The following is a 144,179-nucleotide window of genomic DNA, read 5'->3' as shown; positions in this document are numbered from 1 at the left end:
CATATGCAAAAACACATACATTCACTTAAAAAAGCAAAAAGAAAGAACTTAGGAAGAGTAAAAAGCAAACAATGTCTAAAAATCTGTTACATTTCTTAGAAAAAAATATTCTGAATTTTTCATTTGTTTTATCCTGTGATGAGCAACTTATAATGAAGAAATATATGAAATAAATATTATTACATAACAACAATTATACACAGAAATATGTGGAAAGTAAGCAGAGAAAATGACAGTCAGATACAGAACTATATGTAACCAAAATAATCATTTATATCAATAAAGTACATAACTTATAATGAAAATTTTCAATTATGAAGGTTTATGTGTTATTATTACATTAAAGCATAAGAACATGACAGAAGTTCTAAAAATTTTATGTGGTATTATATGACATGTAGTAAGTAGGTGCACAATAAACATTTTTTATATGAGTGAAAAATTACAAATATATATAATATATAAGCACACACTTATTTTATCTGATCATAAATAACATTTACCCATTTCACATGATGCTGTAAATTTATATTATTAACAGTAAGGTAATTTTACTTAATATTTTATAAATATAATATTAAGAGTTAAAAGTCAATAAATATAAAAATACAAATAATGTGTTGACCTCTGTGAAGGAGAATCATATATATATGTAATATATATATATATATATATATATATATATATATATATATATATATATCAAGCAATAGCATCACTGATTTGAGTAGTATTTATTCAGTTAATATTTCCATATCTGCCAGATTTTCTAAAATCCACAAATATATTTAGTCAGATAAATGCAGTTATTAAAAATTGATAGGGATATCTAGAGTAAAAATGTTCTTGAATCTATTATAAACATTCCATGGCATACATGCAAAGCAGAAATAAGACATAGTACACATATTGATGAACAAAACCGTTTCTGAAAAAATCCACTAATATAGCCGGGCGGTGGTGGCGCATGCCTTTAATCCCAGCACTTGGGAGGCAGAGCCAGGCGGATCTCTGTGAGTTCGAGGCCAGCCTGGGCTACCAAGTGAGTTCCAGGAAAGGCGCAAAGCTACACAGAGAAACCCTGTCTCGAAAAACCAAAAAAAAAAAAAAATCCACTAATATATTCTTAACCCTAATCAAGTACCTTCAATTAGATTTAATCATTTACATTGATTTTATTCTGTTGTAATAGTCATCTGGAACTATACCTGAAAAAGTTTGTCTGGAAACATACAAACTCTGTGTTTAGTATATAGTGAGGGTTTTTTGCATGCCCACATTTAGTGCAAAAGAGTAATAGTATGCTTGAGATCCTGGATTTACTGAATTATTAAAATAATCTGTTTTATAACACATTGCAAAATGGATTATCTAAAAGAAGTTTGTCAGGGTAATGTTGTGCAGTAAATATAAGGTAGATAATCCATATAAAAACTCTAAAGTAGATATCAGTATTGCCACTTGGTTACATATTACTTAAGGTGCATTTGTAATGCTAGTAGCTAGGGCAGGAAAAAATTAGACTCTTATTTAACTTACAAATATTTCAAGCCATAGCCCCAGACTAGTGGAAGCCAAGTGGTAATACAAAGATAAAAAACTAAAATGTTATAAAATCTGTAAATGGCAAAAAATATAGTTTGGCAAGAAGACAAATGAAGAAGCTGATAGGTTTGAGTGTAGGAAGGAATAAATGAAAGATGATAAATACTGAGCAGATGTGAGGTGAATGAAGATGAACAGTATCCTGGGCTCAGTGACAATCTGACATGAAGCAAATGGGAAAATGAGAGCAGTTTGATGGAGTGTTTGGAAGATTCTACTTCCGACTATATAAAACAAAAGAGATGATGAAACTGCCTAAGCTCACTGGGTGGACATAAGTGGTTAATGAAATACAGTTCACAATGTCCTCGACCTTAGTAAGTAGAAAACTCTTAGCCTCATAATGGCATTGCAAGAAAAGACTGGGAAATCATCATTTCTGCTGTTTGGTGCATGTCACTGCCAGAGTGGTTTAGCAAATTTCACCAGTTATTACAGGCTGACAGATCTTTCAGTGCCCAGCATTTTAAGCTGAATAGCATTGAAGAATAAAGTGATCATTTTTGGTCATATTGTGATTGGCTTTGAAAATGAAGTTCTTGTGACTAGACCTGAAACCAGTGTCATGTGTGTTCTCTTGAGACTCAGGGGAAACTAAAGATGACTGCATTGAATACTGGTGAAATTATTGCCTTGGAATCTTACCAGCAGCAGATGAGAAAGAAATTATATTTTAAATACTATATCATTTCCAACCAAAAGTTGTCTTTTTAGCATCAAACGTTGCTCCTTAAAAGTTTTATTCCCTCCATTAGTGGATTTTTTTTCTGAATCCAACAAAAGAAGATATACCCATTTTAGCGTGAGTTTTAAAATCTTAATCAGGGTTTATAGTGGAAGGTTGAGACTCAAAAACACAAAAACTCAGAAACACATATAATCCATCTTAACTTGACAAATTGTTAGATGATAGTATGAATGCTGGATACTGCTATGGGATGTTCTGTATGGCAAATGTGTTGCTAATTAGTCAATAAATAAAACACTGATTGGCCATTGGCTAGGCAGTAAGTGTAGGCGGGACAAGGAGGAGAATAAAGCTGGGAAGTGGAAGGCTGAGTCAGAGAGAGACACTGCCAGCCGCCACGATGAGAAACAGCATGTGAAGATGCCAGTAAGCCACGAGCCACGTGGCAAGGTATAGATTAATGGAAATGGATTAATTTAAGCTGTAAGAACAGTTAGCAAGAAGCCTGCCATGGCCATACAGTTTGTAACCAGTATAAGTCTCTGTGTTTACTTGGTCGGGTCTGAGCGGCTGTGGGACTGGCAGGTGAGAGAGATTTATCCTGACTGTGGGCCAGGCAGGAAAACTCCAGCTACAGGATACTGTCTTTATTTTCCCCTAGTAGTTTATCTATGTTCCTTGTTCTGAGAGAAGGAAAAAAAAACTGACTACATCTTCATCACTGACACTATTACCAGCTGCTGAGAACAATAAAAACCTCACCCCTTAAAGAAGAACAATCAACTCTCCTTTGTATATTTATTAGAAGTGCTGTCACTTGATAATCAAAGAAATGGGGGGTTTTGATTCATTATTTTGTGGGCTAAAAGAAATTTAATTTTATAAATCATTAATATTCAAATTCAATTGACAGCATTTCTGTAATTGTTAGGGAAAGAGATTTGTCAAAGGTACTAAATGTAGCAGAACATTTTTAGGATGTACAAGTGGAAAGCATTATAAATTCTTTATTACTCTGTTTAGCTTCTAGAAGGGAGAAAAATATTTCTGCTACCTATTTATTATTGAACTAATATAAAGTTCCTATCACTAAATCTAACAAAATAAGACTTTTATTGTGAGATATGTGATAGAATCACAGTGAAGTATAAGTAAAAACAATAACTAAATTTTAACAACCATACCAAAGGCAAAATGAAAAACCACTGGATAATATTAGAAATCAATATTTAAACAGCAATAATAAACTGTCTAATAAATATATAATATGAAACCAAATCATAAGCATTATCTCTTTAAGATTAAATATCTTAATTATAATAAAACATTAAAAGCATTAATCTCTAAGTATTAGAATTAGGGAGAAAAGAGAGAACTTATGAAATAAAAAAAAATTGTGTATTCAACATAGAGAAATAATAATAATAATAATATTTGACATATCTGGCTAGGCTAGGTAAAAGGAAGGTTGGTTATGGACAATATTAACACATTATAGACCTGATATAGTGGCATTTCTAAAGTATTTTTAAAATTTTACAACTTAAGATAAATTATAAAATAATACATTAAATAAGGTTGAAGTAATAGAAATCTAAAACTTCAGGAAAGAATAAAAGCTAAGTATTACAGTCAAAAAAAATTCCAAGTAGTTTTACACTTGTTAAATTGAAGGACTATGATATTTAAACTACTCCAGAGACTAGAGAGAAAAAAATCTTCAGATTTTTTTTGTATCATAACCCTGCTAACAAAATCTGCTTAAACAGACAAGAAGGAGGATAAAGCCATCTCTTAAGAATAGATCTACCATTTCTGACATGATAGCATACACCTATTATTCCAGTATTCAGGAGGCTGACACTGGAAGATTTCCACAAAATTGCCTAGTCTGCTCTAAATAGTGAGTAGCATGTTAGTTATTACTACACAGTAAAATTTTGTCTTCAAATGAAAAGGAAGAAAAAGAGAAAAATGCTACATAAAAATTAAACCTTTGAAATTCTAAATTATATTTAATTAAAATGCATAGGGAAATGTATGATTTATTTTCTTTAAAAATAGTGTAGGTTAAATTTAAGGAAACCTTTCCATCTTTATCACAGTATAATTGCCAAAGAAAATTCAATATACATAAGTTATATAAAGTGATTATTTAACTTGCATATAAATTGTGAAATGATTAGCACAATCAAGTAAATGCAACCCCTCCTACAGTTATATTTCTTCAGTAATTACAATTATGATTCTGTTGCTTAGCAAATGTCAGTTGCATAATAAAGTATTACAATTGGTCATCTAATTGTACACTGTCTCCCAGATCTTTTTCCTATTATATTTGAGTTTACACTCTGATAAAAAGCCTCTTTTACCTGCATGTGGGTACCAGCATTCTACATGCTACCACAAGAATTAAAATACTTTAGATTTGGGGACCATGTTGGTGCTTGAGGGCCACACTGCTGCTGGGGCCATGCTGGTCTGAGTGGCCTGCTGTTGCCACCTGGAGCCATGGTGACATCTAGGCCCAGCTGCTGCTGAGGGCTGTGTCTGTGGTTCTGCTGCAGCTGGGGTCTGTGTTGATGTCTGTGGCCATAAGAACCATGCATGATTAAATCTGAAAGTACAGGCTGAGCCAGCCCTGACTTTCACTGGCCCTGGGAAAGCTGTCTCTGCCCCTTGCTAGACACTATAGGAAGAGAGATGGCACCAATCCTCATGAGAGAGCTGGACCTCATGTCTCAGTACAGGAGAGCTGCCCCCCCTGCACTCTGGATAGATGGTCCCACCCTTCACCTTGGGTGTGGGAGAGCTGGCCCTGAGAGCATGGAACTGGCTCCACCCCTTATCTGAGGAGGGTTGGCACTAGGGCCCAGATTTGACCAGCTCAAATACCAGGCCAACATCCAGGGCCTTGCTTTTGCCCACCCTAACATCTACCACATCTATGACCTACTGGGGCATGCGAAGAAACTGTTCCTGCAGAATGACACCCACAGAATCTCCATGACTCGGGGTAGCCATGGGATAGCTGACAGGAGATTCAGAGAGGGTCCAGTGAAATGGTGTAGCAGAAACAAGAGGCCTTGAACCAGACCAATGACTCATTACAATGAACATTTGCTAGTAAAGCTAAATGGACAAAGGGGATACTATATGACACAACATGCTGGCTCCCGATGACACTAAGATGAAAAAGTGGGAAAGATAGAGGAGCAAGTTAGTTTTTTGTGTGGTTGGTTGTCTGGTTTGGTTTTTTTTTTTTTTTTTTTGAGACAGGGTTTCTCTGTAGTTTTGCGCCTTTCCTGGAACTCACTTTGTAGACCAGGCTGGCCTCGAACTCACAGAGATCCTCCTGCCTCTGCCTCCCGAGTGCTGGGATTAAAGGCGTGCGCCACCATTGCCTGGCCTGGTTTGGTTTTAATCTTGTTTATTTTTCTGTTTTTGGAGGAGGATGCTGCAAGACCAGATATGGAGGGACTGGGAAATGAATGGAATTGGGGTCATGATGTGAAATTCCCAAAGAATCATAAAAAGGTATGCTAAAAAATACTTTAGATTCCATATAACAAGGAGATGATCATATTTCTACTAGTCATTTTGTTTTACCATGTGCTAAAAGTATTGATTTGTATATAATTTGTATATAATATCAATCTTCCCTCATTACATATTTAAAATAATTGCTATTATAATTCTCATTAAGTACTATGTATCAACAAATCATAATAGTTATGTTTCTATTAACAGGTTTGATCTTTAACTTTTTGATTTTATTATTTTTAATTTATTTATTATGTATACAGTGTTATGTATACACTGTCTGCATGTATCCTTATAGATCAGAAGAGGGCACCAGACCTCATTACAGATGGTTATGAGCCATATGAACTCAGTGCTCTTAAGTGCTGAGTTATCTCTCCAGCCTCTGACCTTTAACTTTTGTACTACAGTTAAAAATGATTTGCTCACTGCCACATTTGAGAACTATGTATCTAATTACATTTACCGTTAACTTCATATTTATATATGTTAGTTTGAATTTTTCCTGGAAATGCTTCCTTTAGCATTTTAACTAAAAGTGAATAAATAAACATGCTCTTAGATGTCTTTCTGTATGCTGTGAATATGTGTGGCTCTCACTAGATTAAAAAGTAAAGCTGCATTGACCTATGGCAGGGCAGGATAAGGTTAGGCGGTACATTCAAACTGAAGACAAAGAAGGGTGGAGTCAAAAGAGATGCTAGGAGTTGCCCAAGGAGCAACAAGATGCCAACAGATGGCCATGTGGCAACATATAGAATAGTAGGAATGAGTTGAATTAAATTGAAAGAGCTAGCTAATATAAGCTGAAGCCCTAGGTCATACAGTTTGTAATTAATATAAACCTCTGAATGATTATGTTATAAGTAGCTGCAAGTCTATAGCCCATTTTTAATTGGACTGTTGGGTATTTTGATGTCTAATTTCTTGAGTTCTTTATAAGTTCCGGATATCAGCCCTCTGTCAAATGTGGGCTTGGTGAAGATCTTTTCCCATTCTATAGGTTGTCATTTTGTCTTGTTGACCATGTCTTTTTCCCTACCAAAGCTTCTCAGTTTCAAGAGGTCCCATTTATTAATTGTTTCTCTCAGTGTCTATGCTAGTGGTGTTATATTTAGGAAGTGATCTCCCCAAGGCAGTGCAACCAGGACCTGTCTTTGGTGCATGAGCTGACTTTTTGTAACCTAGGGCCTGTGCTGAGACACTTTGCACAGCCTTGATGCAAGGAGGAGGGGACTGGACTTGCCTCAACTGAATGCACCAGGCTGGGCTGACTCCCCAGGGGAGACCTTGCCTTGGAGGAGGTGGGAATGGGGGAGGAGTGAATTGGGGAGAAGGCTGGGGGGTAGGAGGAGGGAGGACAGGGGAATATGTGGCTGATATGTAAAATTAAATTAATTATAAAATAAAAATATAAAAAAGAATAAGTGGCTAAAGGAAAGCAGGTGGGAGAGATTCGTCCCAACTGCCAGGCTGGGCAGGACCAGAGAAACTTCTTACTACATAAACAAATTAATTAAATTAATTTCATATGATTCTTGTGGAAAATATGTAAGAATATTAAAGGGACACATTCAGTAACCATTATTGAAATGTGATATTAAAACAACCAAAAATAGTATGCAAACAATAAAATGTAGCAAGAAGTGTGCCATAAAACTCCATTTCTAGAAATAATAGGTGAGTGGTAAAAGGAAGTATATATGTTGACCAATCTTCAATGACAAGTTAACTCGACTTCAAGACATTCAGAGAACCCAGTTCTGGTTGTATCTGTGGAGTTATTTTCAGAAACATTTAGTTGAAGCTAAATGTTTAGTTAAAGCTAAATGTAAAAGTCCAACTTTTAGCTAAATGTTTCACTAAAGTCTAACTTGCTGAGATTGATGAATTTATTGGTCATTCTGTATTGAAGAAATATGTACTCCATATAATCAGCAATTACTTACTGATTTCATCTAGTAATGGAGATTAAACATCTCCTGAGGGTCAGAATTCTTCTTGTTGCTAACAGTGTCATTCAGTTGTTTCTACCATATCAGAAGCCGAGGTACATGTTTATCTTTATTATAACCTCATTTATGTTATAGTTTAGCCACCTCCCCGTATGAGCTTTTCTGGAAGCTTGCAGGAAGAAATAACCTAAGGTGAATATCTGGTCCATCACATTTTGGGAGAGCAGAAAAGTGTTACCTTGCTCCATGAACATACCACCAACCTCCTAAATATTCATAAAGCATGTAAAATCCACAATTCAGAACACACTGAATGGCCCCCTGTTTAGGACAGCCCACTCCAAGCCTTGGAGTACTTTGCTTTGCTTAATCAAGTTCTGCTTAAACTGTCAAAAAATAAGGCCTTACATATATTAGGCAATTGCTCTATAAGTGAGCAACAGTCTCACAGCCTTATTTGGCTATTTTTAATTTTATTTTGAGACATGGTTTACTAAGTTACCTGGGTGGACCTTGAACTGATATTGTGTAGTCCAAACTAGCCTTGAACTTGTGAGCCACTTAATTCAGCATCCTCATTAGGTCTTGTGCTGGATGTGTTAATTTGAAACAAGCTAGAGTCATCTGAGAGAAGATAACCTCAAATGAGAAAATGCCTCCATAAGACATCTCTGTAGGCAAGCCTATGGGGGCATTTTCATGATTAATTGTTGGCATGGGAGGGCCCAGCCCATTGTAGGAGGTGTTACCCCTGGGGAGATTGGTCCTGGAATGTATAAGAAAAATTGAGCAATCCAGGAGGGGCAAGTCAGTAAGCAACATTCCTCCAGGGCCTCCAGGTCACTGTCTTAAGTCCTTGTCCAACTTCCCTTTACGATTGATTGCAATGAGTAAATGTAAGATAAAATAAATGCTTTCCTCCCCAAGTTTCTTTTGATCATGGTGTTTTACAGCAGTCTTCAAAACCCAAGAAAGTTCATAATGCAGGTGTACATCACCATGCCAAATATACTTTTTAAAAAACAAGTACTGCTCTTAATGTGTTGAATTTCTGTTCTCAGAATCACTTTTAACTTCACTTTGTACCATGTCGTGATTTTATTCATGATTTTATGTATAAATATAGAAAAAAAGAATGCTTAAGCAAATAAGCAACTTAGAGAATTGAATGATTTTAAAACCTAAATGTCACAATTGCATAAAAGCACATTCTTTGTTTTTCTACATGTTACACTTTTTTTTTTACTAATTACATTAAAGGAAAGATGGAGTAAGTGATTTCAGAAATCAAATTTTTTTTCATATGTTTATTGGATATAATATTTTGATAGAATATGTTTTAATCATATATTTTCCCCTTCCCCCAATTCATCCCAGATTCTCCCCAATTCCCTATCTGCCCAATTTTAAAGTTCTTTTAATTTTTATATTTATTTTTTTTTTTCAAGACAGGGTTTCTCTGTGCAGTTTTGGTGCCTGTCCTGGATCTCTCTCTGTAGACGAGGCTGGCCTCAAACTCACAGACATCCGCCTGGCTCTGCCTCCTGAGTGCTGGGATTAAAGGCCTGCACCACCACCGCCATGCTGTTCTTTTTTATTTTCAAAAAGAAATAAAAAAAATGACAAAACACATTTAAACAACAGAGAAAGCACAGACACATTAAAATCATGGAGCCTATTTGCTATTGGACACCTACTCCTGAGCATGGGTACTGCCCTGGAGTGTATTGAAGAGAATTGATTTTCCAAATTTCAGCAGATATCAATTGTAAATGCCCTCTTGGTTTAGGGGTGCAATTTTGTCCCTACTTTCCCTTCTCCATGTTCAGACTTTGTATGGTTTGAACTTGTAAGTTTTTTGTGATTGCCATTACAGATTCTGGAGTTCATATGTGCATAGCTCCTCTGGCTCTTACAATCTTTTGGCCCCTTCTTGCTCATAGATCTCTGGGCCTTTAAGAGTTTGACAAATGCATCCCATTTTGCACCTAGCATTCCAATATGTCTCACTCTCTGAACATTGTCCAGTTGTGGGTCTCTTGTGTTAATTGCCATCTACTACAAGAAGAAGCTTCTTTAATGGAAGTTGACAGATGCATTCATATGAGAATAGCAATATATCATTGGAAGTCATTTTATTGCTACATTCTTTACTAGACTAATAATAGTAAGTATTCCTATAGAGACCATGACCTGGATTCTATCTCAAGCTGTGGGTTTTAAATCCAATTTAAAATTCTTGGTTACTCCCCAAACATTTGTGCCATTATGTCTTCAAGATATGTCACTATTGTAGGTTGTAGGGTTTGTATCTGATTGAGATTGATGATTACTTTTCTCCTCAAATAGCATGCAAATTACCCTGTAGCACCCTCAACACTAATCAGTAGAGGCAAAGCTTCTAGATGGGTAGCAGCTCAATTTCTGCATGTTGGATGGCATAAGTAAGTGGTGTCTTCAGCAATAGGGCCTTTCTGCCAGATTGTGGAGGCTAACAAACAGCATTGACAATAATCTGTAATGTTTGGGAAAGAAGAGTAAGTTTCCATATGGATTTATGGAATTCTAGTTTCCCCTTTATAACCCTATATTCTGTTTCCCCTCCTCTGGAGATCTCTTCCGCGCTGGTAACTTGCTTGATACATAACCTCTGTGGAGATTCCAAATGAAACATACATATCTAAAACTTAAAATTTAGTATATATGTATAAAACAAAATACACAATATTTGTCTTTGGGGTTTGGGCTGCCTTACTCAGGATGATTTTTTAAAGCTCCAACAACTTGTTATAACAGATGATTATTATAACTCTATGTAAATATACAACATTTTCATTACTCATTCACTGATTGATGCACACCCAGGCTATTTCCTGTTTCTGTCTATTATATAAATAGGACAGCAGTGAACAAGGGTAAACAAGTTTATCTGTAGAAATACGTAGAATCCTTAGGGCATAATCCTATGAGTGGTATAGCTGAATCTTGTGATAGATTTTTCAACTTTTTGAGGAACTTTCACACTGATTTCCATAGTGAAGCCACAATTTTACTTTCAGAAAACAAACAAAAAAATCATTCCATTGACAAAGAGAATGAACCATATATTATATAAAATATATAGGAAACTTGATTTTAGCAGTGTTCTTCAGATGTCAGTAGTTTCACTATATTTGAAAGTTTGTCTTGAATGTGTAGACAGTGGGTAATATTTTTCCTATATCATTCTATGTTCTTAGTTGTGATGGATTACTCTAATAAAGTACAGATTAAAGAGAAAAAAACAAGCTGGTTTATTCACATATAAGCACCCCACACACACGCGCGCGCGCGCACACACACACACACACACACACACACACACAGTTTTAGAGAGTACTTAAGTACTCCAACAGATGGCTTAGAGTCCACACCTAAATACCATTGTCCTCTAAAATTGAAGGGAATCTAGTACTGGGAACATAGCTCATCTGTAGACAGCATGCTTAGCAAAGAATTTCTGGGTTCTATTCCTAAAACACATGAGAGAGAGAGAGAGAGAATATAAAATAAGAAAAAGACAAAAGAATAGATGGAGATTTGAAAGAGAAAAGAAAGTGAAAAAAACAAAAGTAAAGAAAAAAAGGATGTGGAAGATCAATAAGTAGGGATACAATGGCTCTTTCACTTATTAAATTCTTTAGCTATTTTGAGTCCTGATTATCATGGTTCTTTGCATTTTAGTTAAGTCTTATTCTGACTAAAAAGTTTCCCTTGTGTTTGCATTTTCTAAAACTAATACATATTGAAAAAGACATTTGTAGTAGTATACTCTCACTTTGAAAAGTCATATTTTAGATTGATATATTCAGGTTGTTAGGATCCTGCTCTCATTCTTCCAGGTCTAATGTCTTACATCATCAGTGGGCAACTGTGTCCCAGCCTTAAAGAAGGATGTGCACCCCCATGCTCTCTCTCTGCACTCCTCTGTCTCCTCTCTGCTCTGCTCCCGCCATCTGTCTGTCTCTCCAAGCCTGGTTTCTTTCTAATGAAGCTCTTTCTAACTCTGATAGCTTTGGCCCATGACTTTTCTGCTGCACCTGCCGACCCACCAGCACTGTTTCATCCTTTCATTTGGTGACATGACTTCAGATACGAAATTCTGCACACTCAACGTCCGGGGCTGAGTGCCAAAAGCCTAGCCAAGGACCTGTGACTGCCCGGTGACTGCCAGATCTGCTTTTCATTTTCCCAGCTGCTGGACCTGCTGCTGTGTGCTGCCATGGCTCCTGCCCCTCCCACTGTGGCTCCCACTGCCTTGTTTCCACCGCACGTGCAATTGGTGAGTCCCTTCCCATGGCTCTGCAGCCTGACCTATATTCCTCACACACTGGACCCCCGGGTGTTGTCCTTGGGCTATTCGGGCAAGGACAAATTTTATCTTGATGAAGTAGAGGATACTGTGGGACCACCAGGTGGTCCACGTACTGCATATGCTCCCAGCCTTCTCCTTGCCTCAGGGATGCCTGGAATTGGAGTCTGATCCCGGTTTGTTATTTTAATTTTTTATTTTTCTCTCTCGGCTGCAGCCATGGGACAAAGGGGCAGATAACAGTAAATTTGGTAGATACCAGTAAATCTGGCCACATAACAGCTTCACAGGAACTTCTGCCAGCGAAGGGCAAATGAAAAGTGTTACTTTACCCCCAAGCTTTCTGCTAAAGCTCTGAACCCTTCTCCCTCTCCATTTCTGATGTTTTCTCTGCCACATACAACCATTTCTGTCCATCTGACTCCTGCTATCTGGCAGTGGGCAGGCTCTCTACTGTTGTGGGTCAATTCTGCTGACTCTTACCCTAACTCACCTTAACTCCTCCCACTCATTCTCAAGCTGCTGTGAGAGGCAGAGATGGGTCTGGAGCAAGCAGGCTAAGATCCATGCAAATAAGTTTACAATAGTCAGGATGGCTCTTAAGCAACAAATCAGTTTATAGCTTGCCCTCAGGCAAGTCTTCCAAAAGCTGTCCTCAAGCCAGCAAACATCAAGGAAAAAAATTCAAGACATGGAGTAAAATCTGTCTCTTGTTCCCCAGACCTCCCCAACTAAAACTTAAGCATCTGGAGAGCAAGGCTCCTGACCCCACAGGTAAAAGTGTCATCTGTGGCATTCAAGGTGTGCCAGGGAAGAGATAAAAAAAAGCCCAAGAAAGCCTGAGAACAAATTTGCCAAGTGCTGGCACTCGCTGGCTCCCTAAAGCTGTTGGGTCCCTGTTTTAAGCAAGGAAAAAGGCCACAGGCTAGCGAGTGCCTTGCCAGGCCATCAATACCCTTGTTGAAAGTGCTGCCTAGAAAGTCAGCTGACTGCCCCTAGGCACCAAGGTGGCCTGGGAACAACAAGCTAAGACCTGCAGCAGACCCAGACCTAGGCTTGGCTACAGGCTTGCAGGGAACCCAGAACACAACAGGGAAGCAATCCATTTCTTTCCTTCTAGACACCTGAGCCAGTGACCTGGTCCTGGGAGTTTTGGGATGTCACCTCTCCTTGTTCCCCTATTGTCGGGGTAGGGAGGACAGCCTTACCCACCTCACCAGATTTAATTGCACTTTCAGGGTTACTTAATGGGAAAAGATTTCCAGCTAAGATAGGAGCTTTCATTTCATTGCTCCCTTCCATGTGCTTCACTCCAGACCCACCTCTCTGTGCTTACAGGGCCCTGATCTTTGCCTTGTCCCTAATTCCAAAGAAATAAGTTCTCATGCACCACAAGATTTTCTCTTCCCAGTTCCCTCTTCTAACTCACTGCTCAGCTAATGGTACAGGACCACCACAGAACTGGAGTCATGAGATCATCAAGTAAGAAACTTTAACAGCTAAATGTATTTACACCCCCAGACCCAAAAGTGTCTGCGCTCTACAAAAACAGACTTTAATAAAACCATCTATTACTGTTAAATGCTCTCAACAATTGGTCACCTGTCTCCTGGATGCCAAACTAGTAAAGGAAACAGGTGCCTTAAACAAGCTGTCTCTGATAAAGCTTAACATGTTCCAATCTCTCTGTCTCTCCCATTAACACTAACCAATACAAGCAGAGTACTAAGCACCACATATGGCCACTAATTTTCTCATGGCTGCTTCTTAACATGTTCAATTTTTTTCCAAGCTCCAGAAACCAGCTTAAATCCATCTGGACAGGTCTGAACTACTACAGGCTTTTCCTGTCTCACCAGCATCCTGTCAGATACAAAAGCAGCCAGAGTGTCAAGCCAAGAGGGATGCATGGCTCCAGAGTAATGGACAACAGACAGCACATCATCCCATAATTCCTGTCTACCTCAGGAGACCCACTTCCCTATTCCCTCTAAGAGCCAACCAATGCCCATCAACTCAGCTGGAAGCAGTTTTTTCCGGGAGAAACAATGCCCCTATTCCTATTTACTTGCTTTTTTATAATAAGCAAAAGTCTGGAATGTGAAGATCCTGCTTTCATGCTTCTAGGTTTAATGTCTTACGTCATCAGTGGGCAACTGCACCCCAGCCCTAAAGCTCTCTCTCTGTGCCTCTCTTCTTGTTTCCTCTCCACCAGGCTGGCTCTCTCTCTCCCCCCTTTCCCTCCATTGAAGCTCTAAAAACTAATATTGGGTTCTGCCATGGCCATGACACTTCCGCCGACCCACCAGCGCCATTTAATCCTTTCATGGGTATCATATAAATATAAAATTTAATTTTAAATTGGTTTATAAATGTGTACTATTTTATATTATGCACTTGTACTAGGAAAATTGTGAAGAATATTTTCTAAGTATTAAATTCTATAGCCTACTGGTTGCATATTTGTTTTCTTTAAATGGTTCAGATAATATAATGTTAAAACATTTACTTGTTTGATGTGAAACTTTAAATGTAATCATTTGAATAAATCAGCCACCATAAAATGTTAAGTACTACCTCTCTAAAATGATTAAAATAAAATTGGACTGAAATGCATTTTCTAGCTAATATGTATCTTGCTTTCTTATGCACACTGAAAATAAAGGATAATGGGGCAGCGTGCAGCCATTGCTTTTGAGTATTTTTTACTTAAGAAATCCAATCCTCATTTGAGAAAATGAAACATATGTTATAAAGATGAAACAATGGATTAAACACAAACATATGAGAAGTATGATTTGGGAGTTTAGCTCAGGGGTAATGTACTTGTCTAGTTTATTCAAGGCTGAGTCTCTACCTACTTTGATAGAAGGATGGAAGAGAGAGATGGGAGGAGGAAACGGGAGAGGAAAAAGGAGAAGAAAGGAGGGAGAAGGGGCATCATTTCATGTTCCATAGAAAACAACTGTAGAATGAAGTATGATGGGATTGGTATTATACTGAATAAAGCACAAGTTATATGAGTAGAAATAATCTTTCTTCTTTCATTGTCACCACGTGATTGTATGATCTTTATCAACCCATACTTTCTTTTCTTATTTGCAATAGAAATGTAAATAAAGTAAGGATAATGTCTATCATGATTGCCATAGATGTCCTTTCAAAAATCTAAAAGTATGTGCTCTGATTGTGACTGTTAAAACACACTAAAGGAAAATCATAAAATATACTTTTTGGTGAGTGTCATCTGATAATATAATAAAAGGTAAGGTATGAGTTGGAAAAGAAATTGCATAAGCCAAGCTATAAAGTAAGTACTACTGGTGTCATGAATTAGAATTTATTACTATGCTCTCAACATTTTCCTCATTGTGTCAACTTAATTTTGGACTTTGATTGTAATGAAAACCTTTATGAGATCTCTAGGCTTCATCTCCCCTCAAAAAACAACACTGCAACATTGCAAAAATGACTCTAAAGAGAATTTTGACATTATTATTTTAAATGAACTTAAGTAGGACAAACAACAAAAGTCCTACAAACTCTCACTTCACAGTGGATCTCAGGTCAGATCTGTTAATTTGCAGGACTTTTTTTCTATTTGAAAGTTCAAATGAGAAAAGAAAATGTAAAACCTAGACTGATCAGAATCTGTCTCTATTCGTGAAATGAGCTCGGTTCTAGTCTTTATTAAATTTCTTGTCATTTGATGAATTAAATATAATTATAATGAACTCACTTGGGATTTGATTATAATCTGTCAGGCTTTTCTTCCAATTATATAGCTCCTTATTAACTCTCACATATAAATGTGTAACCTTTTTCAAAAAGACTAGAGTCACATCCCAGTGAAACTTTACAGAATTTATTATCTTGAAACATCTTGAAGACCGACAAAAAGACCCTCATTAAATCTGAACATATTGCTCAGAGGCAGGTAAGTGGCCCCTATTATGATTCATTTTCATAAGTTGCCAGTTCCATATCAAAAGTCAGGTCTGGACACTCAAGGGGTTTGATGTAAGGCCTCTTAGTTTTATTCGTGTTCTAATGCTACTATTGGTCAGTTGAAAGCATATATTTACTTCCCACTTGCCAGAAGCACCTTCCTGGCTATAAAATGTGGGAAAACAGTAATAAGACATGTTCTAAGAGCTCAAATCTAACATATTACCAGCTATTTGTCAATAACATGTCTCAGAATACATGAAAACATTTATTATATTTTTGGATGTCTAAGTGGATATAAGAAGAAAATTAATGTCCAGTCTTGAATATTATATTATTCAGGGGTGGCTACTAATTTGGTTCATTAATTTTGTGTTTGGCTTGTCATTTTGAATCTTTGTGTAGTATAACTTTTACTCTGCAAATATATTCTTCAGTCTCATATTCAGGAATCTCATAATATGCATTTGTTTTATTTTTTTCGAGACAGGGTTTCTCTGTGTAGCTTTGCGCTTTTCCTGGATCTCACTCTGTAGACCAGGCTGGCCTCGAACTCACAAAGATCCACCTGCTTCTGCCTCCCGAGTGCTGGGATTAAAGGTGTGTGCCACCACCGCCCGGCTTTATTGTTTCTTTTAGTACTGTGTGGTACCACCACCTAGCACATTTGTTTTATTCTTTACAAGCATATTTAAATAAATGCAGACCCATTAAATGCTAAATTTTCTTTACTTGCTTGAATTTAAATTTTCATATCACAATAATATGTCAGCTTCATAAAGCTCAATATACTGCAGAGAACAGGCCAAGTTTTAAACATATAGAAAATGTAATATGTTACCACATTTTCATAAGTCTAAGTAATCTAAAAAAAAATCTAAAAGACTCATAAGACAAAGTATCCATATGTCATGGACAATGAAAATAAGGCCATCACATGGTATTCATTCTCAAGGAGGTATTCATAGAGTGGCAGGATGTAAAGAAATTACACAGAAAAATTTTAATATCTAGGAAACATGCCAGTTGCCTCTTGGAGAAAGAGTAAAAATTTCTCATCCAGAGGCAAGGAAAGGACAATCAAGACAAAAATAAAAGATACTACTTAAAGACTTGGATATGAGAAGGATCTTGACACAGCTATGGAATGAGAAGTCAGCTATTTGGAGATACATTAAGATTCAAAGGAAATGAAAATGCTGATGTTCCAATAAGAAGAAGTAATATAAAAATATCATGATAAGGAAGAACACAGTACATAAATAAGTGCAAGTAAAGATGGATTTCAGTATTCATAGGCTTAAATGAGAATGGTGAATGCCTGTGTCTCAGGCTAAAAACTAGTAAACTTTAAAGTTCATCAATTGACAGTAAAGGGAACCATTGAAGTAATTATTAGCAAGGACAAACTTGTGGTCATTTTGTGTTAAATTGTCTATTGGTTGTATGGATAATAAATAAGTAGGACAAGGAATAAGTGAAGGACTATACATAAGAGGTATAAATGAATATTGGAGTCAACCCCAGCCTATACCAATCTTAGTCTTACTCTATAGTGTGAACATTACTTCTGAAACAATGAATTTTTCTTACATAAAGGGAGCTTAATAATTATTAGGCATGACCAACAAAAAGTGAAATAACATTTATTAGCTTTGAGTATGAACAACAGATAAATTGGATGGATAGGTAAAAACAGATGTTATATAGTGCTTTAGCTTGAGTGTTTCTTCTAAGAGTTCATGTCTTGAAATATTAATTCTTCTGAAGGTGGGCACTAGTGAAAGATATTTTGGTAATGTGGTAAAGCCTTCAGATGAATTATTGTTTTCATTGAGAATTAGTTGTTTTGCTAGCCTGTACCACATTTTCTTCCTTCTGCACGTATCCACTTGGCAAGATCCTTTATTCTATAAATTAAAACATCACAAAACCCAGACTAGATGCATATGCTTGATCTTAGACTTCCTGAGCTCCAAAATCTGAATTAAAAGAAATTTTTATCTATTATAAATAACCATTCTCAGGTATTTGTTATATTGTTAGAAAATGGACTAAAAATAAACACATAATGAACTGAATATTATTTGATAGCTACAGTGAAGTAATCAAGGACTACTAGTATTAAAAAGTATATTGAAAGGTATTATTAAGCTAATATAAACATAGATTATTGCTTTTTAAACTACTATGAAAATTAATGCTCATGATTTTCATGTATTTATTACTTGTCAGTAGATATTTTATACATACTTCGTAACTTTTTAATATTATTAAGATTGTTTCAAATGAAATGGTAACATACTGGGAGATATCAATCATCCCTTTGGTATCATTTGGTTTAGATTGTACCTATGAAGGTCCAGAAATTTCTCATCTCTCACCTAGAAACCATCATCTTCAAGATTTCTAGGGGAGGATTGATTAAAAAAGAACTCTTACAAAAATTGAAATTTTTGTCAGAGTCTGTAATTTCTTGCGTTCTGCAAATACATTAGATTATGTATCTTCTAGATTTGCCATACTGTCAACCTAGATAAATGACAATTCACAGCTAAGAAAGACTAAAAGTTACATAGATAAGTTTCCCAATCATACAAACTAATATGCTTCCCACCGGATGAATACATTCATTGCTGCATTTACTACAAAATGATCCATCCTTAAAAAATGGAGATAGATGGGACTAAAGATGTGGGTCGGTGATTAAAATCCAGGGCTTCTCTTTCAGAGGACCTGAGTTTAGTTCCTAGTACCCACTTGAGATAGCTCTCAACCCAATGTAACTCCTGCTCCAGAGAGATCTGCCAAATACTACCTCTACTGACACCTACTTTCATGTACAAATACTCCACCAAAAAAAAACCCACACAGAGCAAAACATAATTTAAAAATTAATCTTAAGAAGTATTTTTAAGGGAGATATAATTGTATAGGACCTAGATAGGCTGTGTAAGGTCCTGGCTTCACTCTTCTTCACAACCACCTTGCTTCCCAAACCATGAAAATGTAATTTTCACTTGTAACAAACTAAGTATATGAAATGAGTCAGACAAAGCACAAATATCTAATGGTCTGTTTTATATGTGTTCTATAGGTCTATAGTATGGATTTTGGATATCATTGTAGAAACTTGCTTGTACAGTGAATGACAGTGACCACAAAAAATCACAGCTGATCAAAGTGAAGAAATTAAATGTCAAAGTAATGATTAGTCACAAATTGGTCACTTATATCACACCATCTTTCCTACATACCCCAGTATTCACATTTCTGTTAATCTATAAGTTGCCACGTGTCTCATGGCTTACTGGTACCTTACATCTCGCTTTTCATGGTGGTGGCTGGCAGCATCTCTCTCTCTCTGCCTTCCTGTTCTCTCAATTCTCCTCTCTGTTAGTCCCACCTATACTTCCTGCCTGGCTACTGGCCAATCAGTGTTTTATTTATTAACCAATCAGAGCAACACATTTGACATGCAGAACATCCTACAGCACTTCCCCTTTACTTTTTTTCAAAAAGGAAGTTTTTAACTTTTACATAGTAAAATTACAGATAACAAAACAATTATCAAGCAAGAATTACAGTTATAATATCTAGTCTATTTATAATAACTAGTCTATTTGGCAAAATTAAAGAAGATATCCTATCTATCTTATATTTGTGAGTCTAAGATTTCATATCTAACTTATCTTTTATCATAACTAAGGAAAATTATAACTATCTGTAGTCTTCAACTACATCAAAGACCTCAGAAGGATATACTATTACCTGAGAAATGGGAAAAGGATGCAAGCAATTTTGGGGAGTCTTGTAAGAGTAGACAGAGACAGCTGGCAGCCTGGACAGTCATCCAAAGTTCCTCTGTAAAGTTGGAACCTTATGCTTTGTCTTACTGCCTCTTAAAACTTAAATTAGCCTATTTCTCCTCACCTACATTTTGCCTCAGAGCTTTTTACCTATTTTCATTCTGTATGTCCTATTCTATGTCTGCCTGGCTGGTGGCTTCCTGGATGGCCCTGGGCTTCTCACTCTTTTTCTTCCTTATTCTCTCTCCTCATTCTCTCCCAGGTATAGATTTCTCTTCTACTTACTCTCTGCCCACCAGCCCTGCCTATTCCTCCTCTGCCTAGCTGTTGGCCAGTGCTTTAGGCAGGCAAAGCAACACATGTTTACATCATTAAACAAATGCAGCATTAACAAATGTAACACATCTTTGCCTAGTTAAAGTAATATTCCACAACAATGTTTTTATCAAATTATTTTCCCTCCCTGAGCTTCTCTCATATCATTTCCACCTCCCTACCCACCCAACTTATTGTTCTATATATCATCTACCTATATGTATATATCTTTCTGTAGCAGGAATCTTAGACAGTCTTATTAATAAAATCAAACCTAAGCCAGGTAATGGGGTGAACACTGGAAGGTCAGAGAGACAGAACAAACCACAGCTAACCTCACCTGGCCAACTTCTCGGCTGGTCTTGTTTCCTCAGACTGGAAGCCTCTGTGTCCTCATATCCGAATGGCTCTCAGCTGAACTGCTGCTAGAAAGCCTGAAAGCTTAACCAGCCAAATGCTTAACCAGCCAAATGCCTAACTAGCCAAATGCTGCTAGCTTCTGGTCCTCATGCCTTATAAACCTTTCTGCTTTCTACCACCACCCCCTGGGATTAAAGGCTGCTTTCTGGGATTAAAGGCGTGAGTCACCATGCCTGGCTGTTTCCAATGCAGCCTTGAACTCACAGAGATCCAGAGGGATTTCTGACTCTGGAATGCTAGGATTAAAGGCATGTGCTAACATTTTCTAGCCTAAGTATCTTGTGGCTTTTCTGTTCTCTGACCCCAGATAAGTTTATTAAGGTACAAAATATTTTGGGGAATACAATACCACCACATTTCCTCTCTTTTTGTCTAAAATTAAAAAAGGCTTATAACTAATACAAGAAAAACTATCCAATAAGTATATACAATATATACAGCCAAGAATTACATTAATGATGTCTAGTCCATTAACATTTGACAGATTCAGATAAAAACTCCATTATATATACTAACAATGTCCAGTCCAGTAACATCTGATAAACTCAGACCAAAAAATTTTCATTACTTATCTTATTTAAAACAAGTAGTTCCTTTTTAAAAGTAGATTTCATAATCTCCCTTTTTATCTTATCATAACCATATTCTCTCTTTTTTCTTTTCATAATACATTCAGTAGTCTCCCTTTTGTCATTTTTATATCTTCCCCTTTTCCTTCAGTGTAGATTCAGTGATCTACCTATTTATCCTATTATTTCTTTACCTTTTTTCTCAGAGTAGATTCAATTATCTATCTCATATCTTATTCTCTTTTTCTTTTTTGCTTTCTAGGGGTGAAGATATCTTTAGCGGATCTTGAAAAGCAAATTTTTGGGTTAATTGTCAAGTCCTGTATCATTTGTCCAGTCTCTGCATAAAAAGAAAGTTCAGGGCTTGTCATAAGTCCTTGCTTGAGTAGTCTGTCAGGCTGGATCATCTCAGCTAGTCATCTCGAAATTGTCCTGACCAGTTTGTAGTTCAAAGTTGATTTTTCCATGGTGTTAATCGACTTAGTGGCTTTACGTGGCTTTACCATAGTCCATGTAGAATCATCTTTGTGGAGTCCCATCTTCTTTGTGAAGATTTCAAAGTTGCTGTTCGGTGTGGTCATGGTTCCCTGCAGACTTTTTTTTTTTTTTTTTTTTTTGCCTCCTCTGTGGTTTGGAGCAATCACAGTCTGATAAATGTCTGTCTCTCGGAACCATGAGTATTCTTCCCTAGAACAGAAAATCTTCACAGCAATTTCTCCCCACCATTTGTCTTGCCAAACTTTTCCAAACTGACCTTTGCCGATATTTTCTTGTAAGACAATGGTCCTGGCAATTCTTTCTGAACCAGCAGCAGTAAACCTTTTGTTCCAGTTAGTGGCATCACTGCAGTCACAAACACGATAAGAAGGAGCCAGCAACTCGGAGCAACAGCTTTTGCCTCCATGGTCCCACCACTGTTTGTGGTTCAGCCCCAGCCGAAGCTTCTCCCTAGGTTGGCCTCAAACTTGGGATCCTCCTGCCTCTGCCTCCTTCAGCAAATCCAACTGGTGTGTACCACCAAAACTGGCCAAGTGTAGCTCCGGCCTGAGCTGGGGCCCACAAGCACCTTTTTCATGAGTTCCTACCACGAACGTTGGGCGCCAGATGTAGCAGGAATATTAGAGAGTCTTATTAATAAAATCAAACCTGAGCCAGGTAATGGGATGAACACTGGAAGGTCAGAGAGACAGAACAAACCACAGCTAACCTCACCTGGCCAACTTCTCGGCTGGTCTTGTTTCCTCAGACTGGAAGCCTCTGTGTCCTCATATCCGAATGGCTCTCAGCTGAACTGCTGCTAGAAAGCCTGAAAGCTTAACCAGCCAAATGCTTAACCAGCCAAATGCTGCTAGTTTCTGGTCCTCACGCCTTATAAACCTTTCTGCTTTCTACCACCACTCCCTGGGATTAAAGGCTGCTTTCTGGGATTAAAGGCATGAGTCACCATGCCTGGCTGTTTCCAATGCGGCCTTGAACTCACAGAGATCCAGAGAGATTTCTGTCTCTGGAATGCTAGGATTAAAGGCGTGTGCTAACATTTTCTAGCCTAAGTATCTTGTGGCTTTTCTGTTCTCTGACCCCAGATAAGTTTATTAAGGTACACAATATTTTGGGGAACACAATAACCACCACATCTTTCTATCATCTATGTATCTTTCAAGAAAGTAAGATTAAAAAGTCCAAAGTGAAAATAAAAACAAACAAGCCAAAACAAAACAAAAAAACTAAATAACTAAAACCAAAAGCACACCAAAAATATGGAATTTGTTTGGTGTTGACCATCTATTTCTGGACATGAGGTTAGCCCTAGAGTTTGGTTAGTATATAAAATGACACTTAATTGATGAAATTTTTCCCTTTCTGAGCACATATCAATCGTAAATAGCTTCTAGGACAGGACTTGAACTTTGTGTCCATTTTCTCTTTTCAATGTTGGAATTTTGTCTGAACCTGTGGCTATTGCCCAGGATATCACTTACCATATAACCTGATCGGTAGGCCTTATTGCTGAAGACACAGATTATTTATATCATCAAACATCAAAAAATCAAACTGGTAACCAATTTGAAGATTCACTTTTACTGACTGGAGTTCATGGTATTGGAATGTATTTTGCACACTACTGGAAGAGAAAAACAAACATCAACATCTCCTAGCTATGAACCCTGCCACCTGTAATAGTGACATGTCTGCAAGATATACTGCTACTATAATGGAATAAATGTTATGGGTGTTGTCAACCACTTTTTAATTGGATTTAAGGCTCAGTTAGTGAGATGACACCCATACCTGGAACTGATTCTTTTTCTGGTGGGTAATAATTAACACTGAGACCCACACCTGAACACACTGCAGAGCATGAGAGGCTTTGGACCACCTGGTTCTAAATGAGATGACTTCATCAAACCCTTCCTTTCAAGGCTGAGTAAACTATGCAGAAGAAGATGCAGTAAGACTATAAGAGCCAGAAAGGATGGATGTCACCAAGGAAACAGTGTCTTCTAGACATAGTAGGACTGATGGACATATGTGCTGTGGGATGGTCTGTATGTCAAATGTGTTGCTGATTGGTCAATGAATAAATCACTGATTGGCAGTGCCTAGGCAGAAAGTATAGGCAGGACTAACAGAGAGGAGAATTGAGAGAACAAGAAGCTGGGTGGGGGAGAGATTGCCAGCCGCCATCAGGATAAGGAAGATGTAAAGTACCGGTAAGCCACAAGCCACGTGGCAAGATATACATTAATAGAAATGGATTAATTTAAGCTGTAAAAACAGTTAACAAGAAGCCTGCCACGGCTATACAGTTTGTAACCGATATAAGTCTCTGTGTTTATTTGATCGGGTTTAAGCGGCTTGGGACTGGCGGGTGAGAGAGATTTGTCCTGACTGTGGGCCAGGCAGGAAAACTCTAGCAACAAATGGCGCCCAACGTGGGACCTGAACCCACGACCCTGAGATTAAGAGTCTCATGCTCTACCGACTGAGCCCAAATATACCAAGCTGACTTTGGAGATGTGTAAAGGTTAAAACCTTCCTTTTTAAGAAAAGAAAAGGGGAAGTGCTGTGGAATGGTCTGTATGTCAAATGTGTTGCTGATTGGTCAATGAATAAATCACTGATTGGCAGTGGCTAGGCAGGAAGTATAGGCGGGACTAACAGAGAGGAGAATTGAGAGAACAAGAAGCTGGGTGGGGGAGAGATTGCCAGCCGCCATCAGGATAAGGAAGATGTAAAGTACCGGTAAGCCACAAGCCACGTGGCAAGGTATAGATTAATAGAAATGGATTAATTTAAGCTGTAAAAACAGTTAACAAAAAGCCTGCCACGGCCATACAGTTTGTAACCGATATAAATCTCTGTGTTTATTTGATCGGGTTTAAGTGGCTTGGGACTGGCGGGTGAGAGAGATTTGTCCTGACTGTGGGTCAGACAGGAAAACTCTAGCAACACATATGAATATATAAGTACTTCTTTTTACAAATATTTATTTTTATTTTATATATATGGATATTTTGTTTTCATGCATGCTGTATACTACATGCTTGGAGAGACCAGAAGATGCCATTGGATCCTCTCCAACTGAATTACAAATGGTTGCTAGTAAGCATGTGTGTATGTTCTAGAAATTAAACTTTAGTCATCTGTAATAGGAACAAGTGCTCTTAACCACTGACTCATATTTCCAGGTCCTCAAATATAAATTTTTGATACTCACATCCATTTCAATAACAACAAATGTCCATCTTCATAATAGAGGTGTTATTTTCCAGAAAGTCAATTGAGCAGGTGAAAATTTAATGATATTGCAGGACTTCTCACATGCTCAAAATGTTTTGAATCCTAAAAATATACATATAAATATTACATAGAAAATATCATACTCTTGAAAAGAAAGATTTCTTTCCTCAGCATGAAACTAAACTGTAATGTGTAGTTTTCTAACTTCATTGTTAAAATAGTGACATACAAAATGTAATTACCAACACCACAAATGTCACTGCAATAACTTCCATGAACTTTTTTCTTCTTATGTCTTCAACCTGCTGAAATCCTTGGCTTCAAAATCCTTTTGAGTAAGCTTATATGACTAGGAATAAAAGATAACATCTGGCTTTCTGTGTTTCTCATAGAATGATGGATATTTCAAACACTAACAGAAATTTCGAATGCTAAAAATGAAAATAAAAAAATCATGTACACCCATTAATTTAAAGCATGTTAACTATAGTTAGTAACCACTACAATTATATTCATTTTAAATATCTTGACATAAGTGGTACAATTACTATTTCTCCTGATATAAAATTATAATATGTCTTTAATGGAAAGCATTATTTTACTTATAAATGTCCACTTATCTGAATATAAAGAAATTATTTGGTATTTATAGAAATCAAACTGAGAACTGAAATAATAAAATAAATTCCCCTGTGAGCTCATATTTTATTCCATGGAAACTTTACAAATTCAAATTTAAATCTTTTGAGTAATAAAACCTGAAATGTTGTAAATAATTTTTAATGAAAACCATGCTTTCTTGGCTTCTTTGAAAGTACATAATGAGAAAAGTTATAGTGCAGTGAAATAACAGCTGTCAATTTGGAGCAGATAACCAAAAATAGTGTAAAAGGCTATCTAAATTAAAGAAAGTGTCTTGAGTTTCAACAGTGTTGAAGAGACAATGGGAGATACATACACAAGGTTATAAAATTTGAGCCATAGAAAAATCAGAGTTTATTTGAATAAAATAATATAGTCAGTTCTGTAATGGAATTGTTAATGTGAATAGAAATATAACTGGAATAGAGCAAAGTTTAAAGGGGAATAGTCCAGAGCACTATAAAGTCACCATTATACATACCCTGCTTTCATTTCTTTTTGATCAGATTTTTATCACTAAAGAACTTTAGTTTCCCTCATAGTCTCAATAATTTATATGATGCATCTGTGAACAAATTGATAAACTATTAGACAGATTTAAGCATAGTACAGATGAACTAGTAATAGATATATGAAACAAATATAATACACAAATTTAGGTCCACACAACTACAGTCACCTGATATCTTTTGGCAGAGATGCAACAAATGCACACTTGAAGAAAGATTGCATCTTCAAATAATGCTGTTGGGATAACTAAAAGTCCATACATAGAACAAAGTAAATAAACTCTTATCTCTCACCTTTCTGAAGAAATCCACTCCAAATAGATTGAAGACCTCAGTGTAGAGCCCGAAGCTTCTAAATGATAAGGTGGGGAATATGTGACAGTATATTAGCTTAGATAAGTACTTTCTAAATAGGACCCAAGATACTTAGAAAATAAGGCCAACAATTGAGAAATCAGTACTCTTAAAACTGAATAGTTTCTGTGCAACAAAGCTAATAGTGGAGTGAAAAGTCTGTCAGCAAAAGGAAAAATATTTTTGCCCGCTAGATATCTGCATAGTACCTAAAATAAATAGTGGACATGCACACACAGAGACACACAAAGATAAAGAAAACCAATAACCAAACTAAATAAAGGTCTACCTAAAAAAAAAAATCTTGAAAGATAAAAATAGATTGTTTAACAGACATTTAAAAACTTTTCAACATCCTTAGAAATCAGAGTACTCTAACAAAAGTTTGAGATTCCATGACAGCACAGTTACAAAAATTAAACTATGGAATTTTCATATATGTGAGTGGAACTGGAGAAAGCACATTGTGTGAGGTACCCTAGGTATAGAAAAGCAGTTTCTCTGGGTCTTTTAATGATATGAAAATAGGACTAGAGAAAAACAACATTTATCTGATATTATTCAAGCTTATTCTAGCCATGATCTTCAGAAATATTCATTAGACGTTATATTATGAACATTTCCATAGATTTTTGTCAATGCTATGTAGCAATTCATACAGATATAAAAAGGTTCATTTAGTATTGTGATGAGAATGATTTTTAGTTCATATTTTAAGGTAAAGATACTAAAAGAATATTTTTACTGTTGTAGTTTTGAATCAACAATATACAATGAACAAATTAACATGTGTGGCTGAGTTTACAGGATATTTATATTTTGGCCTATAGATTGCAAATTTCAAAAACTTGTGATGCATAGTATTATGAATGTTGCATATATACATACATGTATGTATACATGTATATTTATGTATATATGTACACATGTATATATGTGTATATGTATATATATTTGTGTGTATATATGTATCTATTTCTTTTATTAATTAAATTTTTTTTCATCTATTTTACATCCAGACTGCAATATCCCTTCCTTCCTCTCCTTCTGTTCCCTCCCATGCCTCCCCTCTACCCACCCATCCACTTTCTAATAGTGTCAATTATTTAGTACCATACCATAAAAAAGTAATATCAATTTGACCATATCTTCCTTCTGTGTTTGTGTGTGTGTAAAAGATTGAATATTTTCCTATAAATGATATACATATGTATGTAAAATGATATACCTATATAAATGATGTACATTTCATATACTGCTGCTTCCTTAGATGCTGTGATTATGGTGTCAGTTTGCCAAAATCTGAGGGTAACAAGATCTATATAAGAACAATATTTTTGAAGCCCATTACGTATGGTGGGACATCTTGCACAGCCTTGATGCAGGGGGAGGAACTTGGACCTGCCTTAGCTGAATGTACCAAGCTTTGCTGAGTCCCCATGGGAGGTCTCACCTTTTCTAAGGAAGGAATGGGAGTTGGGTTGTGGGTGAAGGTTTTGGGGGGGAGTAGGTGGAGGGGAGAGAGGGATATCTGTGGTTGGTATATAAAATGAATAAAATAATCTTAATAAAGACAAAAAAGAATGATACTGTGTTCTTGGATGCAGATTTTAATCTAATTTCTCACATGCTAAAATAACATTAACATTAACTATTCCTATGAGTAAGAATAAGTAAGAGTCCTCCTTACTAGCTAGCTTCCCTGGAGATGTGGGTTTCAGTGTGGTTATCCTTTGCTTTACATCTAGTATCCTCTTATGAGTGAGTGCATACCATGTTTGTCTTTCTGAGTCTGAGTTACCTCACTCAGGATGATACTTTCTAGTTCCATCCATTTTCCTGCAAATTTCATGATGCCATTGTTTTTCTTTGCTGAGTAGTACTCCATTGTGTATATTACTACATTTTCTTAATCCATTCTTCCATTGAGGGGTATCTAGGTTGCTTCCAGGTTCTGGCTATTACAAATAATGCTGCTATGAACATAGTTGAGCATGTGTCCTTATGGTATGATTGAGCATTCCTTGGGTATATGCCCAAGAGTGGTATAGCTGGATCTTGAGGGAGATTGATTCCCAATTTTCTGAGAAGCTGCTATACTGATTTCTAAAGTGGCTGTACAAGTTTGCATTCCCACCAACAGTGGAGGAGTGTCCCCCTTCCTCCACATCCTCTCCAACATAAGCTGGCTTCAGTGTTTTTGATCTTAGCCATTCTGACAGAAAAGACACAGGGATCGCCCAGAGATGGAGAAATGGATGAGATCTACATGAGCAAACTGAGGGTGTGGAGGGGTAATAGAGGGCAAGGGTCAGGGGAAAGAGCTTAGGGGAATAGGAGGTTCAAGCTGGATCAGGAACAGAATGGGAGAACAAGGAAAGAGATACCATAATAAATGAAGACATCATGGGAATAGGGAGAAGCAGAGTGCTAGGGAGGTCCCCAGGAATCCACAAAGATGACTCCACCATAGACTACTGGCAGTGGTCTAGAGGGTGCCTGAGCTGACCTAATCTGGTGAATGAATGGCTGAATACCCTAACTGTCATGATAGAACCCTCATTCAGTGACTGATGGAAGCAGATGTAGAGATCCACGGCCTGGTCCCAGGTTGAGCTTCAAGAGTCCAGTCATTGAGAGAGAGTAGGGATTCTAAGAGCAAGAGATATGGAGACCGTGATTGGAGAAAGTACAGAGACAACTAGCCAAACTAGTTAGAACACATGAACTGTGAACCAATAGCTGAGGAGTCCCCATGGTACTGGACTAGGCCCTCTGGATAAGTGAGACAGTTGTTTAGCTTGAACTGTTTAGGGGGCCCCCAGGCAGTGAGACTGGGACCTGTCCCTAGTGCATGAGCCGGCTTTTTGGAGCCTAGTGCCTATGGTGGAACACTTTGCACAGCCTTGTTGCAGGGAGGAGGGGCTTGGACCTGCCTCAACTGAGTGAACTAGGCTCTGCTGACTCCCCATGGGAGACCTTGCCTTGAAGGAGATGGGAATTGGGAGTGAGTTGGGGGGGAAGGCCTGGGGAATGGGAGAAGGGAGGACAGGAATCTGAGGTTGTTATGTAAAATGAATATAAAACTCTTAATAAAAAGGAATATAAGTAAGATTTAATTCAAGTTGTATTTGTGAAGTACCTGAGTAATGTCTTGTAAAAAGTGAGGTCCAGCAAATATTCTATTAAATTAAAACTCCAAAGATAACTCTTTCATAGAAGTCAAATATATTTAGATGGTTATTGTTATATGCTTGTATTCTATTAATAATATGAACAGGAATAAAAATTATGGAAATTCAGTCATCCTTGTTCCACATCTAGTATCCTCCTATGAGTGAGTACATACCATGTTTGTCTTTCTGAGTCTGGGTTACCTCACTCAAGATGATTTTTTTCTAGATCCATCCATTTGTCTGCAAACCTCATGATGTCATTGTTTTTCCTCTGCTGAGTAGTATTCCATTGTGTATATGTACCACATTTTGTTTATCCATTCTTCCATTGAAGGGCATCTAGGTTGTTTCCATGTTCTGGCTACTACAAACAATGCTGATATGAACATAGCTGAACAAGTGCTCTTCACCAGGGAGGCTACCTGGAAAACAGGACCCCAAGAAAGACACAAGGATCGCCCAATGACAGAGAAATGGAAGAGATCTACATGAACAGCCTGGACATGAGTGGGGGTAGTGAAGGGCGAGGGCCAAGGGAAAGAGAGCTTGGGGGAGCGGGAGACCCCAGCTGGATCAACAACAGAGAGGGAGAACAAGGAATAGGAGACCATGGTAAATGAAGACCTCATGAGAATAGGAAGAAGCAAAGTGCTAGAGAGGCCCACAGAAATCCACAAAGATACCCCCACATCAGACTGCTGGCAATGGTCGAGATACAGCCCGAACTGACCTACTCTGGTGATGGGATGGCCAAACACCCTGATTGTCGTGCTAGAAACCCCATCCAACTACTGAGGGATCTGTATGCAGAGATCCATGGCTAGGCCCCGGGTGGATCTCTGGGAGTCCAATTAGTGAGAATGAGGAGGGTTTATATGAGCGAGAATTGTTGAGACCAAGGTTGGATAAAGCACAGGGACAAATAGCCAAATGAATGGAAACACATGAACTATGAACCAATGGCTGAGGGGTCACCAACTGGATCAGGCCCTCTGAATGGGTGAGACAGTTGATTGGCTTGATCTGTTTGGGAGGCATCCAGGCAGTGGGACCGGGTCCTGTGCTCATTGCATGAGTTGGCTGTTTGAAACCTGGGGCCTATGCAGGGTCGCCTGGCTCGAGCCTGGGAGGAGGGGACTACACCTACCTGGACTGAGTCTACCAGGTTGATCTCAGTGTGCAGGGGAGGCTTTGCCCTGGAGGAGGTGGGAATGGGGGGTGGGTTGGGGGGAAGGTGAGGGGGTGGGGGGCGGGGGGGAGAACAAGGGAATCCGTGGCTGATATGTAGAACTGAATTGTATTGCAAAATAAAAATTAAAAAAAAAGAATTATGGAAATAGATTATTATGAAAATTTTTCTTGATGGATTTTATTTAGTTTATATGTGGAGCTTGAAGTTCATGAACAAAAATGGATAAAATTATTGTTATATATGATATTATCTCCACATCCCTTCTTGCTTACAAATACTTTTCCATGCATTTTTATTTTAACCTAATAGGAAAATAAGGAATTCTTGCCATTTTGTACATGTGAATGAGGCTTAAATAAATGAAGTCACTGACAAAGATAAGAAGGAAATTATGAACACTGATTATTTAATGAGCAAACTGAGTGCTTTACAATACTCTGAAAACATAAAATGAAGATGAGACATATTTTTCATTTTATGTGTATGTGCGTGTGTGTGTGTGTGTGTGTGTGTGTGTGTGTGTGTGTGTGTGTGTGTGTGTATGTGTGTGTGTTTATGAGATGGTAACATTTTCTTGATTGCAATACTGAACACTGATTATAGAATTGTGAGCCTATACCTCTTTTTTTTTTTTTGGTTTTTGAGATAGGGTTTCTCTGTGTAGTTTTGGTGTTTGTCATGGACCTCGCTCTGTAGATCAGGCTGGCTTTGAACTCACAGAGATCCACCTGGCTCTGCCTCCTGAATGCTGCAATCAAAAGTGTGTGCCACCACCATCTGGCCAAGCCTATACATCTTAAGTAGAGTTCAATTATTACAACAGTTACTGAACTCGTATGTGAAATGTACAATATTTGGACATTTTTTTTCATGAAATGTAGCTGAGATTTAACATCTCTACACCTGTATGCTGAGGTAACATCTATGGATAGTGATGGTAAAATTAACTCTGAATAAATCTGTGTTTTTGTATAGTCTGTATTTCATGAATTTTTGGTCTTGATTTAAATGATACTTATTTTGCTTTGCAGTCCAGTGAATGCAAATTAAGTTAATACACACCATCTCTGTAAGGAATGAATCAAATCATCAATAATAAAGATTAAATATTTCTCTTATTATTGTGTACTACCTCTTTGCCCAGTTGCTTTATGGCTTACATAATTAATATTTATATTTAAATCTATTCAACCTTCACTTTTCAAAAAGATTGTCTGGAAAAATTAAATGTGAAAGAATGCAGAAAAATTACCTTGGTAAACCAAAAGAATTGTGAGGGGGGAGTAATAAACTGTGGAAGGATTTCATTACATTTTGAGATGCACCACTTAACTCATTTAGCCTAATAAGCAATATATAATGTAGACATAAAAACATCAAATGTGTCATTTTATTCTTCTTTGATGTGTTTAAATTCTAGCACAAATTTATTTCATGTATTTACTAATATTTGATGCTTATTAAAATTGATGAATCTTCTAAAAGTAGAAATGAGAAGTTTTATTTAAAAATTCAAAATGTCTTTGTTCACATTCTGAGCCAAGATATTTATCATTGCCTATGACAAAGCAAACTACTAGACATGTTAAGATTAAAATGAAGATAGCTCAGTAGTTAAGAGCACTGGATGCTCTTCCAGAGTACCTGGCTTCAATTACCAGCATCCATAAGGTAGCTCACAACTGTCTATAACTCCAGTTCCAGGGAATTTGACAGACTTATGTACATGCAGGCAAAACATCAATACACATAAGATAAAAATAGATAAATTATTTTAAAAAATGATTAAAATAAAGACCAGAATTGGTATAAGAAGCATGTAGTCATCACTATCATGACTATGCTTCTCATCTTGGATTATATCCCATTGCAGGTGGCAGATTGATCTTTTTTTTTCTTCTTGTCTTTGCATCCCAATCTCAATCTCTTAGAAGGTAATTGATTTTGCCTTAGCAATTAAACTCCAGCCTTATATATTTTAAATGTCATTTCTTTTAAGTCAGTAAACAGCTACTTGGTGGTAAATTGATTTTGATTATTTGTTACTTCTTTGGCATGATACTATTCTTTTAATGTTCTATAATTGGGTCTATATCTTCTGATTAACTTTATCATGATGGTTCTGCTGAAAGTACTCAAATACATTCATCTCTCAAAATGGAATAATCAAGAAATTATTATTTGTGCCAGATAATTATGCTCAAAATGTACATTGAGGATTATAGCACAGATACCAATAAAAACTGAGTTTTCAAGTATTAAAAAAGGCTAAATTTGACATTCTTGCAGTACTACATCTTTTCACATGTTCATGCTACCTAGATTACTCTATGATTCATTATGCATGTTGGATTTAGTTTCTGATTCAACCCACACATATGAAGTAAATTTAATAAATTATAGAGTGTGTGAGGTAATTTTTCACACAATGTCTATTCTTAAAAGCTGCACTATAATCCTACAGGATGGACAGAGGTAGTTATGTAATATCCCAGATAAGGAAACACATATTAAAGTGCTAGCAGAATTTATGAAGATAATGAAACTATGAAGTATCAGAACTAGGATAAAAAAAACTCAATTTTTAAAGACCAAAAGTCACTAATTGTTTTACCACACTAAGACGGCATGTGTGCATGTGTGTGTGCATGCGTGTGTGTGTGTGTGTGTGTGTGTGTGTGTGTGTGTGTGTGTGCATGTGTGTGTGGGTGATATATTTGTGTGGTATACACTTATCATCCAGAGAAGAACATCATTAAGTATTGTAAGTACTGTCCTTAATTATTCTTAACCTTATTTTCTTCTGACAAGGTCACTGAAATGAAGGCAGCTGTTTTGAACAGACTGACTGCTCAACAAGCTCCAGAAATCTCTAAACCTTTGTATCTCTGCCCCACACACAATGCTGAGATTACATGCACATGCAGCCAAGTCATTTGTATCATGTAAGTGATGGAGATTCAAGCTGAGGTCTTTGCATTTGTTCAAGTGCTCTTAACCACTGAACCATGCTACAGCTCCTGTATGGTTATATTTTGAGAAGTAAATAACAACATAGTGTGTTCTTTGTGCATATATAATTACCTGCATAGTTAATTTGACAAAATTATGAATTTCATATATACTCTAAAAATATTTAAAATTTTCTTCATTTAACATTAGTAAATTTATTTGTCTTAGAGTAAAGTTAAAATTTCAAATAATGAAAAAGAAATTCAAATATATGTTTGCTTTGGGGCAATAAATTACAAATATTGACAATAATTCATCTATCAAAGAATTACAGGGGACACACTTTCATATGTGTAATCTAAAATAATCAGAAGGATACACTTTTGTTTCTTTGACTGTGACATGAGTATCACAATATTTACTTCATTAGAGTGTTATAAAATTTAGAAATGTATTAAAATTTCTGTAAGCATAAATTAAAGAAGTGTGTCATCATCCATAGATGTTTGAAAGAATCAAACATAGATTCTTTCCTGGATCATAATTTGTAGAAAATATAATGCAGGCATGGAAATTATGCCTGGGGAAGCCTTCACAGTCTATGAATGAGGAAAATATATATGAATCACAGAGAAGTTATAGCTTGATAAGTTGTTGAGTCTGGGACTACTTTCATTCAACAATTTTCAATAAACAAGGCAGCATCTCATTGTAAAATACAGTGACAGTGGTACAATCACTTAACACAAAATAGTTGAGGGATACTTAAGTACAGTTTGTTCTTAGTAGATGGACCTGTTAAGCCTAATATCAATTTGTTGATAATGCACCCTGTAGCATGATCTTGCCATTACATTCTTACCCTAAACCTTACAAGAGGAAAGGTATATAGATATGTGTTGTTTGAATCTTAGATGGTCTTTTAATAAAAAACCCAGAGCCATTGGGTTTGGATTAAAAGTTGAAAGATCAGAGAAGCAAAGCAGGCCACAGCCATCAACTATTACCTCACCAACTTCACAAATCCTCTGACTGAAATCCTCTGAGTCTTCACCCAAAAGGATCTCAATTGAACTGCCTTAGTTTCTGTTTCCTCACACCTTATATACGTTTCTCCTCCTAGCCATGTCACTTCAAGGGATTAAAGGTGTGTGGGCTTCCCAGTACCAGGATTAAAGGCATGTGCCATCACTGCCTGGCTCTGTTTCAAGTGTGACCTTGAACTCACAGAGATCCAGACAGATCTCTGCCTCCCAAGTGATAGGATTATGGGTGTGTACCACCACTGTCTGGCCTCTATGTCTAATCTAGTGGTGGCTCTGTCCTCTGATCCTCTGGCAAGCTTTATTCGGGTACACAATATATCACCACAGATCTGACTACAAGTTTACTATATTTTTACTTAGAAAGCACCTTATATTAAATTATTACAAGGTTTTCCACATTTTGATAAGAATTTAAAAATATATTATTAAATTCCATGTTCACAAGTTCTTCCTAGTTATAACATAATGATAATCCAAATTTCATAGTAAAATTTTCTCACCTATAGAAACATGCATTAATCTTGTGAATCCTAGAAGAAAATTCACACCTTTGTGACTGAAAATGTCTCTAGTAAGTGGATTAAGAGCATGGTGAAAGAATATGTGCCCATACCCCCACCCATTGCAGCCCCAGTTGAAGGCCAGCAGGCAGGACTCTTGCAGGCAGGCCGGACTATCACCACCACCCACTGTACACTCTAACTAACAAGCCCCACTCCACTGCCCAAACCCACCCATCCCCCAAAACCCCAGCTGCTCCCCCAGACACAGACTCTGACAGGTCTAATTGGACCAAGAGCTCCAATTGGACAAAGAGTGCTGATCTGACCAAGAGTGGCTCCCTGAGACATAGAGACCATTTGGACCAATTGGAGGAAGAGATGGGCATATGACAGTGCAAGAATACATTCAACAACATAAAGAGCAATATGGAACCACCAAAACCTAGTGGTTCTATCTAAATCTGCAAGACCTGAACATCTCAATATAGAAGAAACAGAAGAAAATGACCTAAAAATGACTTTAAGAAGATGATAGAGGCCTTTAAAAAGTAAATGAAAAATTCCCTTAAAGGAATCCAGGAAAAGGCAAACAAAAAAAATGGAAGAAATTTATAAATTCCTTAAAGAAAGCCAACAAAACCAAGAAAAAGCAATCGAACGGGTGAAGGAAACAGTTCAAGACTTGAAAAATAAAATAGATACAATAAAGAAGACACAAACCAAGGGAATGCTGGAAATGGAAAATCTGAGTAAATAAACAGGAAATACAGATGCAAGCATAGACAACAGAATGCATGAAGTGGAAGAGAGAATCTCTGGCATTGAAGATACCATAGAGGAAACAGATTTTTCAGTCAAAAAAAACCATTAAAGCCAACAAAGTCATAACCCAGAACATCCAGGAAATCTGGGACACCATGAAAAGACAAAACTTAAGAATAATAGAGACAGAAGAAGGAGAAGAATGTCAGCTAAAAGGCACAGAAAATATATTCAACAAAATCATAGAAGAAAACTTTCCCCATCTAAAGAAGGAAATGCCTATGAAGATATAAGAAACTTACAGAACACCGAATAGACTAGAGGCAGAAAAAGTCCCCTCATCACATAATAATCAAACCACTAAACATACAGAATAAAGAAAAAATATTGAGCTATAAAGCAAAAAGGCCAAGTAATATATAAAGGCAGACTCATTAGGATAACACCTGATTTATCAATGGAGACTCTGAAAACCAGAAGGTCCTGGACAGATTTTATGCAGATACTAAGAGATCATGGATGCCAGCCAAGACTATTATACCCAGAAAAACTCTCAATCACCATAGACAAAGTAAAGATTTTTCATGATAAAACTAGATTTAAACAATACCTGTTCACAAATCCAGCCCTACAGAAAGCACTAGAAAGAAAAATCCAACCTAAGGAAGTTAGATGCACCCATGAAAACACAGGCAATAGATAATTCCACACCAACAAATCCCAAAGAAGGGAAACACACAACACTACCATGAAAAAATAACAAGAATTAGCAATCACTGGTCATTAATATCCCTTAATATCAATGGACTCAATTCACCTATAAAAAGACACAGGCTAACAAAATGGATATGAAAACAGAATCCATTCTTCTGCTGCATACAAGAAACACACCTGAACCTCAAAGACAGATACTTCTTCAGAGTAAAGGGCTGGGAAAAGTCTTTCAAGTCAAATGGACTTAAGAAGCAAGCTGGTGTAGCTATCCTACTATCTATCAAAATAGACTTCAAACTCAAATTAATCAAAAGAGATTGAGGACATTACATATTCCTCACAGGAAAAATCCATCAAGATAAACTCTTAATTCTGAACATTTATGCCCCAAATACAAGGGCACACACGTGTGTAAAAGAAACATTACTAAAGCTGAAATCACACATCAAAACCCACACACTAATAGTTGTAGACTTCAACTCCCCCCTCTCACCTAATGACAGGTCTGACAGACAGAAACTTAACAAAGAAATAAGAGAAATAACAGATGTTATGATTCAAATGGACATAATAGATAGCCATAGAACATTCCAAATTAACAAAAAAGAATATACCTTCTTCTCAGCACCACATGGAGCCTTCTCTAAAATTGACCACGTATTCAGTCACAAAGTAAATCTCAACAGATACAAAAAATTGGAATAACCTGTATTTTATCGGACCATCATGACTTAAAGTTAGAATTCAACAACAACACAAATTACAGAAAGCCTGTAATCCCATGTAAACTGAATAATGCTCAACTGAATCACCAATGGGTCAAGGAAGAAATAAAGAAAGAAATTAAAGACTTCCTAGAATTCAATGAAAATGAATGTACAACATACCCAAACTTATGGGACACTATGAAAGCAGCACTAAGAGGAAAGTTAATAGTGTTAAATGCCTGCATAAAGAAGTTGGAAAAATGTCACAATAGTGACTTAACAACACACCTGAAAGCTCTAGAAGGAAAAGAAGCAAACTCTCCCAGAAGGAGTAGAAACCAAGAAATAATCAAATTGTGCAATGAAATCACTAAAATAGAAACAAGAAGGACAGCACAAAGAATCAATGAAACAAAGAGTTGGTTCTTTGAGAAAATAAGCAAGATAGATAAACCCTTATCCAAACTAACTAAAAGGCAGAGAGAAAATATCCAAATTAACAAAATAAGAAATGAAAAAGGAAACATAGCAACAAATGACAATGAGGAAATCCAAAAATCATCAGGTCATAGTTCAAAAACCTGTCCTCCATAAAACTGGAAAATCTAAAAGAAATGGACAATTTTCTAGATAGGTACCATATATTCAAATTAAATAAAGACCAGATAAACAACTTAAATAGACCCATAACTCCTACAGAAATAGAGGCATTAAAAGTCTCCCAACCAAAAAAAGCCCCGGGCCAGATAGTTTCAGTGCACAATTCTACCAGAATTTCAAAGAAGAACTGATACCTATACACTTTTTAAAGAAGAATTATACCAATACTCTTCAAATTGTTCCACACAATAGAAACAGAAGGAGCATTGCCAAACTCTTTCTATGAGGCTACAGTTACCTTGATATACAAACCACACAAAGATGCAACAAAGAAAGAGAATTACAGACCAATATCCCTCATGAACATTGATGTAAAAATACTCAGTAAAATACTGGCAAACTGAATCCAAGAACACATCAAAAAAATCATCCACCATGATCAAGTCGGTTTCACCTCAGAAATGCAGGGATACTTCAACATATGAGAATCTATCAATGTAATCCATCATATAAACCAAATGAAAGAAAAAAAACATGGTCATCTCATTAGATGCTGGAAAAGCATTTGACAAAATCCAACACCCCTTCATGATAAAAGTCTTAGAAAGATCAGAAATACAAGGAACATACCTAAACATAATAAAGGCAATTTATAGCAAGCCAACACTCAACATCAAATTAAATGGAGAGAAACTCGAAGCGATTCCACTAAAATCAGGAACAAGACAAGGATGTCCACTCTTCCCATATTTATTCAATATAGTACTTGAATTTCTAACTAGAACAATAAAACAACAAAAGGAGATTAAGGGGAAACAAATTGGAAAGCAAGAAGGCAAACTTAAGCTATTTGTAGATGGTATAATAGTCTATATAAGTGACCCCAAAAATTCTACCTGGGAGCTGCTACAACTGATAAATACGTTCAGTAATGTGGCAGGATACATGATTAACTAAAAAAAATTAGTAACTTTCCTATACACAAATGATAAAATGGCCAAGAAAGAAATCAGAGAAACATCACCTGCTGTGGCATGTCATTCTGTATGCTGTGAATATGTATTGCTCTGATTGGATGAAAAATAAAATGCTGGTTGGCCAGTAGTCAGTCAAGAAGTATAGGTGGGGAAAGCAGATGAGAAGAATGCTGGGAAGAGGAAGAACAGAGTCAGGAGTCGCCAGCCAGACACAGAGGAAGCAAGATGTCAAGGCAGAATGGAAAAAAGGTACCAAGCCATGTGGCTAAACATAGATAAGAATTATGGGTTAATTTAAATGCAAGATCTAGTCAGTAATAAGCCTGAGCTAATGGCCAAGCAGTTATAAATAACATTAAACCTCTAAAGGATTATTTTATAAGCATCTACAGGTCCGTGGGGGGCCAGGCGAGACCCGAGAAACACTCAAGTACAATCACCCTTTAAAATAGCCACAAATAAGGCCGGGCGGTGGTGGCGCACGCCTTTAATCCCAGCACTCGGGAGGCAGAGCCAGGTGGATCTCTGTGAGTTCGAGGCCAGCCTGGACTACCAAGTGAGTTCCAGGAAAGGCGCAAAGCTACACAGAGAAACCCTGTCTCGAAAAACCAAAAAAAAAAAAAAAAAAAAAAAAAAAAAAAAAAAAATAAAATAGCCACAAATAATATAAACTACCTTGGGATAACTCTAACTAAGCAAATGAATGACCTGTATGACAATAACTTTAAGTCCTTGAAGAAAGAAATTGAAGAAGATATCAGAAAATGCAAAGATTTCCTATGCTCATGGATAGGTAGAATCAACATAATAAAAATGGCAATCTTACCAAAAGCAATCTACTGATTCAATGCAATTTGCATCAAAATGCCAACACAATTCTTCACAGATCTCGAAAGAACAATACTCAACTTCATATGGAAAAATAGAAAACCTAGGATATCTAAAGTAATCCTTTAAAATAAATCAACTGCTGGAGGCATCACCATTCCTGTCCTCAAGATCTACTATAGAGCTATAGTAATAGGAACAGCTTGATATTGACATAAAAACAAACATTTGGACCACTGGAATCAAATTATAGATCCTGACATTAATCCACACACCTATGAACACCTGATATTTGACAGAGAAGCCAAAACTGTACAATGAAAAAAAAAACATTTTCAACAAATGGTGCTGGCATAACTGAATGTCATCATGTAGAAGACTGCAAATAGATCCATATCTATTTCAATGCACAAAACTCAAATCCAAGTGGATCAAAGACCTCAACATAAATCCAGATACACTGTACCTGGTAGAGGAGAAAGTAGGAAGTAGCCTAGAAGGCGTTGGCACAGGACAACACTTCATAAAAATATAACACCATTAGCACAGACACTGAGAGCAACAATTAATAAATGGGACCTCCTGAAACTGAGAAGCTTCTGTAAGGCAAAGGACACAGTAAACAAGACAAAATGACAGCCTACAGAATGGGAAAAGATCTTCACTAACCCCACATCTGACAGAGGACTGATATCCAGAATATATAAAGAACTCAAGAAACTAGAAAGCAAAATACCAAACAATCCAATTAAAAAATAGTCGACAGATCTAAACAGAGAATTCTCAACAGAAGAATCCCAAACGGCTGAAAGTCATTGAAGGAATTGCTCAACATCCTTAGTCATCAGGAAATTGCAAATCAAAACCACTCTGAGATACCATCTTACACCTGTCAGAATGGCTAAAATCAAAAACACTGATGACAGCTTATGTTGGAGAAGATGTGGAACAAGGGAAACATTACTCCACTTTTGATGGGAGTGCAAGCTTGTACAGCACTTTTGAAATCAATATGGCATTTCTCAGAAAATTGGGAATCAATCTACCTCAAGAACCAGCTATACCACTCTTGGGAATATACCCAAAGGACAGTCCATCCAAGACACTTGCTCAACTATGTTCACTGCATCTTATTTGTAATAGCCAGAACTTGGAAGCAACCTAGATGCCCCTCAACCGAAGAATGGATAAAGAAAATGTGGTACATGCCCACAATGGAGTATTACTCAGCTTTAAAAAACAATGACATCATGAAATTTGCAGGCAAATGGATGGAACTAGAAAATATCATCCTGAGGGAGGTAAACCAGACTCAGAAAGACAAACATGGTATGTACTCACTCATAAGTGTATACTAGTCATAAAGCAAAGAATAATCAGACTACAAACCACAGCTCCAGAGAAGCTAGGAAACAAGGAGGACCCTAAGAGGGATGTATGGATCACCTTGTGAAGGAGAAACAAGATATCCTGATGAGTAAACTGGTGATGAGTTTGGTCAATAGAGGGTAGGGGATGGGGGATGAGAACATGAGGGAACAAGGTGGTCCAGCTGTGGGAGGGACTGAGTGGGAGAGTAATGAAAGAGATACTTGATAGAAGGAGACATTATGAGGTAAGGGGAGAAACCTGGTGCTTAGGAAATTCCCAGGTGTCCACAAGGATGACCCCAGATTAGACTACTAGCAACAGTGAGGGTGCCTGAATTGGTTGCCTACCCTGGTAATCAGATTGGTGAACACCCTATCTGTCATCATAGAACCTTTGTAGCCTTCATCCAGTAGCTGATGGAAGCAGATGCAGAGGCCAAAACCAAGCACCAGGTTTAGCTCCAGGAGGCCAGCTGAAGAGAGGGAAGATGGATTATATGAGCAAGGGGCCTCAAGATCTTGTCTACAGAGACAACTGAACCAAGCTCATAGGAACTCACAAAATTTTGTTGGACAACTGTGTTACCTGCATGGGACCAGTCTAGACCTTCTGCATATGTGAGATTTTTGTGTTGCTGGGTCTGTTTGAGGGGCCCTTAGCACTGTGATCAGTATCTATCCCTGGTGCATGAGCTGGTTCTCTGGATCCCATTACCTAAGGTCAGAGTTCTTTCTCTCACCCTTGAGGCATGGGGGAGGGGCTTGGTACTGCCTCAACTGAATGTATCAGTTTTTGCTGTGCTCCCAATGGAGAACTTACCCTTTTGGAAGAGGGGAGGAGGGGTGATTTGGGGGGTAGTTAGACCAGGATAGGGGGAGCAGGAGGAGAAATGAGAGGGGGATCTGTGGTAGGTATGTAAAATGAATAAATTTTTTTTATATATTTTTATTATTAAGAAATTTTCTATTCATTATACATACCAACCAAAGATCCTCTCCCCTCCCTTCTCCCACCCCACTGTTTTCCCCCCCATCCCACTCCCCACCTACCTCTTCCAGGCAAGACCTCCCACGGGGATTCAGGGAAGCCTGATACACTCAATTGAGGCAGTGTGGGCTTTTTGGAACCAATGCCTTAGTGCAGGGAAAGATGCTTGGATCTGCCTCAAAACATTGTTTTAAATAAAGAATATGTTCAGATTTCTGAAGAGAAAAGAGGTCTTAGAAATTAACTAGAAATAAGTTTTCACCTTACAGAAAGATAAACTTAGGTTTTAAGAAAGGAAAGGATTTTCTGCAAGTAGTTCTGCCTTTAAGAAGTAACGAAACAGTTGAGAATTGGCATCTATATTAACCAGTTCATTGACGCTTATTAGAGTTCAGTAGCATTGTATTATATAAGAAACTTCCACAGACACCAATTTGGCAAAAACAGCTATAGGAAGAGTTCTGGACTTTTATACTTATATGTGCTAGTCTGGAGCAGGACACCACTGTTTAACTGAAATGCACTATGGTCAGTACTAGAGAAAGTGAATTCTGAGATTTTTGAGCCACATTTATTATTTTCTAAATACAGATGCACTAGCTCTGTCATTCATCTTTTCATTCAAAAACTACTTAATGAAGGCAAAATAAAGCCTACAATTGCTTTAGATGCTTAGGAATGAAAAGTAAAGCCAAATATTATATTGGGTGCTTAGAATATGCTGCTGAATAAGACATAAAATTCATACCAATGTAGAGCTTAAATTCTAGTATGAAAGACAAATAATGACAGAGATCATAAGTTTATCAAGTAGTTTATTAGAATATAAATGCTTTTGATTACCATGAATTGATTATGCAGAATGGGTTTTATTATTTCATTTTCCTAATTTTTAGAAAAAATAGAAAACACTAAGTAGAATCATGAGCTCAAGGAAACATTTTTTTTAGTAGTATAACCAATTAGGATTGATAGGCCAGATAAAATATAAAAACATCTTGAAAGCATTAAAGTAGTAAATTAAGCATATGTTTACTTGGAGGGGGAATATTCCAAACATAAAGGACAGCAAATAGAAAAGACTGAGGATTGATAGTGAACGCTATATTTGAGGAGATAGGGTGAGAAAATCAGTTTGCCTTAGAGAGACAAATTGAAGAAGGAAGAAGAACGGAAAATTCAGTGAAATGATGGTGTGTGTGGAGCATTGCATGAATCTTAATATACAAAATAGAAAAGCCATTTGGTAGTCTGAACAAAAATTTAGCATGACATGTATTTCCTCTTACCAAAATTACTCTGGCTGGGTTTCTCTGTTGTGTTGACTAAAGAATCAAGCACACCATCACATACAAACACATATAAACAAAAGCTAATATCATGCATACACATATGTACACAAAATAAAATAAAAATGTAAGATTATTTTTTAAAAATTAGAGACAAATTTATAACCAGTCCCATAAGAGAAAAACAAAACAGAACCTCAAAGAAAACAGGTGGTGATGATGCCCTGAATAGCGATGTATGTGTGAGTTTACTGGAGTTACCATAAAGCAAGTAATATTAAAAATTAAGAAGAGAACATTGTATTTATCAATGTAGAGCTAACTATTAAAACAGTAGTGCCAGCGGTATTGTGTGTAATTATGAACTGAGTGTATTTGTAGAGAAAAAAGGAGAGGAATAATTAACATTAACAATGAAAAACAACCCTTCTGAAAGGTCTTTGTTTCAAGTGGGATATGAAATTGGGGCAATAGCTAGAAGTAAGAAAATTAAGGGTCTTTTTTACATTTTCTTCTTTGCTTGATTTTTTAAATGCACTTATTTATTTTACATCCAGACTGCAGTTTCCACACTCCCCCCTGCCATTCACTGCTCCCCAAATCTACTTCTCCTCTATTTCTGTTCAGAAAAGGAAGGCTCCCATGAGTATTAACAAAGTATGGCACATCAAGTTACAATAAGATTAAGCTCCTCTCCTTGTATTAAGGCTGGGAAAGGATCCCAGTATGAGGAGTAGCGTCCCAAAAGCCAGATCGCCCCTGCTCCCACTATTAGGAATCTCACAAATAAACTAAGCTATACAACTGTTACAGATATGCAGAGTGCCTAGGTTTGTCCCATGCAGGCTCCTTGGTTGTCAGTTCAAACTCTATGAGCTCCTGTGAACCCAGGTTAGTTATTTCTGTGGATTCTCTTGTTATGTCTTTGACCCTGTGGCTTGTAAAATCCTTTTCCTCCCTCTCTTCAGCAGATTTCCCTGAGCTTGGCCTAATGTTTAGCTATGGTTCTGCATCTGTTTCCATCAGTTGCTGGATGAAGCCACTCTTTTGACAATTAGGGCAGTCACCAATCTATGAGTAATTCTCTGCTTGCTTTTAAATAATGTATTTTATTGATATGTATTAATTATACATGATTGATTTCACTTTGAAATTTTCATTTACTTTTTTCTTTTTATTATTCATTAAGAAATAAATTTTTATTCATTTTACATATCAACCAGAGATTCCCCCCCTCTTCGCTCCTCCTGCTCCCCCCAGCCATCCTCCCCTCAATCCACCCCCATCCTCTCCTCTGAAAAGGTAAGACCTCCCATGGAGAGTCAGCAAAGTCTGATACATTCAGTTGAAATTTTCATACACTTTTGAGAATAAATAGAACACACTAAGTAGGATTGAGAGAGAAAACACTTCAGTGCCAGAAACCAGTGAAAATTGCTAGAGGTAATATACTAGAGGAGGTGGTTAGAGGGGCAAGGTTGTGAACAAGTTCAAAGTCCAACCATAGGAGAACAATCAGCTTTTCCACAGTAAACATAGGTAGTATGTATCCAATAACAGAATCCAGATGAGTAGATGCTGTAGAAAGGATCAAAATAATTTTGCACCTTATAACTTGAGCAAATCATGTAAACCTTTTCAGAAAAAAAAATTTCAACTTTTGTACAGTGAAGATCAAAACTAGTGTGTACCTGCCTCATGTAATTTGTGCGTAGTGCTGTGGCATAGTAAGTACTCTCTGAATACATGTGTTGTCTCATAGCAAACATTCTGAAAACATAACCTGATATCTGATGCCATTGTCTATATTACCTACTATGTCTTGACCTTATTTTCTTTACTTAAAATGCAGGCATGCTGGGTTTTTTTTTTTTTGTTGTTGTTGTTTTTTTCTCTCATGAGGTATAATATAAGAGCAGGGGTAAATTGCAGTATCTTTGCTGACATTGCTGACATTCTCCCTTCAACCATGAACATGAAAATCTTTATTCTATGGTTGAAGGACTAGAGAAGGGTAAGGAAAGACATGAAACCTGACTCGTTTTACTCACTTTCTGAACTTGAGCTGATTACTTAGCTTTTCTACAATGAAGACTAAATCAAACTTACTGCTAGCTCTTTCTTATAATTCTGATAAGCCATCTATATGCTACAGATAAATATAACATGCAACAAAATGCTATGTAACGTGTGTTTTTATCTGAACAATATATGAAGAGCACTAAATCTATAATTTAAGTCTACTATTCCAGGATAATAAAAGACATTCTCTCTCTCTCTCTCTCTCTCTCTCTCTCTCTCTCTCTCTCTCTCTCTCTCTCTGTGTGTGTGTGTGTGTGTGTGTGTGTGTGTATGTGTGTGTGTGTGTGTGTGTGTGTGTGTGTGTGTGTGTGTGTGTAAAACAGTTAGTCAAAAGAGGGTAGGGAATGGGAATACCAAATGAAGAAAGAAACTCCAACAGAAGAAGAAAGTTGACTGTCCATTCTCGGCACAGCCTTTTCTAGAATATATTTTGGTGTGGGGGTGAAATGAGTTTCCCGTGTTATTTCCTTCCAAAACAATATAAACAATCAGAGTTGGCAGATGCAAATAGATTTAAACATTTACCTGGAAGACATAATGCCAGAGGGCCACTTTTATCTTTTTTGCTTCTAAGTAAAAGGGACTTTAAAATTCAATTCTAATCCAGCACAAATGTGATAATAAAGGTATGAAGAAAGTAAGCATCTGGAAAACAATCTGTAGCCTCAAGTTTATGTCTTTGTTCTGTAGTTTTATTCTAGAGAACAATCCTCTTTCTGTGAATTTCCTGGCAACAGTGGATTATCAGTATGAGGAAGAATGGAAAAAAAGAGAAAGATAAAGGAAAGAAAAGCTGATTTCAGATAAAAGGTATGACAGTGTTCAGTAATAAATGCAAGAGCCCTGCATATTTTATACAGTTTCTTGTCAATAAGAGGCCCCAAATGGGCTATTTTCAGAAGTGCTTTGTGAATCTTGTGCTGCATTTTTGCAGAATTTCTTGGTTTGGCTGAACAAATGTGCCTTCTGCATATATGCAAATAAGAACAAGTATGAACAGGAACTTTTTATTGTAATAAAAATTCAATGTGACACACTGAGCATCTGGATGGAAATTTCTCCAGCTGCATGACTTGTACTTTATTGTAAGCATAATAATCATTCCATCCATAGAAGTGGGACTGAGAAGTGTATAAAGAGCATTTAGTGGAACACCACAGGATCAGTTAATGGCCATCCCTTGAATGTGTGAGCAGGAAAGAAAGAATGTGCATTTAGGCAATGAAGTAGAAAAGCATTCTCTTGGCATCCAACATATCTGATACTGATCACTCGATTTGCCATTCATTTGAGTCACCTTCTGACAATGAGATTATCTTTTGGATCCTAGATTCTTCATCCAAGAGCACAGAATAATATGCCATACATCTCCTAGAACTGTTGTCACATGTAGCATGAATCTTAAAAGGTCTTATTAATAAAAACAAACCTGGAGCCAGGTATTGGAGTGAACGCTGAATGATCAGAGAACCAGAACAAGCCAAAGCCAACCTCACCTTGCCAATTCCTCAGCTGATATTATTTCCTTAGACTGAAAGTTTCTGAATCCTCATCCGAATGGATCTCAGTTAAATGGCTGCTAAAAGCTAAAAGCTTAAAAAGGCTCTAGTTTTATATACCTTTCTGCTTCCTGCCATCACTTTCTGGGATTAAAGGCATGTGTCACCATGCCTGGCTGTTTCCATTGTGACTTTGAACTCACAGAGATCCAGATGGATCTCTGCCTCCAGAACGCTAGGATTAAAGGCATGTGCTACCACTGCCTAACCTCTATGCTTAATATTGTGGCTGTTCTGTTCTCTCAGCCCCAGATAAGTTTATTGGGGTGCACAATATATCAACCACAGTCACAAGTATTGAATGTAATCAAACCTGTGAAAGACCCCCTGAGGAGATCTTCCCTCAGGAGAGACCCCAACCCCAAGGAACACGCCGAAACCACAGATCAGATGCAAACAGCAAGAGGGTTTATTACACAGGTACCTGGGCGACAAAGTCTCTCAGAAGACTTGCGCGCCCTCCTAGGGTAAGGGGGACTTTTTAAAGGTTTCCAGGTGCAGAAGCGCGGTTACAGAAGCGAGAGGCATAGTTACAGGGTTCCCATTGGTGGATTCAATTAAGGTCAGGGTGAACTCTTAAACTTCTCGGGAATTTGATGTGTGTGTCTGACTTGGCCTTGTGGGTGTTTTCCCAGCCCAACTGTTTATTCCCCAAGGTCGGGTAGCTAACCACAGATGTCTTATTTTGACTCAACGGTTTTTCTCCCAAGGCTGGGTGGCTGACCACAGCTCTCTTTACCAAGGCCAGGTGGCCGCAGTCATGAACTCCCTGTTTTTCCTGCCTTGCAGAATGGCGTTTCTTAGGCTGAGTAAAAGCTGGCTATAAGTGGGGTCTTTCACCTGTAGTGTCGTCCTGATACAAATGAAGCTAGCACATGGAAATTAGCAATTGTTAATCCTATAAGCTTACAAAAGAAGATGTCAGAGTATAATAAACAATATTTTATGAGGTGATCTATAGACCCAGTGCCATTATTGGCACTCCCATTGCATACTTTACATTGCAGAGCACATAGATAGTGAAGATTACAAACTAAAATAGGAAAATAATAGGACACCTCTATCTGAATTGAGAATAAATATAACATTTCAATTTCAGTAGCGATAACATGTTTACCTACCACCACACTGTACTACAGACAGAGTTGCTTTAAATGGAAATTTATTGTCTCACAGTTCTGGATGGTAGATGTCCAAAAAAGACATTAAATGGATTATTTTCTTCTAGAGTATCTCTTTAGAACTTGTCAATAGCCATTTCTTTCTAAAACTTTGCAAAACCTTCCTTCTCTATGTATTGGTGTTGTAATATTGTCTTCTTATAAAGTCTCCAAGAATCATTCTAGGTAATTTATATTACCATAATTATCACTTCAAATGCCATTTTATAAATTTAATCACATTCCAAGGTACTGTATGCTATGTAATTAACACAAGATTTTTGAAATTCATGATTCAGCCTTTGCTGTGGGGATGAGAAGGGATGCTAGTGAGACACAGGTAGCAATTAATTAATCTTATTTGTAAATGTAGTATTTATTAGTTTTGAGAATTTCATAAATCATGCGAGGAATTTTGATCATATGTACCTTAACTCCTACCCAAAATTCTTTCCAAATCTAGACCTTGCTCCCACTCCTTCCAAGATTTCTGTCCTGTTTTGTTTGGAACCAACTGATTCTGATTTGTGCTGCCTATGTATTTATGGATATGGGACCACTCACTGGAGAGCATGCTCTGCCTACCAGGGTCCATACTCTTAAAAAACCTCATTCTCCCGGCCCCAGAAGCCACCAACTGTCAATAGTTTTTCACCTTGAGGTGGGGGTTCTTTATGCACTTATATGCTCCATGCTGAAAAGTTGACTAGCTTGATCTTGTTCAGGTCTGATATGCCTATCTTATATGTCACAATTTTGATATGTTATGAGCAATTTTTTTCAGGACAAGACAACTTAAAATATTGCTTCAAGGGAATTAGAGAAGGCTAAAATCCACATTTCCCCCTCATTCTAGATTTTGTTCTTTAGCTTTCCTTGCCTGGTAAAGAACATTCAAAATCAATCCCCTATGAGATTGGGGAACCCTATGGAAGAAGGGGAGGAAAAACTGTAGGAGTCAGAGGTGATGGAGGACACAAGAAGAACATAGCCTACTGAATCAACTCAGCAGCGCTCGTATGGGCTCACAGAGACTAAATCCACAAGCACAGGGCTTGCATGGGTATGTATCATGACCTCTGCATATACATTATGGCTGTTAGCTTGGTGTATTTGTGGTATTCCTAACAATGGGAACAGGTGTATCTCTGATTCTTTCGCCTGCTTTTGGAACTATTTTCCTCCTAATGGAATTCCTTGTCCTTGCCCTATTGTATTGTCTTTTGCTCTGTTTAGCTGTCTTCTTTGCAGAATATTATTTTAACTATGTAAAGATGTGTTATATTTGTTTATGTTGTGGAATATTACTTTAACAATGTAAAGATAGGTTGTATTTGTTTGTGCTACATTTTAATGGTGTAAAGATGTGTTATTTGTTTATGCTGCATTTGTTCAGTTATATAAAGATGTGTTGCTGTTTTACCTTGCCTGCCTAGGTTACCTGATTGGTCTTATAAAAAGCTGTATGGCCAATAGCTAGATGGGAGAGGAATAGGCATGGCTGGCAAGTAGAGAAAATAAATAGGAGGAGAAATCTAGGCTCAAGGAGAAGAGAACAAGAGAAGAGAAAGGGCAAGAGATGCCCGGGATCTGCCAAGCAGTCACCAGCCAGCCAGACATGGAGTAGGACATATAGAATGAAAGGTAAAAAAACCCAAAGCAAAATGTAAATAAAGAGAAACAGGTTAAATATGTTATAAGAGCTAGCTAGAAATGAACATAAGATAAGGCCGAACATTCATAACTGATAATGAGTCTCCATGTCATGATTTGGGAGCTGGTTGGTGGCTCAAAAGAAAGTCAGTTACAGTCCTTTTTGGAGGCCTGTTCTTTTCTGAAGAGGAAACAGAGGGAGAGTGGATCTTGGGGAGAAGGCAAGTGGGGGGGGTAGCTGGAAGGAGTGGAAGGAGGGAAAACTGTAGTCAGGATGTATTATATGAGATAAGAATCTATTTTCAATTAAAAAAATCTAATAGTAATAACTGAAATTATCTAGTACATAATACTTAGTAAGATTACCCTTTGGAATGCTTCTATGGCTTTTGGAAAAGAACAGAACTGGCTTCAAATAGATTCAGTTACATTTCTTTGAAAACATATTGATATGATTTTGATGTTTTTGTCCTTGTCAAAACTCACACTGAAACATAATTGACAACACGAAGGGATTGAGAAGTGATGAGGTCTTCATGAGGTCCTCTGATTTTCAAACTGCTGACTGAGAACTTAGGTCCTATAGCTTCTTTTTTCATATTGGATCCATATCTATGTTGGCTCTTATTTTTGATGTTAGTGCCAGCATTGCTTTCAGTCTTGGATAATTAGAAAAAAAAATCCCATTCAAATGGTGTAGTGTCTAACCACCTACCACTAATCTTGAATAACTGCCAGCCAAGTTTTAATTCTTTATCTTAGTGGAAACTTGTCAGCTGCTGCTGTGGATATCGCTCTGTATAAATAAAATGCTAATTGGCCAGTAGCCAGGCAGGAAGTATAGGCAGGACAAGCAGAGAAAAGAATTCTGGGAAGTGGAAGGCTGAGTCAGAGAGAAGCTGCCAGCCGCCACCATGAGTACTAACATGTAAGATACTGGTAAGCCACAAGCCACGTGGCAAGGTATAGATTTATAGACATGGGTTAATTTAAGATGTAAGAACTAGATAGCAAGAAGCCTGCCATGGCCATACAGTTTATAAGTAATATAAGTCTCTGTGTGTTTACTTGGTTGGGTTTGAGCAGCTGTGGGACTGGCGGGCGAGAGAGATTTGTCCTGACCATGGGATAGCCAGGACCAGGGAAACTTCAGCTACAGGCTGCTGCAAAGAACAAAATCTCTATGGTATGGGCAAGTGGGTTTTGGAAGACAAAGACAAATTAAAATTAAAGAGACATAGCTATATAGTTACACATTTGTTGCCACTATATGCAGAAAATCAAAAATGAGATGAAGAAAAACATTCATCCATTCAACACTTCTTCATTGGAAACAAATTCTCACAACTGAGATAAGTTGCTTTTAACGAGCATGCCACAGTCTGAAATTCAATGGGTTCTACCACAGTCATTAAAGCTGAAGGTACCAATGAAGTAAGTGAAGGAAAAGGCTGGTTACTGTGAGCATTACTCTATAGTTAGTGACACCTAGAAAAGTCAACCCTCAACTATTCAAATAAGATCCACAGGACAACAGCAAAAGATATCACTTGTGAGCTTGATAAAAATACAGAATCTCAGATGCTTCCCCAGGAATAGTGAGTAAGAATTCCCATTTTACTGAGAGCCCTAGGGGATCTAGATGTTCATTACACCTGAGAGCTATAACTATAGTAAATTGCCTATCCTAGAAAAGTCAACATTTCCAAATTGTATTCCATAGAGTATCAGAAAGGTTATAAATAGGGGATGAAGGTATTAGATGTATGTTTTCCAGCCAGATTTCTCTATCTGGATTGTGATACACACTAGTAAACTGTCAATGATTAGGATTCTCACTTCAGAGTTACACTGCAATGGAGCAAAATCAATTAGAATTGCCTCAAGACCATGTTCTGTCATTTATTATTACTCTGCTGTTGAGAAGTTACTTATGTCCTGTTAATCTGTTTTATTACCTTCACAATAAGACTTTTTATATAATATCAAATTAGAAAGCAGAAATACTAATACACTGTAAATTGTTACATATTTTATTATGTTAATATTTTCCCAAACTGTGCTTGTGATAAGAACTCGTCTTTAAAGCACAAATACAAAGTTTACAGTTCCAATGGTAAGCATCACAAGAGTCAATATATAGTATATGGAGAAACAAAGCCAATCAAACTGTTAAGCTGAGAGAAAAACTGAAAGTCTGGTTCAAATTAACACACTGCAATCCAAATTAATTTGAAGAAAAGGATAAGATTGCATGGGCTCAGATTCACATTTCCATAGAAGAATGAACAAAAGTTGTTTAAACAGAATGAAGAATTCCATAACTAATCCCATGAAAAATTTTACAACACTGTATTGTTTAATAATAAGAATTATTCAATAAACTGAATTATAAATTCATATATGGGAAATAACATCACTCTTACAGCAGATATTTCAATAATTCAAGGAAGAGATACGAATAATTAGATATGTGAATGCACAGTTAAAATGTTTTTCTAATCCTCAGGTAAATTACATGAGGATTACATTATATTACATAAACCTAGTTAACATGTTAATATAAGTGTTATAAATAATAATATCTGAGCCTCAGAATGACCTGTGGAGTTTTGAAAACTACAGAATAATTGATAATTACAATACAGAAAAATCACCATCACAGAAGAATTCCTAAAATATTAAAAAATTAAAATGAGAGGATATAATAGAGGAAGCAAGAGAAAGAAAAATCACAAATTGGATTTTATGTTTTTTAAAAATGAAATATAACAAAAAAGCAGCCACAAAGTTGGGTGAGTAGGAAAGGGTTGTGTGGGTCTAAGAGGAGCTGGATGTGATCAAAACACATTAAACTCATAAGAAATTAGGAGCTCACCAAGGATATTGTTAGAGCAAAGTGGATAATATTCAGAATAAATTAAACAAATAAATCTAAATAGTGTATGATAACATCTTTTGTGAACAGATAATTGCTCTACTCAGACCATGACTTCACAAATCTAGTAAAATTATACTGTTATTTGAGCTTAGGAGTTCTTTCTCACACATAATTATACTACTCCAATGTGAAATGATAGAAGACCTAAAGGCTATGATATGAACCATGATATGAATTGGTATTAGAGATTTCAAGGTAAATGATAAAACCAAGAATACAGGGTAACAACAGTGTCTTTTATATGTCATACTAGTCTTTCTTTCTGAATCAATTCCACATTAGAAGGTTCTGCCTGGCTTCTTTAACAAATCAGACTTCCATTTAATTGTTTAGGGATAAGTCATGGCCAGAGCTCCAAGTAGATCCCAGGAAAAGATATTTGTGAGCGTTAAACCATTTCAGCCTAATGTTTTGTGTCCATAAAAATGAACACTATCCCAGATTCAGCACGGAATCTGACAAGGGATATTATGAGATCTTGAAGAAAACCTTAAAATATTAACTAAATGCTCAAACAATTTAATTATGTCTGTCAATATGTATTAATATGTATACATAAATTTTGAAATTTTGATACATATAACATCATCAATTTAGAAATTTATAGCATGGGCTGCAGGGCCAGCATTTGGAAAATTTTCCTTGTTTTGGCCTTTTTTTTTTTAAGACAAGGTCTCTATACACATCCTTGACTGTGCTGAAACTCACTATGTGGACCAGGCTGGCCTCAAACTCAGAGATCCACCAGCCTCTGCCTCCCAAGCTTTGTTATTAAAGGCTTACACCACTATGTCAAGCTTCTTTTATTTTTTAATGTAAATTGTATTGCTGTATGATTACATAGAGATAAGCTTTAATAAAAATATTTGCATATATGTATATCATGAATTTTGGGCATATTTAGCTCCCACCTATGCCTTTCTATACTGAAGAAAAATTAGAAAGATAGTAAACAGTGAAAAGACCTCCCATGGTCAATGATAGGTAGAATTAATATCATAAATACCAAAAGATAGCTATTGCAAATATCACTAAAATTCCAATGACATTCTTTGCAGAAGTTGGAGAAGAACTCCTAAAAATCTTGTGGAAGCAGAATAGGCCCCAGAAAGTCAAAACAACCCTGAGCAAAATGAATATTGTTGATAGAACACTGGTTTCAAGTTAAAGGGCAGAGTCGGTAACAAAAACAGGAAGGTGCTGATCCACAGACAGAGAAAGGGATCAATAGAGTAGAATAGGGGACTCAGAATTAAACCCACATAATAACACCCATTCAATTTTTTATAATGGTGTCAAAAACACACAGTGGAGAATAGACATCCTCTTCAACAAATGGTATTGGGATAACTGAATAGCTGCAGACAACAAAATGAAACTAGATTCCTGTCTTTCACCCTGTACAAAAATCAATTCAAAGTGGATCAAAGATTTTAATGTAATAAAATTCTAAAATGATAGCAGAAAACTTTACATATTCAATATTTTTAACTAGATGAAAACCTAGAAGGCATATTTTACAAATCAATGACTAAATTTGAAATAGAACAAAATATTTACTACTATGATAAGTGAAGCAAATACCATAATAAAACTTTGAACAGAATATAATAGCAGGAAATCTATGAATCTAATGTGACAGAACATGGTATTTGAGATCAAAAAGCTGAAATATTTCTGTGAATGCAGAAATAATCAAAAAGAGAGAAAGTTTTTTTTAAGCAAGATTAACACACAGGAAATGAGATTTCACTATAAACAAAGCTATTTTGAGCAGCGGAATATACAGTGTATGGCCATGATGAGTGATAAAGATAGGAGAAGACCTCAGGGAACTAACCTCCTTGATCATGATTCTAAGGTATATAATCTTGATGGAAAATGTTCACTTAGCATATACCGAGCTCCAAATCTGTTCTGCTAGCCATCCCTTCATGGTCTTTAGAATGTATTATTCAAGAAATACACTACCATTTGATTCAAGTGTACAGGTGTAGATGAAGGAACAATTGAGTAGCTCAAACTCAGGACCCTTAACATAGTCCAGTTTTCAGGGGACCATTCCTGAGGCTGGACGGTAGCAGAAAAGTTACCTCTGAGAAATACATTCAATATAATTTCAAACATATTCAACTAAGACATAGAGGTTAGAAATACCCTGTGTCTTATCTAAACTTTTTAAATACCGGAATGCTTAATTTGGATTCCAATGCTTGGATTATCTACAGAGTCAAAAACATCAAATAGGTAAGAGAATGAAGGAGGGAGGGAGGGAATAGAGGGAGGGAGGGAGGGAGGGAGGGAGGAGGGAGGGAGGCAAGTAGGTAGGGAGGGAATAGAGAGAGGGAGAGAGGGAGGGAGGGAGGGAGGGAGGGAGGGAGGGAGGGAGAGGGTGAGGAGAAACAGACAGAGTCAGAAAGGTGCTATATGTGCTATTACAATAGGCAATTTTAAGATTGTTCTAAATGGAAACTTTTGTTCTTTTTGTTAATTGCAGAGCCAGTAATAGTGATGATATTAGAGGTCAGAGAGATTTTTATTTCAGTTACATTAGTATTTTATTTACATTGTGTTTGGATGTAATGAAAGGTACATAGCTCTCTGAGCCTTAAGTATTTAACTTCAAAAGAGCAATGAAGATGACAGTACTCTCAATGGGAATATGTTTTAGAATAAAGTGAGAGCCTTCTAGATAAATAAGAATTATGATAGAGTAGCTGATTGTAGATTATTCTCTAAAATAATAATTGTTAATTCAGTATTATTAACCTAATGCTTGATAAAACCATCAATTGATTAGCCATAGATTTCACTTCAAAAGAGACAATGACTTCCCACAGAAACCTAATGTTTGAGTATCCCATGACTTGAAATTCATCCACATAGCCTGCTTTACAAAAAAGTCTGTTTAAGTGACACTGATTTATAAATATCGTATAGTTCCAAAGTGACTATGTAGAAATATATAGAAATAATATTTCAAGAGTTATTATGTACTACTTAGAATCTCTTTTCTTGAAAATATCTATGGTAGTTCTTGACAGTTTCTGCATGAAATTGCTGTTTTGCAGTGTTCGTTTAGTACAATAACACTTGCATTTGAGAGTTTATATACCATGATATATCTTAGGTTCTGTATGTCCACATGTGCACATACATTCTTTGAAACTCAAATCCTTCAGAATAAATTGAGGCAGATAGCTATGCATATTAATAATGTAGTTTATTGAGTTCTAGAAGATAGAATCTAAATTCCATTTAGTTCAACAGGAAAGCATTTTTTTTTTTTTTGGTTTTTCAAGACAGGGTTTCTTTGTGTAGCTTTGTGCCTTTCCTGGAATTGCTTTGTAGACCAGGCTGGCCTTGAACTCATAGAGATCCACCTGCCTCTGCCTCCCGAGTACTGGGATTAAAGGCGTGTGCCACCACCGCCCAGCTCTTCAGGAAAGCATTTTTATAAATCATTTTGGATAATCTTTCTCTGGCACTGAGATTTTAAGAACCATGGAATGCTTCTATATCCTTTCTATAGTATCACATTCTCCTTATAACACAAATCTCACAAGTTAAACCTCATGTTAATACCTCCTGCACTCTAACCAAATGCAAGGTGCTTCCTGAAACAAATTAAATTCAGTTGACATAAGAATCTTTGCTAGTTCCTGAAGTAATAGGTTTAAGAAGTCTTTGGCAACTTAAAAATATGAAGGATTAAAAACTTTGGAGGTACATTCTTTCAATAAAATGTTTTGGAGCATGAAATATGCCTCAGAAACTTCTACGAAATTTTACCCACAGTTGATATTTAAGCAAAATTTGTTTCTTGGTGTTTTCATGCTAACTTTTTCAGGCTTCAAAGATGAGAATCTTGACAAGTATTTTTCATCATTATCTTTTCATTGAGAAACTCAATACTGCCTAAGATAAGCTAATGCACTTTATTTTAGAATGCATGTATACCAGCAGAGTTGCATAAGACATTCACAACATCACTGATAAGATAAATTGAAGTTAACAATGCAAATATATGTAAATATTTAAAATTATGATGAATGTCTATAAAGCAATACTAAAGTGATTACACTGCAAGTAAATTTCAAATAAAATGTTAAGACCATCACTTACAGTGAGTAAACCAAGGCAGACACCATTGCAAGCAGCTATACTTTAAGACTTTTTTTGTCAATGTTCATCTTGTCAGCCAAATTGACAAAAATAATGAAAAAGTTTATGTATTATAGAACTGGTAGTTTTGACTCATTTTGAAGTGTAGAATATAAAATACAGTATTAGTTAACATTCCATTGTCATACCCTTAATCACTATTGTTGGTTACTCATTTTACCTGAGTCTTATTAAATTGGTTTGTGGCAAGACAATTAGTGTTCTTGATAAATAATAATACAGGCATTATCATTCTGGATGCAGCTCTCTGAGTTTTTTAGTTAGTAGATAATTGCTAGTGAAAAAATCATTTAATATCATCACCTCTGATGCCTAACTGAATACCAGGGATACTCAGAAAGATAATGGCTAGACTGGCACCTTTGGGCATGAAATTACTTTCCGTCTAAAATATCTAGGAAGTTCCTGATGATGATGAGAAGGCACTACCTTCTACACTATGACACTGATGAAAAGATTTCTAGTTAAATGCTTTCAAGGAAAATAGTCATCAAAATGTAAAGGATGCATAAGAGAACCTAGGGACTCATTGATAAATGGGAAGGGTACAGTTTAAATGACTTCTTGTGACTGGGGAGGTCATCTATGATAGAGGAGAACTATTTTCCAATATCAATATAGCTTCTAAATATATTCTTAATAGTTATCCTTAAATCCTCAGTTTATCTCTCACCCATCCTTAAGGAACCTCCTTTTTGCTGCAGAAGGAGGCTACTACAGAGAACCATAACTGGTCAAATTCAGCCCTGGCTGGAAAATCCATAATATAAAATGGGTCAGAAAGATTATAACAACATGAGGACCAAGGTGTCTTCAATTTGATAGTGTCTTTCAAACATCACAGGGATGCTGTACTCATAAAATCTCATCATGAAATTGAGAGGGAGTCAGAGGATATGGGAGAAGTTAGAGAAGGAAAAGAAGAAGTGAAAATGATATAAATACAAAGGATTTGTTTAGGAAATTCCTTAAAAATATTTTACATTTTTGTATTTAAAATATTCAGAAATAACAATGGAATTACAACCAAAGTCAACCATTTTATCATTTTTATTGAAGTGTAATATAACTAAAATTCTTGAAATTTCATTTAAAATTTAAATAGTGTTTAGAAATGTTTAAGGACTAGGGCTGTAGTTCAATGGTAGAGTGCTTGCCTACCATGGGTGAGGGCCTGGTTCAATCCCTACAAAGTCACACACACACACAAAGGAAGAAAGAAAGAAAGAGAGGGGAAGGGGGAGAAGGAAGGAAGGAAGGAAGGAAGGAAGGAAGAAGGAAGGAAGGAAGGAAGGAAGGAAGGAAGGAAGGAAGGAAGGAAAGAAAAGAATAAAAGCAAAAGAAATGTATGTCTAACTGGAATATCAGCATCTCAGCATCTTGTAAAAAAACATATATCACCTCAAACAGTGTCTGTCCTCATTATATTCAACTACCCACCCTAACTCCAGGAAAAAAACAATTATCTAAAATATTTTTTTACATATATGCATTATATTGGATGTTATAAATTTGTGTCAATAGAACCACATGACATGTATTTCATTGTGTGAGCCACACACCTACTGATAAAAATTAGGAAAATTTCCAGTTAAGCATTTCATGAATAGAGGTTCTCTGAACCTTATATGCAAGTCTCAGTATAAACATATAATTTACAAAGGTTAAAAACCTAAGAGTTAAATTACTTGAATGTACTGTAAACAAGTGTTTAATTTTATACAAGTGTTTGAAACTATTTCAAATGTTATTACAAAAGTTTCCACCACCACCCTGTAGCCCAGCTTTCTACACCTCTAGACGTAAATGCAACAGCGGCTCTACATAGTTGCTCTGGGCTTGGACCAGGTCAGAAATCCTTCCCCTCTCCACCCGCCTAATGTATGTTATGGTTCTACTCTTTTGAGACTTCTTCAAGCTTCCTAGCACAACACCATGCCTTGGGATTTGAACTCAGTGAGCTGAAAACTCACATTAAAAGACAACCAGAATCTTAACTCCAGATGCCCAAATCCCATCACAAAACAACAACAAATGCAATAAAAAATGCAATAACCAAAGACAATAAATCCCCTAAATAACAGATGGCTCAGCTATTTAATATAACTTGCCCCTTTTTCAAATGACCCAAGTCCAGTTCCCAGTAGTCCGTCATCTGAAATTCCAGTTCATGTGTATCCAGTTCTATCTTCTGCTCTCCATGGTCACTATTCATCCATGTGGTACACATTAACACATGCAAGCAAAACATTCATATGCATAAAACAAAAATATTTTATTGAAAATTCCATAGTAATCATCACCAAAGAGACTAATTTAGATGAAATTCAGCACAGGGAATTCAAAAGAAATGTTATAAGGACTATAGAAATGGTGTCTCAGTGACTCAGAGCTGTTACTGATCTTGCAGCAGATCTGGGTTCAGTTCCCAGACCCAGATTGAGTGGCTTAAAACACCTACAACTCCAGCTCCAGGGAAGCCAAAGCCTCTGTCCTTTGTTTGCACCTATACTGGCACATACACACTCACACACAGACACACACAGAGTGACATATAATTTAAATATTTAAAAATAAATCTTTAAAATGGGAAAACAGATCAAAGTAACAGCCTTACATTTTAAAAAAATTATGGAAATGTTCACTTGGTGTGAGTATTCAAAGAGATCATAAATAAACATTTGAATGAACTTAAAGAAGAAAAATTTATTTAAGTCCAAGAAAAACAGATAGTGAATGAAAAATTGACACAAATAAGAATATGAACATCAAATTTCATTAATAGATACAAATACTAAATAAAACCCATATTGAAATGACACAGAAAATAAAAATTCCAATAAATCTAATAAATAGTTCAGTGGAAATCTTCATCTTAACAGAATATATAACTTAATGTTGGGACTTGAGAACACACTTGAGGAACTGAATTAATCAAATAAAATTATATTACTTTTTTATGTTTTGACAGCATGTTACTGTGTAACCTTGGCTGTCCTGCAACTTACTACATAGACCGGGCTGGCCTTGAACTCACAGAAATCAGGCTGTCTCTGCCTCCCAAGTGCTGCGGTTAAAGGTGTACATCACCATGCCTGGTGAATATGATACTGTTTGATTTTTTTGTTTTTAATGAAGGAAACATGGAAAAATTGAGTACAGTGTAAAAAGACAAATTCTACATAATATGGTTGTATAAGAAGACTTCTGGGCCAAATGCATAGCTAATATTTTCAATGAAACAATAGGAGAAATTTCCCCAAATCTAGAGAGAGAGATTCAACCACATAAAGAGGCCCACAGAACAACAAATGAGACTAAAAAAGAAACAGCAAATGACATGCTACATTAAAACACTAACAAACTGACTAAAGGGAATTGAAAGTTACAATAAAGAAGGGCCAAATCATGTATTAAAGCAGACATATAAGAAAAACAGTTGGTGGATCTTTGAAAAGTTTTAAGCATAGAAGGACTTGGAAGCATGTATTTCAAGTTCTGAGAGATCAGAACTGCAAAACCAGACTGTTTCATCCAGAAAAAAATTTATTTAAATATAAAGAGACATAAAAGAGACATAAAACTTTTCCATAACAAAAACAGGCTAAGGGAATGTACAACTAAGCCAGATCTCTAGAGGACACTGAAAGGATGCTTTCGATTTAAGAGAAAGATATACACACCAAAGCCAACACACAAAAGAACAATACTAGTACAGGTAATCAAAAAGGTTCTAGCAAAACCCACAAAAGTGACGAAAATATCAAGTGTTAATACATAACTTCCAATAATTCTGATCATTAATGGTCTCAATTCCCCTAGTAATAAGATATGAGATAGCAGACTGGATCAGAAAATAGTATCCATTTTTTTGCTGCTACTAAGAAATCCATCTCAAGATTAAAATAGACACGACCCCAGTTTGGAAGAACAGAAAAAGACACACCAGTGGATCTGACACCCTCTAGTGGACTTCATGGACAACTGTACTTATACGTACATACCCACATACATACACACATAAAGGAAGAAATAAAAATAAAAGGAACTATTGATCTGAGCCGCATGTGTAGTTGGGAGATTAGAGAGGATCGATAGTGAAAGTGGCCAATATGCATTACATGTAAGTGTGAAACCGACATAGAACAATTTTATTATTATACATGTGAATACTAAGAGTTGGGGATTGTATTACTTTTTGGTCTGTCACAAACAGAGCTTTCAAACTCTATCTAGGTAATATTTCTGCAGCAAAAATTAGAGACTATTTTTCTTGGATTTTTTCCAGATCAATTATAGTTATAGGCCTTATATGTTTAGACTGATATGTTTGCATTTGTGTGTCTGTGAGTGTGTGTGCAGTTATGTGTGTGTGTGTGTGCATGTGTGATATATACAAGATAGAAAGGTTACATCGTATTAGTCCACAAATGTTGGTTTAAACAGTATGTTTTCAAACTTAATTACATATCTATCTTTATCAAAATCAATTGATCACAAATAGTTGGAGTATTTCTAATCTTTTTTAACATTCCAACTGCTGTTTTCCAAGATAAATGAATATTGTAGGAAATTATTTGACTGTGACAATAATTCTAACAAAGAAAATACAAACATTATGCTACATAAAATGTATTAACTGGATTCCCTAGAATATTAACTTGGTTTATCTCTGAGAAAACTAACTAAAATCTAGTTTATTGAGTTGAGTAATGTGCTTTCATTTATGTCAATAACACTATTAATTACTCTCAACTTTCGCCTTCCAAGGGATGTGTGGCAATGTTTATAGAAACTTCGGGTACTCAGAACTTAGTGGGTATGGTAATAGTGATACCTACTTTATAATAGGCACAGATGTCCCCTAACTCCCGTAGGACAGCTCCTCACAACCAATATCTGATTCCCAAAATTTCAGGAGTTTGAGACTAATATAATTCATAACATGAAGTGGTATTCACCTTTTTCTTCTTTGAATGGATCTACTTCTCTTCCATATGAATTTTAGAATTTGATTTTTACTGGAATTACATTGATATTGTATGGAAAATCCATTTGAATTATATTGAGTCTAACAACCATCCTGCAAGAATATTGTATGGTTATTTGTTATTTTAGGTTTTTATTAACCTATCCTCAGAAATATTATGGTTTTCAGGTTATGAATAGTGCTCATATTTAATTTAGTAATTTTTAAAAAGTACGTTAAATTGAAAAAAATTAAAAATCCATTTATTCTTAGAGAATTGAATATGTATATATGAAATGTATATTCCTCACTTCTACTCCTTAACTCTCAAGTTCTAATCCTCTTGGAACTGTCTCACCCACTTTCTCAATTTCATTTCTTCTTCTTACTCTTTTTTAAAATAACCCACTACATTTAACTAGTGCAGCTCATAAATGTATGTGTATATAGCCATTAGAACATGGGAAACCAGCCAGGTACTACACCTTTGTGGACTCTGTCTTAACAGTAATTAACTGCCAATAGCTTCAGTTAGGGGTGGGGGTTTGTGAGTACTCCCACATCCTTGCTGAAATTTTGAATGACTTCACCTTATACAGTTGTGTAAGCAACAAAAGCTGTTGTAACTTCACTGGAAAATTGGCCTGAGATATCAAGAAAATAGCATTTCATGTCAGTACTCCCTGTAATCTGGGTCTTACATTCTTCCTTCTGCCTCTTCTGTGATATTATCTGAGTCGTTTGGAAAGAAAGTGTGATTTATATGTCTTACTTAGAACTGACTATTCCACAGTCTCTAATTCTTTGCATTTTGACCAGTTGTATTTCTCTATATTAACCTACATTCAAGGCAATGAGTAAAAAACAGAATAAAGTAAAAAATATTTCAAAAAAATAGTACTTTAATTTTTGTTGGCCAAGAGTTGTGAATTTTATTTAAACTATCCCTAAAATTAATATTGAAACATGACGATGACTATAAGATGCTATAGTATCCAATTATTTCATTTGAAGTAATAATTTTTTTCTACTTGAGTCTGTTAATATGGTAATATAAATTGATTTTTCAATAATTCCTGTGATTAATATTTTAATCATGATTTATTTAACAATATAAATATTGTAATATACTGAATATATATGTAATACACTGAAAGTCAATTTACTTTTTGTTATGTTTGGTATGTGTGCTTGTATGGGCTCTTGATATGGAATATTCTTTTTTGTAAAGAATTTTTCAGATTCTTCTTAGTTGTTTGTGACAGTGTTATAAAATAAAAATACTTTGATAAACTGCTGTTTTATTTTCATATTGCTTTTTCAGAAATTTTCAACAAATTCACTAGGGAAATTAACAGTTGGGAAATTTCATGATAAAATATTTGAATATTAATTAACATTATTTATTAAGAGCACATCATTTGATTTTTCATTGTCAAATGGTCAGTACTATAAACATACATACAAATAACATTTTATGGAGTGAGCAGGTTATATTTAGGAATACACATGAATATACATGTACATATAAGCATGCAACAAAAATTAATGAATGTTGATGACATGGATTTGAAAGAGAGCATGGAAGGACATGAGAAGATTTGGAGGGAAGAAAAAGAAGGGATAAATGTAATTTATATTATAATTTCATTTTTCTTAAAGTTTAAAAAGTAAAGAGCTATATTTATTTTATTCAATCATTTTTATCAATTAATTGAAAGAAAATTATCAGTTTTCTAAATCAAGTAAATAATGGACTGTATTGATGTAAAATTTAAATAATTTTAACAATATTGTTTTCATGGGAAATTTCATTTGTTTATTGATTTATAACTTACATTTCAGGTCCTTTCCACGTGACATTTTGTGAATTTTTTTTTAGTTCTATCTGAAAGAGATTGCATGTTATTTCTCATTCTGAAATATTTAATATTGTGTTATTCTTTGTATTTTGGTATACATTTGATTACTGTTTATCAACCGAATATTCCCTAAACCTCCACAGCATCTATCTGCCTTGAATTTCTTGTTTTTTAGCTTGCAAGAAATCTTGATTTTTGGTGTTTCAGATCTGTAACTTGTAGAACTCTCTGAAGGACTCCACAGTCTCCCCTGATGACTAGAGCAGGTTTCTTAAAGAACCATACAATTAGCTTCACAGCCTCCCATCCTTTTAATGGTACAAATCATACAGATGGGTTCAAATGCACTAAACTCAAACTTCTTATTTTCAATGGGGCAAATGGTGAGATAAAGAGGGAACTTTTACATGTCTTCATGCCAACTATTAGAGAATCTACCTTTGGAATGAATCCAAGGTCCCTGTAGACTTATTTCTTATAAGATGCTTTCTATATTATACAAAAATACTGTTCTCAACCAATAATTCTTCAGCTATTGATGACATTTTTTCATGTTTGTTTTATAGAACTGTTGTATGGATTTCTAATGATCTTATAATAAAGTCCTGGAGCCAGAATTTGGGGTAAATGCTGAAAATCCAGAGGAAACAAGCCACAGCCACGTCTCACGTAGCCAACTCCTCAGCTGATCCTGTCTCCATGAATCCTCAGACTGAAAGCATTTAAGTCCTCAGCCAAAAAGCTCTAGTTCTTGTCTCCTCACGCCTTTTTTGCCTTTCTCTGCCCAGCCATTTCACTTCCTTCCCAGTGCTTGGATTAATGGCATGTGTGCTTCCCAAATACTGGTAGCAAAGGCATGAGATATCAAGTGCTGGGATTAAAGGCATGTGACCCACAAGTACTGGGATTAAAAACGTGTGCTACCACTGCCTGCCTCTGTTCCTTTCTTAGACTGAGTCAATCTCAAGTGGCCAAGTGTGACCTTGATCTCTGTCTCCTGAGTGCTAGGATTAAAGGTGTGTGCCACCATTGCCTGGCTTCTATGTTTAATCTGGTGGCTAGCTCTGTCCTCTGATCTTCAGGCAAGTTTTATTTCATACACAATGTATCACCACATGGAACAAACTCATTAAAAAGTGATCTTTCCAAAAATTCAGTTGAGTAGGGCCAGACAGGTAACTGCATGAAGGAATGCAGCAAGAAAACCAGAGTATACAAAAAGAGTATATGATGAAGGCATCTGAGATATTAGATTTTAGATAGATATTGATAACAGTTTCCATACTTTTAGTAATGAAATTGACATATATCATCATTAGAGTTGCACACATTTAGCTTCATGCTGTTATGGCTTCAAATCATCTGACTGTTTTTATTTTATTTAAAAGTGGCAAAATTGTGAGAATAGCTCCATATTTCTTCTCTATAATGTTTTATGCTTACACAGAAATTGTTAAATATCTGATCCATTTGTGATTTACTTACATACATACATACATATTTACTTACATACATATATTTTATTACATACCAAAATAACTTTTGCAAAATATAGGCACATGTATTTGGTGTTAACCATCATGAACCTTGATATTATATTACCCATGGTCATCTGCATGCAAGAGTCTGACTTCAAGAATTTTTTTTGAAGCTTCCACAGCATAGAACACTCTTTTTTTTTTTAAATCTTTACATGTAATATGGACTTCACCCTCAAGGAAAATAGAAAGCACATCCATTCTTTACTGTGAGCTCATTGAACTTGGACCATGTTGTAGCATGGCTTCTGGCATGGTTTGGCCAGAGGCTAGATTATAGGAATGGTTTATTTCTTTAAAAGTTGTTCAGAATTATATTGCAGGAGAATTATTCTCATAGTCTATCTTCTTCCTTCTGCAATGGTTCTTCCTTGGCTGTCTTTCTATGTTAAGAGTTGTTATCACGCAGTTTGCTACAAGACTTACCTGCTTTTTCTCTAATATTGTCAGTTTCTATATCAATAATATTAGTGTGACTACTATTCACATTACCTGTGCAATGGCTGTAAGCTTCTGAGTAAATTTTTGTGTGTTTTTCATTTGATTTGATACAATTGTATATGAGTATGACTTCTTGTTTCAATTTCCTCCACCCAACTCCTTTGTCTTACTGTCTTTCTGGATTCCTATAACCATTGTAGTTTCTGAAATGTGCTGTGTGATGAAGCAGAAAGGATGTAGCTCTTTGGTTAACAGTAGTAGGAAATGATACTGTGTAGTATTAATAGCCAGGATGCTTCCTTGTTGCCAATGAATATTATGGAAAATACTGATGTACACTCCTGTAACTTGTCCTAGGAACAGAGAATGAACTATAGACAGAATTCTTTTAATAAGGACTAATAAGGACATAATTAAGGCTACTATTCTATGGCCTTCTCATAAGAAACATTTTTGGCATTGCCTCCATTTAAAATGTGCATTTTCTCAAGATGTAATTACTGTAATGAGTAATATCTTCAATATAATATTATTTAATGTGTGTTATATATGTAACAATAACTCAACTCCACTATTGATTTTGGTCATTTGAATTTTTACTGTTCTCCCAATCAGTTCTTCGAGGAGCTTAATAATATATTAATATTTAAAGACATATTTTTCCTGTGCAAATTGTCTTTATTTCCTATATTATGTCAATATTTTGAAAACCAGCAAGTTATTTCATAAATCAATAAATGTCCTATGTTAGGAAATTTATTTTACATGATTTTGAAAATAAACTCTAGATTAATTGTATATTTTGTGAACCTTAATTAATTTAAAGCGTGACAGTGTTCTTTACATCTTTTTTGCTGTTAAGTTTTAAAAAAAAGTTTTAGCAATTAATCTCAGAAAGGTGTAACAATTTTCAACTATAATAATCATGGCTGTCTTTCGATGCATATAGTTTTGTCACATTTTCCTTATGAAGTTTGTTGCTCTTGTTCCCTTATTAGGGGCATACAAATTCATGATTCTTAGTGCTTCCAGATTATGAACTGCTCATGAAACCTTATTCTCAAAGTCTGAGTTACTCTCTGTCTCAAAGGATTTTCAGTTTTAATGTACCCTCTCCAGCTCTCCTAGTCTTACTCTGAACATGGGCTGTGTTCTCATTTTACTTTCAATTTTTTTGTGTGTCTTCAATATCTCCTAAGTTTGCTGTAAAATTATTTCTGACTGGTATTGGTTCTTTTTATACAAACTTAGAAAGCTCTCAGCTAAATAAAGTACCTTATCTACTTATCTCTAATACAATCATTGAGAGCTTGTTTGCAGGTTTTAGGTGAATGCAGAAACTCTTGAACCCTTTACTGAACACTGGTCCTCTCTATCAGGGAAAATCTAGTATAGTTAGGTATGTTTGGATTTAATTATGGTTATGATATTTTCCATTTGCTATTTCTTTGGTGTGTTTTCACTCTTATTATTCTTTTCTTTTCTGGTTTAGCTAAACTATCTAATACTTCACTTTATTTCCTATGCTACTTTAAAAAAATGTAATGATATTAATACCTTTAGTGATTGTTTTAGGAACAATTATGTATTATCTTAACAAAAACATTGTAACACTACAATTAAAATTTCTACCTTCCCATTCACACTTCTACCTTATTAACAGGAAAATTTTTTTTCTGAATGGTAGGTATTGCATATTTCATCATTTTTAACTGCTCAATTCACATTGCTACATATTCATGGGATATACCCACACAGATTTTAGGCCCTATCTTGTTAACTGTCCTGCAGACTCAAGAAACTTTAGTTTCCCCAAATTCTGATCTCTGTGTGCTCCGAAGAACTAAGAAGCACTCCAATTCTCTGATCATACATTACTTCATTGCAATATACTTTTAAAATTGCCAAATTCAGTGAATAATGATCTTCTAGAATTGAATTCTGTGTTTGCTTTCCCCAACTGCCACAATTATCTAGTTTTTAATCCATACAATGTGTTCCTTGATATGACATACACAGGTTTTTTTAAAAAATTTATTGAAAACTATTTTTCATTCATAATATTCTAACCATGGTTTATCATCTCCCAACTCCTCCTAGATCCTCCCCACCTCCCTCCCGTCCAACTCCATGCCCTTTTTATATGTTAAGAATTTTACTATGCTATCAGATACACTATGACAGCCAAAAATGGTAGTGTACTTATAGGACTTTGAAGAACTTCTTGTCAAAAACAGGAACTTCATTTTCTTTCTACAGGATGCCAAAACAAATAAAACTTTCTAAATTTCCATAGTTGTGCAAAAAACTAGAATATTGTTGAAGTCTCTAGTATTGCATATGCATTTTAAAATATTTTTATTTATTCTTTGACTGTTTGATATATGTATACATATATTTATCATATCCATATCCCACTCCCCTAGAACTCCCAGTAGCTACCACCCAAACACATTTCACTTCCAACTTCATGTCTTTTCCTTTGTATATAATTCACTAAGTTCAATTAGTGTTTTCCATGTGCACGTGAGTATGTCCATCCACTGGAATTTGAGCCTACTATCACTAGCCACACTCCTGAAGAATATTGACTCCCCCTCCCCCAGCAGCCATCAACTGCCAGTAGCTCCTCACCTAGTGGTGGGGCATGGGATGCCCTTCCATACTCATGATAGAATACTAACAGGCTTGGTCTTTTGCATGTGTAGTGCAGGTAATCATAACAGTTGTAAGTTTGTGTGTGCAACAGTTGTGATGTCCGGAACTCAGATTTAATATACTAGTCCCAATCCTCCAAATCTTTCAATCACTCTACCTCCCCATTTATTATGTTTACTTAGACTTAAGGCTAGGGAGGAGTGTACAGATGAGCCTTCTACAGCTAGGCACTTACAGCCAGTTGTTCTCAGCACTCTAAATAACTCTGAGTCCCTGTGTCAGCAATTGCCTACTGCAAAAAAGCAGCTACCTTAAGGCTGAGAGAAATACCAATCTATGGATACAAACATATTTAGAAAGTAGTTTGACAACATAACCATTTAGCAAGCAACAAGGTTTATAATCATTCCAGTTGTGTTATTTTGACCAGGTTTATAGTCCCAGGCACAAATCTCTTCCAGTGTAAATGTAAAGTATATTTGATTACTTGATTGTTAAAAAGTCTCTGTGTTTTCCTCTTTAGCCGGCTTCTGACCTTGACTGTTTCCAAATGTTTTCTATATTTCTCCTACTTAAGAGTTATATAAGCTAATACAGCTTCCAGGAAATCTTTAGGATTAAACAAAAAAAATAGTCTAAAATGTTCTCAGGGAGATATAATAAAGTATTTTTACATTGTAAGCATCATTTCCTATTCACATTAAAATTTGTGTGTTTCCGGGATTAAACATACTTTTAAAAATGAAATTGTTCTCATCTCATATAAGATAATAAAGTTCTTAGTACATATCTCTACTGGTCAGTTCAGCAACTCAACCATATAATATTTAGCAAACAGAAGTGCTAGGGATGCTATGAATGTGTTGCTATGATTGACTGATAAATAAAATGCTGATTGGCCAGTAACCAGGCAGGAAGTATAGGCAGGACAAGCAGAGAAGAGAATTCTGGGAATAGGAAGGCTGGGTCAGAAGTCACCAGCCAGACAAAGAGGAAGCAAGATGTAAAAGTGCCGGTAAGCCACAAGCCATGTGGCAACTTATAGATTAAAAGAAATGAGTTAATTTAAGATGTAAGAGCTAGTCAATAGTTAGCCTGAGCTAATAGCTGAGAAATTTTAATTAATATGAGCTTTTGAGTGATTATTTTATAAGTGGGCTGCAGAACTGTGGGGGCCCCGAGCGGGACTGGAGAAAACTCCAGCTACACAGAAGAAGTAGAAATCCTTGTGAATGTAGTTTAATTTCTAGAAAACAATATGGAAGAATAAAAACTTTGTTAACTTCATTTCTCCTTTAATTGAGTAATGGATTTGAATAACAATAGTTTATTCTGAATACAATAGCAGTAAGAATATTACTGTAGAGTTGGTGAGATAGATCAGAAGGTAACTGATTCTTGCACAAACCATTTGACTTGAGCTTGATACCTGGAATCTGCATAAAGGTAGGAATGATTCCACAAAATTTTCCTCTGATCTTCACATGTGCACCATGGCACATGTATGTATTCACCCATACAAATACATCATACACCTTTACACACAAAAAATAATAATTTTTTAAAAGAATTTGCTTTGTATGATAACCAAATTTGGAAAACAGTAGCCAGAAAGATCATCTTTATTTTATGTTATGAGAACAAAAACAAAAAACAAAAAACTCAGCCTCTGGTCTATCATGTTTCTTTGAGGCCAGTGGCTGTCTATACTGGAATTCTAAAATATTCTCATGATATATGTCATAGTAATGTTCATTGTGTTATACAGTTGACTGGAGACATATGAGATACTCTTAGGGATATTTCACAGTATAATACAACTTAGGACTTCATGGTGCAATGGTAATGCATCTGACTCCAGTGTATGACTGAGCTATATGAAGATAAGTGGACATCTACAGCTTAAATAGCTTACTCAGACAATTTGATAATAATTCATCTTGGTAACACCAGGCTAGCATCTTCCTTCAATGCCATAGTTTGATGTTTAATTATTACTGATGATAATAATTATTCATGCTGGGCAGTGGTGGTAAATCGCACACGCCTTTAATCCCAGCACTTTGGGAGGCAGAACCAGGTGGATCTCTGTGAGTTCCAGGCCAACCTGGTCTACAGAGCAAGATCCAGGGCAGGCACCAAAACTACACAGAGAAACCCTGTCTCAAAAAAACAAAAAACAAACAAACAAAAAAGATAATAATTGTTCACTTAAACTAGAATTAATTGAGAGTTTAATTTCTCATCACATTTTATTGTATAAAGAAATTCTTTGTCTTTCACTCCCATCTGCTATCTTGAAAAGCATGCACCATGCAATGCTAACATAACAAATGGGGAATTTGAGGCTAAAAGAATTTATATGACTTGCCTAAATTCACAGAAGTTATAAGAAATGTATATATTAAAAACACCCACACAACTACACCCATACACCTACTAAACCCCCCGCACACACACGCAAACACACAAACACCTCCCTAGCTTTGAAATCTGGAATTATATAATGAGATTATGACAATGTTTTAGAATGATAGTACTTTTGTTATGTGAACCCACGAGAGTCTCCTAAAGGATCTCAAGAATTTATTAAGGTATAAAATGGGGATAATAAACTCATAGATTGTGGGGCGTTTACCCAACCACCCCCACAGTTCCCCAGAGTTTTCTTGAGTGCGAGCAGCAGGAAATATTAGATAGAAGGATTTATTGCGGAGAATATCGCGGAGAGAAACAGATAGAAAATAAAGGATAGCTTCGAGAGGGCCTGGAACCTATTCCAACGGGCCCTGACTGTCTCTGCCCCAGGGTTTTTATAGAGACGCCAAGGGGTGGAGCAAAAGACCTCCTCCCCCAGCACAGCCAAGTGCAGACCATCTCAGACACCTGCACTCAGGCCCGTGGTCCTAATCATCCTCTATGCGGACATGCTGGGTAAAGCCACGAGGAACCCGAGAACGGGCTCCCACAATAGATGCAGAACAAAGTAGATGCTGCTGCTTATCTAGCTGTCCTTGTCTCCCGTTCTGCCCAGGGGTGATGAGAACCAACTGTCCTCCTCCGTCCAGCCAAGAGAGTACAGGACCTCTCTCCTTCTGCTCTTAAGTGGTCATATAAGCAGGAATGACCATGTCCTAGGGCTTTCTACCCCAAAGCCATTCATTGGCTGAGCAAACAAATTCCCATAACATTCTTTGTCACATAAATAATATGTTCTAATAAACTGCTATATATTCCCCTTACAGTCTTCAAATCAAATATGTGACTTTAATTAGAAAACTTAGAGAACAAGAGATTACATGATAAAATTAAACAGTAAATAAGTAACAGAACCAAAAAGTAAACTTACATTTATCAAAATTAAGGGCCAGATGCTTTTTCTCATAATTCAGTTCGTCTGTCTAACATAACTTGTAGGCAGTTTACAAAAATTTACAAACCTCAACCATAGTTTCTTTTAGCAGGTTTTTCTTGAAGCAAATCAAAATGGTGGCACACGCCTTTAATCCCAGCACTCAGGAGGCAGAGCCAGGCAGACCTTTGTGAGTTCTAGGCCAGCCTGGTCTATAGAACGAGGTCCAGGACAGGCACCAAAACTGCAAAGAGAAACCCTGTCTTGAAAAACCAAAACCAAAAATAAATAAATAAATAAATAAATAAATAAATAGATCAGAATGGAGCTTCACTTGTTCAAGATTAAGAATGTATGCACCACTCACAGTATATACTTCAACACTTATGTATTGTCAAGAAAACAACTTGATTGCATCTTGGGTAGGAATGTAGGGAGTCAATGGGAACATCACATAACAAACTATGTTTTATAAAACTTTAAATAATGTGTTGAATTCCAACTGGTAAAGAAGTTATGTATGTATTTCATATAAGAAAACAGGACTTTAAAAATTCAAACATCAAAAAATACATTGCATGTTAGATAATTATGTATAATCCTGAATTAAGGAGGTGAAATGATTAAAGTAGTAGAGATGGTGAAGCTGAATATTCAAGAAGTCACTTGATCAATAAATGGTGAAGTACCTTGCCAGTCATGTTAAAGGAGACAATTTTCTTTTCACACAGAGTCAAAATTATATTATTAGATTTTAGGTGAGTAAACATGGTACACATATGAAATTTCAGTTACTATGTGAGAAACTGAAAGAGTGAAACCAATTAGGAGACTGTTTTAGATACCAAGAAAAAAATAATGAAATCCTGACTTAACAAAGAAGTAGTACTCTAAGAGCTGAGCTGTGGTCAAATAAGTAGTTACAACTCATTTAATAGATTTAAAAAAGGGTAAAGGAGGATTGTTAGATGAATTGAAATTTTCTAGTTTGACTGACTGGACAGAATTACTTCCACTCAATGAAGTAATTAACATCAACTAGAACCTGTGGCTTGTAAAATAATTTAGAATAATCTTATTATATTTTGTCTGGTGTGAGTTGTATATAAACAACTTTACAAATTACTACAAGGAGTCACATTTGAATCTAAATGGATGAATTTTCTTTCAGATGAATACAATGTTTGATAAGCCCTTCGTCTTTCATGACTGAGTGGATGGTGAGTGTTATTTATGAGATAAATATTTGTTTCATATTAGGTGGAAGAATAACAATGAAGTTAGAAGTACATGAACGCCAAATGGTAAAAATGCTTTGCCAATCCAAACTCAGTTCTTTAAAATACATTGTCAGCTTTCATGTGCTTTGTTCTATATGTCAAAGGGCAAAGAGTGATTACTGCAGTCTGTATCTTCCAACTAATCAGAGGCACTGGCAGAAGACTGGAAGGTAGACAATAGCTGTAATCCAGAGGACTTTTTCTTTTAATTTAGTTTTGCCTCAGATAGCAAATTGTTGTCAAGTACCAGTTTCTTCTTCTTTGTGGGTTTAGTTTCTATGTCTAATTTTAATTTTACCTGAGTAATGCCACTACCTGTGTTTTGCTAATTCTGTCTCTTCCTTTTGTTCTCTGGAAGCTTGCTGTTTTGCTTTCTCATGTTGCTAATCTAAATTGACATTATGATCCATACTTTAACTTCTCAGTTCCTCCATTTCCCATGGAAAGAGTTCCACTTACATAAGCCTTTGATTGAAATATTTATATGCTTTTTATTTTGCCATCATAGAAAAAGTACTGGTACAAATGACTAACAATATGACATGTCTCAGAGTGATATAAGAGGAAACTACATGAGAAGAATCCATGGGGTTATACAATTATGTCTTTGATTACCTTTGGGTATACAGTTTCAGGAGAAAGTGAGATTGAAGAAGTGAAAGCTGCAAACACAAGTAACTTCTCCAAATTCAGCAAAAGATATTTAATTCAAGTAGCCTGATAGGTCAGCATACTCAGACAAATAGTTTATACTATCTTATATTATAAGTTATGTTACTTAGAAAGCCAATTATATACTTTGGATATTTAATTAATTCATTCAGGATTATCTGACTTGAGAATCACAAATCCATGGAGCTCAAAACAGACATATGCCGTCAATTTTTTCCATTACATTTCCTATAAAATCAACCTCAGAGCTTTTCTAAGAAAAACACAGTTTTAAATGTTACTCAATGATTTTTTTCAGAAGTAGAGTGTATCTGCCAAGAAAGCAATACTATATAAGAACAGATTAATAAAGATATTTTTCAAATAAAAAAATTCTGTGTTCTTGGGATTATATTTAGGTTTGAGATTCTGATTGGTTGATTTCTTAAGGAAGACATAGATGCAATTTAGAGTAGATGTCTTAGTTACTGTTCTATTGATGTGAAAAGACACTATGACAAAGGAAACTTACAAAAGAGAGCATTTAATTGAGAGCTCGATTACACTTTCAGAGGATTAATCCATGATTATCGTGGTGGGAAGCACAGTGGCAAGCAGGCAACCATAGTGCTGGAGTAGTAGCTAAGAACTTATGTTGATCCAGAAGCACTTTGCAGAGAGAGAACTGAACTAAGAATGGTTTAGACTTTGTGCCCACCCCCAGTGACACACCTCCTCAAACATAGTTCCTAATCCTTCCTAAACACTATACCAACTGGAAACAAAACATTGAAATATACATGAGCCTAAGGGAGCCATTCGTATTCATACTACCACATTATATTAACAAAAACAACCTAACAATTCAAGTGGAATTCCACATAAACAAGAATTTAAGGTAAGTAACTGGAGAACTATGAACTTAAGCAAAGAAGGTTGGTTTTGTTTTTCTTTTTCATTATTTATTTATTTATCTCTCTTCTTTTTTGGGGTGTGAGTGAGTGTGTGTGTGTGTGTGTGTGTGTGTGTGTGTACTTATCAGAGATACAAACTGATGCCATCCCATAAGTAACTAGTGTATACTACTTGTGTTCTGGTGCTCAGTAGATTTTCATTCATAAATATTTTTAATTTTCACTGAAATCCACTGATTATTGTCTTCACAGATGAGGAAATGTAAGATATAGAGTAATTATGAACTATTAAAATTAGCATAGCTGTTAAGGGAAATAGACTAAAAATAATGGAAGGCATATTATTCTGCTTAACCACAAATGCAGAACCAATAAATGGATTTAGTTATAAACAGTGGAGTCAGTTGGTATCAATATCAGATTCAGATTCTGTTTTTAGACTTTTAACTCTAAAGTCCACAATCTTTCTTTTCTGTTTCAATCTGGATGAGGGAAAAGACAGAAAGTTCCTAACAAACTAAATCAAAATTCATAACAACCTAAGAGGAAAAAATTTGCAATGGAAGATGTAGCTGAAATTTTCCTGTGTCCCTCCTGGTCCTGCAGCCACTCAGACCCAAGCAAACACACAGAGGCTTATGTTACTTATAAACTGTGTGGCCTATTGGCTCAGGCTTCTCACTAGCTCAATCTTACATCTTAAATTAACCCATTTCTATAAATCTATACTTTGCCACGTGGCTCATGGCTTACTGGTATCTTTACATCATGCTTCTCTTGGCAGTGGCTAGCAGCATCTCTGTCATTTCCAGAAATTTGGAAGTTGCTTACAATACATTTCTTGTTTACTTAGGTAATATTATACCCTTCTGGGGTCTTCAATGTCATTGAAGACTAGATAGTTATAATTTTTCTTGATTACGATAAAAGATAAATTAGTTATGAAACTTTAGACTCACAAATATATGATAGATAGACTATTTCCTTTAATTTTGCCAAATACAAATGAACTAGATATTATAACTGTAATTCTTGCCAGATAACTGTTTTGTTATATGTAATTTTACTATGTTAAAGTTAAAAACCTTCCTTTTTGAGTAGACAGAAAAGGGGAAGTGCTGTGGAATGTCATTCTCTATGCTGTGAATATGTGTTGCTCTGATTGGTTGATAAATAAAATGCTGACTGGCCAGTAGCCAGGCAGGAAGTATAGGTGGGATAAGCAGATAAGGAGAATTCTGGGAAGAGGAAGAGCAGACTCAGGAGTTGCCAGCCAGACACAGAGGAAGCAAGATGTGAAGGCAGAACTGAGAAAAGGTACCAAGCCATGTAGCTAAACATGAATAAGAATTATGGGTTAATTTAAGTGTAAGAGCTAGTCAGTAATAAGTTTGAGGTAATGGCCATACAGTTTATAAGTAATATAAAAACTCCATGTGTTTACTTGGGTCTGAGTAGCTGCAGGACTGGGTGGGACACAAGAAAACCTCAGCTACAGGAAGAAGTAAAGGAAATGCTGACCACCAGGGAGCCTGCATGTGACAGACCTAGGCCCTCTTCATATATGTTACAGTTGGGTAGCTTGGTCTTCTTGTGGGGCTTCTAACAGTGGGAACAGGGATCTTTGTTGACTCTTTTACCAGCTTTTGAGATACTACTCCTCTTACTGGGTTGCCTTACCCAGCCTTAATACATGAAGAGCTTCTTAGTCTTACTGCAACTTGACATGCCATGCTTTGCTGATTCCATGGGAGGCCTTCCTTTTTCTGAACAGAAATGGAGGAGAGGAGGAATGGATTGGAGGCTGCAAACACAGGGGTATGGGGGAGGGACTAGGAGGAGAGGAGGAAGGAGAAACTGCAGTCAGGCTATAAAATAAATAAATAAATAAATTTATTTAAAAAAAGAAATTAAACTGGACTAGGTAAAATAGTCCCTTGGATTGCCTTCATTTTAGTACTGGGCATCTCCACCTCCACCCATAGTGCTGGCTGAAACAATACAAACTTTTTCTTACTTCTCTTAAGCCGGAGAGCTAGGAGACCTATCACTGTTGTCCTTATCCTGAGAAAAAATAAGGTTTCATGCTATCACGTATCCTTTAAAAAAGCATGCACACACCCTTTCACAACCACACTCTTCATTCCCCACCTGCACTTTACAATGCTATCTGTATATCAACATGAACAAGTATTACTTATGTCATGCCAAATTAAGGTTGTTTCCTATATTCTCAGTTTACAACTCATTAGATACATAATGCATTTATAATATTTGCCTTCTAAAGCAATGCATGAATTGTATTTTAGCAGTGATCTTCTCTAGAAACTATTTGAGCCTCTAGCAGCTTGCTCTAGATAAATATATATATATATATATATATATATATATATATATATATATATATATATATATATTAAATTAAGATTAATTGGTATAGTGATTGCAATTCCAGATACACTGTCAGATGAACTCTGGACTGGTGGCACAGCTTACTGTTTCCTTGTCAGAAAATTTTTCCTAAATCTCTCGTGATGCAATTTACACTCCATTCCCCTTGTTCTGTCCTAGGAGATGATTGAAACCAGCTGGTGAGCATTCTCTGTGTAATAGCTCTTTATACACTTAAAGACCATTATTAAATCCCCTCTTGGCCTTCTATTTTCCAAGCTGAACAAGCCTAGTTCCATTAACCTTTCCTCACAGCCCTTATTTTCCAATGACTTAATCATGTGCTAACAGTCCTCCGAATTCTCTCCATGTCCAACAAATCTTTTTTAACTGTGGGACTCCAGAGAAGTTATATATTTTAAAGATCAAGAAATTTCTAAATATCAGGACAAATTTATTTCTTATAAAATTTTGGGTCATATTGACACTTGTCACTGAGGATTTAACTGCCAATATTTAGCTATTTATGAGAAACCCTGAGCAATGTAATACCTTACTCAATCAAAATACCTAAAAATTGGCCATGAAAATCACTATGAATCAAATGAATGAATATATTCACCTAGAATTCACAGTTAGGCCAAGCTCTTCTGCTCTTCCCTTATTTCACCAATTAAAGCAATATTATTATGCAATGTCAGAAATCCTCAAGCGTAAAGTTGTGATGCAAAAGAAAACTATTTTATAGTGTTATTAAGTTTCACAATTTGAAGATATTATAAAAGTTGATGTAGATAGCAATTATTTAAGCCAGTGAAATATCTCAGCAGGTAGACACTTGCCACATGAGTCAATCACCTGAATTGGATACCTAGAAACCACATAGTAGGAGTGAACCAACTATCAAAAGTTGTCCTCTGACCTCCACATGTATGTCAGGACATATGCTCCTGCCCCACACATATCATGGGTGCACAGGTGCTCCTATACAAACATACTATAGAAGATCTAAAATATGAAATTTACAGATATATGGAAACTAAAAAAATATATACTGAACCAGGTAACCCAGTCCCAGAAAAACATTTTGTTATCTCCTATATGTGAATTCTAGATTTGATTCTTTAGATTTGCGTTTTTAAGTTTGGGCACCTGGAAAAGTCAGGAAGCAAGAAAGGGAATATGTGGAGAGTTTAAGAGAGGGAAATAATAGAACACAGGTGGCATAAAGAGAGAAAGGGCAATTATGGGGCAAAGTTTTAGGTGTGAAGGAGGAGGGGAGTTGCAAGGCAGAAGACATGCTGGATGGAGAAATAACTAACAATGAGGATGTTTGAAAGAGTCAGGATTGCTCAGAGGTTCCAGAGGTCCTGAGTTCAATTCCCAGCAACTACACTGTGGCTCACAGCCATCTATAGTGAGATTGTGTGCCCTCTTCTGGTATGTAGGAATATATGCAGATGGAACATTGTATACATAATAAATAAATAAACCTTTTATAAAAAGGAAGAAAGAAAGAGTCATACATGGAAACCCTAAGTGCTATAAACTTCATTATATGTATGAACAATATACTTACATATTCCACATAGATTATATATTTTACATGGATTGGTGGTGTTAGATAATGTTCCTACCAGAAGCTATAGTATATAAAATAAAATTTGCAGAGCTAAGTGTGGGATATTCTACTTCAATTTGTTGGTTGGAGAAGGGATCCTAGAGACTCCCCCAACAAAAAAAAATACAGGCTTATTAACATTGATTATGTTCCTACCAGAAGCTATAGTATATAAAATAAAATTTGCAGAGCTAAGTGTGGGATATTCTACTTCAATTTGTTGGTTGGAGAAGGGATCCTAGAGACTCCCCCAACAAAAAAAAATACAGGCTTATTAACATTGATTTTCTGCCCATCAGAGCTTGATGAACCATGTGAGCTACACTAATGACCAGCAAGGTAATCAATATGCCCATGGTGCAATAGTGGTACAAATGTTATGGTGTTGACCAACTGCTACTATTGGATTTAAGGTCTACTATACATGAGGTAACACCCATACCCAGCATTGTGTATCTGACAAAAATAAATCATGGTTGCAGAATTTATAAACCTCAGAGGTAAACCTACTATTATTTTGCTAAAGGAACATTGTGGAAGAGGGAGAAGAAAGACTGTAAGAGCCAGATTTCAGAGACAACTACTGAAAAATAGTGTCCTGAACACATGGCAGGGCTGTCACAGTCATGAACTCGCTGCTTATGTGGTTGCCTATAAGAGCTATATTAGATAAAGCCAGTCGACCTTCCAGAATTTATAGGGCCTACCTCAGCTGAGGGGCTATTGGCAGCTGGTAATATCAGAGGGGAGGGGAATGAGTTTTCTTAGGAATAAAGCCCATGGTGTGTTGTCTAAGCTCCAGTGGGTGGCTCTATACTCATTCTCATAGGAGTAACATTAATTAGACTAGGTGAGGGTAAAAAGGAAGACTACACAAAGTGGAAAAGAAGATGGGAGGACTATGGGAGGAGCTGGAGGGGAGGAGTGGAGGCAGATATCTGCAATTACAGCATTTCCACTTTTAAATTAAGATCTTTAATCCAGTTGGGGTTGATTTTATGTAAGATAAAAGACATGCATTTTTTTGCAGGTGGATATCCAATTTTTTTTCAGGTAGATAACCATTTATTGAATGTGAGGGTACTCTTTCCCCTCTCTGCCTGTTGGCCACCAGGTCTAGAGGGGAAAGAGGCAGAAGGGGCGACAGAAAGCTTTGTAAGTGGCCCATGAGCACAAATGGAGACAGTCCTCCAGGAGACAGACTTTGGTGAATCAGCTCAACTTTATTCCAGAGTATAAGAAATATATAGTATTGGGGAGCCTGGGGACAAACTCCAATTTGCATAAAGAGGCACTAATATGTGGCAGTAGTGTCCAATAGCAGAGCTCCTAGTACAAGTCTTCTTAGCAGGAATCTGTGCCAAGGGTCAAGCTAAAGATGAACCAGACATCTGATTTAGACAGCTTTTAGATAAGGTCAGTCCTCCAGGTCCAGTGACCCTCTCCAGATACGGGCAGGTAGAGAGTAGGAAGCTTTGCTGGAGTGAGGGAGCTCCATTTTGCTGAGCTATTGAGATCCAGTCCATGGCAGACCGTGACCTCTAATCAGCCAACAATTGAAGAAGGCTATCTTTGTTCCAGTGCATATTTTGACATCTTTATTTTAAAAAAGTAGGTGTATATAGCTGAATGAATTTATATTTCTGAGTCTTCTTCTATGTTCCATGATTTACATGTCTATTTTTGTGTTACTACCATGCTATTTTAGACACAATGACACTACAGTGCAATTTAAAGTCATTTAATACAACGTTTTGGCTCTGTTGTTTGTTTCTAATTAGAATTGTTTTGTCTGTGCATGGTCTTTTGTATTTTCATATTAATTTTAGGATGGTTTTTATCTCATTCCTTGAAGGATGTCATTGGAAATTTGTTGATTTTAGTAGAAAATCCGCCGGGTGGTGGTGGCGCACGCCTTTAATCCCAGCACTCGGGAGGCAGAGCCAGGCGGATCTCTGTGAGTTCGAGGCCAGCCTGGGCTACCAGTGAGTTCCAGGAGAGGCGCAAAGCTACACAGAGAAACTCTGTCTCAAAAAAAAAAAATCCATGAGTAGAAAAAATATGGCAAATTTGTGGACTTTATGCATATCTTTTTAAAAATAGGATGAGGTAGGAAAGAAAAAAGTAGAAATTATTCTATTCTTTTTATATTTATGATACTGCAGCTGTTTGAAACTAGTAAAAGAGAGGTTTGGGTCAAGGGTAAACACCCTCTGCCCCTCACAGGTTTCCCTAGCTACTGCTTCCTTCATGGCAGTGACATGATAATTGGCACACCTAATTGGGCCTGTGAGGTAAGAAGTAATGTGACATGAAGTCCTGCAGATCTCTCACAAACCTGGCTGAAGGGAAGAAGCATTTTGAAGCTTGAGGAGACTTTAGCTCCTTTTCTTCTTGTCTAATCTGTCCACTAACTTCCCACAATTCCGTTACTCATGGACAAAGATTTAGATTTTGATTCAAATGAGCGGCTGCTTGTCACAATGATGATCACCTGGACGATCTTGCTCCTGTTTCTGATAGTAGTCTTCACAAAACTATGCTTTGCTTTCTTCCATTTCTTTCGTAGAAGGGGTAACAATTACAGCTTACTTTAAATAGAATGCGGCCATTTTGGAAAATGCCACACACGAACATTAGATGGAAAGCATCCACCTAATCCACAGGTCAGTTTTATTCATGTTACTAGTGAACTGAAAAATATCTATAATTTCAAAATATTATGGTAAAGCAGTCTTAAACAGTTTGGCATAAATACTATTATCTCAATGAAAAGATTAAGAATACAAGTGATTTTAATGTCTAGCACTGTCTGAATTATGGCAGAAGTTGAGAAAAATGGAGTATAGAATTGAGAAAAATGGAGTATAGAATTGAGACTTTGGGTAATTAAATACATGTTTATTAAAGTCATATAGAACATTTAGTATGTTTAGAAATATGTCTTGGCATTTTTAGTAGTAATTACAAGCCAGTATAGGTGGAACAAAATGGGAGAATTGATAGTTCTCCAATAACTGTCAAAGTTGAAAGACAATTTTGAAGTATTTTAAGATATGCTCTAAGTTGCTCAAAGAGAAAAACATATATTAACAATAAATGACTGAAGATAAAAGAGTGATTTTGAAAAGGGGATTTTTTTTCCATTGGTTATCCCTAGAAAGTACTGAAACAAAGTGTAAGAGTAAATATTTATAAGGAACTAGCTCACAATTTATATACATATTTATCATACTTTAAAATATTATTACTACTTTATTTAAAAAAATAAATGCATTTTAGGATTCCTTTGGAAGGCAAATCAAATTGTAAGGAAACTCATTCACACTATAAAAAAGAGTAATGCTAGAAAATTTGCCATATTAGTAGTCTCTGATTTTTTTAAAAAAGAAATGAGATGTTTTTAAAACCATTTGTATTTCATCTCTTTTACAGGCCAATGATGAAATTTAAATAAAAAGATCTCACCACCAACTGTTACTTGGATCCATTTACTAAGTATTAACGAAGTTAAAATATATTTGAGACTTTAGTTTTAAAATAATGTTTAGCTTTGATATTATAATTTTAACAATTGTAGTTGTATAAATTAGAATATTAAATACCCAGATATAAAAATTTGAGGGAAACTAGTTTTGAAAGTTTTGGTAGAAATTAGGCATAAATTCATCGGTTAACCCTATATTATTTTGTAATGCCTAGTTGCTTATTTGTTGTATCTAACTATTGAAGTATTTACATCTTCAGGCTCACGAATACATAGAAATTAGGTAAATATATGAACTAACTTGACACATACACACACATGTGTGTCTGTTTAAGATTCACTGAAAAACTCTTTTAAAATGATTTTTAATTAAAATATTTACCTCTATAATCCTTTATATTTTCACGTATAAAACTTTCATTTTTAATTAGCATAAAAAAATAGAATTCATCATACATAAATACAATTGTTCCTTCTTCATTAAACTGTTCTCCTTGTCCTTCCTCAATCCTGTCAGTTCTAAAAAAATCTTCCTGTGCTTTCTCATATACACATTTAAATCTCTGCATGAGAGAACCATGCAATATTTTACTTTCCTTTCTACAACATACATTTCATTATTTCTGACCCCACCGATTTAGACTCCTATTCTCTCCAACATAGAACTCTTCTATCTCTAATACACAACACACACACACACACACACACACACACACACACACACACACACACACACAACTTTTATGTTATTTTTTTTTCCTGAAGACCATGAACAAACATCTCTTCATCCAAGATAGCATGCTGCCAAGGACAAACTAACATGATTCTACCTAAATCTATCTTGATGATCCCATTTGTTTATTAGGCTTACAAAAGCATAGATGAGTCAACCATGGATGGAGGAACATGGTTGATTCCCAAAGAGCTGCATCACTGAAAAGTCTTACTCAGTGTGGTAAGCAACTTTCTCCTAGCAGCTTACATAGCATCCACCTTCAGTAAACCTTACACATCCTGTATACACTGATATCTCCCAAGGCCACTTCCAGTTTTTCACTGAGTCACTTCTCTATTTCTCCAAGCTTTTCAGCTATACTATTACTTTTTGTGTGATTTTCCAATGTTCTTCAACTAATTCTCTCCGTACAATAGTCTATTGATGTTTGTCACACAGGCAAAGATTAGGACATTTTCTCTAACAACAACAACAACAACAACAATAATAATAATAATAATAATAATAATAATTTTGTTTTAGAATTATCCAAATGTTTAACATCGTATTTTATCAGCATTCTCTTGCATCTTAAAGTTAACTCTGAGATACTCTTCTATTCCTCAAATATATTTTAAAAATTTCAGTTCTTCATCAATTCTTATGGAACATTTATTGGTATAGTATTATGTTTTTAGATTAGGTGAATGAAAAGCCAATATAGCTTCTCTTCTCTTTGATGTTTGCTATTACTTTTCTTTTTCTCAGTAGATCACTCCAGAGGTGGGTCATTTACAGTGATTAAACAGTAATCTTTTCATTTATTCTTTCCTGTTTTAAATTTGTCCTCTTATTAGTCCCTGTTTCTTTACTATTTCTCAGTTGGTTAATTTGGCTGTATTTTTCTAATTCCTTGAGATAAATACTTATACAATTGCTTTTTGTCATTTCTATCTCAAACATACACATTTGAAATTAGAAATTTCCTTTGATTACTTTTTAAATCAAATTTCATATTTTGATATATTTTCTTTGCATTGCAATTTAAGAAAAATATTAAATCAGTGAACACAGTTACTAATCTTTTTTTTAGTAAATTTTATCTGTAATGTTACATGGTAATTTAATAGTCATAGTTTTATTAATAGCTTAGGTCCCAATTTTATTTTTTTTGGAGAATGTGTATTTATATCTCCTCTATAAATTTGTAGGATTCTCTTTTGATTTTCAAAAGGAATGTAATTTTACCATTTTATTTTATTTTGGCTTTAGTAGCTTTTGCCTAATATTTATATCATTCCAGTACTTTAGGTTGTAATTTATTATAACATTATCAAAATGCCACATCCAATCATTTTCTTTCAACTTTTTTTTGCCACATATTTACATTTTAAAACAAAGACAGATTAATCCTCTTTTGGGAGCATAATTCTATGGCTTTTATAAATATAAACTCTCATGTATTTACGATGACAGGCATGTTACAGAATGATTCTCATCACTCCCTAAAATTTCTCTTATCTACTATTTGGTAAGTAACTCCCATATTCTAACAGGTGCACTAATGATCTGTTATCTATATATATGGTTTTACACTTTCCAGAATGTCGCATAAAATGAAAGGGTTTTTTTCCCTGTTTATTGCTAAGGAGTATTCAAGTTAAGGATGTACTACTGTATGCTAATGCATTTGGGTTGCTTTCATTGGTTGATGATTATGTGTAAAAAAATGTTTTCTTATACTTTTACTTGTAGCTTGTGAATGAATTTAACTCATTTCTTTTATATAATACCTAGGAATGAGACAGTTTTATAAGATAGCTGTGCATTTAACTTTATAAGCAATCAAAGCATTTCACAAAGCATTGGTACAATTGGGCATTCCCATCAGCAATACATAAGCATCCAAAATCTTAATATTCTTGTCATAATTTGGTTTCTTCAATTTTTATGTGAATGAAAATTTTAATTTAGAATGATTTTTAAATGATTTGTCCTGAAAACGTACATACGAATAATAGTGTACAGACCAAGCAGTTTATATTCGAGAATATATAGATATTTACATATACACATATACATATATGCATGTAAACACAATTAATCAAAAAAAGAGACTATGAAATTAAAATGGAAGGGTTTGGAGGGAGGAAAAGGAAGGGAGAAATTATGTAAATATGTTATGGTTTCAAATATAAAAGAAAAAATACATTATGATCAACTTTTTTTCAGAAAAAGAACATGTATTAAGAAAGATCATAATGAAGTCCACACCATTTTCTGTTAGTATCTCACATTATCATAGTACATTCATGAATACTAAGAAACTAAACTCTCTATTAACCTGTATTTACATGGATTTCATGTGAGCCCTCCCTCCTCATAACTGTTAACTGCCTAATATCGTTAGAAGCAGCATGGACTCATGACCTCTGCTCACTATAGGAACTGTTAACTGCCTATGAATTTTAGAGAGGAAGGAGACATCATCTAACTTGCTTTTTTCTGTTCCAACATTAAGTCCAAAGTAGCACTCTATAGTTTCTTTTAATTTAGGACAGTATCTGCCTTTCTTTTTTATTCTTTAGTTTCTTACAACTTTTATGTTCAAGAAATATCAGTTAGATAATCTGTAAGATATCGCCTGAGTAAGAGTGTCTCATTATTTGGAATATTGTTTTCCAGGTATGACATACATATTGCCCTCTTGAATTATTAGCAGTTATGCTGACCTGAAGGACAATTTCATAAGATTGTACCCATTAATTTTTTGTTGTAGAGAAGGAGAGGAATTTATGAAACTATACCCCTGCCCCAGGATAAACAGTTAACGGTTAGTTGGGGTAGGGCCTTATGATGCCCCATCTCTCCTTGAGATTTACAGGCAGTTAACAGTTTCTATGGGAATCAAGGGTCATGAGTCCATTCCCCTACCCAAAGACATATAGGCAGTTAACAGTTACAAAGGGGAGGGCTCACAAGGCCTCAACACTTCCCAAAGACTTCTAGACAGTTAAGAGTTTCTGTGAGGAGTATCCCAAAAGGTTATACCTCTCCCCAAACATATAGAGACCATAATCAGTTACTATGGTGGAACATTCATGAGGTAATGTCCTTCTTCAAGATTTTCTACCTGTTAGGACAACTTCTAGTTGTAAGTTCATGTGGCCACACTCATCCCCAAGGATATATAGGCAGTTAACAGTTCATAAAGATGTGTGTGTGTGTGTGTGTGTGTGTGTGTGTGTGTGTGTGTGTGTGTGTGTGTTTCAGTGGCAGAGTGCTGTGGATGTCTTTGTGTATGCTGTGAAAATGTGTTGCTATGATTGATTGATAAATAAAATGGTGATTGGCCAGTAGCCAGGCAGGAAGTATAGGCAGAACAAAGAGAGAGGAGAATTCTGGGAAGTGGAAGGCGAGGTAGGAGATGCTGCCAGCTGCTGCCATGACAAGCAACATGTAAAGATACTGGTAAGCCACAAGCCACGTGGCAAGGTATAGATTAATAGAAATGGGTTAATTTAAGATATAAGAACTAGATAGCAAGAAGCCTGCCATGGCCATACAGTTTATAAGTAATATAAGTCTCTGTGTGTTTGCTTGGATCTGAGCGACTGCCAGCAGATTGGGACATGGAAAAACTTCAGCTACAAATGGCACCCAATGGGTTGTCAAGAGTTTCCATCTAAAACCTGAGAAAGAAGATTCTAAAACAGAGCTAAAAACAGCTTCCTAGTTGTCTCTCTCAAGTTAGCGACAGCCTATGGGTCTGAGCTACTCTATGGCAGGTTCTTGGCATGTGGGATTGACCTACACTGTCTTACACAGAGGTGTCTCCAAGCTGTGCACTATGCTGTGTATTGGATATAGTTTTTGCTAATTAAAAAAAGGATTCTGGGCTACACACTGCTTGGATAGAAACATAGACACACTGTCTTCCAGAGTCAGCGAACACCATGGCTCCCAGTGCTGGTGGTAAATTATCTCCACCATGTTGAAAAGCGAAATTGGGCAGAGCTAGCAGCCAAGACTTCTGCTTCAGTACTAGCTGCTGCAGTTTAAAGCAATGGATTCACAATAAGACAGATTCAGGTGGAATAAACCTCTAAAGAGTTTACAATGTTTGTAAAAATGTACATAGGCTTGGAAGAGAGAAAAAAGAAATATAAACAGTTATATAAAGAAATAGTTTTAAAATAAAGTCTTTAAAGAGAAAGTAAAAGTAATATAAAAAATAAGCCACATATAAATGGATATCACGCAGAGAAACTGGATTATGTTGTCTTTGGGATTTTTAACTGCAGAGAGACATTTGATTGTAAAGTCAGATGAATTAAACCAATATGTATATTTTAAAAGTACCTTGACTTCAAAATTTGGATCTAAGGATATGTTGCTTTGGAAAGGAGGCTCTGCTTTTGTTTCCACAGAAAGCCAGAGGCTATGGATTTGTTCCAGATTAAGATACATCAAGTTTGACCAGCCAAGACCCCCTGAAAGTTCTATGATGACACCATGCCCCAGATGACCCAACATCCAGAATGGTTTCAAGGCAACTGGCTCAAGGCTGTATTCAGCCTCACAGACTACCCCATAAGCCTAAAATTTTCTTTATGTCCACATAAGATACAGCACCCTCATCCAGCAGGAAATAGTATGAGAAATAGAGGTTAGATGGCTCAGGAGTGTAACTGTACATTGAAGAATTACAGATTTACAAAAGCATAGGCATAACATTCAACCACACCTAAAGTGTGTGTGTCTGAGAATCCAAAATCACTTCAAACAGACCATAAGGAATAGATAGGCACACCTGTGAAATTCTTGGACCTTGAATACCCATGAAATTATTGGAAACTTTATGATTGAGTAAGCCATGAATTGCACACAAAAAGGTGAGTGAGAAAAAAAATGCTCTAATAGCAAGTAACTGCAAATTTTAAAGCAATAGTAAGTGTTTGAGTAAAGGGACTCAATGTATATATGTGTGGAAAAGATGTTCCCAGATACATAAGATTATTAAATGAAAATCTAGTGGATGGAAGCTCTGCAAACAAATATAGTATTGAAAGAATTTTCTGGGAAGGATAAGTAAATTGTTTCATTAAGGGTATGATTACTCCTCTCTACTCTTTTGCATGTCTTCAGATGATCCAGCATTCCTGGAAAAGTATACTTTTGGTCAATTTTATTTATAGGTACAGCCATATTAACACTTAATTTTTCATAGCTCAGAACATCATGTCTCCATCCAAGACTAGAGATAAACCTCACATTTTATTATTTTTACCAGAAGAGAATGATGTTTTCATATGATGCTTCAACAAAGTCCTAATTCTCAACATTTTGAGATGGTAATTCTATTTAGGCACCATCTTGACTTTTTCTTGTCCAGTGAGATATTTAGGTGTTGTCTTCAGCAATAGAACCTTACCATCAGTTTGTGGAGAGCAACCAATAGCGTTGGCAATAGCCTGAGTTGTTTGGGGGTTACCATTGGAGCCCCTTTAGCCAACAACTCAGTCAGTTATAACTGATTTCTGGCACTGGAATTTTCACTTGGTAGCAAGAGAGATCTAGTTGGGGCTTTCACTCCCCTGTTATTTGGTGATTCCACATAGATTTATTTCATATATATGTATATACATAAGTTTCTGTTGTCATAGGTTTACATATGGCCCCTTCAGTAGCCATCCCTGTATTCCTTTCTTTCCCTCCTCTGATCTGTTTAATCCTTCCTTTACAGTCTTCCCTGCTGCTGTCTCTTCATAGCTATATATTAAATTTCCTCTTCTCAGTAAATCCTTCCTTCGCTTACTCACTTCCATCTCTTACTCTATACCTATCTTTTGGCTTATATCATTTGTGGTACACCTATCAAAGGCTTAAGAGCTAATATCCACATATACATATAAGAGAATATATACCATATTTTCTTTTGGAGTCTGAGCCACCTCACACCAGACAATTTCTTCTAGCTCCATCTATTTACCAGCAAATTTCATAATTTATTTTTAACAACTAAATAATATTCCATTGTGTAAATGTATAACATTTTCATTATCCATTTATCAATTGATGGGCATCTAGGCTGTTTCCAATTTCTGGCTAATATGAATAAAGCAGCAATAAACATGGATAAACAGGTATTTCTGTAGTAGATTGTAGAGCTATTGGATAGATCCAGGAGTGGTATAGCTGGATCTTGATGTAGATCGATTCTCAGCTTTCTGAGGCACTGCCACATTGATTTCCACACTGACTATACATCTTTTCAGTGCCACCAACAACTGATTAGTTCCTATTACCCCACATCCTTGTCAGCATGAGCTGTCATTTGTTTTATTGATCTTGATCATTCTGACTGGTGTAAGATGAAATCTCAAAATAGTTTTGATTTGCATTTCCATGATAAATAAGAATGATGAACATTTCTGTTAGTGTTTCTTGGTCACTTGTGTTTCATCTTTTGAGAACTCTCTGTTTATATCCTACCCCATTTTTAAATTGAGTTGTTTTCTTGATGTCTTTTTTGTCATTTTGTTTTTTGTCTTAGTTCTTACATATTTTAGATATTATCCCTCTATCAGATGTGTAATTTCCAATCTGTAGCCTGCTTCTCTGTCTGAATGATGATTTCCTTTTCCATTCAGAAGTTTTTCAATTTCATTAGATCCCATTTATTAATTATTGACCTTAGAGTCTGTGCTATTGCTGTCTTGATTATAAAGCCTTTTCCTGTACCAGTGTGTTCAAACTATAAACTATTCCCCACATTCCCTTCTATCAGATTCAGTGTATCTGGCTTTATGTTGATGTCCTTGATCCATTTGGAGTTGAGTTTTGTGCAGGGTGATAAACATAGATCTATTTGTATTCTTCTACATGTAGCTATCCATTTAGAACAGCACCATGTGTTGAAAATGTTGTCTTTCTTCCAGTGTGTGTTTTTGGATTTCTTATCAAAGATCAGGTATCCATAAGTTTGTGGAGTTACGCATGGGTGTTCAATATAATTTCATTGATCAATGTGTCTATTTTTCAGCAATACCATGTTGTTTTTATTAATATAGTTCAGTAATACATTTTGAGATTGAGGATAGTTATACCTTGACTTCTTTTATTATTATTCAGTATTGTTTTAGCTTTCCTGTTCTTTGTTGCTGCTGTTATGTATTTTTGTTCTCTTTCTGTGGTGTGTGTGTGTATTTCCATATGAAGCAGAAAATTGTTCTTTAAAGTTCTTTGATGAATTTTGTTAGAATTTTGATGTAGATTACATTGAATCTGTAGATTTCTTTTGATGAGATAACCATTTTTATGCATTAATCCTACTAATTCATGAGCATGGAAGATCTTTGCATCTTCTGATATCTTCAATTTCTTTCTTTGCTGCCTCAGTTTTTATTATGCAAGTCTTTCACTTGCTTAGAGTTATGAGAAGATATTATTTTTGAGGCAATTGTGAAAAGTATTGTTTCACTGGTTTCTTTCTTAGTCTGTCATTTGTAAATAAAAAGGCTACTGATTTTTGTGTGTTAATTTTGTATCTAGCTACTTTGTTGAAAATGTTTATTAGCTGTAGGAGTTTCCTGGTGGATTTCTTTCTGGTCACTAATGGATGCTATCATCTACAGATAAAGATCCTTTGACTTCTTCCTTACCAATTTGTATCCCTGTGATCTTCCTCAGGTATCTTTTTGCTCTAGCATAACTTCAAGTTACTGTATTGAATAACAATGGAGAGAATAGATAGCTTTGTCTTGTTCCTAATTTTAGTGGAATTGCTTTGAGTTTCTCTACATTTAACTTGATGGCTGTTAGCTTACTGTAAAATGACTTTATTATATTAAGGTGTATCCCCTGTATCCCTAATCTCTCCTGGACTTTCATCAAGAAGGGGTGTTGGATTTTGTCAAAGTTTTTTTTCAGCATCTAATGAGATGATCATGTGGTTTTTGTCTTTCAGTTTGTTTATATGGTGGATTGCTTTTTCTATTTATATATGTTGAACTATTCCTTCCTATCTAAGATGAAGCTTACTTGATCATGGTAGATGATTTTTGTGATGTATTATTGGATTTGGTTTACAAATATTTTATTCATAAGGGAATTCATAAGGGAAACTGTTCTGCAGTACTCTTTCCTTGTTGGGTCTTTATGTGGTTCAAGAATCAGAGTAATTGTGACAACAACAAAAAAGAACTGAGCAATATTCCTTCTGTTTCTATGGAATTATTTGAATAGTACTGGTGTGAATTCTTCTTTGAAGATCTGATACATTTCTATGCTGAATCCATCTGGTCCTGAACTGTTTTTTGATTGGGATACGTATAATTACTGTTGATACTTGACTAGAGGTTATAGGTATGTTTAAATATCTTGTCTGGTCTTTATGAGAATTTTGGTAGGTCATATATATCAAGAATTTCATCCATTTCTTTTAGGTTTTTCAATTTATTGGGGTACAGAATTTTAAAGTATGTCTTTATGATTCTCTGGATTACCTCAATATCTGTCATGTTCCCTGTTTTGTTTATAATTTCATTAATTTGGATTTTCTTTGTTTGCCTTTTAGTTAATTTGGCTAAGGGTTTATTTATCATTGATTTTCTCAAAGAACTAACTCTTTGTTTCGTTTATTCTTTGCATTGTTTTTTGTTTGTTATTATTTTATTGATTTCAGAAAGAGTTTGATTTTTTTTTAATTTTATAATTTATTTTAATTTTACAAATCAGCCACGGATTCCCCTGTCCTCCCTCCATCCGGCCCACCCTGCCCTACCCCCAGCCCACTCCCCATTCCCATCTCCTCCAGGGCAAGGATCCCTCTGGGGATTCAGCTCAACCTGGTAGATTTTTGTCATCTATTCTGTGTGTGGGTTTTTTTTTTTTTTTTGGCTTTTTGTTTTTGAGTTTTCATGTTTGCCATTAAGGTGCTAATGCTTAATCTCTCTATTGTATTTTTTAAATGTGGGCACTTAGTGTGTTGTGCCCAATTTGCAAAACCCCTGGAGACCACTAAAGAGCTGGTTTCTGATGCAAGCACGAAGTGTCCTTTTGTTATGGTTCAACCTGGGCCACCACACAGGAGATGGAAGGAAATGGGACAATGGCTATGAGCCCAGGTGTAGAGAGTTTTTAAAGGGAAAAAACACAAACTGGGAATTAGCAACTTGGAACTGGGTAGAAGAGATGTGGGGCAAGGTGATTTTTTTTTTTTTTTTGAAACTATTCATCTAGACTTTGGGCGCAAAACCACATTTGAAACCATTGGGTTAGACTTTTGGTGGGAAACCACAACCCTCTGAACAGGATTATCTGGACTGCTCAGCAGGATTATCTAGATAACTTCAAGGGCATAAACTGCAGACAAAATGTCTTCAGGAACATACTGCCCTGTATCTGTTATAGTTGTCATGGCACATTCCTGAGGTCCTTTCTGGAACTGAGCACAGCAAGTGGTATAAGATGCTGGCTCTACCCTTAGATGGGGTTTCTATTGCCTTCACAAGTGCTGTGAACTTGTCTCTTAGAACCAACTTCATATTTTCCAATAGGTTTGGATATGTTGCATTTTCATTTCATTCAATTCTAAAGAATTTTTAATTTTCTTCTTAATTTCTTTCTGGCTTGACCCATTTTTCATTCAGTAGAGAGTTGTTCAGTTTCCATGAATTTGTATAATTTCTGTTGTTTCTGTTGTTGCTGGTATCCACCTTCAACCCATGGTGGTCATATAGCATGCAAGGTGTTATTTCAATTTTTTTTGTGTCTGTTGAGACTTCCTCTCTGTACATATGTGGTCAATTTTGGAGAAAGTTACATGAGCTGCTGAGAAGAATGTATGCCTTTTTTCTGTTTGGGTGAAAGGTTTTGTAAATGTCTGCTAGGTCCATTTAGTTTATTTCATCACTTAGCTCCAACATTTCTCTGTTGAAATTTTGTCTGGATGACCTGCCTATGGGTGAGAGTAGGGTATTGAAGTGACCCACTATCACTATGTGAGGGTCAGTATGTAATTTTTACTATAGTAGTGGTTCTTTTGTGAATATGGGTGTCCTTCTGTTTGCTACACAAATGTTTCGAATTGCAATCTCATTTTAGTGGAATTTTCCTTTGATGAGTATATAGTGTCCTTGTCTATATCTTATGATTTGTTTTGATTTGAAGTGTATTTTGTTGGGTATTGAAATTACTACACCTGCTTGCTTCTTGGGTCCATTTACTTGGAATATCTTTTCCTATCCTTTGAGCCTTGAGGTGAAGTCTATCCTTGATGGTAAAGTATGTTTCTTGGATAAAGCTGAAACATTGCTCCTGATTTCTAATCCAACCTGTTAGTCTGTGTCATTTGGGGGGAGAATTTAGACCATTAATATTGAGAGTTATCAGTGAACAGTGTTTATTGATTCATATTATTTTGTTGTTATGTATGAGTCCTCCACATTTTGATTTGCTGGTCTGAGATTATTTATCCTTGTGTTTTCTTGGGTTTGGTTGACCTCTTCAGGTTGATGTTTTCCTTCTAACACTTTCTGTAGATCTGGGCTTGTAGATAGTGTTCAAAATTGGTTTTAGAGTGGAATATTTCTTTTTTCTATCTATTGTGATTGATACTTTTGCCTGGTATAGTAGTCTAAGCTGGCATCTACGATCTCTTAAAATTTATGAAACATCAATCTAGAGCCTTCTAGCTTTTAGAGTTTCTATTGAGAGATAAGGTGTTATTCTATTTGGTCTTTATTCACTGCTGCTTTTAATATTCTTTCTTTGTTTCTGTACATTCAGTGTTTTGACAGTTACGTGTCATGGGGAATTTCTTCACAGTTCTTGTCTATTTGGTGTTCTCTATGTTTCTTGTACCTTGATAAGCATCTCTGCTGTGGGATGTTCTGTATGGCAAATGTGTTGCTGATTGGTCAATAAATAAAACACTGATTGGCCATTGGCTAGGCAGGAAGTGTAGGCAGGACAAGGAGGAGAATAAAGCTGGGAAGTGGAAGGCTGAGTGAGAGAGACACTGCCAGCCGCCATGATGACAAACAGCATGTGAAGATGCCGGTAAGCCACGAGCCATGTGGCAAGGTATAGATTAATGGAAATGGATTAATTTAAGCTGTAAGAACAGTTAGCAAGAAGCCTGCCACGGCCATACAGTTTGTAACCAATATAAGTCTCTGTGTTTACTTGGTTGGGTCTGAGGGGCTGTGGGACTGGCAGGTGATAGAGATTTGTCCTGACTGTGGGCCAGGCAGGAAAACTCTAGCTACACATCTCCTTTAGGTTAGAGAAATTTTCTTCTATTATTTTGTTAGAAATATTTTTGTGCCTTTGACTTGGGTTTCTTCTCCTTCTTCTATTCATATTATTTGTTAATTTGGTGTTTTCATACTGTCCCAGACTCCCTAAAAATATTTGCCTAGATTTTGTTTTTACATATAACATTTCCTTTAACTGGGGAACATATTTCATCTACCTTATTTTGAAAACCCAAGAGTCTCTTTCCCATGTGCTGTATTCTGTTGGTAAGGAATACCTCTGAGTTTTTGTTCAACTTCCTAAATTTTTAATTCCCAGTTTTATCTCAGTTTGAGTTTCATTAGTGATTCCATTTCTTTTTCATTTCTTGAACTGTTTTCATTTCATTCCACTGTTTGTGTTTTCACACACATCATTAAAGGATTTCTTCATATCCTCTTTGAGATTCTTGAACATACTCATAATAGCTATTTTGAAGTTCCTGTCCTGTTCTTCAGCTATATTGCATTTCTTGGAGACTACTATAGTAGGCTTGGTGAGTTCTGTTGGGGATGTATTTTCTTAATTATTGATGATTGTGTGTTTTCACTGCTTTCTAGGAATCTGGAGGTGGGTCAATTGTGAGTCTAGATGTTGATATCTGGTCTTGTCTTTCTTGGGTTTTCACTGCTTTCTAGGCATCTGGAGGTGGGTCAATTGTGAGTCTGATCTTGTCTTTCTTGGGTAGGTGTTTAATTCCTTGGTTTCTGTTGCCCTCATTTGACCTTAGGAATGTGTGGAGGCTGTAAGTTGCATTTTAGGGAGTACTTCTGCAGGCCTGTGGGTGACAGAGAGGAACAAAGGTATCAGGAAAAAAGGCTGAGAGAGGCTTTAGTAAAGAGCTGAGGGTATCTGTTCACACCTAGAGGTGTGTCAACACAGACTTGGAGGTGTGGTGGGAAGAGGATATCCTGTATATAGGTTGCAGTAAGGCAAATAATTATCTGGAAAGACATGTATGAAAGGGCTGAGGGAACCTAGCCTTGAGAACCAAGAGTTGAAGTTTGTAGTGAATATGTTGAGTTTGGATGAGGGGCACATGTAAGCAAGTTGATACAGGGGTGAGGGTGAGGATGGTAAGATCATAGGGAGGACAGGCAGGATAGTGGGACGCACCTATTTGTGTCCCTGCCAGGTGTGGCCACTTAGAGTCTAGGTTGAAAGTGTATCTAGTTATTTGGGGCTTACATGAAAGAAAGGCGGTGGACTAGAAGATGGGGTCATGAAACGGTCCACAGGAAGGAGAAATTAGAAGTCTGCTTCACATTTTGGTGGAGTTCTCAGGGAATGGAAGCAGATCAGGAAGACAGTCCCCAACAAGTGATCTGCTGGGGATGGGATCAGGGGAATTGCCCTTTGTGTTCTCAAGTAGAGAAGGCCTCCAGGTACTGGGGCTGATACAAAGGATGAGGAGCAGAAGTCTGAAGCATTGCTTGAGTTCTGAGGTAATGAAGGCAGAAAAGGACAGACAAAGCTAGGGATGGACTAGGAAAAGTACAGTGTAAGACAGGAAGGACAGTGAAGATGTTCTACCCTTTTTTTTTCAGGCCAGTGAAGCCATCAGGTTCCCAGGAGGAAAGTCCTGGGTGGTGTTTTTCTGCATAACACAATTTTATTTGAAATGAGTGTTTAACTCTATTAATTGGGATGAGCAACATAGGATTGCAGTTATGAAATAAAGGAAACATCTTTCGTGCCAGGACCTGTACCATCTTCAGGATGATCATAGTAATGTACCAATCTCAACAAATCCCACTGCTGCTATTTGTTGTTAATAACAAGTTTCCAGTTTGACCTTCATCCACTTTTTGTTTCTCCCTGTTGTGCTACCTGAGGTTGAAAAATGCATCCTGACAAGGGTACTTTATGAATGGAACTGGGAAATCTCACAAACCCCTAAGCCACAAAGTCCAAGTATAAAAACTAACTAAGATCATAGCAACAGATTAAATGCTAGTGTTTTTCTTAAGACCAAGGAGATCTTTTCAGTTAAGATAAGTGCACATCTCCAGACTACTATGCTTTCTTGGGACTAAAAAAAATAGATAATATTGAAATAGCTGAAGATCTGAATATCAAAGTATGAAATAGGTGATAAAGAGGATGTAGAGGTCAAAGAACAAACTGGAAATGCCTATACTGGGAGCTGGGAATCTGAATATTAAAGGGCCTCTTGATGGCAGCTGAGAAAGTAGGCCAGTGACTGCAGGCTGCAACATTCCAGGATCTGTGCAAAAGCCTCAAATACAAAGCCTGATTTTGGCCATATAAAGGATTTTAATCTTAGTTTCCATGTAATCTGGAAGAACTCGTAGGTGATTACCAAATTACCTGACATGAGGATCTCAGAGCTCTTTATACATTCAAGATGTGACTAATAAAAAAAGTCGCATTACTAAGTCACAAGTCACATTTTCCATTTCCCTTGCTCTATAATGTCTAGTGCTTGTGAGCGCCCAACTCTAGACCTGGCATCTGACCATAAGCTCTGAGAGGTGAGCTGTGAGCAGCCATTTGGCAATTATAAAGGCTGTCAAGACAGATGAACCTGACAACCTGTGTTCCTTCCTGAGCGACTATCAGTGGCCAAGCTGCTTTGTCAGTCTGTGGAACAGCTCTTTTCACGACAGCATTCCCCTGGAAAGACTTCACATAAGATACCCAAGCCAAATAAAGAAAGGAATAAAAAGCAAATTCCTGCATAAGAACTCATACATTCTGTAGTATTTGGTACCTCCATGGTCAAATGACCCTTAAAAAGGCTTAAGCTACCCCCAGTTACTCTGTATTTAGAGGCTCATCACTGGACACAACTACAACCCCATAAAAATAAAATAAAGCATGTCAGGGGTAGATAGAGGTATAACTGAGCCTGTGTCACCCCTGCAGGCACTTCTGAAAGCATAAGACTCTGAATTTGCTGTCCTTAGTTGATGGCACCACAGCATTTCTGCTGAAATTTGTTTTTCCGGACATCGTGGCAGGTTTTACACTTTTAACTATGTGAGGACAGCATGTCTTATAGCTGAGAACACTCATGGAGGAAAATAAAAAATAAAACTACTGGTAGACCTTAAGGGTTGGTGATGTGACCATACAATGTATTAGTCAGATGTCTTTTCCCATGGAATGCTGTTAAAACCAGAGGTTCCATTTTAGTCATCTTTCTTCTCCTGATGTTATTGGACTTAGCTGACCAGGATGGCAAATTTGAAGATGATCAGTCAGGTTGGTCTCAAACTTGTGGCCTTTCTACCACAGACTTTGAGTGCCAGCATTACATTGTGTTAGAACAGGGGCACTCACATTTAGACCACATCCCAGACTGAAAGAATCAGGTCATGCCTCCCTAGAGCTCTTTCTGGGACAGAGTTAGGAATCTGTTTGTGCTGTGGCATAACATCAGCCCTTATGGAGTATGCAGCACATGCAGTCCCAGCATTCACCGGTCTCTTCACTATCAGAAGCCTGGTATGGCTCTGACTCTTGGTCTCCAAAATGGAGTTTTCATGGACCTGAGGGGTCATATAGAATAGGACACTGAGAATTCCATAGTGACCTGATTCTTCTCTGTGACATAAACAAGGGCAGTGCACCCCACCTCTACTAGGTAATGACACTGGCTGTAGAAGGAACAGCCAGTATCACAAATGATATCCTTGATAAACAGTACCCTCCTCTGAATCACAGAGAGAGCTTGTCAAATAACTCAAATTTTTTTTTCAGCAAGTCCTCAGAGCTGCTAGTTAAGCACTACTTGTTTTTATTTCTATTGTACAGAAGCTTCACCATAGGCTTGGCCATGGATTCAATGAGCCTGTTCTCCTTCCTCAGGAATATGATAGTGGGGATGTTGCCCCTAGGCTGATAGGAGCTTTTCTTGTCCTGTGTGTCAATCTGACACATATTTGCCAGCCCTTGAATGAGATACTTTGCTTTAGCCATCAATTCCTGGATTTTTGATGTTTTGAGGGGAGGTGATAATGTCATGTCAGGAGTAATTAAAAATTGTGTCATAGTACTTTCTACATAGATCTATGATAATCCAACATTCTTTGTCAGTCAGCACCTCCATGTACCTAGCGAACAAAGGCTTAAACATAGTAGTATAATTTAAGTATAATAGTATAGAGAGCTGCCCACATTCAGTTTCTTGTGCTTGTTGCCCAGCCCACCTCCCTTGCAGTGGTGTATCTTGCACTTAGCCCCTGAGGCTGAACACAGACAGGTGTTCCCCAACACCTCCTACTACAAGTAGATAACTGAAAAGCAGTAGGTAGATTTGAAAGACTCAGACTTGCTGAAAGTGGACAAAAACGAGTGACTTGTAGAGGTTAAGGCATCATACTCTCTGTATGTTTGTTGGGAAAATCTCTTCTCAGCCTAGTAGCAAGTGGACTCTGTGCCACTTCTTGCCTGTGGCCATCTGCTTGCCTGTAGTCTTGGCTGTGAATTCACATCCTGTGTGCCCAGACTCCTCTCAGTATAACAGCTTAGGCATGCCAGCTGGTAAACATACTTCTTTATAATTTTTAGTATTGTTTCCTTGCTTTATATTTTTGATATCTTCATTATGACATGCTGTAGGGAAATTTTTCTTTGGTCATGTCTATTTGGGGTTCCAATCTGTGTTTGGATGCTATTTATCTAAGTTGGGGCAATTCCTGGCTACAATTTCATTTAATTGATTGTCTAGACCTTTGATTTTAACTTAACTTTTTCTTCTATGCCATGGACTCTTAGTGTTAGTGCTCTGTTTGTATTCCAGACTTCTTGGAAGTATGCTCATTGTTAATGATTGTTTTCTTTAGATGTGTCTAAATGTATTATTTTCTCAACCTTTCCATCCATCACTGAGATTTGTTCTGCCTGGTCATATTTCTGATGTATCATTTATTGGTTGACAGATTCATTTACAGAATTTCTGTTTGTTTGATTTTTCTGCGTGTCAATTTTTTCCTGATTTTTTTTCCTTCAAAATTTTAAGTTTTTCTTCCAAATTAAGGTTTCTATTTTTATCTTGAATTTATTTCATAATATTTCAGGCTTGAAAGAAATTCCTTATCTGTCTACTTGAGTCTTTTTGTTGGCCTTTGCAATCTTTTTCTGGCATTTATGCTCTCTCATCATCTTTATTTTGATAGAAACAACTCTTTATCAAGGTAAGATATCAGTAAGCCAAAGATAATCAATTCAAGTTTATTGAGATTATTTTCAGGAGTGTAGATGACTCCAAGCCAACTATATCACTGAAAAGCCCAACTCAAAATGGATAATGACTCAGGAAAAGTATATCTCTGCAACTCTGTAGATGTAACCAACCGTCTTATTAAATAAGAAACACAGAGCCGATTCAGAGAAGAAAGCCAAGAGGTCAGAGCTAAGAGCCTCACCCTTCCTGCTTCAGCGATCCTCTTCAGTCAAGAGAGCTCTCCAAAAGGGACCTACTTCCTGTGTGTATGTCTTTATATAGTCTAGCTGTTCTGCCTTCTCATTGGTTGTAAACCCAAACACGTGACTGCCTCGTCACTGCCTGTATGTACAGCTCTCCAGGTCCTCTATTGTATTGAGATTAAAGGCGTGTGCCACCACTGCCACGCACTTGCTATGGCTCTAATAGCTCTGACCCCCAGGCAACTTTATTTATTAACATACAATTAAAATCACATTTCAGTACAAGTAAAATACCACCACACAACTCCATGTCCAACTTGTAAGCAGCCCCAACAGAGAACTGTGTTTACTCTTTATATGACCTTGGCAAAGGGCCTTGTGAAGCTTAAAATTTTCTGAACTTACTGGGTCTAGCAACTTTCATGATCTTAGTAAGTCTTAAGACATTGTCACCCCCTTCATGGAGAGAGTACTTTAATTCAGAGGAAATAGCTGCATAATAATTTTAATATCCAAGTTAAGTAGTAGAGACGTGGCACTACTAAAATCAACAAGCCTGGTCTATTTTTCTTTATAAGGATTCTACTAGCACTAGTTCCTCTGTCATATTCACAAGTTGCCATGGCTATTCTGGATTGTCAGCTTAACTACATCTGAAATTAACTAAAACCCAAGTGGCTGCGTATACCTAGGAAGGATTTTTTTTGTCAATTAAATCATTTGAAGTGGGAAGGCCCACTTTTAATATGGAACTTTCAAGGTGGGAAGATCCACCTTTAATCTGAACCACACCTTCTGCTGGCAGCCTATATAAAGAACATGGAAGAAGGAATATGGTTCTCTCATTGATTACTTGCCTTCTCTCTTGCTGGCAAATCCATTCTTTCACAGGCATTAGAGACTACTTCCTTGGGATTTTTATGTATACTGAAGACCAGCTGAGACACCCAGCTTCGTGGACTGAACAATTGCTGGATCCTTGGACCATATCTTTGTTGACAGCCATTGTTGTACTAGCTGGACTCCAGCCTGTAAGGCACTCTAATAAATCCCCTTTATATATAAAGAGAGATTCATTCTATACGTCCTGGTCTCTAGAGAACACTGACTGACACACAAGTCCTCTTTAGGACACTGCTGCAGCTCTTCTATCTTCTATTCTCCTATCAGGATTCTGGAGCTGCAGTTATATGGCCTCTTGGGACAGCAATTATTGAACAATTAAAAACTTAATGGTATATGAAATGTCCTTATTCAAAAATAAACAGTTAAAAATATAGCAGGCTAGGATGAGGCACATTGTTGGCAAACAATGTTCAACTCTTTTTAAATGAATGAGAAAATATTTGCCATATAATTTTCCGTGTAATAATTCAAATGAAGATCATGCTGTTGTTTCAAGATGAATCAGATTTTAATGTGGCAAATTTTAATTTAAATACCCCAAGATATAACTTTGCATTTTACATAAACATTTATCACATTGTAAATACTATTAAAACAATCTCCTTTTACCATTGTTTTCTGTGTTATACAAATACCAAGCCCTAGATAGATGAAAAACATTTGACTTTGCCAATGTCATAGCTAAGCAAGAACTAAAGTCTTGAAATGCTACAGGCAATGACATTCTATTAACCAATGTCTTTTACTATAGGGCGGGGAACACTCAGGGATATAACACACACACACACACACACACACACACACACACACACACACACACACACACACAAGTTTAATTTGTGTTAGCTAGGTTGTCTGAGCTAACTCTTGGAGGATCATATCTTTGTAACTTCCATCTCCCTCTGCCCTGCCATTACTGAACAGGTGTCTTGTGTTTTCCCCATTTTAACCTCTAAATTCTGTTTATTTATAACCTGGTTTCCATTTTTAGGAAGTATGTGATAATGTGCCTTATATTTGCTATAATTGTCCCAAATTTGACTTGTTTTGATAATCCTATATATCATTAGGAAATACATTTGCTCCCTCATTTCTTTCCCTATGGGTAGGCCCCAAATGTTTCACCAGTGAGGATACTCACCCTTATACAGTTACTCTATAATGTATTTATTACACAGTTTTGCCTACACAGTGCTTCTCAGTCTACCTAAAGCAATATCTGGTGAAATGCAGTACCTTCTTATCTTCTATGCCTTCCAAATTACTAAAGTTAATCATGAAAATTGACTATGCTAATAAAAGATACTCAGAAATGCATATTTTGGCAAGAGATTTTGAGAATTTTGTAATGTGTCTCATGTAGCAAGTATGCCCCTTTTCTTGCTTCCCTGAAAGAACTGAGTCTACTTCTAATGGATTACTAGTCTTGAAGGGTAGTCAGGACAAAAATAGTGAGGAATGTTGTGTTAGGTTGGAAAGGGTTGAAACTCACTGGATAGATAACTGATTGCAGTATAATTGCTGGAGCTGCTGTAGAAAATCCCCTACTTTCAATTTATCAAGGATAAAGCTAATTTCCCAAGCCTAGTTAAGTATATTCCTTTTCTAATCCTGAAAATTATGCAAGCTATTCATTCTTCATCTGTGCCCCGTTTTAAGCCTGTAGTTGTGAGGTGGTAACTATGCTGTACTGAATTTTAACCTAGTTCATGGTCTCTATGCACAGAAATTGGGATCTCAGTCCAACCCACCTGGAAATAGCCTTGGGCAGATAGCCATGATACTTTGTATTTGAAACAGGTGTTTGGTGCTGGCCTGTTCTCAAAAGGAGGATTCGAATGCCAGAGGAGGGGCTCACAGATAATTAATCTCCCCATTCTGTTTTCCTACAAAAATCCCATCCAGTCACCACAGGCCTAGGAAACAGAACAAACTACCAGCAGAAACAGAATGATACTGTCAGTGTGCACAAGGCCACTATCAGGGCTATCCTACCCTGTGGTGATATTGTGTCCCCCAATATATTGTGCACCCTAATAAATTATCTGGCGTCAGAGAACAGAACAGCCACTAGATATAGAGGCCAGAAAATGGTGGCACACATACACACCTGTAATCCTACCATTCCAGAGGCAGAGATCCATTCAGATTTCTGTGAGTTCAAAGCCACACTGGAAACAGCCAGGAATGGTGATACACGCCTTTAATCCCAAGAAGTGATGGCAGGAAGCAGAAAGGTATATAAGACATGAGGACCAAGACCTAGAGTCCTTTTAAAGCTTTTAGTTTTTAGTAGCAGTTCAGCTGAGATCCATTCGGATGAGGACACAGAGGCTTCCAGTGTGAGGAAACAAGAACAGCTGAGGAATTGGCGAGGTGAGGTTAGCTGTAGCTTGTTCTGTTTCTCTGATCTTTCAGCATTCACCCAAATTTCTGGCTCCCAGGTTTGTCTTTACTTAATAATAGAAATTTGTCTACACTACCCACTGTCCCTGGGCCACATGTCCCACAGGATAGCTATGAAGTTTTGTGGCCTAACACAAAATTGTAAACTTATTTAAAGCATCTTTTTAAAACCTTTTTCTAACTCTATTGTGCAGTTTTCAAACATTACTTTTGTAGATAACAATACCATATCACAGTGCTAAAAGGTTGAACACAACTGTCAGTAAGCAAAGGGGTATTATCACAGTTCTGAAGAAACAAGATGAGATAAGGCAGAAAATGAAACCTCATCATGTGTGGAAATGGAGATCACAGCAATGGAATGCCAATTAAAAAATCAACCATCTATGTTTTGGAGGCCTTCACAAAGAATGCTCAGTTCTATATATGCTTTGTTGGAACTGGGTTTCAGAATGATGAAGGTGAGGCAAAGCACAGAACAATATTGTATGAATCTTTATGGCTGAGAGTTTGAGGTAAGAATGATGCCCCATGCTATGGAATTCAAGCTTAGATTCTGAATACCATATGCAAAAATGTTACTGGAAGTCCTTCCATTCCCCAAGGTGGTAAAGATGTTTATTTCATTTTATATGGCTTTGTGTATTGTGTGTGTGTGTGTGTGTGTGTGTGTGTGTGTGTGTGTGTGTGTGTGTGTGTGTGTGTGTTATACAACAGAGAGACAGAGAAATAGGAAAAGAGAGTACTTTCATCCTTATTTTCCTAAAACTATATGAAAGTTTTACAAGGCTAGGGATTATCTTGATTATATACTGAATACTTAGTTGTTCTAGTGAAGAAATGGAGAAACTGAAAGTGAGATCTAAAATAAAGAATCTCTACTCAGACTTGAGAAAAACATTGAAATGTATACAAACCCTTATCCAAAAATGCTATTAAGACTACCTCCATTTAAATTGATATTCTGGATCCAAATGAACCAGAGAAAATATTTTGACCTGCAGAAAATGTAAGGAAACTTGAAAGAGTTGGATGGTTACATGCACAAAGGACATGTTAACTGGACAAAACACATTATAAAACCCTATTGTTGAAATTGAAGGTATATTGCAGTATATGAATGATGAAAGGTTGCAGACAGGGGAATTAAGATTGATTGTCATATGTTTGTTCATATGTAGTTTCCCTTTTTCAGATTCCAAATTATCCATTAAAATGTGTGTGTGTGTGTGTGTGTGTGTGTGTGTGTGTGTGTGTGTGTGTGCATTTTAAATGTTCTGAAGCTATAGAAATATCAGGTGAGTGAGTAATGAGGGCAGTGGCATAAGACTCAAAATGATGTAAGGAAATGAGATGGACTGGTAGATTTCTAGTTTCTAGGCCATCATAAAACAGATTCCAGGAATCCAGACCCCAGAGATATTTTCCTTTATCTTCTATTCCTCCTTGCTCCGTGGAGACAGATTAGCAATTTTTATGTTGTGACATAATCCCTGATGCCATAATTCAAGAGGAGTTAGAAAATATTTAGTGGGAGGCTAGGTTCTATGAACACTGTGAAATTGTCTCCAAATCTAGTTTGTCATAAAATAACCCTTCTATATCATCTGAGAAAAAAAATGGTTGCCTTGCCTTTGCAATAATTGGTTGTTTGATAATAAACAGTCTTGTTTGTCTGGTATACCATAATGTATACACACCAAGTAGACACACCTCTGTATTTAGCAAAGTGATTAAATGTCTTTTTTAAATAATAATTTTTACTTGGAGAATTTCACATATTTGTACATTGTATTGATCATGCATACAGGCAGTTCTAACTGGACAAAGTTAATTATAAAACCAAAACAGCAAAACAACAAAAGAAAAAGTGAAAACTATAAAAATTAAAGTCCTTAATTGTGGCATTTACTCTCAGGTCAATGGCCCTGTTTATGAGCATCAATATTGTTTTATTTTGCCTTCACATTCTGTTATGTATGAGGTGAACAACCATTAATATTTTTCCTTAAACTTTGGGAGACATTTATTTTTGAAAATATTAATTGAAATTGACTAAATACTTAAATCTACATTTTTCTGTCTAAAGTAGAAAGTTTATTCTAGTTCCTCAAATCATGGACACGACTTGATTCAAAGGAGAGCAAGAAGTCTAAATTTTTTCCCTCTTGACTGGGGATAATTAAGGCATAAAATCTATCACAGAGTGTGAGCCGAGACACAGCTGCAATTGATCCAGTAGATTAAAAATATCTAGCTGGATTGAGAAAATAAAATTAAAGCTTCAAATTAAGTTTTGGACGTAAATCAATCTTTTGATTACTGGATTCAAGTTAAAGAGCACAAGGTGAAGCTTTATGATCTCTTCAGCTTGATTGGTGGTTTCTAGTCAGGCATGCTGACTGCCACATAGTGTCATACTTCCTCTTATTAAAATATCAAATTCTCTTTGCTGAAAATTTTCTTAACCACCAGAGAAGGTGTCTACTGAACACACCTGACTGACTCTTGGGTTTTTATCAATTAAATGAACATTTGGCACAATGAATCACATATTTTTGTAAACATTAGAAACATGGTTTCCTTTTATATTCCCTTATATTTTATTCACATTGCAGAAACATCAGTGTTCTTGATAACGACAGCTCTAGTTAGTATGAAGACTTGGACAATAACAAGGTGTGTTGGAAAAGAAATCTGCGAGAACTGAGTAGAAACCACAGTCAGATGTGAGGCTGCCAAAGCTGAGTACTTACCTCAGAGTCATGTTTGCAAAACATACAACTGAGGGTGATGGCCAAACACTGCAGAGCCTGTTGGTTTATGTTTGCTTTTTTGTTTACCTTTTATTGAAAATAGCTTTGGCTTTCTTTCCTCATATAATATATCCTGATGATCGTTTCCCCTCCCTCAAGTCCTCCCAGTTCTTCCTCACCTGTCCTTCCACCATGATCTACCCCTTTTTGCTTCTCAATAGAAAACAAACAGGCCTCTAAGGAATAATAATATAATATAATAAATGAAACAAAAACTAACACATTGGAAATGGACAGAACATACAGAAGGAAAAGAGCCCAAGAGAAGGTGCAAGACACAGAGACCCAGGACTCATTTGCATACTCAGGCATACCATAGAAACACTAAACTGGAAGCCATAATGTATACACAAAGGACCTGCAGATTAAAAAGAAGGAAAAATATATAAATAAAATAAAAAATAATAATATAAAATGAAAAAGCCCCTGATATGATATTATGAGACAAAGAAACTCCAAAGATGCCATTGAGCTCGATTTCTGTTGGCCATCTCCTGCTAGGCATGTATGTTTGTTTCTAGATCTGAATCTTCATCAGACTGATGTTTATTTAAACAAGAAACAGCAAAGATATGCAGATCCAGTTCCTTTGTTTCAGAAGAAAGATCAAGAGAACATAATTCACTTTTCAAAATGTCAAAAGCCACTTCTGAATCTCTAATAATTTTCCATATAATTAAGTCTAAATATCATTCACAGTTATTCAGAGGCCAGCAAATAACACCTATAGCTCATGTAACTATGCTTTTTGAGCCCATGGTGTTAGGATTCTGCCCTTACTCCAGCTGTGTGACTGCACATGCACAGTTCAGGAGTTAAGAAAAAGGTCTTGCTTCTTACATCACCAGTGTGCACTGGGACTACGTACGTGCCTTAAAAGCCAGACGCAGAGCCCACCCTCTCTCTCTGCTCTCTGCTCTGCTCTGCTCTGCTCCCCCCAACACACACCATCTTCCACTCTCTCCAGGCCTGGCTCTCCTCTCTCGCCTCCCCCTCTTTCCCTCCTAATAAAGCTCTGAAAACTAATGGTGGGTTCTGTCGTGACCCTGCCCTTTCCACTCGATAACCAGCACCACGTGCTGCAACCAGTGCTGTTTATCATCCTTTCACATGGTCTATTTAAAGTTTTTACTATCATAACCTGTAATCTATTTTTACATAGTAGAAACTTTATTGTGATATAATTCATAAGCCATAAAGTTCACTATTTTAGATTGTGTCACCAGTACAGTCTTGTGCAGCAACTAACATTGTTGTCCATGTCTTTCATCTCCTGGGGACTGCTAATCTACTTTTTAACTCAATGACTTTCCTATTTTCCTATTCTAAATAACAAAGGCAATTAAGTTGTATAGAATGTGATATTTTTGGACTTAGTTTTTTTAATAAGAAATTTTTTTGTTCATTTTACATACCAATCAAAGATCCCCCTCTTCCCTCCTCCTGCCCCTCCAGCTTCCACCTCCCAACCCCCATTCCCTCCTACAAGAAGGTAAAGCCTCCCATGGGGAGTCAGCAGAGCCTGTTACATTCAGTTGAGGCAGGTTCAAGCCCCTCCCCCTGCCTCAAGGCTGTACAAAGTGTCCCATCATAGGTAGTGGGCTCCAAAAAGCCTGCTCATGCACCAGGGGTAGATTCTGATCCTACTGGCAGGGAGTCCCTTAAGATGATGAAGCTACACAACTGCCTCATTATGCAGAGGGTGTAGTCCAGTCCCATGCAAGCACCACAGGTGTTGACTTAAATTTCATGAGTTCCCACTAGTTTTGTTTGTTTGTCTCTATAGGTTTCCCCATCATGATCTTGATGCCCCTTGCTCATAGAATCCATCTTCTCTCTCTTTGACTGGATTCCTGGAGCTTGACCTGGTGTTTGGCTGTGGATCTCTGCATCTGCTTCTACCAGTTACTGGATGAAGGCTCTATGATGGCAGTTAGGGTATTCACAGATCTGATTACTGGGGTAAGCCATTTCAGGCACCCTCTCCACTATTTCTAGTAGTCTAAGCTGGGGTCATCCTTGTGGATTCCTTGGAACTTCCCTAGCACCCAGTTTCTCTTATCCCCATGATATCTCCCTCTATCATGGTATATTTTTCATTGTTCTCCCATTCCATCCCTGTTCCAGCTCATTCATTCTGTTCCCTTATATTCTCATCCCCCATCCCCTACCCTCTATTTCCCACCCCTCATCCCCAATTTATTCATGGAGATCTCATCTATTTCCCCTTCACATGTTGATCCATGTGTCCCTCTTTGGATCCTCCTTGTTAGCTAGCTTCTCTGGAGCTGTGTGTTGTAGTCTGGTTATCCTTTGCTTTACATATAGTATGCACTTATGAGTGAGTACATGCCATGTTTGTTCTTCTCTGTAGTCAGAAAGTTTCTCTAGTCTCGCCAGGTCCCAGTCACTCAGTCCCAAGTAAACAAAAAGAGGCTTTTATTATTTACAAACTTTATGGCCTAATGGCTCAGGCTCCTTGCTAGCTAGCTTTTAACTCATTTCTATTAATCTTTGTTTTGCCACATGTTCTGTGGCTTTACCTGTGTCCCATTACATGTTGCTCCTCGGGGAACTGGCTCTCATCTCCTCAGACTCCGCCTTTTTTTTCCTGTCTCTCTCCTTTCCCACCTGCCCCTAAGCTGCCTTGACATAGGCCAAGCAGCTTATTTATTAACCAATGGAAAGAACATATATTCACAGCATACAGAAAGATATCCCATAGCACTTGTGAGTCTAGATTACCTCACTCAGGATGATATTTTCTAGCTCCATCCATTTGCCTGCAAACTTCATGATGTCATTGTTTTTTACTGCTGAGTAGTACTCCATTGTGTATATGTGCCACATTTTCTTAATCCGTTCTTCAGTTGACAGGCATCTAGGTTGTTTCCAGGAACTGGCTATTACAAATAATGCTGCTATGAACATAGTTGAGCATGTATCCTTGTGGTATGATTGAGCATTCCTTGGGTATATGCCCAAGAGTGGTATAGTTGGGTCTTGAGGAATTTTCTGAGAAACTGCCGTACTAACTTCCAAAGTTTGCACTCCCACCAACAGTGCTCTGCATCCTCTCCAACATAAGCTGTTTATCAATGAACAAACTACTCTTAAGGATAGGCTGCATACCCAGCAGTAGATGGCCAAACAAAATGAACTCAATGGCATCTTTGGAGGTTCCTTGTCACATAATATAGTGTGAGGAATTCCCACCTATTTAATTATCTTATGTTTTATTTTTATTTTATTTACTTTCATATATTTAAAACATTTTTCTATTTTTAACCTACAGGTCCTTTGCTTATATTTCCAATGTGGTTGTATAAATTTGTACTCCCACCAACAGTGGAGGGTTGTTCCCCTTGCTCCACATCCTCTCCAAAAGTTGTCTCCAGTGTTTTTTATCTTAGTCATTCTGATAGGTGTAAGTTGATATCTCAGAGTCATTTTGATTTGCATTTCCCTGATGACTAAGGATGTTGAGCAGTTCCTTAAATGTCTTCTGGCCATTTGAGATTCTTCTGTTGAGAATTCTCTGTTAAGCTCTGTAGCCAATTTTTTTAAAATTGGATTGTTCAATATTTTGTTGTCTAGTTTCTTGAATTCTTTATGTATTTTGGAGATCAGCTGTCTGTCAGATATGGAGTTGGTGAAGATCTTTTGACATTCTATAGACTGCCCTTTTCTTTTATTTACTGTGTGCTTTGCCTTACAGAAGCTTCTCAATTTCAGGAGGTCCTATTTATTGCTGCTCTCAGTGTCTGTGCTACCAGTGTTATATTTAAGAAGTAGTCTTCTGTGCCAATGTGTTTAAGACTACTTCCTACTTTCTCTTCTATCAGATTTAGTGTAACTGGTTTTATATTGAGGTTTGGACTTGAGTTTTGTGCATGGTGATAGATATGGATCTATTTGCAATCTTCTATATGTTGACATCTAGTTATGCCAGCACCATTTGTTGAAGATGCTTTCTTTTATCCATTGTACAGTTTTGGGTTGTCAAAAATCAGGTGTTCATAGGTATGTGGGTTAATGTCACAGTCTTCAATTTGATTCCATTTGTCCACATGTCAGTTTTTATGCCAATATTAGCTATTTTTATGAGTATAGCTCTACAGTATAGCTTGAGGTCAAGGATGGTGATGCCTCCAGAGGTTGTTTTACTGTACAGGATTGTTTTGGCTATCCTTGGTTTTTTGTTTTTCTTTATGAAGTTGAGTATTGTTCTTTCCAGGTATGTGAAGAATTGTGTTGGGATTTGATGGGGATTGCATTGAATCTGTAGATTGCTCTTGGTAAAATTGCCATTTTTACTATGTTAATCTTTCCATCAATGAGCATGGGAGATCTTCCATTTTCTGGTATCTTCTTCAATTTCTTTCTTCAGGGACTTAAAGTTCTTGTCCTACAGGTCTTTCACTTGCTTAGTTAGAGTTACCCCAAGGTGTTTTATAATATTTTTGGCTATTGTAAATGGTGATGTTTCTCTGATTTCTTTCTCAGTCCATTTATCATTTGTATATGGGAGGGCTACTGATTTTTTTGAGTTAACCTTGTATCCTGCCACATTACTGAAGGTGTTTATCAGCTGTAGGAGTTCCTTGGTAGAATTTTTTGGGGTCACTTCTATATACTGTCATAGCATTTGCAAATAGTGAAATTTGACTTCTTCCTTTCCAATTTGTATCCCCTTGATCTCCTTTTGTTGTCTTATTGCTCTAGTTAGAACCTCAAGTACTATATTGAGTAAATATGGGGAGAATGGACAGCCTTTGTCTTGTTGATGATTTTAGCGGAATTTCTTTGATTTTCTCTCCATTTAATTTGATATTGGCTGTCGGCTTGCTGTAAATTGTCTTTATTATGTTTAGGTATGTTCCTTGTATTCCTGATCCATCCAAGATCTTTATCATGAATGGGTGTTGTATTTTGTCAAAGGCTTTTGCAGCATCTAATGAGATGATCATGTGGTTTTCTTCTTTCAGTTTGTTTATATGGTGTATTCCATTGACAGATTTTTGTATGTTGTACCATCATTGCATCTCTGGGATGAAGCCTACTTGGTCATAGTGGATAATTTTTTTATGTGTTCTTGGATTCTGTTTGTCCATATTTTGAGTATTTTTGCATCAATGTTCATAAGGGAGATTGGTCTGTAATTCTTTTTCTTTTTTGCATCTTTGTGTGGTTTGTGTATCAGGGTAACTGTAGCCTCATAAAAGGAGTTTGGTAATGTTCATTCTGTTTCTATGGTGTGGAGCAATCTGAAGAGTATTGGTATTAGCTATTCTCTGAAAATCTGGTAGAATTCTGCATTGAAATCATCTGGTCCTGGGCTTTTTTTGGTTGGGAGACATTTAATGACTGTTTCTATTTTTTTGTGGGTTATTGGTCTATTTAATTTTTTTATCTAGTCTTGAATTAACTTTGGTATGTGGTACCTATCCAGAAAATTGTCTATTTTGGACTTAGTTTCGTATTTCTTTTAGTTCCTTGAATAGTCTTATGATTTTCCAAAAAGCATATCCAGCAGTAGAGGATGGATGGTTAGATAGACAGACAGATGATAAGGAAGAACTGAGTTTTACAGTTATGAAACCCAATTCATCCTATAATAAGTAATCTGTAGGCTGGAGGTGCAATGATGCAGGTAGGAGACTAAATCCATGCCTAATGACCTTAGAGAAGAAGAAGCCAATAATGAGACTCTTCATTTATGGTGAACACTTGAGAACATTGAGGAAAATCACTGTAAGTTCAGGAATCCAACAAGAAGAAAATATGTGGTTTTGATATCTAAATGCAGGAGAAAAAGCATGTCCTATTTGCAGAGAGCATGACCTTTTATCTTTTCATTCTATCCAGATTTTCAGCTAATTATTTGGAACCTTTTAACTTTAATGGTGAATCTTCCCCATTCAGCCCATTACCATCACAGAGATACGTGAAAAGAATGATTTACTATTTGTCTATGTATATCATAATCAAGCTAAGACTGAAAATCATCACTGATGATTTGAAGTTTTAATATGTCTAACATATGAACAGGACAATGTGCCACATGCCTTTAATACTAGCACCCGGAAGGCAGAGGCAGGTGGATCTCTGTGAGTTCAAGACCAGCCTGGTCTAGCAAGATGACTTTTAGGGACAGCCAGGGCTACATAGTGAGACCATGTCTTGAAAAAAAATCAGAAAGAAAAGAAAAATAAAACAAACAAACAAAAATAGTCTAACATGGGCATCCTTTTATTCCATCAATAGTACTTGATTTGGGGCTTGGGTACAGGTAAAACTTTTTGGCCCACTTTTGCCTTCTCATGCTTATTATAACTATATATCTATTAATTATAATGTAAAAATTTCAGAATTGAGTCAGTTTATATTATTCTGTCAAGTCTTTTTTTTTCAATTTTGATGTAAGCACATTTGATTTATTCAGTAATTTTTTTGAACTACTTCTCTATGTCTTTTGCTTCATAGATGGCCAAAGCAGCTTCTTCTTAGCTCAGTGTTCTGATATGATTGAACAGAATTGTCCTTAAATGTCTTGGACCAGAAATACACTTAGGATTATTTACATGTTGTGGCAAATGTTCAACATTTATCCAGACACTTGACAACTGACTTCTTAGCCTCCACTACCTGAGCATTGAAAACTTAAATCAGATATAAAACCAACCTGGGGAATCCAGATATATCTCAGAATTCACTCACCCAATATATCTTCCTGGTTTTCTCGATGTCTGGGAATATACTGCATGTTTGTGTAGAGAACTGTGGACATTTCAATCTCCAATTGTTGATTTGTGTTTTCTTTTTCTAGCTTGTTGCTTTTTCACAACTGAAATAGCTACAATTATTGCAATTTTAGACAATTTGTCTTGTTTGTTTTCACAAAGCATCACAGGAATATTGCTTTTTGCACAACTGAAGGTCTGATTTAAGTCAAATAAAGAGGAGCTAAAAACTGATTTTTATCAGGGATCTGGCAGTTCTTTCAAAATACGACAGTTTTCTGTGGATGTGATTTTAGGAGGAGCATTGAACTAATTCCTTCATTTTCAATGAATGCTAATCTTCTTTCCATAACTCTCCTAGTTCTAAGGCTGCTGATTTTTAAAGCTACAAATGGAAAAGAGGATGATAAAAGGACAAGCTAAATTTCCATGAAGCACACTGCTTGTATAGCAGTAATTCAATTGTTTCTTGTAAGTAGTTAGACTTCAGACTACAAGGGAATATGATTAATTTTTAAACCAAAAGTTATCTTTCACTTAATTCACCATCATTCTCATTCTCTGTGTATAGAAGTCAATTATCAGAGATCCTTATTTCATCAGATATGCTCAACTCATATTCACTCTAAATTGTGTTTTCTCATCCTAATTTTAGTATTTTAAAAACTTTTAAATTCTTATCAAGCCTGTGTGCTAAATATTTAACTTTCTTAAGCCTTGTGGCGGCTTAGCAAAAATTTATGGAATCACAAAAGAATATTAAAGTTATGCATTTAGAAAATAAGTGAAATTTTATATTACATGTCTATATTTAATATAATCTTTAATAGAAAGATGCATGCTGAAATACAACTAAGTAAGTCTCCAGTTTTCTCTGACATTGTATGGCCTTCCACCACTTGATCACCTCCTCTGAAGGACTATATGGACTTGCCAAGTCCTTATTAAGAAATAAATTTAGTAGAACTAGTTTTATGTCATTTCTGGAATATGGTTATGGAATGACTAAATGTAGCATTAATCTTAAAGAGTCTTATTAATAAGATAAAAACCCGGAGCCAGGTATTGGGGTGAATGCTGGAAGATCAGAGAAGCAGAACAAGCCACAGCTTCCTCACCTCCCCAGTTCCTCAGCTGATTCTGTTTACTCAGACTGGAAGCCTCTAAGTCCTCATCCAGAATGGGTCTCAGCTGAACTGCTGCTCAAAAGCCTAAAAGCTTAACCAGCCAAATGCTTCTAGTTCCTGGTCCTCACGCCTTATATACCTTTCTGCTTTCTGCCATCACTCCCTGGGATTAAAGGCTCACTTTCTGGGATTAAAGGTGTGTGTCACCATGCCTGGCTATTTCCAATGTGGCCTGGAACACACAGAGATCCAGGTAGATCTCTGCCTCTGGAATGCTAGGATTAAAGGCGTGTGCTACCACTGCCTATCCTCTATGTTTAATATTGTGGCTGTTCTGTTCTCTGACCCCAGATAAGTTTATTAGCATGCAAATATTTCGGGGAACACAATACCACCACAACACTTCTGAAACTTAAAATGTTTCTCATTTTTCATGTACCATTTTTTGAACCTGCATGCAGCTACCACAGCATAAGGCAGTCATTTGTAGAAGCCCACATGTAAGGGAATAAATCCTGACCAAAATGTCAAATGAGTGAATTTCAAGGCAAATGTTCCTTTTCCCATCAAAATTTGCAATAAGCCTGACTTCCATATATAGTCCTTAATCACAATCTAATGACAAACATTGAGCCAAAGGCACTTGAGTAATCTGCCAGACTCCTAGCTCTTACAAACAAGGACAAAATAGTGTATTGCTTCAAATAAGTAAATTTTAAGTTCATTTATTACACAGGAATAGATAACACTCTGAACAATTTACTTTTGTAAGGGATCAAGAATTGCAAACACAAAGAGCATTTATTCTGCAGAAATAGCCAGCATGCAGGGGTTGATCATCCATACAAAATGGTGATGATGACCTAGGCCAAAGGCATGCAGGCCTTTTTAACAAGGAACTTGGGGAATTCTAAGCATGGTGAGTTAGTCTATTCTAATTGATCAGTCAAGGAGCATTTACATGGGGCACATGTGGAATAGATGGGGCTAGTTACAGTTCCACATACTGTGGGCTTTTTAGTCATGTATGGTTAGTAACAGTCCTATCCTGCAACTTCAGGCCCTCCTAACCTTATAAGGCCAGGTTTGCAACTGTTTAGCTGATTGGCTAAACTTGGCTGGGGTGCTTCCTGAATCCAGGCTTAGGTCATTTTCTTCAATGGAATTGCTCTGTGTCTAAGATAGAGCCACATTCCGAACCCGTCACTTTCTGATTATCTTTGACAGCACTAAATACAATGTAAGCAATAGTATTTTTCAAATATCCTTATGATAACAGAAAGAGAGAAAAAGAAGTCACAATTTCTTTGTTTTCTACTCACAATGCTGTTTTAATAACCTCAGCAGAACTTTCATGTTATAGAAAGAAATACAATGTAAAGCTGTATGTTGAGTGCCTGGTGAGTGAAAAGCATTTCATGCTATGAACTTGGGTTGGAACATTGTTGCCAGCAAATATTTTATTTAAAAGCTATGATAGATGGAATAGCATTCCTCAAAATGTGTATGTTGAATACTCAATATACAATATTGGTAATTGGAGATGGAAACTATATAAAGGTCTAATTAGATTTAGAGGCAGTCATGGACAGAAGGCCCTTGTGATTAAATCAATGCTTTTATTTCCTGAAAGATGAAGAGACACTAGTGTTTTCTCCACCATGTACGATCATGGTAAGAAGGTCACCACTTTTTCCAATCATGGTCTCAATATTTCTCGCTCATACAGTCCCTCCTCTCTCTTGTCGATTGGACTCCCAGAGCTCCACCTGGGGCTCGGCCATGGATCTCTGCATCCATCAGACACTGGAGTTCTATCATGACAGCCAGGGTGTTCGGCCATCTGATCACCTGAGTAGGTCAGTTTGGGCTTTCTCTCGACCATTGCCAGTAGTCTACAGTGGAGGTATCTTTGTGGATTTCTGGGGACCTCTCTAGCACTCTGTTTCTTCCTATTCCCCTGGGGTCTTCATTCATCATGGTATCTCCCTCCCCATTCTCCTTTATGGAGCCTGGGGCCTATGCTGGGACACTTTGCTCAGCCTTAGTGTAGGGAAGAAGGGGACTGGACCTGGGCTGAGTCTACCAGCCTGGCCTAACTCCCCAGGGGAGACTTTGCCTTCGAGGAGGTGGGAATGGGGGGTGCATTAGGGGAGAGGGCTCAGGGGTGGGAGGAGGGAGGACCGGGGAATCTGGGGCTGATAAGTGAAATTAAGTTAATTATAAAATAAAAATATTTAAATAAATAGATAGTTAAATAAATAAATAAAAAGGTCACCACTTGTCAGATAGGGAGAAGTCTCACTCAGAGCCTAATCCACTATCATATGCATCTTGGGCTTCCCAACACACACAATGGTGAGAAAAATAATTCAGCTGTTTCAGCCACCCAGTCATTTGTATTTTGTTAAAGCAGTTAAAACTGATTAGGGCAGGAATCTTCAGTAAGTGGGAGCAGTATTGTATATTTAAGCTCATTTTATTTTGTTTCAGGTATTAAGCACCAAACTCATGGCCAATCCTCTATCACTGAGCTATTTCCTTAGCCCAAAGCAAGTTTGAAACATACATCTGTTCCATCTATATATGAAAATAAAGGTAAAGTGCCTACCTGAATACTTACTGGAATGGGGATATGAAAGTCAAGGAGCACTGAGTAAAAATAAAATAACTCCCACAATGATAAACCAAGCTCCATTCTGTACAACTATCCATCTATGATAGAAATTTTGTCTCAAAGAATGAAATTTTGTCTTCTAAACCACATTCAGTTAAAAGTAGAACCTGTTCATTGCCTAGTGTAGAAATATAGTCTTGATTCTATCAGGTCAGCTACTCTGCTTTATACATTGGAAGACAGATACAAGGATCTCCTTAATTTTGCCTATAAAACTGTTTTGAATAAAAATCTCTTCAAATTGATCTTATCTACAATATTAATCAAGTATCAATAATATTTTAAAACCTGTTAATAATATGACATAGTATTTTTCCTGGACTTTTGTTTTGTTTTGTTATGTTTTGTTTTCAGAAGCAAGGATGACTTAAAAGCCTAGAAATCATTGCTCTACATTCATAAATAGATGTATTATTATATTGCCTAAAATAAGAAATTAAATTGTTTTCTTTAATTTATTGTCTAATAGTATTGAACTGATAATTAAAGAAAATATCATCTGAAAGAAAACATTGTATTTTCGAAAGAATATATTTTCATAGCATCACTGCTTGGCTAATCATGATTGCCTTTTTCATTTATTTAAAAATAACAGAAAAATACAGTGTAATGACTGTTTAAAAAACAAAATGCCATTTTATTCCCATAATTAATCATCATAATATTCACGAGAAGAAAACGATTATGGCAGACGAATGTTCTAATCACTTCTTAAGAAGGATTCGGTAGGGTTTTTCAAGATTTTCTTTATCAACTATTGCTTTGGAACTAATGACAAGGAGAGATCCATCTTCCTTTGTTAATTTCCTTTTACTCTCATTGCTTTTGTCTTCTTTCACATTGTTTCCTCAATCTGTTTGTTTTTCTCTATGTGATTAAATTTCCAGATGTTATCATAGAGGTTCTATAAGATTAAAAAAATAATAATAAAATAAATTAAAGGGGAACTCTAAGGCTATACACAAAAAAATAAATGAGGGTGTATTTCATAAATTCTAAGTATATGTGCTTCATTCATTTCAATATTCTTTCATTGGCATATGCTGTAATTAATGTTTATATTTAATGTGAAATTGTTTCATTTTTTCTCCAATGTTTATAGCTACATTGGTTTTTCACCTTAATAGTCATGATGATTTACAAATGAAGAAATAAATGTTACTACTTATGCTGATATCCAGAGAGGTAACTCAAAGTTTGGAAAAATGCTAAAGGCCCCTAGGATTATAATTTTCAATATACAGTGAAGAATTACAGTTAGATGCCCTTTAAGAGAATGTGCTGTCCTAGCAAGTATTATTAGAATACCTGAACAATTTATATCTTGATACCATATTCCAGTCTGTACAGAGGGCATAAATCAAATGGAAATGGATCTCAGAGGTGCAAAGACCTAATTTCATTTTATAGATCAGTTTTCCCTTTTCATCGGCATCAAAAAAAAGGAAGTATGTGCTCTGTGCTAGGGACAAAGAAGTCGTATGATATTTTTATTGGCTGGAAACTTCTTATCTCTATCCAAGGTATCCTCAAGCTCTAACAGTTTCAACTAGTTCATCAGTACTACCATAGCAACTTCCACTGGGAAGCCTGAACACATATGATATCACTATCAGTTCTCAGCTTTTCTAGGGAACAAGAGAACAGCCTCTTATGACCATTTATTACACAAAATTGATTTGTGAATAGTACTCAATTTCTTGCCCCAGATTCTAGAGCCAGCCCTGTTACAGGACATTGACAAATTTATGCTCTCTGGATGACAAAAAGACTTCTGATAACAGCAAAGACTGAGAAAACAGTTTTTCTGTGCATCTGTGTGTAGCCAGTCTCCCAAGCCAGGTTGACCAGAGTATTATTAGCATGCTTTCTGGCAGAATTTGGTGAAAGCTGAATGATACTTCTTAACTCAGATTTCTAAGCAGCTATAAGTATTAAACTTCTTTTAGATTCTCAGTTAAAACATATCTTTGTACCTATGACCAAACCATATAAATTATTAGAAATCATATCAGCATATTCAAATTCAACTGTAATTACTGTTAGCGATGTCTGCTGCCATGACTGACTGATTTGCCAAATGTTACCTAATTGACATCAACATATGTAATAATAATACACATAACATGTATAAAAGTGTGGAATTTTCCAATGGAAGTAAATACTCTCAAATAGCCTGATTGTCATCCTTTCTAATAGAGGGTAAATAGAAATGGTTTGCATTGCTTAAATTGCCAATTCCAATATCTATGTCAGTGGTTCTTGATCCTGGCTACATATTTTAATATTCTGGAATACAATAAAATACCTGAGCAGCCTAAGCCAATTAAGATGTGTATACTTTAATGAACACGAATTTTTTTCATCGATGTGAAAGTGGGCAGTGCAGGGACAACATTTTAACATATTTATTATGAAGATAGTAATGCAGACAAGCAAAGCCAACAAAAATGCACCCCTAACCTTAGATCTAAAGCGAAAAGAACACACAAACAGGCAAGTATACTACCACTTGTGTGCCATACCTAAGTCCTCTATGTGAGGGAAAATCTGAAAGCAGATGGATTAACTATCATGGGGAAATGGACATCTTAGGGAAAATGTGAATAATGTGCAGAATCTTGGAAAATGAGTTTTGCATGACAAGGAGGAGATGGAAATTCGAGCACACAAAAGAGCAAATTAAATAAAAAAAAGAATCAACAGCCTGGCAAGATGACAGGTGATGCTTTACAATGGCTATGTGAGCTGCAGTGTAGATTCTGTGTAGGAAAAGAGGTAAGCAGGCATCTGGAGAGGAAGTCTGACTAAGAAAAATCTTGTTTGCCAAGCTAAGTAAAATGCACTTAACCTTGTAAGCAATACAGTCGCAAGAAAGAGGAAATAGAGAGTGTACACTGCAGTGTATAAACTGATCAGTTCCATTAATACAATCCATTCAGTGGAACATGATAGGAGAGAAAGCTGCAGCCCACATACTTCTCAGGTAAAATGATTGTTTCCTGCTTCTAGCAAGAGCAAAAACTTTCTCTCCTTAGTCAAGGAAAATGTGACTATCAATGTTGAAGTCAGTAACTTTTGTACTTGTACTTTCATTACATCAGTGACAAATAATAATTGGGAGAACTAGGTTTCTTGTTTACAAAACTAGTGATTGGCTTCCAGGGCTTCAGTGGGTATATTTTCAATCTTTCTGAAAGGTTTGTCAGCACCACCAAACTTGATATAAATAGTTTCTTTCCTTCCCTGAACTCTTTTTCCTCCAGAGATTAACAAGAAGTTTGTTAATCTGTGTGTGAAGAGTGCCTTATTTCATTTTATGTTGCTGTGATAAAAGATTGCAACAGAAACAACTTAGAGGAGAAAGTGTAATCAGCTCACATCATTCCAGTTTGTATCCCATCACGGAAGGGAAGACAGAACAGCAGGAGCTTTGACACTGCTAGTCAAATGTCATCCATAATCTGGAACAGAGAGCAATGAATGCATGCACGATTCCCAGCGTTCTGCTTGCTTACTCTAGATAGTTCAGGATCACCTACCTTAGACAAAGGTGCCACCCAAAATGGGTGGGTCTTCTCATCCTAACTAACACAATCAAGATTATCTTCCACAGACATGCCCACGGGCCAAACTAATTTAAACAATCCTTCAGTGAGGCTCCAATCTCAGGTGATTGATTATATCAAGTTAATATTTAAAATAACTGTGGCAACTCTACCTCTTGTCGATTTGACACCACACAAACATATCATCTCAGTCATATCCTTTTACCCCCTGTCCTCAGTCTGAAGTTTATCTCATAATGTAAAAAACTGTCCATCCTTAAAAGTCCTTATGGTCTTTAAAAATTCTAAAACTTTAAAAGTCTAAAGTCATACCACTATGAGCTCCTGTAATATGAAAAGCTAATTGCATGTGTCTGACATATAATACCACAAAATAAACATTATCATTTTAAAATGCTAAAGTTGAGGCATAACAAGAAGTATCAACTCAAAATCCAGCATGACATACATCAAATCCTGCAGCTCCATATTCATCATCTTCCAAAAGGTTTAAGAAGCTCATTTCCCCAGGCCTGCCACATATGGTACATACAACTTCTTTCTTAAGGCAGTTCCACTCCACAACTGCTGCTGCCTTCAGCATGTGTTCCACAGCCCCGGCATTTCCAATAACCTGGGGAGGAATGGAGTCTCTATTGAAAATGAGGGAGAAATTTCAAAGCTTCATATAATGGATTCTCAGGGCCACTCCACTAAGATTCAGCCCTGCCACACATTGCTTGACCTTAACCACACTCCATGACTCCCTAAATCTTACATCTCTCATGCCTGAAAACTTGACCCCACCCTTATAGGCAGGTATCTGCTGCTCAGGTGCAGGCCATACCAGTCAGAACTGATAAGAAACCCACCTGCCCAAAGACTCAAGCTGCTGACACCCCTTCCCACCCTCCTTCCATCCCTGCTGCTGTGACAAACCTCACCCCACAACATGGGTGGATATCCACTGCCAAGCCAGACAGAAAAAGAGACCCCCTGCTGGACCACAAGTCACACCAGCAGCCAGAAACACAGACCACAAAGACCAGAAGACCAGAGAGGGAAGAAGAAATACCCATCTAACAAAGACAAGCTCAGAAGTCGACACCTAGACCTATGTTCATCCCAAACCCAGAGGCTTAGACACCAAGTGTAAGAACACAATCAACAGCCAGGGCAATACGACACCACTAAATCCCAGCTATCCTACTACAGCAACCCTGGAATATTCCTATACAGCTGAAACACAAGAAAATGACCTTAAAACCAACTTTATGAAGGTGATAGAGTTCCTTAAAGAGGAAGTAAAGAAATCCAGCAAAACACAAACAATGGGAGGAAATGAGTAAAACCTTTAAAGAAATCAGGAAAACACAAACAATTGGAGGAAATTAATAAATCCCTTAAAGCAAGCCAAAAATGCCAAGAAAGTCAAGAAAAAACAAACAGGTCAAGGAAATAAATAAAATTTTTCAAGACCTGAAAATGGAAATAAAAGCAATAAAGAAAACACAAACTGAGGGAATCCTGGTGATGGAAAATCACCAACAGAATACAAGAGATGGAGGAAAGATCTCAGGTGTAGAAGATATGATATAAGAAATTGATACATCACATCAGTCAAAGAATCAGAGAGGCTTGATCCAGCAATTTATGAGAGCAGATGCAAAGACCCATAGCTAAACATTAGGCAGAGCCAGGAGAATCCTCCAGAAGACAGTGAGGAAGGATTATAGGAGCCAGAGGGGTCAAGACACAACAGGAAAACGGCCCACAGTATCAACTAAGCTGGGTTCTTAGAGGCTCATAGAGACTGAAGCAATAATCAGGGAGCCTGCATGGGACTGACTTAGGCCTTCTGCATATATGTTACATTTGTGTAACTTGGTCTTCTTGTGGAACTCCTAACAGTGGGAGCAGCAATTGTCTCTGACTCATTTGCCTATTTGGGGGATCTTTTCCCTCCTACTGGGTTGCCATGTCCAGTCATGATATGAGGGGATGTACCTAGTCTTACTGTAACTTGATATGGCATGTTTGGTTAATACCCTGGGAAGCCTGCCCTTTTCTAAAGGGAAAGGAAGAAGAGTGGATCTGGGTGAGAGGGACTAGGAGGAGAGGAGGAGAGGAGGGAGGAGAAACTGTAGTTGAGATGTTGTATGTGAGAGAAAAATAAAGAAAAGGAAACAAACAAACAAAAACAAGTACTAGAATTTACTTCCAGCTGGAAATGTAGCCTGACACTTTTGAAAGACGTTGTATCAGCTTCTGTGTGCTGAAACCGGGAAATGATTGCTCTTGAATACCAGGAAACCCCTTCAGATTACGCTTTTTTTCCTTTAACTGAGCTTGAGTCTGTATAAAATGAGGTTTCTGATGGATTGACTTTTGTCCTGAGGACATTCTCCCTATTGTCCCATTGCAGCACAGGATGCTTCACTTCAGTTGTGCTTATTTGATTAACAATCATAAGCCAGAATGCTCTCTTGTTCTGATAAACATCCCATCTTTCTCAATTCGACTTTACTCCGGTTCTCAGTAAACAGGCAGAATGAAGCCACATAACTTGCCAAAATATTACACAAGTGGTCCCAAGCTAAGCTTCATCTGCGTTCTCCTTTGAAACCTCACTTCTGCTTTTCTCAGCATTCTTATCTTCCAAGGTCCAAGAAGAACAGCCCATTAAGCTCTTCACATAGCAATCAATGTTTATTCCAGCCCCCAAATTCCAAACTCTCCTATATTCCTGACACAAAATAGTTCAAAGAACTAAAATAAACCAATGGTTAAGTTTTTCATAGCAAGCAATCACTTTTTTATATGAATTTCTGTCTTAGTTTTATTTCCTGTTGCTGTGATAAAATTCCCTGGCAAGAGAAATGGAATGGAGAAAGGGTATATTTGGATCACAATTCTGTTCCAGTCCATAAAAGAAATCAAGGAGACAAGAACATTTTCTAGTCTGACGTTTTTGTTGTTCTTTGATACGTTCATACATACATGCATACAATGTGCTTTGAATCAGTCTACCCTTATGCCCTTCAGTTCCCTCCCACCTTTTCCTTCCCGACTATTCCCTTCCAACTTCATGGATTTGTTTTGTTTTAGGTTTGTTTGTTTCCCACAGAGCCCACTCAGTGCTGCCAGTATGTGTATGATCATATGCTAGATCAAGGTTAACTTTTCAGGAGCTGCATCCTTGAAGAAAACTGACATTCCTCTACCAGCAGCTAGCAATTGCATATATATATATATATATATATATATATATATATATATATATATATATATATATATCTTTAGTTGGGAGTGGGATATCATAACCACCTATCTTCTCCATACTGAGGTTTTATGTGGCTTGACCTTGTGGAGGTTTTATACATTCTCTCACAACCATGGTTAGTACATATGCACAACTTCTGGGAAAAGACTGTTCTCTGTAGTCATCCACACACTCTGGCTTCCTAGAATCATTCTAGTTCCTTTGCTATGATTATTCCTGAGCTTTGGGTCAAAGGTAGAGTATAGATATCCCATTTAGAATTGAGCACTCAATGTGGTTGAAATTTAAGCTAGTCAAATTACATACATGAACAATATATTAATGAATGCATACTTTTTGTGCTCAGCACATTTTCTCTACTCATACAGTTCAGGATTTCCTCCATAAGGAATAATGAAAGCCACAGTAAGGTCTTCTGCTGTGGGATGTTCTGTATGACAAATGTGTTGCTAATTAGTCAATAAATAAAACAATGATTGGCCATTGGCTAGGCAGGAAGTGTAGGCGGGACAAGGAAAAAAATAGAGCTGGGAAGTGGAAGGCTGAGTCAGGGAGACACTGCCAGCTGCCATGATGACAAACAGCATGTGAAGATGTCGGTAAGCCACGAGCCATGTGGCAAGGTATAGATTAATAAAAATAGATTAATTTAAGCTGTACGAACAGTTAGCAAGAAGCCTGCCACGGCCATACAGTTTGTAACCAATATAAGTCTCTGTGTTTACTTGGTCGGGTCTGAGTGGCTGTGGGACTGGCGGGTGTCAGAGATTTGCCCTGACTGTGGGCCAGGCAGGAAAACTCTAGCTACAGTCTTCCTACCTCATTTAAGGTAAACAAGATGGGCATGCTCACAAGCAGATTTTATCTAAATAATGCTTCATTAAGATTCTCTTCACAGGTAATCTATAGTATCAATTCAAACTGACAATTGAAACTTACCATCACATAGGGTTTAGTTCTCCCATGTTATAATGAAACAGTTTTATTCATCCTCTTCCAGTCACTAAAGTGCCAAAGACACTGCTTTCCATATCAAAAAAAAAAAAAACTCTTTGCAAAACTGTTCTACAAAAGAATATGAGGGGACTCTGTACAACACATCATTAAGCCAACCAAATAATATATTTCAGGATGTGTGCACTTGGCTGCACTTACAGGCAGTAATTCAGGTAAGTTTGTCAATTATGTAACTAAATATTGTCATCTAAAATGCACACTAAATTTGTAATTATGAACCTAAAACACTGGAGACTTAAAGCCTAAGACTACTTTCAATTATCTCTTATGCAATTACAATGGATATAAAATTATGAATTAGAAAAATACCTCAGAATGATGGTATTTCACTTGGTGATTACTTGCTTAGCAGTGAGAAAGAGATAATATTTATTTATTGTAGATAGGATCTATATGAAACTTTACACTGAAATATATTTACAGTTAATGCAGGCTCTTGATAAAAATGCTCATAAAAGGTAAAATCCCACTAGAGTTTATTCTCAAAACATATATGTGTGTGTGTCTATAAATGTTAGCTAATTTTACTAAATACATTAATATATACATGATTATTAGAGAGTGTCTTAGTTATTTTTCTATTTCCATGACAAAATACCATGACCAAGGTAACTTATAAAAGGAAGCATTAAAGTTGGTCTTATGTATCGAGAGGATAAAAGTCCATGACCATCGTGGCAGGGAGCATGTCAGTGGGCAGGCAAGCATGGCATGGTACTATAGCAGTAGCTAAAAGCTTACATCTATTCTACAAGCAGGAGGCAGAGATTAAGCAAGAGCTAAGTGAGAATGGCATGAGCTTTTGAAACCTTCGAGCCCACCTCCAGTAACACACCACCTCCAACAAGCCACACTTTCTAATCCTTCCCCAACAGTTCCATCAACTGGATACCAAACATTCAAATATATGAGCCTATGGGGAGCCATTCTCATTCAAACCACCACAGAGACAATTGGGCAATGATCAAATGATATTATCAGCATCGTGAAACCACATGTGATTTTACATCAGTTGTAAATACATTTTTACTCTTACACAGTTTAAAGAGGATAAAATTGAATTTAGGAATCTATATAGCAAGTTTGCAGACACACCATAATCGTTAAAATGCCTGCATAGCATATTCAAAGTTCTTTGTTCAATCAGAAGCACTCCATAAAGCTGACACATGGTGGTATACTGCTGTAATCCAAATACTGCAGAGGTAAATGCATGAGGATCAAAACTGCAAAGTCATCTTTTGCTACATAGTAAGTTCAAAGCCAGCCTGGGTCACATAAGACTGCTTCAAAAAATAAATAAAATAAAACAACTTATACAGAAAATATATTATAACTTACAAAATAATATGTGCTTTATTCTTAAGAAGTGGAAAAAATATTGAAATTACCTCCCAGTTTATTTATATATATATATATATATATATATATCATATCATATGTATATATAGTACATATATGATATACTATATATATGTGTGTGATATATGATGATTGTGGAATTCATTATATTTGTAACTCTTTCAATGAATCCTAGAGGGTCTATGAAAATTACATTTTGATAATATAGTTCCTTTATAGACCAGATAGCAGGATCTTTGAATAAAACTTTACAAATTATAATTTTAAAAGATAGGGTACTTGACGGTGACAACATTTTGACAACTGGTAGACAGTGTGCATGTTATGCAAAATATGCTAAATATGCAAAAATCAATATAGTACTTACAACTATTTATACTACCCATCTCACTTTATCTAACAGAAATAAAAACATAGTTGCATATATATACTTTCATTAATTCATCTTTTTTATTTAGAAGGTTTCTTTCATTTTAGATACCAACCACAGTTTTCCCTCCCTCTCCTCCTCCCACTCCCTTCCCACCTTCCCCCACCCCATCCACTCCTCAGAGAGGGTAAGGCGTCCCATAAGGAGTCAACAAAGTCTGATATATCAAGTTGAGGCAGGACCAAGTCTGAGCAAGGTATCCCTCCATAGGGACTAGGCTCCAAAAAAGCCAGTTAATGCACTAGGGATGGATATTCGTTCTGCTGTCAGGGGCCCCACAGACTTCCCAAGCCACACAACTGTCTCCCACATTCAGAGGGCCTAGTTCGTCCCCATTACAGGTTCACCAGATGTCCTACTAGCTCGGGTCAGCTGTCTCTGTTGGTTTCCCCATCATGATCTTGACACCCACCCCCACCACCCCACTTGATTATATAATCCCTCCTCCCTCTCTTCAACTGGACTCCAGGAGCTTGGCCAGTGCTCGGCTGTGAATCTCTGTATCTGCTTCCAACAGTTACTGGATGTAGGTTCTATGATGTCAATTACGGTAGTCACCAATCTGATTAAAGGGTAAGGCCAGTTCAGGCACTCTCTCCACTATTGCTTGGAGTCTTAGCTGGGGTCATCCTCGTGGATTCCTGGGAGTTTCCCGAGCACCAGGTTTCTCCAACACCCCATAATGGCTCCCTCTATCAAGATATCTCTTTCCTTGCTCTCCTTCTCTGCCCCTCCCCCAAGTAGACCATTCAGCTTTTTTTTTCTTGGTTTTTTGAGGCAGGGTTTCTCTGTGTAGCTTTGCGCCTTTCCTGGAACTCGCTTTGGAGATCAGGCTGGCCTCGAACTCACAGAGATCCACCTCCTCTGCCTCCCGAGTGCTGGGATTAAAGGTGTGCACCACCACTGCCCGACCATTCAGCTTTTAAACACAGCTGGAAGGCCATTCCAAGGAAATAATCTCTGGAACTCCATTCCCTTAGCTCCCCAAATGAATAAAATAAATAGTGTAGCACATGACGTGGTGACTAGCGTAATATATGAGTCTTACAAAAAAGCATGAAAACATGATCTCAGTGTTTCAGTAAAGCCTCATTAGCTGAAACGTTTAATGTTACAGAATTATATATACACATATACATGTATATATGTATATATACACACTATCTAAACATATATATGTATTGTGAGTGAGTGTGTGTGTGTGTGTGTGTGTGTGTGTGTGTAAAAGTCTAACAGCAAAGTACTTGGGAAATTTGTTTCTTGAATTAAATAGCATAAAAAGTAAAGTGTGGCTGTCTATACATGTACATATTCATTGTATATGAAATGTTGCACTATGACTTATAAAGTCATGTAAGTACTTTCTAAAGTTAATTCTTTTTTATTAAAATTTATTTTCCTGTAATATCTATTTCTAATCTGCTCCTCTACAGGACAAAAGAACTTTTTGCTCCAAGCATAATAGCTCTGTGACTAATCTTAAACTCTGATTCTAAAATATTCTATCTAGTTGTTTGCTATCACAAGCAATAACAAAAAAATAAAGATGGCATCTTGAGTTCCATTCAGGAAAGGTACCTAATATTAATTCTGATCATTGCCTCTTGGTATCAAAGGCCCCTGAATGAAGCAGCTCATGGCAAGTTAATATGTGTGGTGACCACTTACATTCATGTCTCTTTCATTTGCAACACTGGACTCTTGCCAACATTAAGAAAAGTAATTGCAGATGTATTGACTTGGTTTGTGAACTTGCTTAATGCACTGTTCAAGTTTAACTAATCAATCACATTTGGAATTGCACCCTTGGTAATAACAGCTGTTAGGCATGGATCTAGGAAAAAACTCATGCTGTGAAAAACTTAACATAATATAGCAGGTATTCTTTTTTTTAAATCTTTGTATGTTAACAAAATATATAATTTGAGCTTAGGAGATACTGTATATCAAAATTTCACTTTCATGTGAAAACCATTCCTAAGTACTGCCATAGTACTGACACCCAACTGTATAATGGTGATATTTATTTAAAACTTATTGGAGTACTTTATTTAAAAAGACTTTTACATTTCCTATGCAATGGGACTTCACTTTTATGAACATAAATTATAATATTTCTAATGCATGGTTAATAATGAGGTTCAACACACAAACACATGTACACAGAGAGAGGAGAGAGAGAGAGAGAAAGAAAGAGAGAGAGAGAGAGAGAGAGAGGGAAGCACACACACTTTATTTTTCTTGAAAGATAAAGCTGGTATCTAATAAAGACAATTTCTGAGTGCAATTCTGAGTGCGTAGTGTGGGGAGAACAAATACCACATTTCTTCTCTGAAATCTGTTTGTGGATATGTGATAAGTAATGACGTTCATAAGGAAATTACTTGTGAAAGATTTTTAATCTGGAGTTACAAGATGTCAATGTATGCTCCACAGAAATATAGAAAAACAGGAAATAAAAAAGAAACAGACTTCATTATGTATGTTGCTTCATTTCTCAAGGCATTTTAATGTTTTCTTTTGGAGAAATATTAATAATATTTGATAGACAGTACATAATACTCTTAGAAAATCTGAATACCATTAGATTTTATTGAATTCAAAAATCCAAAAAAGAAAATAAACAAAAAATATGTATACATATATATACAATGGTTTATATTCACATACATACACACATACATACATACATATGCATATATATGCACACTGGTAGATATTTGTCAATGACATTAACGGAAAATTTCATAATTGTCATTATTACTATATTTTGTTTTAATTATTTAAAGTGATTCAATATTTTATGAAAATATCTTCCTGGTAATGCAAGTAAAACCTATTATGAAGATCATGATACCTTGTTACTTTTGAAATTGATTTTGTTGTTTAACAATTTTATACATGTATACAAGGAATTGTGATTACTCTCACTCTAACTTTTCTTTTTTTTAACATTCAGATATAACATGACTTATTTTCTTTTTATAAAATTAACCATGTCATGTAAAACACAACTCATTTCTTTTTACTTGACATTGACATTAAGCGGGATATAGTATATAATCTGAAGTTGATTTAAAGCGTGCAATAACTTGTGGCTAGGATATTTGCAGATACTTCCACATTGTATAGATGGAACGGCACACCTACAGCTTGGTATCTGTGGGTACTACAGAGAGTGCCTGGGGATGCAGAGGGATGGCTGAAATCAATTTTCAAGCATACGATGGGCCTCTTTGTTTGTCAGCTTAAGTATCTTCATGGTCTGAGAAAAATCAAGACTCCTCCTACTAAGGGGCACAGTCATTGCTGTACCTGGAGTTTTCCTGTGTCCACCCGGCTCCTGCAGCCACTCAAACCCAAGTAAACACACAGAGACTTATATTATTTATAAACTGTATGGCCGTGGCAGGCTTCTTACTATCTAGTTCTTATATCTTAAATTAACCCATTTTTATCAATCTATAAGTTGCCACGTGGCTTGTGGCTTACCAGTACTTTTACATCTTGCTTCCTCTGACTCTGCCTTCCTGTTGCCAGCATTCTCCTCTCTCTTTGTCCTGCCTATACTTCCTGCCTGGCTACTGGCCAGTCAGCATTTTATTCATTAACCAATTAGAGTAACACATTCACAGCATACAAAGTGATGTCCACAGCACATTGCTTAAAGGAATTGAGTGCATTAGGTAAGAAGTGAGTATGAGTGAAGGAATGATACAGTGAAAACAATGTCTATAACCCACAATTCATACTTTAAAATTAAGGGGAAATAAAGATCATTTACAAATTAGTGGAAAACCTTGATTATTATTATTATTATTATTATTATTATTATTTATGAGACAGTGTTTCTTCATGTAGTTTTGGTGCCTGTCTTGGATCTCGCTTTGTAGACCAGGCTGGCCTCGAACTCACAGAGATTCATCTGGCTCTGCCTCCCTAGTGCTGGGATTAAAAGTGTGTGCCACTGCTGCCCAGTGAAAACCTTAATTATTAAAATACGTTTCCCAAATACCTTTTCTTCATAATAATATTAACCTTTATGACTTTTGCTAAGCAATAAAGTCACATATATTTTGAAAAGTTAGCCAGTTGTTGGTGGTGTACATCTTTATTCCCAACACTTAGGAGGCAGATACAGGTGGATCTCTCTGAGTTCGAGGCCATCTTGGTCTACAAAGTGAGTTCTAGGATAGCCAGGACTGTTTTTTTTTTAATTTTAATTTTTTGGCTCATGCCTTTAATTCCAGCACTCTAACTTTTCAAACCTACCTCCAATCCCTATCCACTTCATTCCTAACAGCTATCAGACCCTTTCCCAGGTTAATTACTTTGCACTGTTGTTGTTTCATTTTTGTTTGTGAATATGTGTGTGTTTGACCCATTTAGTTTAAACAGGTTTATCTGTGTGAGTATTGGATTGCAACTATACATTGTAACTTTGTGGCATCATCAATGAGTGTACAACTGAAGGCAACATTTCCCCCTTTCCTTGAGTCTATCAGTAAAAAATAAAATAGTTCACCAGTGAGAGATAGGGCACACAAATCCCTCCTCCATCTATGCCTGACCATTGGCAGACCCATTCTTTGATGACCCAGAGCAGGCATCAAGAGATACTCTAAATTCATGATTGTGATAATTGTGTCTTGTCCAGAAGATGACAATCTGCAGCTCTTCCCCCATATCATATATCTTTTACTTTTTTCTGATAGCATTTTAAGAATCTCAATTTTCCTCCTCTATAAGTGCTCAGCTACCACTGAAAAAGGAAAAACAAAAGCCAAGAAACAGCAACAACAACAAAATCCCTTGTATTTATTTCACTGTTCTTCTACAATGAAAAGAAAACAACCTTACTTGGAAATGTCTCAAATGTGAATAATATTTCAAAAATTATAACCTTCATTGCTTGTCTATGTGTAGAGCAAAGTTTCCTTGGTAACTGTGCTAAACCTAATGATGTCCAAATCATAAAAGCCAGGAGCACTTACTGGTATACTGATTGCTTTTACTGGAGTAAATGTCAACTATAAATGGTTATAATGATGGTTATGATTTACTTAATGCAGGAGAAAATTATACATTTAGAGTTAAATCTGCTACCCATATACTTCTAAATCATCTGGGTGGGAACATAGCCATTTTCCATTTGCTTAGTCTAGATTTATTACGATGAGAACAAAACACAAAGGTTGTCAAAGTAGTGAGTAGACTTTTTAGTTACCTCAAATGTAACCTTTGTAAAAAAAAATTGCTTCATTCATTTTGAGTGTTTTATTTGTATACAAAGGATTATTTTTTTTTATTTCCAAATCTCCAGTTTGAGCAGGCTAAACTGCTCAAGTTTCTCTAAAACCCCCTAATGTGCAATGCCACTTTAATGTCTTGTTAATAATGAGAGTACAAATAATTCTTCCAAACCTAAGGTTGTCCTGGACTTCTTACCAGACATTAGACTATGACAATGTCCTCAGAACTTGATAGCATATAGGTAAAGCACTTTATAAAAAGAAATATATTTCATCATACCTCATGGGCATCCTTGAAGGACATTTATGGGTGAAAATCACGCATAATCAAAGCATTTCAAGTATAAATTGGTGCTTCAAAGGGGGTGCTATCCTAAGTTAGTTGCATGTCACTAAATATTGTTTCTTTCAATGATTAAATTTATTTCAGCTTCTAATCTATAGGCATGAGTTCTAAGATTTATAAGTTTTCAAGTATCCTAAGACTGATATTAAGTATTTTCCAATCTGCTACATATCAACAGGGAGATTCAACTCTGTAAGAAGCCTTAATACTTTATGTGTATTTCTTATTTTGCTCCATCTTAATAAACAAATAACAAAACATTGTTGTAAAGAGTAGTTTATATAAGAATATGTGAGAGAATGTAATTTAGAGTAAGACAATCCCAGTTTAAATCATAATCCTACCTCTGACATTTGTAGACTTTGAGACTATGTTGTCAATTAAATTCCCAGTCTTCCTAATCTTGCAAAGTGGGATAAAAATATTTAACTTGTATGGATGCTTTTAATTCCAAAATTATGGAAGTATATCATAAAAATCTAAGACAGATAATATATTAACATATTAATAACAATGTTATTTTGCTTTTCTTAATTGTGGTCTCTAAAATATCACACTTGACCCAGTATAAAAGTAGAATTATATCTGCTTACTGATGAAGACTCTAAGGTTTAAAAACCTAACATGACTTACAGACAAAATTAATGAGTTCCATTGAAATCTGAACCAAAATTCTAGTCCTGAATCCATTGTTTTCTTTCTATGGCACGAAACTTATTAGATGGATATATGATGTGGTGCCAATGTATCTCATGTATTCATGGTCTTATTACATTATCTGATAATTTTAATAAATTTTGCTATTGACATTGCCCAAGTGTCATACATAGTTCAGGTTAATTCAATCATACTTACATTGGCATAGTCATAGACAGGAATGACTAGCTTCAGTCTTAGACATATTTAAATATGACTCTATACCTTCCATGTTTACCAAGTCTTCAAGTTTTATTGTAATATTTTCCAAAACTGAGCATTCCTTTGAGACATTCACCCTAAATCTCATTTATGCCACCTAAATCTTATTGATGCTAGGCTTATGCTAAGGCAAAATAGGAAAGTTATCTAATTAAAGAAATTTCTTAGCTACTGGTAATGTTCTTATACTTTCTGAGGCTGATTGATATTCTATAGTTATCATTTACTGTTTGCTTTATACATTATGCTATCAATCTACAGCACATGTACACTCGGGAGTGAGTAGATAATTAAGTGGCATATGTTATAAAAGGACAAGTACTGCAAGGTTCCTAAGAGGCATCTAAAGGAGTCTAAAGATTAAAAGAAAAGATCAGAAAACATAATGGTAGGGGCCTAAAAAAGAAAAAGAGAGAATGGTTTATAGTTCAATGAGAATAGGAAATATAATAAACTTATAAGATCAATAAGTATATTAGTTGGGATCATTGAGAGAACTGGAACTTATAGAATGGATGGATATTGCAAAAGGGATGCACTGCATTTGATTTCAGGATCCAGTCTGGGTAGTCCAACAATCTGTCTGCATGCTGTAGAGGTTAAGAATATGGTAGCTCTTCAGTTCATGAGGCTGGTTGCCTCAACATTTCCAATCTGATAATGTAATTCTGGAGGATCCCAGGAGAGCTGCTGGGCTTTACCCAATACTCGAAGGCCAAAGAAGCCAGGTTCTAATGCCAGGGAAAGGGTTGCAACAGCAGCAATGGCAGCAGCAGTGTATGTGCATTCATCAAGAAGGATCAAATGGGAGGGGAGCAAAAGCAGCACCACTTTTCCCTTAGGCCCTTAAATGTAGGCCATGACACACCATTCTTGGGGAAATAACCTCACTGACCTTCCCATAACACATGCTTCTTAGTCGATCTGAGGTCTCATCAAGTTGACAGTCAAAATTAATGATCATAGTAAATTTTAGAGATGAGATATATGACATAGCCTATAATTAACAATAAGTGCAAATCATTAAGGTGGATTTCATGTCAACTTTTCTTAACATCCACAGTCATTCACACACACACACACACACACACACACACACACACACACACACACACATACACACACACACAAATAGCAAAATGAGAGAAATTCAAAATGGAAGGTGAATTCAGAACAGATGCCACTTGAGGATGGAAACTGATGAGCAAAGAGAAAATCAAAGTGAGAATATATTCTTTTAGCATTTTAGTCACAAAATAGGGGTTTTAAATGCTGATTCATAATTTGAATTGCATTTTATCTGACTAATAATATATTTAATTATTAAATATACTATTTACAATTATTACATTTGGGCTTAGGCAACTAACAACTGCAATAAAGCCTGCCCCTATCAGTATGAAAAACTATCAATATTAAAAGGGTATTCTTATTGCCATTATTAAGAATGCTTTAATATTTGAACCTTAAATTTTGTTTCTAAAAGTTTATGTCATAAAATGTTTCTCTCTGCTGAATAACAAAACCTTAACATGGATATATTTAGCATTATTCCACATCACTCTCACTGTGAGCACATCTATCTTTGGGATAACCTAAATAACCTTCATTGCTGGTGTCATAAGAGTCCAAGAAGAGCTAAGACTGTATATATTCTCGTTAGGAGCTCCATTCTTTTGTCTCAGTGACTCAAAGGTTGTCATGACATTGTTTAATAATACTGCACTGAAAAACATCCAGTGATGCATACCTTTAAATAAATAGAAAGATTCATTGACAAAAATGTTATCCTTTAATAATTTTGATCTAGTTTTGCTTCCTAATTAGATCAGTATTTATAGCTAACAGGTTCCCTTCATAGAAGATTTCTATATTTTTTCCTGTGGGGTTCTCAAGTTCAGTTTGATGGCATTGTTTTAGTTAGCTTAGTAGAAAAATCTGTGCTACAGATTTTTAGACAAATTGAGACAGACTGAGTTATTCTTCTGGGTTTTCTATAGTTATAAAATTTATAATGTTACATATTTTACAGATTTAATGACACAAAACAACACAACCTCACCATACCATTCTGTGGCTCACAATATCATTGACTCAGGTTGACTAAAATCAGAAACCTGGCAAGCTATCTAGAGGCTGTCCACAATCACTGATTCACATGGAACTCTTCATCCATCTTCAAAGCCAGAAGTATTGCATCCTGATCATTATTTTGTAGTTGCATTTTTCTCTAGCCACAGACAAGATATGTTTTCACCTTTTGAGAATTTCTGCAATTAGGCTTATCCCACCTACATAATCTGTGATAATTTCTCCTTCTGAAATGCTTTGACTTTAATATAATCTACAAAGCTTTTTTTTTTTTTACTTTTTTTTAAAAATAGCATCTTGTGGCATACTGGTGAATGAGCTAATAGGGCTTTTATTCTACTATTAAAATTGTAATACAAATTAGGTCATTTGAGTTTTTACAGAATGTTTGCATCATGGGAAAAATAAATATGACATAAATAGAATCGATATATGAAAGATAAGCACCCCCCAGAATCTAAGTGGTGTAATAAAAGAGTGTTGTGACTCCATGATTTTTTACTTATTTAATGCTTAATTTTCTGTCAGTTTCTTAAGTGTTAATTTCCTTATTGCTGTGGGATGGTCTGTATGTCAAATGTGTTGCTCTGATTGGTCAATAAATAAAACATTGATTGGCCAGTGGCCAGGCAGGAAGTATAGGCGGGACTAACAGAGAGGAGAATTGAGAGAACAGGAAGGCAGAGGGAGAGACTGCCAGCCGCCATGATGACAAGCAGCATGTGAAGATGCCAGTAAGCCACGAGCCACGTGGCAAGGTATAGATTTATAGAAATGGAATTTAAGATGTAAGAATTAGATAGCTAGAAGCCTGAGCCATTAGGCCAAACAGTTTAAATATTATAAGCGTCTGTGTGTTTACTTTATTAGTGGGCTGTTGGACTGCCGGGGTTTGGTGGGCCCAGAGAGAAAACTCTCCAGCTACACCTTATTTCATGAGATCACCAAATAATATTCAAAGTTTTACTAAAAGTCAGCAATTAAATCTTTAAGATCAAACCAGTGTGGTTTAGAGCTGAAAGAGAAATTACTGTGTTGCCATGGACCAATTTTTCTTTTAATAGAAATGAAGCCATTAAGGTAAAAACAATAGTAATTCTAATGATCAGATCAACTGAATTAATAGTACTTTATAAAAAAGCTTTAAAACATTTGATAAACTTATTTTCTTTATTTTTTCAAACTTCAGGAAACTGATTAAAGGATATTTTATAAGTCTCCTAAGCCTTACTCTGTGTAACAGTGCTTGACTTTTTAAGCAGGCTTATTGATATTTTACTGACATCCAATAAACTGAACCTACTTAAAAGTGATCACTTTCATAAAAATATATGCCTATGTGTGATAATAGTGAGTATATCTATTATGCCCAACATTACCACATATTTATTTATGTGAAATTTCTCTTTCCTGAACCATCCCAAAATTTCTGTTCAAGTAAAATACTGAACTGGTTTCAAACACCATAGACTAGTTTATATATATATATATATATTTTAATTAACATGAATGGAGTCATCAAAAGGCTCTCTTTGACTAAAGTTCCAGCTCAACAGGACAACACATGCCTCTTTCCATGCTCTTTCCATGTGGTCTAAAAATTAAATTTTGTTTTCTTTTCATTCTGTATTAAATCACATGTGGCTCTGTCAATAGTTTCACTTTTGACAGACTGGAAATAAAAATGGCCAAAGGAGATAGGATAAAGAAATTCTCTGTTGATCCAAGAAAGAAAAGATACACCAGGAAATTATTTTAGAATTATAGTCAATTTTGTTTCATACATTGGCTTGAAGAAATATTTGTTAAAATATCTGAAACTCTAGACCACTGATTCTCTGCCTTTCTAATCCTATAACCCTTTAATCCAGTTCTTCATGTTGTAGTGACCCTCAGCCATAAAAAAGTTATTTTTGTTACTATTTTATAAGTGTAATTTGCTGCTGTTGTTAATAATAATATAAATATCTTATATGCAATCCCCATGAAAGGGTTGTTCTACTCCCCAAAGTGTCATACCCTACTGGTTGAGAACCACTGCTCTAGACAATGATAATGTGTTAGAGACAACAGAATAAAATACTGAACAAGGAGTTGATAGATAATGGCTTGTGCAGGTGGTGGTGGTACACGCCTTTAATCCAAGAACTCAGTGAGGCAGTTGCAGGCTGGTGTGTGAGTTTGAAGCCAGCCTGGTCTACAGAGTGAGTTCCAGGATAACCAGAGCTACACAGAGAAACCCTGTCTTGAAAAACAAAAACAAAAAAGGGAAGAAGAAGGAAAAAAAAGATAATGGCTTGGGGATGTCAATAACCTATTTATATAATTTATATAATTTTTTGGAATATAAATGTCTTTTATTGTGATGTGTCTTTCAATTTTCGTGAAAAGTTTGATAGTTGGGCTTCATTACTTACTATTGAAGCTTGAGGATATTTTGTATACAAATATTTTTACATATAAAACAAATATTTATCATATATATATTCTGTAAATATTTGATCTAAGACTGTGGCTTCTAATATAAATTTGTCCAAGGGACTGAAGATCTTAATTTGTATAATCAAATTTATCTGTTTTTCATTACTAAATTACTATATTTTTGTTTTTCCTAATAACATATTGGCCAATGCAAGTAACAAAAAGAATTTCATATATTTTACCAAAAATTCTTTTATATTTCCCATATATACTTACTAAATAGTTTTTGTTAAATTTTTACATATGTTATATCTATGTCTCAAATTTTTGTCTTGTTTTGCAGATAATAGTCAATTGTCATACACCATTTATTAAAATGAATATTGACTCGTGCATTGTCTTTGCAACATTTTCAGAAATCATATTTTCATGTGCCCATGAATCTGTTCTCACATTTTATCATGTTCCATTGCTCTGTTTCAATGTATTTAAACCAAGTACATGCTGTCTTAGACACTGTTCCTTTATAATAAATGAGACTTGAAACAAGATAATGTTAATTCAACAAGATTTCTCTCCTTTAAACTTTGTTTTAGGTGTTTTCTAGACAGTCTCTGAATTTCCATATGAATTTTTGAGATAGTTGTTCTACATAGCCCTTGTTGTCCTAGAACTCACTGTGTAGACCAAGCTGGCCTCTGCCACATGAGTGATATTCACCTCCATATGAATTTGAATTTTTTTCAAATTTAAAGTGCTTTAAATTTTAGAATTAAAAAACTGATTGGATTTTAATCAGCATTTCAGGAAATCTACACCTTAATTTATGAGTCTGACAATGAGTAGTAAAAATAACAATGAAGGATACTTGTTCATATGCTCAGGTTCAGATTCCTTGTCCTCGGCGTTATTTAACAGTTTAGGGGCCATATATCTATATATAGATAGATAGATATAGATATAGATATAGATATCATGCTTACTGAGCTGTGCAACTGTTTATTTTACTATTCCAAATAATATTCTTCTGGATTTTTTAATGTTTTATGTTTAACACATTTTTATTTGATTTAGTAAAATTTGTGTTGAATCTTTGGATCTGTATTCACAAGAAGTGGTGATATGTAGCTTTGTTTTCTTTTGCTATGATTGTGTGAATTGGGTTTCAGAGTAATCCTTCACTTACAAACAAGAAGCATTATCTTTCCTTCATGTAAATGGAATAATTATTCCTTAAATAATATGACTAGATATAGTTTTTCCTAAATGACTATCACAGTCTGTCTTTGTTCCTGTTCTATTGCTGTGAAGAGACACCATGACCAAGGCAACTCTTATTAAAGAAAGCATTTCATTGGGTACTTGCTTACAGTTTCAGAGGGTGAGTTCATTATTATAATGGTGGGGAGTCTGGCAGCAAGCAGAAAGCCACAGTGCTGGACCGGTAGCTGAGGGCTTTACATCCTGATTCACATGCAGCAGGCAGAGAAAGAGACACTTGATCTGGTGTGGGTTTTTGAAAGCTCAAAGCCTACTCTGAGGGACATACTTCCTCCAACAATGCCACACCTACTTAAACAAGGCTACACCTCCTAATCATTCCCAGATAGCTCCACCTACTGAAGACCAAGTGTTTAAATATATGAGCCTATGGAGGCCACTCTCATTCAAACCACCACACAGTCCATAAGCGAAAACAGGCCTGTGATTTGCTTAAAAAAAAAAAACTTATACCTCACTCTATGGTATAGATAGGTACTGAGTTCAATTTTCTTTCTTTTATCTTTAGAAATTATTTTATTTTATTTTTAAGAGTATGGATGCTGTGCCTGCATGTATGTCTGTACACTATGTGCTCCATTTATGCCTTGGTATCCACAGTCAGAAGAGAGCATTGGATCTTCAGGAACTGTTACAGATGGCTGTGAGCTTCCAACTGGATGCAAGAAATTGAACATAGGTTCTTTGCTAGAGCAGGCAGAGCTCTAACCATTTAGCCATTTCTCCAGCTCCTTGCATTCAATTTTCAACACAAAAAGAAAAGAGAAGATGTCCTCAAAGCATTGGAGCAAGGAAAATGGTGTAATTATATTTTAATTTCAAAAACTAAAATTTACCTAGGGCCTTTGCCTTTTTCCCTACTGATTTGGTTGTCATGTTATTGATTTCAATTATGTTCTTATTCATGTTCACTCTTTTCCTTTCTTTTGTTTCATTACTTATTCTTACTGTTCTTCTTTCAGATTACAAATTGATTTGAGACCTCCCCTTCTTTCCTAATATAGAAACCTGGTGCCATTAGACATTTCAAAATCACTGATTTATTTCCCTACACAAATATTAGTAGATTGTGTTTTCAGTTTCACTTAAAAGTATTTTCTGCTTTATTTCTTTCTAATTTAATCTGATGTGTGTTGATATGTATTTTAAATATTTCTAGAGCATTTTTCTTGTGGATTTTGTTATTAATTACTTTGTGATCTTAGTATGAATTTTATTTAACTGGAATCATTTCATAGTTGTTAACATCAATTTATTTTTTCATGAGTAAATACTCTTTAAAAACTTGAAGACATGAATATTTTGTTGTTGACAGTCTTGTTCTATGTCAAGATCTACTATCTATCAACCTGTGCTCACACTGATGACAATTGTTACTTTGCTTATTCTTTTTCTTTGTGTATATCTTGTGTTTTCTAGTTTTTAAAAAGTTTATTTTATGAGCATATTTGAGCAAATATATTATCATAAACTTTGAGTTTTCTTATTTTGGTGTGTGCTATGGTATGTCTTCCTGTATGCTGTAAATATGCATGGCTCCCATTGGATAATAAATAAAGCTGTTTTGGCCTATGGCAAGAAAGCTTACAGCCAGGTGGGAAATCCAAGCAGAGAAACAGAGAGGAGAAGGGTGGAGTCAGGGAAGACACCAGCCTGCTGTCAAAGGAACAAAAAGATGCCAGCAGATCGGGAATGCCACAGCTGTGTGGAAATATATAGATTAATAGGAATGGGTTAATTTAAGATGAAAGAGCTAGCTAACCAGAAGCTGAAGCCATAGGCTAGATAGTTTGTAATTAATTAAGCCTCTGAGTAACTATTTTCTAAGTGGCTACAGGATCGCCAGTGGGAAAAATTCATCCCAACCGCGGGGCCAGGTGGGACACAGAGAAACTTCCCTCTACATGTGTGTTTGCTGTTCATTGAGTTTCTTAATTGAGAATCAGAATTTGTTGCTTAAATTAAAAAAAAATCCCTCCTGTTTTTGCATATTTTGTCATTTAGAACACCAAGTACTATTTGACAGCTTTATCTCAGTTTCCTTATACATGCTTATATGCAATCTTTCACATTTGTCTGCATGTAGGTGTGTGTGTGTGTGTGTGTGTGTGTGTGTGTGTATGTGCACACACATGTCTGTCTGCATATGTGAAAGTGTGTGTGTTCATTGCTTTCCTGACTTGTTCTTTAGACATTTTTCTTGCATTTATTTTGAGTAATTTTTATTACTATGACTTCAAATCACTGATCTTGCTTCTGTAATGTCTAAAGTGCTATTAATTCTGTTCAATATGTTTTTACCTCACACACTGCAATTTTTATCTTTGAAGGTTTTACTTAAGTATACTTTGTGTCATCCACATGTATAGTTTGGTTTACAAATATACAGAATACACTTTCAGTAAGTGGTTCAGGTTCAGTGTTCATGTCTGTCAATTTTAACATCTCTGTTCACTGTGGGTTGATTTTAATAGATAAATGTTTTTCCCACAATAGTTCATAACATCTTGTTTTACATGACTGATAATTTTGTTTAAATAATGTATGGTGCAAATTTTATCGTGCTGATTAATACCATTTTATGTTCTTATAAATATTATTTAGAATTGCTTTGGATTAGAGTTAAAGTTATCTGTAAATAGCTTCATTTTCTCATAGTCTGCTTTCAAGATTTGCAAAAGGGATCTAGAATTGTGTTTAGTCTCTGGCTGATTATCCCCCATAACTGAGGCAAAATTGTCTGTGTGGATACTACAATATGCCATGAATTAACAAGTTATCCATTCTGATCAATTAGTACTGTCAGTATATCTGTCCTTATTTGAGTAGCAGTTAACTATTTTTGTCAATTCTTATTCCCCCACCCCCAGGCTTGTGTGCTCTGATTAGTGATCTCCCAAACAATTCATGGAAACCCCTTGCAGAGCCATCTATTTGCACAGCTTTGTTGTATGGTTGTCTTCTGGTGATCACTGGAAGCTGTCTTGGTGCTTTCACATCCTAACCCTCTGATAAATCATGGAACTCTCCCATAGTATATATAGAGAAATGATATATTGTTAGTCATGTTAATATCTCCTTTCTTAAGGATCCTTACCTTTCATTGCCTGGTATCCAATTTCTTAAGCATTGTTTTATGTGTTTGGTACTTTGTAGTTGGTCATGGAGGATGGATAACTTCACTCCTTTATATTTATTTTATTTGTAAGCAAATATCTCAGGTTTTTAACAAGCATAATTTTCTGTGGCTAATGTTCATTTCTCTCCCACAAATCATAAAAATTATAGAGATTTTTTTTGGTATCAATCACTTCAAGGAATGGTCATATTATGTAAGATGCATACCAGCTCCACAACATAGGGAGAATCATCATTTCCATATTTTGGAGTAGATAACAGAGTCAGCGATGTAAGTCTAGGAATTTGTTCAAAGTAGCAAACCTTTTAGGTAGAAATGAATAACCTGAGGCTGAATTCAGACACTTCTGTGTAGCTAGAGTTTTCTTGCTTGGCCCACAGTCAGGACAAATATCTCTCTTACCCACCAGTTCCACAGCCGCTCAGACCCAACAAAGTAAACACAGAGACTTATATTGCTTACAAACTGTATGGCCATGGCAGGCTTCTTGCTAACTGTTCTTGTATCTTAAATTAACCCATTTATATAAATATATACCTTGCCACGTGGCCAGTGGCTTACCAGCATCTTCACATGCTGTTTGTCATGGCCGCGGCTGGCAGTGTCTCTGACTCAGCCTTTCACTTCCCAGAATTCTTCTCCTCCTTGTCCCGCCTATACTTCCTCCTGCCTGACTACTGGCCAATCAGTGTTGTATTTACTAACCAATCAGAGCAACACATTTGCCATACAGAACATCCCACAGCACTTCTGAAACCAAAGTCTTGATCTTAACAATATTGTTATCTTTTCATGGATGGCAAAAAACACTTCATTTTTGTTAGCATCAATGACAGAAAGGATTGTGATCATTCTAAAACATGTAGAAATCGATTGGTTTTTTATTTATAATTATGCTTGAAATTTGTTTATTAAAGACAAAATAATTATTGTGCCAGAGATATTGTGATTTTGATTTAGATAAATGAATTTAAATGTTACCTTGTCAGGCCCAAATACCAACAGTTGTATGTAAAGCTTCCAATAATACAACCTTTGAAAACTTGTTTTTCTTTCATTGCAAAAGATAGAAAATCTGTGGGAGTAACAGAACGCTTAATGTTGAATGATGCCAAATTCAGGTAAATCAGCTTGGGAAAACAAATATAATTTGAAAGCTACATGGATAATTTAGGAAAATGTGTACATCATTTCTTTTTCCACAACAAATAAACTGGACTCACTATAAAACTTTACTCCTCCATATAAAGTGCTTTGGAAGTAGGTAACTGACATCAACCCTGTTGGATCTAAATTCCTTCCATGTTCATTGGCTTACAATTGGGATCTAGGATTTGAAGTAATGTTTCCCAAGGTCTCCAAGAAACTTTAGAGGTACTATTGGGAAATTAGCCCTAGCAGTCAAGTCTGATGTTTTTGAGTGCAGTGCCTTGTTCCTGGCATTTGTGTCAGAAAAGTCTACTAACAATTCGACAAAAAAAAAAATAAAACCACCAGATACACCTACTTCCATCATTGTGCAATTGAAAGTGAGAGGTAAAAGGGATGGAAAGAATTCTTCCTATCTCCAGGTTGTCCTAAGTGTTTGTGTAAGCATGATCTTCTATTTTGGCTGTTCAGTGTCCATGCCTGTAGACATTTAAACAAGCATACAAGGGTTTCTACAAGATGGCATCTGTTCTTGCCTCATCCCTTGCAATAAATTCATGCTTCAAAAACACACTTCCTACTGTGATTGAATATGCCATGCTATTAGATGCCAACCTGGTTTTCTTATCTGTTCTGTCTGCTTGTGATAACCTGTAATGGTTTATGTTTCTGAAGAACTAACTGCTCTTCTTAGTTCAAATGAAACTTCAAAGCCTTCTATTTAATAAAATGTGGTAAAGATGATTCTCATAAATAAAAACATAGCATTATGATATGTTTTCAAACCAAAGACTTCTAAGTCAATAATCAATTTAAAATGCCATAAGCAGCCAAAAAAATCTACAAGATATATTTATTTTATTAGCTTGATAGGAACACTAATGAAATTATTTTAATTTTCCCTTCATTTTCTCTGGTCATTTTTCCTTCCCTTTATTTTTCTTTATTGACAGTCAAGTCTACTCAAGTCTTTAGTATTACTTTCCTTCTATGAACTTTGTATTTGAAGAATTCTTTTCTTTCTAGTTCATAGTTCCTTAAGCAGCCAAAGACTGTTTATGTAAAAAATGTCTGATATTTGATACAAACATTGATGAAGATAAACTTCTCTTTTAAATCTATTTCCTGTAGAAGATAGGTTTTGGTGTTTTTATGAGTTTCATTTCAAGACTTTGTCTTTCTCTCTCTCTCTCTCTCTCTCTCTCTCTCTCTCTCTCTCTCTCTCTCTCTCTCCTTTTCTGTTTTTTTTTTCCCTTTGGTTTTTTTGAGACAGGGTTTCTCTGTGTAGCCCTGGCTGTGCTGATCTGGAACTTACTCTGTAGACCAGTTTGGCCTTGAACTCAGAAATCCACCTATCTTTGCCTCCTGAGTACTAGGTTTAAAGACATATGCCATCATTGCCCAGCCCAACTACTTTTCTTATGTAGCTCAGGCACACTTGCCTCTAGATGGTACTGCCCGTAGTACCTGGGCACTCTTTTACCAGTTACCAGTTAACACAGTGTCTCACATGCTGCCCAAAGATCAATTTGAAGTAGGCAATTATTCAACTGAGGCTCC

The 144,179-nt window shown here is 36.2% G+C and overlaps 1 pseudogene; it reads right to left on the bottom strand.

Annotated features, from left to right (window-relative positions):
- Positions 1-97,621: 97,621 nt before the first annotated feature.
- LOC128117763 (BTB/POZ domain-containing adapter for CUL3-mediated RhoA degradation protein 2-like) lies at positions 97,622-137,980 on the bottom strand (annotated as a pseudogene).
- Between the last annotated feature and the right edge of the window lie 6,199 nt (positions 137,981-144,179).

The sequence above is a fragment of the Peromyscus californicus genome, unplaced genomic scaffold, assembly GCF_007827085.1.
Source record: "Peromyscus californicus insignis strain IS unplaced genomic scaffold, ASM782708v3 Scaffold_10__1_contigs__length_136768540, whole genome shotgun sequence".
Lineage (NCBI taxonomy): Eukaryota > Metazoa > Chordata > Mammalia > Rodentia > Cricetidae > Peromyscus > Peromyscus californicus.
This window is presented reverse-complemented; position numbering and strand designations above follow the sequence as displayed.